General features: G+C 36.1%; 1 protein-coding gene across 3 annotated transcripts; it reads left to right on the top strand.

The window, feature by feature from the left end:
* Positions 1-41,223: 41,223 nt before the first annotated feature.
* CEP120 (centrosomal protein 120) lies at positions 41,224-119,093 on the top strand. Of its 3 annotated transcripts, XM_012448320.3 has the most exons (20): positions 41,227-41,325; positions 45,456-45,612; positions 47,493-47,607; positions 50,726-50,867; positions 59,836-59,984; positions 65,275-65,472; positions 67,771-67,998; positions 68,986-69,202; positions 70,214-70,388; positions 72,101-72,250; positions 73,592-73,774; positions 75,566-75,662; positions 75,760-75,912; positions 76,409-76,498; positions 80,258-80,350; positions 80,927-81,088; positions 85,938-86,060; positions 94,096-94,194; positions 107,078-107,223; positions 117,241-119,093. In XM_012448320.3, exons 1-20 carry the CDS (start codon positions 41,277-41,279, stop codon positions 117,473-117,475), a joined length of 2,961 nt encoding a protein of 986 aa, XP_012303743.1. In that variant the 5' UTR covers positions 41,227-41,276; the 3' UTR covers positions 117,476-119,093. The 3 variants fall into 3 exon arrangements, 2 of the variants coding, with proteins under 2 accessions (XP_012303743.1, XP_064222292.1); XR_010338722.1 differs by lacking the exons at positions 94,096-94,194; positions 107,078-107,223; positions 117,241-119,093 and adding an exon at positions 84,036-84,166 and having other exon boundaries at positions 41,224-41,325; positions 85,938-86,023; XM_064366222.1 differs by lacking the exons at positions 41,227-41,325; positions 45,456-45,612; positions 50,726-50,867 and having other exon boundaries at positions 47,530-47,607.
* The last annotated feature ends 2,973 nt before the right edge of the window (positions 119,094-122,066 follow it).

Raw genomic sequence — 122,066 nt, 5'->3', positions numbered from 1 at the left:
TCAACTGTTTATATCGATAGTTTGTAAAAAACAAAACAACCAAAACAAATTCTATTTTTTTTGCGACTCTCTATAAGTTAGAAAAATTCTTGATGCTTGGTGTTGAAGCTATGGGGAAAGATATCTTTTGGAAGGACCATAGCTCAGAGGGTGCACTGTGAAGCTGGACCTGTTTCCACGGTGATGGGCTTCCATTTAGCTTAGGGTCATCTTGTTTATATATACATATATAAACATAGCATTGTGCTGCTGTGGAATAAGGGGGTCAGGTGGCATGAGAATTGTTTGAATTTTTTTTCTTAGTTAAATGCTGTCATTTTAAAACTTTTTAAACAAAATGTAGAACTCTTTACTGTCAGCAAAGCAAAGAGCCACTGTCTCAATGAAAGTTCAATAGCTTGTACTTAAACAGGATTTGCAATGTTCTGGGTTTTTTTTCTTTTTTGGTATGTTTCAAATGCTGAAATGTTTTCAAAGTTAAATAAACTGTATTCCAATTTTTAAAAAGGTGACACATTTAAGAAATTTCCTTTTGTAGCTACTCTCTTCTCAGTAAGGTAGTTGATGAGAAAGTCTTCTGGAAGTGATTAAGATTCTGGGAGGTAGAAGAAAGGGTAGCAGATGTTGAGGATAACAGGAAACATTTTGGAATAATCATGGTGAACAATTGGAGAGTTGGGCAAGTAACATACTATCTCTTTAGGCTATGTGAGGGTTAAGGTTAATAGTCATTAATAAATGGGAATATTAACTTACCTAGCATAGGATTTTCTTCAGCAGAATGTCAGAGCCTGAGTGGGCTTGGTAAAGGCAGACTTACTTAAATAGACTCCTTTAGGTATAGTAACATTCCAGAAGAAGGAAAGGAAACTAAGCCCATTAAAAATGTAGGAAAACATGGCCGAAGAGGTAAGGGGAAAACCAATACAAAGTATTGAAAGTAAAGAAGGTGATAGCAATTGTAATGTGCTTAGAATAGTCCCTTGCATATATTATAATTGAAAAAAAGATGTCAGTGAAGAAGAGAGTTTAAAATAGATGATGATTATATTTAGTGATGAATGAATTATTGGTAACCACACAGGAAGTTGTAGAGTAAATATGATGCATCAAATTTAATATTTTAATTTTTTAAATTTTTAATTTAAAATTTTAATTTTTAGTTTTTTCCCCTTTTTTTCAGATTTTTCTTAGAAATATATAGTTATCAGTCATGGGATAAGAGGTCCTATCGTATTTTTCCACATTAAAATACCTGTCCTCACTATAATCATATATTGGTTTTTAAATTTTTTAGGGGTCGGGTGCGGTGGCTCATGCCTGTAATCCCAGCACTTTGGGAGGCTGAGGCCAGCAGATCACGAGGTCAAGAGATCGAGACCATACTGGCCAACATGGTAAAATCCCATCTCTACTAAAAATACAAAAATTAGCTGGGTGTGGTGGCAGACACCTGTAGTCCCAGCTACTCAGAAGGTTGAGGCAGGTGAATCGCTTGAACCCAGGAGGTAGAGGTTGCAGTGAGCCGAGATTGCACCACCACACTCCAGCCTGGTGACACAGCGAGACTCCGTCTCAGAAAAAAAAAAAAAAATTCTTAGGAGAACATCACCTTTGGGTAGGTTAGCAATTTGTATCCTAGTTCCCCACCTCCTTAAAAAAATCAGGTATCATGGGAGCATTGCAATTCAACTGCTTTCCTCGTGAGAAATTGCCAAAAATTAAAAAGATGTGGTACTCTTCCCCAACTTTGGAAACACCACTACAGCATTCTCAATATTTAAATAAATGCTTTCTGTTCAATATCCATGCTTGGCTTTATTGATTTTTTACTGTGTAAGTGTGATCTGGCTTGGGATATGCAGTATGTTATGAAGTATTTACCTAAAGATATATTAAGCATATATTTTCAAAGTAGAAGTGAAATAAGGTGTCTATGATTGTTTGACCAGAGATAATATTTTTAATTGTGCATAAAAGGATTTTTATTTGAAAATGCATTCTACATGTACTGTATAGACTATTTGGAAGAAAAAGTATATTTATAAGATATATATAAATGCATAGAAAACAGCTGTCTGCCCATGGTGAATATTTGTTGAATGCCTGCTATGTGCCAGACACTATACTAGGCACTCTGGATATGGTACTGCATGAGGCAGGGACAGGACTGCTTCACAAAGACTGTGGTATCTTGGGAAAAGCAAATATTAAACTAATATTAGAAGCATGAGTATTCCAATGGGGGAAATATCTAATGCTATGGGGATGTATCATAAGAGACTAGAAAGACACAATCAAAAATGTTAACAGGTTATGTCTGGAAATCAAGAAAAATTACAAGTGATTCTATATTTTTTATTTTATTTTATTTTTCAAACCTCTATTTTGAGCAAAACTTTTTGTAGTAGTCGAGATTTTCCAGAGAAACAAGATGAATAGGATATATAAAGATATATATAAGAGGGGACTTATCATGGGATTTGGCTCACGTGATTTTGAAGGTAAAAAATATCTCATGATCTGCCATCTGCAAACTGGAGAACCAGGGAAGCTGGTATTATAATATTCCAAGTCTGAAGTCCTGAGAACCTGGAGCTCTGATGTCCAAGGGCAGAGATGGATATCCCAGCTCCAGAAAGAAGAATGAATCCATCCTTCTTCTACCTTTTTTGTTCTATATGGACTAATCTCTTCCAGAAAACCCTCACATACACAACCAGAAATAACGTTTTACTTGCTACCTGGGTATCCTTAAACCAGTCAAGTTGACACACAAAATTAACCATCACACTATTGTTACCAGAAAAGACAATGTTCATTGAGTGAAAAAAAGTCAAACAAAGCCTCTTAGTGCTGCTTCATCTCTTTCAATTCTAATCAACAACTTCAGCATTCTAAAGTTTATTTTAAAACATTAAACACAACTTCAGCATTCTAAAGTTTATTTTAAAACATTAAACGCTAAACTAAAGATAATGTTGCATGTTCTTTTCTTGGATTAGTCAGTGAGGATTGCTGATTTTTATTCAATTCTGGACATCCTGGCAGCATTTGGATTACAGAATATATTTATATAGCATAAAAACAGACAGTTAGACCAATGGAACAGAATAAAGAGCCCAGAAGTAAACCCCCACATATATAGTCGACTAATGTTTTATAAGGTCACCAAGAATGCACAACAGGGAAAGGAGAGTCTCTTCAACAAATGGTATTAGGGAAACTGTGTATCCACATACAGAAAATGAAATCGGACCCGTTTTACAACATATACAAAAATTAACTTGAAATGGATTGAAGACTTAAATATAAGGTCAAAACCATAAAACTCTTCAATGAAAAGATAGGAGAAAAGCTACTTGACATTGGTCTTGGATATTACACCAAAAGCACAGGCAACAAAAGCAAAAACAAGCAATTGAGACTACGACAAACAGAAAAGCTTCTGCACGGCAAATGAAACAGTCAACACAATTAAAAGGCAACCTATGGAATGAGAGAAAATATTTGAAAACCATGTAACTGATAAAGGATTAATATCCAAAATATCAAAGTTCCTTAATTCATGCAACTCATTAGCAAAAACTCAAGTAACCCAATTTTAGAAGGGGCAAATAAACTGAATAGATATTTTTCAAAAGAAGATACACAAATGCCCAGCAGGTCTGCAGAAAAAAATGCTCAAATCACCGATCATCAGAGAAATGCATATCAATATCACAATGAAGTATCACCTCCCACCTGTTAGGATCACTACTATGAAAATTTAAAAATTTAACAGGTGTCGGCACAAATTTAACCCTTGTGCATTGCTGGGGAGAATAAAAATCAGTACAGCCATTATGGAAAACAATATGATGTTTCCTCAAATAATTAAAAATAGAACTAAGATATAATCTAGCAATTCTACTTCTAGATATATATCCAAAGAAAATGAAATCAGTATCTTGAAGAAATATCTGCACCCCTATGTTCATTGCGGCATTATGCACAATAGCCAAGAGATAGAAACAATCTAAGTGACCATCAACAGAGGAATGAATAAAGAAATTGTGGGACATATATATACAATAGAATATCATTCAGCCATAAAAAGAAGGAAATCCTGCCATTTGCAACAACATAGATGAACCTGCAGAACATTATGCTAAGTGAAATAAGCCAGACACAGAAAGACAAATTCTGTGAGATCTCATTTACATGTGGAATCTAAAAAAGTTGAACTCATGCGGGTGCGGTGGCTCACGCCTATAGTCCCAGCACTTTGGGAGGCCAAGGTGGGTGGATCACCTGAGGTCAGGAGTTCAAGACCAGCCTGGCCAACATGGTGAAACCCTGTCTCTACTGAAAATACAAAAATTAGCTGGTCCTGCTCTAGGCCTTAAAAAAAATATAAAAATAAAATAAAAATAAAAATTAGCTGGGTGTGGTGGCACGTGCCTGTAATTCCAGCTATTCTGGAGGCTGAGGCAGGAGAATCACTTAGAACCCAGGAGGTGGAGGCTGCAGTGAGCAGAGATCCTACCATTGCACTCTAGCCTGGGCAACAGAGCGAGATTCTATCTCAAAAAAAAGGTTGAACTCATATAGAAGCAGAAAGTAGAACAGTAATTGCCAGGGCTGGGAGTGGGGAAAATGAGGAGATGTTGGTCAAAGGTTATAAACTTGCAGCTATAAGATGAGCAAACAACTCTTGGAGATCTAATGTACAACATGAGTGGTGATAGATGTTTTAATAATAATAATAAATAGCTTTATGAGGGGTCTACAAAATAAGCACAGATTAAGAAACCCAAAAATTCAAGGCCAAGTTCCATGCTATACTTACACCAGATAATGAACAGTTTGAACTTCAATTCCTCCACTGGAAGAAAGCACAGACTAAGATTGACCACCAGAGCATATAAGTAGGCTAGGAATTCTGTTTAAAGCTACTGCAAGTAATGCTCACATTTATTGCCATTAAATTCCAGATCTAAAGGGTAGTTAGTGATTCAATATCAGACTCTCCCTGGTGATAATTGGAGAGAAGTAACTTTTATATCTGTGTATTATATGTTTTTTTCTGGATTCTGAAATGACTCACTTATTCACATACCAAAAAAAATCCATCTCAGTGAAAATAGGCAGATGCATAGAGCATATAACAATTTTGTGCATACAGGACACTGTGTTAAAAGTGACTAATGACAATCAACAGTTAAAAATACTTACCTGGAACACCTATACAACACACATTACATTTCTAAAGGGCTTAGCAATTAAGTGTATTCAATACTAAAATTACCTGGACCAAAATTTAATATTCAAGACCTTGTAGGCTCTTTATTAGGAACATTATTTACTGTACATATTTGTAGGTGTCACAGGATAGAATGCCTGGGTAGACATGCTTGTGTATTACATACACTATAAATGTATGGTACAAACTATAAATCAGGGTGACTTCTCATTTTTCAAGTGAGAGTGAATTATCACTTCAGCCTGGCAGGTATATTATGTGAGCCAGTTGATTTTTTAAACTTTAAAGGTAATATATAAAGATACGTGCACAACAATTTATAATATATTTGAGCTTCCCTGAAGTCAAACTTCAGACTTTAAATACACTGAATCAATGCACTACTATATATTAAGAATAGTAGATAGCATTGTATTTGGTCTTTAGAAGAAGATCAGTGATGAAGGAAGGTTGGGCAAAACAGCAAGTGTTTAAACAGAAAACAGTGTGACGGGGATTATGAGAGGGTTGCAGCATTGGCAATTAGCTAATGTCAATGATGCACTTAAAAAATACTGTGCGAGACAGCTAATAAATCACAGCCGACCATCATTAATAATCCGTGACAGAAGGGAAAAGAGAAAGAAAGGAAAGAGAAGAAAAAGGTAGGGGAGGGTGCTCTGTAGTGGGATACACAATAAAAATGAAACATCCTATAATTAGAATTATTTCTATTACCAGAGGACCCAGGAAAGTCTTTCTAGTGAAGAATTCAGCAAATAACTAGGGGGATGATAAGCATATTGCTAAGTTATGAGTTTTTCACTTCTTCCATTTCATTTTAACTGTGTGTATGTGAGTGTGTATGCCTTTTAAAGTCATGGTACCAGATGACTTTACAATAATAAAAGGCACACACAGATATAATGGAGTTGAATTTTGACTTCCTACATGTTTCTAAGAATATTATAATTCAAAACAAAAAGGCAGGTAACATATTGCCATATAGTCTCTGTTGGAAATTCTTAACTAGACAATTTGTCTGTAGCAACATATGATAATAACCATTTGACTCAGAAAATGATACCTCAAAAGGAAGACCTTAGAAGTGAAGTTTTTCTCTGAACTTCTCCTGCCTTCCGGTCTCTCAGTCTCATTTTCCCCCAAGGTTAGCCAAAGAAACTATGATCCCTCTTCTCCAAAGTGAGTCACAGAAACCAGAATCCCTTTTCTTCAAAGCCAGCCATAAAATCTAAAAACATTATTCTAATTGTCTTGCCCTGTTTTTAGGTGTACAAACTGGCCATACAAGGAGTTTGAGACCAGCTTAGCCAACATGGTGAAACCCTGTCACTGCTAAAAATACAAAAATTAGCTGGGCATAATGGTGCACATCTGTAATCCCAGCTACTTGGGAGGCTGAGGTAAGAAAATCTCTTGAACATGGGAGGCAGAGGTTGCAGTGAGCCGAGATGGCACCACTGCACTCCAGCCTGGGTGACAGTGTGAGGCTCTGTCTCAAAACAAACAAACAAACACACAAACAACTGGTCATAGAGAAATTATCTGACCTACTTTGTTTGACTATAGGTCATAAGACTCCCATTACTGAGAGGGTCTCACCCCATACTCAGAAGGAAAGAATGCATGATCAGCGAGGCCAAGAAAAATCTAGACAGACAGGCCTTGCTGGGTCTTCCCCCTCAGCCTATTAACATTAGATCTGACCCTTTTGTCCAATCAGATTTCTACACAGCTTCCATACTTTGTTGAACCCAAGCATAAAAATGGACAATTTCCCATGTATCTTTGGGTTTTCATTATGAAGGCTCCCATGTCAAGTAAAACTATGATCAAATAAATGTGTATGCCTTTCCTCTTACTAATCCACCTCTTGTCAGTGATTTTCAGCATACCCTCAGAGGGTAAAGGGGACGTTTTCCCTTGGCCCTGACATAACCATTACTTGAAGTTTACCCATATACAAAGAACTTTACGCTCTTCTAATATCCATTTAATGTTTCTAGTCAATGTTATTACCTGTATCTTAACAATTATGCCAGAGTTCATAGTGAGAAGTGCAGCACGCTAATTTTTAAACATTGACCAGGCTATTAAACTGGTAATTACAATGTGGTGTGATAAGTAGAATGCCAGGGAAAGTAGGAGGTGCTATCGTCAAGGTGATGACTTCAAAGGTCAAGGAAAGCTTCCTGCAGTGACATATAATATGAGACCTGAAGGATTTCTAAGAAGTAAACAGGCAAAGATAGAGAAGGAGTAGGGTGGAGAATATGATTCAAGCAGAGAGAGTGTCATGTGCAGACGCTAAAAGTAAGAGAGACTATGGCAATATGGAAAACGGAAAACAATTTAATCTAAAGTGATGGTAGATTTTTGAGGTATGAGTGGTGATAGATAAATCTGGAGAGGTAAATTGAGACCTAATTATTCATAGAGGTTTGAGGCCAGTGGCAAGGCAGTATAGAGTTTAAGCAGGGAAATGGCATGATCAGGTCTAGAGCAAGTATAGTGATCCAAGTAAGCTATGATAAAGATTTTAAGCACTAGTTGTAGTAGCTTTAGATGATGGTTACATAGTTACTGAAGGGGATAGAAAGAGGTTGGAGGCAGAATTGACAATAATTAGGTTCATTATTGAATTACAAATTCTTAGAGGAATTTCAGATTGTTATTTTACCCTCATGTTATGTAGCACAGAATAAATATTCAACAAATATTTGTCAGATTAATGAAGAAAGAAAACAAATTTAATTAACCATATTTACTTTTCTTTGCAAGATAACTTAGGAGAGGAGTTCTCATCACCATTTTACTGTATTGAATGTTTAACATTGTCAGTGCCTGGAGTTGTGTGTGTTTGTTTTTTTGTTTGTTTTGTTTACATTGAGCTGCCCTAACTTGAGAAAGAGAAATTACTGTTCCCAAATGTTTAATTATAGAATTTTTAAAACATATAGAAATGTTGAGAGAATAGTAAAATAAATAACCTTGTTAATAATTTGCAATATTTCCTTTCTGTGTGTATGTATCATTTGAAAGTTACAGATATAACACTTTACTTCTAAATATTTCAGCTGTAATTTCTAAGAAAATGGGGAATTTTCATATAAAACTGTAATAACATTATGGTCCCTAAGAAATATAACAGTAATTTACACATATAATAGTAATTCCAAAATATAACACTAATTTGCCAAATATAATCATTTTCAAATTTCTCCAATCATCCCAAAAATGTCTATAATTTTTAAAATAAGGATTTAATCAAGATTCACAGACGTGCTTGGTTGTTTAGTCTCTGGAACTGAGAGCTTTCTGAGTAAAGAATAAAACTATATAATTATTTGACCTGGGACAAAAGTGTTGAGAATCCTTTAATATTTGATAGACAGTATCAAGAAACCAGGTTTATTTCCAGATTGGAAATGCTTTCTTTCTCTTTAGCCAACTAGTTCAGTTGGCAAATGCTTTGTATTTATGAGTCTTAGGTCAATGATTCAATCTCCACATGATTTCCCTCTTACTTTATGGAGAATAATCTCTGTCCACGTGATTAATACATGGTACTCCATGTTCTAGGAAATCAACTGATTAAAAAATGGACTTTGGTCACCGGGAGGAACTGAGTAAGTGTATATAGATGGTTAGGTGAAAATCTAGTACACCTTTGGGAAAAAATCCCTCAATAAATAATAAGTTATTCATTTGGTTAGATATCTTCAAATACAAAATAACCCATTGGCTTAAGTGCATGCTTGCATCATGGGGTGCTTTGCACAGTACTTCCAGCTGAGTCTGTGTTTGGGAACAAAGGATGAGCTGAGATAACTGACAAGCAAAGTTGCACTTGCCAAATAATCAAAATGTAGAAAATATTAAGTACAAATATCTGAGCCTACTTTCAAGGACTAATATTTATCCTTCTTCCCTTCACTTTCCTTTCCCTCTCACCATCCTTCCTCTTTAATTGAAATGCCAATAGGAATTTGACAGTGATGAACACCCTAGTGGCCTCACACTGAAGTTTGCAGGTCGGGTGCAATGTCTCCATTTCTAGCTGTACAAGACTGAAAAATGGTTATAATTATCCTCCTTTGCATATGTTCAAAGCACGGTATAGTATTCCAGGTTGCTGTGTCTAAAAACTGTGAAACTGCAAGTTATGATGTTTTCAGAAGACTCAGTGAATGTTGGTTTATACCCTCTAGTTCCTAGCTACTTGAAGCTTCCCTGTGAGCTGTATCAGAGAGGACAGATGTCCAAAACAGAAACATTTGAATTCTCTGAACAACTGGAGTAATTCCTTTATGAGCTTTCTTTTTCCTTTTAAAATTTGAAAATAATATATACTATCCTATATCACACACTCTGGTTTTATGTTAAAACAAGCAACCTGATTTTTCAATGCATATTAAATATAAATATTTGCAAAGGAATATTATTGATAGTGATGATGGGGCAGTCGTGGTGGTTTTGGAAAGTTTGTATGTGAACAATAGTCGTCTCCATTTATATATATCACTTTCTGGTTTTAGGCTGCCACTGCTATTTGTAGAGTGTAGCCTTGATGGTAAGCAGATGTCTCTACTCTTTTTTTTTCCTTAGCCTTTGTTTCAGGTAAGCTGCCTTATTTCTAAAATTGTGCCACACTGAGCTAATTCATTGCCTTTTCTTAAAATATACCCGAATGGCACATGGTTAGATGCTGCTACAATGCAGATATTAGGGAATCCCTACGTAATGCATTCCGTGAACATTCCCTGCTCACTGGCGTCAAATAAATATGACCATTATTGAAATACAGAGATAAATAGGGTTCCAGAACCAAGTGATTACTAGTGCTCCAGGACATTCCCATTTTCTATTAAAGTTGATTCAGAGATAAAGCTCACAAAACTGGAAACACCACCAGATGAGACATCAACTGGAGGTTAGATGTACTTCGAGATATATTAGCAACTGTAATCACAAATTGTTCGGCTGTATATTCATAGCAGGAAAGATTATTAGTGGATCTGGCATTCCTAATCATCAATGTGTGGCCTTAATGGGAGGCAAAGAGAAGGTTTACATCTAGCCTTCGGATTATTGTGTGCAGCCTGCAGCCAACTGCATCTCTACTATGCCTGTAGTAGCGGTGGATATACATACTTGTGCATATAAACGTAACTCATCAGAAATGCCCTGCTGAAAAACAATAGTTTGCCATTCCTCACTACTTGAAAACCTACATTTTTGCCTTAGAGTTTTATTCAGATTAATTTCCTTTTCTGATTGTCGTTCTACCTCTCAAAGAAAAAGCCTTCTAGGAAATATTAAATCAGTGGATTGCCTCAACTGATATAACATTGAATTGAGAACTTTATCAATAGTTGACATTATGGAGAAATTTAGTACTTAATGGAAAGTTGTTTAAAGAAGTAGATACCCCATGGGACTATCTTACCAGCACTACATGCATTTCAGGCTTTTATTGCCCTCACTTGTGTTAAAATCATAAAAGTGTATGGAAAGCTTTACTTTGTTTAGGAAAGATGTTTACTGAATATAGTACAGGAATGTACAGTTGCCCAAAAGGGAGAACTAAGAGGAGATTCTCTCTGCTGATTGCTCAAAGGGGGTTTCAGGATTTTACTCACATCTTTATGTAACCAAGTAGGGGAATCAGAGTCCTGGACTGAGCCTAAAGTAAGATTTCAGCGCATTCAAGCATGTCTGAGGAACTTTTAGGCAGGACTTTCATGAGTCCATTTGCTGGACTATTTCTCTTTGAAAAACAGGGAGAGGTAGGGAGGTTTTGTACCTCAGGTATCACTGTTTCCCAGTCAGGGCTCAAAGTGTAAAGTTAAAGAGAAAGACGAAGTAGACATGAAGCATCGAAGCAAATTCCTTAAAGCACTTAGGGGAGTAGAATGTGACATCAAGAAGCAGGAGGCTAAGTATTCCCTTCCCTTCTTGGTGGAAAAGACCTTGGCTTTGGTGTAGTGAGACTCCTGGAAATCCAATGTTGGGAGCATCTAGGGTAGGCATCCTTGGTGTGGCTAGACATTAGCTTTGTCACAGGGCCAGCAGCAAGGGAGGCAAAACGTACCCTCAGGCAGCATAGGCAGAATATGAGTTTTTGTGAGCCCATGAAAACCGTAATTGGGAAATCTAAAAATAAATTGGTAAGACTTTAAGTGGGGCAGAATTCCTGTAATCACAGGCAGGTGAATGAACCAGTGTTCTCCCCTCAGTATTAGCCTATGTACAGTAATATCACAGACAACATTTTTTCTGAGCATCTTACAAGTCCTAAATCATCCTTATAAGTCAGATACCATTATTGTCTCAGGTTTTTTTTTTTTTTTTAGATGATAAAACTGAGACACAGAAAAGTTAAATGACTTACCTAAGGTGATGCAGTAAATAAATGTAGAGCCAAAATCAGACCCACCCAGACAATCTGACCCCAGATTTCTCTCTTTACCCCTTTACTGTACTACCTTGCAGTATTAAGCACACTGGTCTGAGATCAATCAGGTTACCTATGTGACGTTCTATTTTCTTTCAGGAACATCATCTAACCCTTATCAATCTAAGTAAAAATTAGAGATGGTTTATATTACTATAATTAATCAGCATTGAAAGTTTTCTTTCTTTTCTTTTCTTTTTTTTTTTTTTTTTTGGAGACAGAGTCTTGCTCTGTCGCCTAGGCTGGAGTGCAGTGGCACAATCTTGGCTCACTGCAACCTTCATGTTCTGGGTTCAAGTGATTCTCCTGCCTCAGCCTCCCAAGTAGCTGGGATTACAGGCACGTGCCACCATGCCTGACTAATTTTTTTTGTTTTGTTTTTAGTAGAGATGAGGTTTCTCCATGTTAGCCAGGCTGGTTTTGAAATCCTGACCTCAGGTGATCTGCTCGCCTTGGCCTCCCAAAGTATTGGGATTACAGGCGTGAGCCACCATCCCTGGCTGAAAGTTTTCTAAGTATCATTGGATTTCCAAGAAAAATGGCACTTTAGGGATGACTAATCAGTATATAAAAGCATTAGGATTACTTATTTATTAACTTGATAACTGTATCTAAATACTCATGAATAGCTGTCAAATTAGTGAAGGTAAAAAATACAAAGAGACTAGTTGAGGAAGCTTGGTATACGGAATGGACATGGAGTGAGCAAAACCTAGTTCAATTTTTACTCCTCTGGCCACACTTTTTACTATACTTACATTAACTTCCTTAATGAGAGGCTCTGAGTCTAGTAGACGACAACAAAGGAAAGAGCTCCAAAAACATCGCTAGAAACATGCAGCAGTCATGGTTCTAGTTCATGTAAGCTAGTTAGAAAAGCATAAATAGGAAGTAGAATAGGAGAGGTAGAAAAGCTTTTTAGATGTAGCGTTTTGATTTTTTTTGAGACAGAGTCTTGATCTGTCGCCCAGGCTGTAGTGCAGTGGCACGATCTCGGCTCATGGCATCCTCCGCTGCCAGGTTGAAGTGATTCCCCTGCATCAGCCTCCTGAGTAGCTGGGACTACAGGCGCGCGCCACCACGCCCGGCTATTTTTTTTTGTATTTTAGTAGAGACGGGGTTTCACCATGTTGGCCAGGATGGTCTCGATCGTCTGAGCTCGTGATCTGCCTGCCTCGGCCTCCCAAAGTGCTGGGATTACAGGCGTGAGCCACCGCGCCCGGCCTGATTTGTTGTTGTTGTTGTTGTTGTTGTTGAAGTTCTGGTCTTTGAGAGTTTAGCCTGTCAGGGTTTGAGACCTTTTCCTTCAACTTTTTCGTCTGGGTTGCATTCTGTTTAAGTTTTTACTCCAGGCTGGAGGCAAGAGCAAATTTACATTGCTTTCTGGCTTCCTGTGATAGGCAAAGGAGGAAAGGATCAGGGCCCCCAAACACAGTCTGGGCCTGTATTAAATTTGAGCCCCAGCTAACAGGTACCTAAGCAAGGGCAGAGATCAGGAGGTACATAGATCCCGGTAACTTCGCAGTGTATTCATTGATTACCATATTCTGAGTGCCAAATATCTGAGTTTCACTTATAAAATAATGACAGCACTGAATATTCTGCTTACTTCCCAGAATTGTTCTCAAGATTAAATAAGATGATACAAAGGTAAGTTGTTAGAAAACTATATAGATTATTTTAAATTTGTAAGCAATTATTCTTTAAACTATCTGTGTGCTATGGCTTTTCCATTAGTAGTTAAGATTATCTTAATATAATAGGATTCTTCATTAATTGCAAAAGCATACCTTCAAAAGTAAGTATACTATACTACACTTTGTACTCTGCAGTCTTATTCAAGTCGAATGACTTTCCATTTGTATATTTTTTAATATTTCCTAGATTTTGAGTGCCTTGAGTTCAGAGAGTATTGGATTTATCTTTATTCTCAAGCCTCTGTCACTCAATAAAAGTATGTGACCCAGATGAATAAATATGCAACCAATCAGTGATTCATAAATAGTCACCAAGGTGCATATGTGAAGAAAATATGATAGAATTTTCATCAAGTAAGAAATGTAGATTGTTAAATAATTTTTGAGAGAATAGAAGTTTTGGATTATTTGTTAAATGACTATACTAAATGTCTTCCGTTCTGGTTTAATTTGCTTGGCGGTACATAAATTCTTTCAGGCTACTAGGATGCCCTTTTAGTTAAGATAAAATCTTATTTTACTAAATGGTACCCTAGTGACCTCTGGACATTAGTGAAAACTACCTAATTTATGCCTGTGCCTAACTCATTTATCAAATAAAGTCCCGCCCAGAATACAGACATAAAGAGAAGCGGGGTTTAGATCACTCCAGGGGCAACTGAGCATCTGTTCAGTGCCCCAGGAGGCAAGATATTGAAAAACATGTCTGAGAATGAAGAGATGTAGAGCCCTAATCCTGACTCTGCCACCAAACAGCTGTGCAACCTCAGCTGATCAAGCCTGTTTTCTAATCTTGAAACTCACAGTGGATCTCAATCACTACCAGTTTATCACAAATAAATAAATAAATAAATATTTTATATATATATATATATTTATAATATATAGCACAGATGGCAAGCCTGAATCTTTTGAACAGATTTTAAGACATTATTATAATGAAAGGAAGCACAAAACTCAGAAAAGTTTGTGTTTGGGTTTTGTTGTTGTTTACTGTTTTTTCTGTTATGGTGAGACCCAGGAGCTTGGTGGATTTATACCATATAAGAGGTTGAAAACAAATGGAACTAGATGATTCCTACTACATCTTCCACAGCAAGGTTCTGTGAATCTAGTTAATTGCTGAATGTTTGTATGGAAGGAAACAAAGCTGGCCATGAGCCAGAATTTGTTCTAGTTATCAAGACAAAGCTCCCCCTCGAAATAATGAGCTTTTAAAGAGGCTAAAACTGTCTTTATTCTTACAGTGAGCAGCTTGCTTATAATAAAAGGATAGCAGACTTCAAGTTAAGAGTGTTCCATTCCCTACAAATTTAATATCCACATCAAATGAATCTGCCACAGACAATTATAGTTGCAAAAATTAGAAACGATTGTCATAATTTTTCCCTTAGAGTTTAACCACATGTGACAGGGATTTTTTTTTTCAAAGTTATCTGCTATATTTTAAAAAGACAACAGTTTTCTTATTATGTGTAAAATGCAAAAATTCTTTCTAAAAAATTAAATGAGACAAAATTATTGTTTTCTTCATCTCTCTGAAGAAGAGAGAACAAGACAGTATGTTACAATTAACACAAACACACAATAGATATTTTCTTTTCTACTGCAGACTTAGATCTCTGATAGGAGACATTATGTCTGGTAAAAGTTATCAGGAAAAGATCAAAAGTGTTTTGTAGCGTGACATAAACAAAGGCACAAAAAGCAGAAGGGAAAAGAAAACTGTAGCTACCACAGCAATAATGAAACAGAGTAACATTTTTACTAACCTTTCAAAATTTCCAAGATTCAGGAGTGACTCAAAAGCAGTGAGTTATTTTACATAGATAAAATCAGAATCAGAACACTTTTAACAATTCTAAAAGAGAGAGAAACAGAAATCAAATAATCATGAAAACTTGCAATGATGGAAATAATTAGAAATATTAAGGGGAAAAGAAGTATTTGAAAGGCCATGAATTGAAAACAAAGATATATACCATTATATATTATCACAAATCCACCTTTGCCTCAAAGTAGACTAGCTTGGGTAATTATCTAGCTCTAATTTACATGAATTGGATAATGGAAGGACAAGATTTCTAGAAGAAACTCATAAATCTATTAGTCAGAGTTTTCAGGACTGAGAACTGTTGAAATATATACTGATGGGTAGACAATTCTCCGTGGGTCTTTCACATTTCTGCACATATTGTGACTGCCCTTTTTTGTGGACAATCTCAAGGGTGTTTGTATAGTGAATGGACTTGGCAAATGGAGAAAGTGTTCGCTTCTGAGCAAAAGACAGGTTTGCTTACAGCCTTAGAAGATAGAGACAGTATCTGCCTCCAGGGCAATGGGCAGGCATGCCTAATATCCAGTGTAACAAAGAGAATATCTCATTCCAAACCAAAGGACAGGCACGCTCACTGCCCATTATGAAAGATTCTGGCTCTCTACGCTCAGGTTCCTTTCCTGTAACACAACCAATAGTGTGTTACAGCTGTCATCTGCCCCCTTTATGTTGTCCTGTAAGAGTTGGGGCCCAAAGAACCAGCACAAAAATTCTGACACTGGCTATTGCTGTCTTTCATCTCTGATCCGGGAATCTTGTCTTTTTTTCAGCATCCATGAAACTGTGGCAGCTGAACTTGTGAGCTAGCAAGCAGGGTAAAAATCTCAGAACCTTCACAGTTCTTGACAACACTGACATTTGTAATTAGCATCATGGTCGCTTCTCTGGAGTTCTGGTCAATAGAAAAATTTCATGTGTTTAAATGGATAATTTTTCAGTGTGTATAAACTGTAGTTTGACTGTCATATGGAGAGGAGATACAGATGTATGTATACAATCTGTCTGGTCACCCCAATAAGTCCTTAGAGTTACCAGTACGTGCATATCCAGAAATTCTATATTGTCTGGGTCCTTAGAGTTGATACAGCTCAGGGACTAATAAAACTCATATGAGGTCAATATATAGTTAATAATGCCTCTGCATTCATTTACATAAAAAAATATAATCTCCGGCCAGGTGCAGTGGCTCATGCCTGTAATCCTAGCATGTTGGGAGGCCACAGCAGGCAGATTACTTGAGCCCAAGAGTTCAAGACATGCCTAAGCAACATGGCAAAACCCTGCCTCTACAAAAAATATATAAAAATTAGCCAGGCATGGTGGTGGGTGCCTGTAGTCCCAGCTCCATGGGAGGCTGACGTGGAAGGATCACTTGAGCCTAGGAGGTCAAGGCTGCAGTGAGCCATGATCATGCCACTGCACTCCAGCCTGGACAACAGAATGAGATCCTCGTCTCAAGAAAAAAATATGTAATTTCCAAGTAGATCAAAAGTTTACTGGAAAAAAAACAAACAGGTAAGTGCCAACTCTTACATGCAAATCAAGTATCACAAAGAGATGAATGCTGTCAATAATTAGTCTCACCAAGTCTGGTACATACATGACCACTTTTGGTTACATTCCAGGTTGATTATTCATACCACTTAGTCAATGTGATCCCACTTCTGAATAATGCTGAATAACCACAAATTTTACTTTGAAATATGTTCTTTTCCAAAATCCATACAGATTACTCCCTCCCTATAAATACCTCTTTTCTTCAGACAGAGAGAAATTTCACTAATTAAGTTTTAGCTTTCATTGTCACAATTTCTTTCTAGTAACTTAATTTCATTGAAGATACAACCTTTGTACCTTGGCTGGACTCGGTTGTTCCCAAACCTTTTCTGTTACTCGTTTAGAGATAATAAAATGTCTGGTTTCACTAGTTCTGTTTTCACTTTCAAATTAATTCTGAATTTCTTATGCTTACATTCTAAAAACATGAAATTAGCCATAGGTTATGTGGTTTTCATTCTTTTGTTCACAAGGTGTGGTTCCCAGACCACTATCATTGGTGTCACCTGGGAACCTATTAGGCCTTCAGCTTCTAGTGCTCCACCCTAAACCTGTTGAATCTGAAATTCTGGAGGAGGAACCCAGTAACCTCTGGTTTAATGTGCCTGCAGCTGATTCTGAGGCATGCTAAAGAGCCCCAATATTAGTTAAGTCTCACTAGATGAATACAGTGAATTCGTCTACAGGGCTGTTGAAATTATTGAAACATATTTAATCTGTTTAATTAAAAACAATATGGTCATTGACTAGAAATATTTTGTTGTATGTAAAAAAATCTATGTTAATCATGTTAATCTTTGCTATCGTTGGGAGAAGCTGGATGGAGAATGCATAGTAAATATCTGTACTATTTTTATTATTTATTATTTTTTATTTAGAGAAAGGATCTTACTCTGTTGCCCAGGCTGGAGTGCAGTGGCAGTCTTGGTTCACTGCAGCCTCAACCACCATGGCTCAAGCAATCCTCCCACCTCAGTCTCCCGAGTAAGTAGGACTACAGGCACATGCCTTCATACTAGGCTTTTCTTTTTTTAACAGCTGAGTCTTGCCATGTTGCACAACCTGGTCTTGAACTTCTGGGTTGAAGTGAATCTACCCACCTCTGCCTCCCAAAATGCTAGGATTACAGGTGTGAACCACTGTGCCTGGCCTGTACTATTTTTATAACTTGCTGTGAGTCTATAATTATTTCAAAATAAAGAGTTAAAAAACTTTAAAGTATATGATTTTTATAATGAAGGGAATTTGCTTTCATATAGAAAGAATAAGGTAGCCTCATGGCACATAAATGAGAATACAAAGATGTTTATCTAAGCAACCCATATTATATTGAAATCTCTCATTTTTTTTCATCATATCAGTGAGAGGGAAAGTGAGAAACACATCAGTTCTCAAGATCCAATGTCTACTTGGGAACTATATGACAAAACAAAAACAAATTGATATTCCCCCCAAATAAAAAAATTATGCAGAATATGTAATTATATTCACAAAAGTTTTGTAATTCATAAATATTAGAGTTTAATTCACAAAAGTATAAGTTATACAGATTTTCAACAGGATTATGCTTCAAAGGATAAAATTGACCACATTAAAGGTTAGATGACTTTTGTGTCCTTGTTCTCAAAGGAGCAGATGCCAAATGGAATTAGGCATGCAAAACCTATGCCAATTTGGGGCATTTTTAAAGGAACTCTGTGTAAAAAGTTTCCATCATATATGGTTTGAGACCAAAACATTCTAATATGGTAAAAACTGATATAATAGCTTTCATACACACAGTAAAATACCCAATGTAATTTTTTCATGACTGTACCACTCATGTGTACTGTATATTGCTGTATACTGAGGGACATAAAGCCCTAACCCAGGTCTGGCAATGCCTGTAAGAGCAAGGCTAACAGAAAATATGAGTGGAAAGTACATAATTCCCATACACTCCCTGTCCTCACTCCCTCTCCCTACCATCAACAGTTTCTTCTGTCATTAACGTCCAGCATTAGTGTGGTACATTTGATGAGCCAGTACTGATACATTACTATTAACTAAAGTCCACAGTTTATTACTGGGTTCATCTTTTTGTGTTGTACAGTCTATGGGTTTGACAAGTGTATAATGACATGTATCCACCATTATAGCACCATAGAGATCAGTATTATTGCTCTAAAAATCCCCTGTACTCCACCTATTCCTTCCTTCCTCCCTTACTCACTCCCGCCCCAAACCCTTGGCAACAACTGTTTTTTTTGTTTGTTTGTTTGTTTTTTCAATGTCTTCATAGTTTTGCCTTTTCATGTAGTTGGAAGCATATAGTATATAGCTGTTTCAGGTGTGTATTTGAGACATGCATTTAAGCAATCTACAGTTAAATTTCCTCCATCTCTTTTTATGACTTTGTAGCTCATTTCCTTTTATCTTTGTGTGAATGTACCACAGTTAGTTCATCCATTTACCCACTGAAGGATGTCAGTATTGCTACTCTGTGCCTCTCCCCTTTTTTCTTTTCCCTTCTTTTTACAGGTCAAAATCTTTTTACAGGTCAAAGATCAAAAATAGCACTTTTGTGAGATCTCACCAACTTCTTTATTAAGTATTCCAATGTGATTCTCACTTTATGCAGAAGGAAATATAGCAGGTAGGATAGACAGATTTCTCCATTCCAGACTCAAGAGAGTCCCAAATCTTTCTAGCACAAAACACAGCTTTAATCATAGTAATCAGGGATTTCTGAAAAGAACTTAATGTTTTTGGCTGTTTCCACCTTAACCTCAGCTACTAATTAATACCATTTTGGCAAGTAAACCTGGAGATTCAAGCCTGAATCAAACTTGTATTTCCAAAACTTTATAAATAATAGTTGTTGGTGGTTTCTAAAGAGATGTTCACTGAAAATAACAACAGAAGGTAACACTGGATTGTAGGAAACGTATTCATTTTCTTCTAGCTTTCCAGTAAATGGAGATAGACTTTTAAAATCCGTTTCCACCCCTTAAAAAAAAAAATCTCTACAAAGAGAAACAGATGGTTTTCTCCTCCTAGCACACCTGTTTTACTGGTTACCCTTTTGTGTCCTAGCTTTAGACACAAAAGACTCACACTGGTTTATTAAAAATCTGTATAATTATAACACACAGGTTCCTCTACAAAGTGTAAGGGAACTGAGGTGTTTTCCAGCTTCTCAAAAAACTACAATTATCATTAACAAAAGGAGATTTTACCCAAAAAATAAAGGGAGATCAATTGCCTTTTATTCTAATTATAAAAGTAAAACATGTTTGGTCAGGTTTGGTGGCTCACCCCTGTAATCCCAACACTTTAAGATCTCTTGAGCTCAGGAGGCTGAGGCTGCAGCGAGACGTGGCTGTGCCATTAAACTCCAGCCTGGGCAACAGAACAAGCAAGACTCTGTTTAAAAATATATATTTTTTAATATATAATAATATATATTTATATATTAAATATAAATATATATGTGTATATGTGTGTGTATATATATGTGTGTGTATATATAGGTGTATATACCCACACATATATGTATTTACATTAAAAATATATACATATTTGAAGATAATTTCTAATAGTCATTAATAAATCTGGTTATTTACTGGCTGTGAAAATCAAGGCAAACTAAAGACTGCAAACTGATTTATGTATGCATATATATGCTTTCAGTTTATAGTCTTTGTAAATTCTTCTTCTGTAGTCTAAAATAGTAGTATATAATGTTGACTTTCTGTGTCATTTACAGAAAAGAAAAGGAGCTGAAGAAGTAAAATAGCATAACAGTGTGCTCCCTTTGTGAAAATTATGTAGCCACCTGTGTCCCCAGTTACAGTTCAGGTATTCCACATCATAGTGGGGATAGCAAACCACTCTAAATTAATGATTTTCCATTGCTTCCTGAGGAACATGGTAAATTCAGACACCTACTCAACTACATCTCCAGGTTTTGCACTATTCCAGGGACTCTAAAGAATGTGATGAACAGGCAGAGAAAAAACTCTCCTTATTCTCTCTGAGCATAGAAAATAAATAGGTGCCATCCTCCCTATTTTGCAGAGAAGACTAAAAAAAAATAAATCAGAAGTATAGCATATGTAGGTTTATTGCCATGGTATAGATTTTTTGGTTTTTATATTGATTTTCAAAATATGGAATTTTTTGTTAATTTTTGAATTCATTGGAGACATAATACAATATATACAGATTGTATATAAAAAGAATGAGCAGAAACTTAGGCTTAAGTTCCTGATCATCAGTAAACAGACCTAAAACAGTATTTTATAGTCTTTATTATCTGTAAAAAGAACACAATTCAAAAGAAAGGAACTATCTTATTTAATTCAAGTCTCCTCTCACTCCCAGTAGAAAGAATAATCTATATACTCAATGTGTATGTATGTCTGTGACACAATCTGCTCTTATAAGACATACAATCATTCACCCAGGTCAAGTCATGAGTCACACAAGATGAAAAATACACGTGTGAATTTCTTCTACCTCTAACTTCAATTGTCTCTTAGAGAAAGTAGAGAGGATGCCAAACCTTCATATAAATCAGAATAAAATGTAATTTTAAAAATGTGTATAAAATCCTGTCTTGTCCATATATTCACTACTTGGTTCAGGTGGATGTTTTATTTCCTAATTAGATTGTAAATTCCTTTGGGCAGTGACTCTATCTCATCATTTTTTTTTTATTCCCTTACAGCATATACAATGAATATTTGTTTACAGATTGTTTTGCAAGGCTTCAGATAAATGAGCTAAAAGTAATGAAAAGCATGTAATAGAACATACTCATAATAAAAGTTAGTGACTTGAAATAATATTATAAACTCTGTTAAATAATTCTGAGGCCAGGCTTGGGTAGCTCAGGCCTGTAATCCCAGTACGTTGAGGGGCTGAGGTGGGAGAGTACTTAAGGGAAGGTGTTGGAGACACCTCAACGTAGTGAGACCCCATCTCTACAAATAATAATAATAACATGAATAAATTTAAATATTAGCAGGGCATAGTGTTGCACATCTATAATTCTAGCTACTCAGGAGGCTGAGGTGGAAGGATCGCTTGAGCTCAGGAGTTCCAGTTGACAGAGAGCTATGATCACCACTGCATCCAGCCTGGGTGACAGAGAGAGACCCTGACTCTAAAAAAAAAAAATAAATTCTGGGGCTATGTCTCACACCTCTAATCCCAACACTGTGGGAGGCCCAGTGGGCAAATCCTTTGAGCTGTACAGTTGGATACCAGTCTGGCCAACATAGTGAAACCCTGTCTCTACTAAAAATACAAAAAATATTTAGCTGGGCATAGTGGGGTGTGCCTGTAGCCGCAGCTACTCTGGAGGCTGAGGTGGGAAAATGGCTTGAACCCAGTAGGTCAAGGTCAAGCCGAGATCATGCCACGGCACTCCAGCCTAGGCAACAAAGTGAGACCCTGTCTCAAATATATATATATGAAATAAAAATAAATTTTAAAAATCTGAAATAGTTTATTGAAAATAAAGGCATTTCTAAGTTTTCATAGAGTGCAGTGAACCTCACTAAACATAGACCATTATATATTCTGCATGTATATTGTATATGTGTGTGTGTGTGTGTGCATTCCCTATCATGGTTGAAAATAATTTTTGTCCTAAACATGATAAAAATCAAGAATAGAAATACAGCATTTTATAACCATTTCATTCTTAGGTAAGACTAAATTACTAAAAGCTTTTATTTTTCCTATAAAAATAACAATAAAAATGGGAATTTGATCATCAGTTATTTGTTCTTCCATAAAAGGCTATCATTGCATGTGTCTCTAAAACTAAACTAGAATTTTAAGTTTTGTTCACCTCCCTCTTTAACTACAACCCTTTATATTCAGAGGAGCCAAGAGTCTCTAGGCCTCTGAAACACACACACACACACACACACACACGTACACACACACACACACACACGTACACACCCACATTGCTTCCAGATACCAGGTATTTAAAAGACATTTACTACATGCATTTTCCTTTAAGTGTTTTACTTAGATGCTTATACAAATCAGTAACAATTTGAAGTTTTCATAATAACTTATGTTAATATCACCATCCTAGATAGGCCTTTACTAATGGATTAAGCTCTGGAATGCCCTGTTAAATGCATAATAGTCTTAATTTTTAAAAATATTTTAATGCTGTAATTATTTATAACAAATGCCTGGATTGGCCTACATAACAAACCTTGAGTTAATTATACATAAAACAGATTGACTGGATTTGAACACTAAAATTCTAAAATTAAATAAATAGGCTGTGAATTTTATAACTATTATAGTGTAATATGAGTATTTTCAAACACATATTTTGGTGGTCAGATTTTTTTTATTGGAATCTACATGGAACACAGAAGAAAAAGGTGGTAAGAAAACCAATGATTTGCATGATCTGCTTTTGCCTGAATAGTTAATCTTCTGCCAACTACACGTATTCGATTTTTCTGTATCTTGGAACCAATCATTAAAATGATGTTAATATTTACTAGGCACTTACATGCCAGGCACTATGTTAGTTCACTGAATCCCTAAAGCAACATTATGAAACAGATATTACCAAAGCCATTTTACAAATGAGAAAACTGAGGCTTAGCAAAAGGTTCAATAACTTGCCCAAGGTCATGGAGCTAGTGAGTAGTACAGCTGAGATTCAAATCTAGCTGCTTCAGCTTTATAGTCTATGCCCTTGGTTCCCTTAGCTCCTGTTCCATTGCTTCAAAAATATGTATGGAGCATGCACAATGTGTCAGGTACCCTGCTGGATGCTGAGGAAAACAGCTGCATAATTTCTGATGAGACAGACAACAAACAATAAAATAAATGACTACAATAAGTACAGATTTGTGTAAGCACAGGCATATAGCTCCCAGGCTCAGAGTGGCACTGAGTCAGATGGTTCTTCCTGACATCGTTGTGTCATCTAATTCCTGCAATAGCATCTCTTTGATGTTCTTCTGTCCTTCACTATCTCAGTTCTCAAGGAGGTTGAAGTAACAGAATACAGGAAAGCATTTGACTTGTGTTACTGACAAATCTATCAGCTGAATTGTTCCTCTAACCCATAACAGAAGCTAGAGGGAGTTATGCCAGAAAGGATGATTCTGGTTCCATTTCAGAAATTTGCTGCCTCCCTCAGGAGTCAAACCACCCCTCCAACTACCCTGACTGGATCTCAGGCCCACATGGCATGTAGGGTAGCACATGTGGAGTTTGTACCCTGGTACAGATGGCTTTCAGTTGATGTAGATAAGCTGATTATTATCTTATTTATGGCTGATTTTATGATTTTTATGGAGGCATCATTTCAGAATAAGGTACAATTGCATCTTATGGCAAGAGCTGCAACTCTGAGGACATTGTCAATCAAATTTATAGCTCCATTTAAGTGTAGGGCTGTTTCCACTATTGAGGTATGTACATAATTCAATGTATGTTCCACCATTAAAGTATGTATTTAAATGATACACAGGATTGCCTTTAATTGCTTGACTTGAACAGGTTCCTCACACGGTCATGTACCGCATAATAACATTTCAGTAAATGATGGACTGCATGTATGACAGTGACCCCGTAAGATTATAATGGATCTGAAAAATTCCTACTGCCTAGTGATGTTATATTTGTACTAACATCATAGTACAACACATTACTCAAGTGTTTGTGGTGATGTTGATGCAAACAAACCTATTGTGCTGTCGGTATTATAAAAGTAAAGTATATGCAATCATGTACAGTTCATAAATGGGTACGTTACTGAGTTATGTATTTACTATGCTATACAGTTTATCGTTATTTTGGTGTTTACTCCCTCTATTTATTTTTTTAAAAGTTAATTGTAAAGCAGCCTCAGGCAGGTAATTCAGGAGGTGAAAGCATTGCTATCATAGGAGAGGACCGCTCCACGTGTGTAGTTGTCCCTGAAGACCTTCCAATGAGGCAAGACGTGGAGGTGGAAGATAGTGATACTGATGATCCTGACCCTGTGTAGGCCTAGACTAATGTGTGTGTTTGTGTTTCAGGTTCTTATTTTAAACAGTTTTAAAAGTTAAAAAAATCAAATAGAAAAAAGTTTATGGAATAAAAATATATAAAGAAAGAAAGCTTTTTGTACAGACTGTACAATATATTTGTGTTTTAAGCTAACTATTGCCAAGAGTCAAAAGCTTAAAAAACTTTAAAAGTTAAAAAAAATGACAGCAAGGTAAGGCTAGTTTGTTATTGAAGAAAGAAATTTTTAAATAAACAGTTTGGCCTAAGTGTACAGTGTTTACAAAGCCAATAGTAGTATATAGTAATGTCCTAGGCCTTCATATTCACTCACCACTCACTGACTCACCCAGAGCAACTTCAAGTCCTACAAATTCCGTTTATAGTAAGTGCCCTAAATAGGTATGCCAATTTTCTCTTTTATACCATACTTTTACTGCATCTTTTTCTATGTTTAGATATGTTTAAATACACAAATATTTACTATTATGTTACAATTGCTTACAGCATTCAGTACAGTACATGCTGTATAGGTTTGTAGGAGCAATAAACTATACCATATAGCCTGGGTGTGTAGTAGGCTATACCATTTAGGTTTGTGTAAGTGCACTCTCTTATGTTTGCACAATGATAAACTTGCCTAACGATGCATTTCTCAGAATGTATCCTGTCATTAAACGATGCATATGTGCTCACTGGATGTCTTCCTACACATGATTTCCACTAGGAGCCTTAAAAATCCCCATACTAGCAAGGAACAAAATCCAGATAGTCTCCATGTGTGCTCTGGGCATTAGTGCCTCTGTAATACTTCAGGAAGCAAGTCAAAGCACTTATACAAAATCTGTGTCTTCTGAATTTTGTTCCACTTGAGAATTGTATTAGTTTTCTAGGGCTGCCATAAGAAAGTACCATAGAACCGGTGACTTAAACAACAGAAACATATTTCCTCACAATTCTGGAGGCTAGAGGTCCAAGATCAAGGTGTCAGTAGGGCTGGTTTCTTCTGAGGCCTCTTGGCTTACAGATGGTTGTCATTTCCTGTGTCTTCACATGTCTCTCCTGTGTCCCAATCTCTTCTTACAAGGACACTGGTCATGTTGGATTAGGGCCCACCCTAATGGCCTCATTTTAACTTAATTACTTCATCAAAGGCCCTATCTTCAAACACAGTCACATTCTGAGGTTCTAGGAGTTAGGACTTCCAACAGATGAATTCTGGAGGCACGCAACCCAGCCTATATCAGGAGAGTTCACCAGATGGAAGTGCATTCCCTGACCAACATATCATTCAGTTGTAGAGTGTAGGGGTTCATGATAACTCCTCAATTCCTGAACGGTTTCCAAGGCTGGCCTAGGGCAACATCCAGGTCTGCTCTCTAACCCTTTACACAGGGCAGCTTCCTCCAATGAGTGTTTGCTAAGGGGGTGTGCACCCCTGAATAGAAAGTGAGGCAGTAAAAATAATATCGAATCATATAGAGAAAGTAACTCAATGTGCTTTCAGTTCTTCTGAGGAAGTCCTTGAACAGTACCAGTTTGTTAATGCTTTTAACAGTTGCTAATTCCTCCTACCTACTCCCTAACCTTTTTTTTTTTTTATTTTCTTAAACAAACAGAAATCAGGCCTCAGGCTCAAGAGCCTTTGGCAAGCAACAACTAGCCTTAACTAAATACTTTTTTTTACTGTCCTCTGTTTGTTTTCATTGAATGAATGAGGTTGCCTTGCATACCTATTTGTGGTAAGTGACACTGTTTCTTAAATGTAACACAGTAATATGATTTTAGTTAATAAATATTTACATTTTAAGGAGTGAATCATTGCCAAGAAAAATATTAATGATAGCACAGGTGGCAGATACACAAAAATCATGGAGGTAGTCTACAAGGGATCTGAAGTTTTGGAAATGCTGCTGTACCATAAAAGCAGAAATACTGGTTTTAGTGACTCTTGAGTTGTCTACTAAGGGACACTCCTTAGAGCAATGACACTTCCAGTTCCACCCTGAGCCACCATTCTCAGTATTGCAGTCAACACTTGTTTCCTGGACCTGGTTGGTTTAAGGGCAATCTCAACTTCTTGCAACAATGACTGGGTTAAAAATTAGGCCTGAGCAAGATAGCTGTGGCATTCCCCTAGCCACAGGACTAGTTCAGAAATGAGCATGAGGGCCAATGTGAGCCAGTAAGACTCCAGCTGCTTGGAAAGAAATGTTCTTGCTTTTAGGAGAAAAATCCTAGAAGAGATATCCCTTCTTTCTCTGGCAGTCTGGCGTGCTGTTGCAATGCCCAGGACTATTACAGCCTGGCGTCAGGAAGGGAAGCTGACCTGAGAATGAAACGACTTAGAGTAAGACAACACAAATGAAAAATTTGCAAGGACTACACTAACCCTAAAAGCCTTCCTACTTCTAAAGTATCAAAGGCATACATATTTTTATTCTATAAGCCAGTTGGGGTAAAGTTTTCCATGTCTTGCAGCTGAAAGCACACTACTACTGATACAGCATATATAATATTAAAGAATTCTTCAAAATATATATGTATTATCTAACTTACCACATGATAATTTTTATGTAAATTGAGTTTCACTTCATAGGTTGGAATGAATACGAAAAAATAAGTGGCTTTAGTCTCTCTAAATATTGATTGAAGTTAATTATCTTAAATAGCATCTTAAATATTAATTCTAAACGATTCCATTAAATACAGCACCATGGTTAGGTTATAAGAAGTGAGGGCTTTTAGCAATCACAAAATGTCAATGATTTTCAGCAAATCTCAATAATAGGATTTATGCTTAAACTATGTTTTGCCTGTATTATCCTTGGGATCTAATTTAAAATTTCAATGCTGATAAGAAGAGATTAAAATACATTCTTTGTGAATAATTTATGTATCGCATCATCAAGCTGAAGAATGATATTAAAGAGAGAGAGTTCAATAACTCTATAGTATCACTGGAAAAATAATCCTTGTGTTTTTAAAAATGGTGTCTTTTCAGATCACTCATTTAGTCCTTTAAATTTATTGAAATATTTTAAAACAGCAACATTAACACTATAAAAATTAAGGTGAGTTCCTTTTTCCCTCTTTAGTAAAATTATGTTATATTCTGTTTTTTAATTCATTTGTCTAGGAAGTCAGTATCTTTAGGGTATTGGGAGGAGAGGAGGTGATAAAAAACAGATGCAAGATGATCACATCAAATTTTCTAGGATAAATGTAACTGCATGGAAAGTATATGTTTTTGAAGATTACTTCGGTGCCAAAATAATTGTGGCACACCTGTGTTACATTTTGATAGAAAAATCTTCTACCCTTCAAACATGCTTATTTTGGGGTTTCCAATTTCTCTTCATTGAACTCAGCAGTATTTATTTTGTGGACTGCAGATCCACAGGCATATTGCCATCCATTTTCCATTATTTACTGATATTTAATTTGCTAGATTCATACATTTCTACATATTATAATAGCATATGGTCACAGCAGAAATAAAGTATTCAAGCTGGCTGAATATTGATCATCCAAATTTAAACTGATTTCCATTTTGCTGACACAAGAAAGTAGGAAAAAAGATTGCTACGCCAAAAGAGAAAGCTCTTAAATTAAGGAAAAATACATTAAATTGGCTCTATTCTTTTTGGGTGTGGAGTTCATGTTTGAGATTTTAGAAGGGAGGGCAGTATCTGAACTGCCAACTAATTAGACAACTAACATAAGATGATTTGTAGGTTTTGCTTCTGAAAATCTAAAACATTTGAATCCAAGGAGACTTTGTTTAGGAGGAGAGGGCGTGTAAACAAAATATCTCAATGAATGAAGTTTTGACTGAAATAAATGTCATAGATGGATATATTATTAACTTTGAATAAAGACATGGTTGACTTATTTGAGGGGAATGGGGAGATGAAGAAAGTACTGAATAATTTTTCCTGTCATGACTGGGTATCAAGTTAAAGTATGTTTGATTTTAATAGATTGGAAGTTAATGAATATGAAAAACTGCTATGAAGTTCCACTTCTTTGTATCAAAATGTTAACATTAGGGACCCATACTCATGAAAACCAGGTTGGGCAAGGAGAAATGTAATTGATCTAGGCAGAAACACTTTAGGGGAAAGGACAGGAAAGGAAATATGACCACATGTAAGATGAGTGCTCCCTAAGCTCTACTCTTAGAAGTGGTAAGTCGACTATTTGCATGGGATGACAATCGGATCTATTGTGTTATACCACTTAATGCTTTTTAAGTGGAAGCAAACTCAAGCCTCTGGAATGTCTGCTCAGTTTTCCTAAAACTTAGAAGCTTACTTTAATTAAAAAAAGAAAGAAAGAAAGAACGAAATTACCAGCAAACTCTACTGAAAATAGATATGTGATAAATGTATTCAATTCCCCTGTGTACATTCAGAGGTAAATTTTTCAAGATAGACAACAATGCGGATTTGGGTATTTGAAATTTGAAGAAACTCCTGGGAATCTTATGGTGCCTGATGGTTCTATTTTGGTCCACTTAGGAAATAGGAGAAAGTCCTTGAAAACTTCTGATTTCCACATTTAAAAATAATTGAAGTTTAAAAGTTTGACAAAACGAGAAAGCTACTAGCCAAATACAATAAAATATTATGATATTTTATTATGAAGAAATGAATATTCCTAGAAAGTGTTTAACATTTTGAATCATTAACTTTACAATAGAGGATATTACTCAAATATATCATGTCAGGTTATGTTTTAGAGTCAGTCCATCTACTGGCTAAAATCTATTATATATCATATTGAATGCTTATTGTACACCAAGCATTATTCTTGGACCTGGGGATAGAGAGGTAAACAGGTGAAGAAACAAGATGCTTATCTCATGTAACTTAATAAATTGTACTTCATTGGCACTTGTGCTAGCAATATAAGGACAATAATTTAAACAAGGATTTAGGATGCACGATATCAAAACTCTTAAAATTCACAACAAGGAAATAATAATAAACACATAATAAAATATCTTTTTTTTATTTTTTTTTTGAGACAGAGTCTTGCTCTGTCACCCAGGCTGGAGTGCAGTGGCATGATCTCCAGACTGGAGTGCGGTGGCATGATCTCAGTTCACTGCAACCTCCACCTCCCAGGTTCAAGTGATTCTTCTGCCTCAGTCTCAGAGTAGCTGGGACTACAGGCACTGGCCACCATGCCTGGCTAATTTTTGTATTTTTAGCAGAGATGGGGTTTCACCATATTGGCCTGGCTGGTCTCAAATCCCTGACCTTGTGATCTGCCCACCTCAGCCTCTCAAAGTTCTGGGATTACAGGTGTAAGCCACCTTGCCTAGCCAATAAAATATCTTTTTACCTTCACCCAGCTGAATAAACATTATTTTTGTGTATTCATATTCCTTGATAGAGATAACAGAAGCTAATTTGTTAATAAATGCTGCCTGGATGGTGGACAAAACTATAATAGTTTATATCTTGATCTTTTATAAATGTTATATAAATAAGAAGTAGAAGTAACTGACAAATACATCATTTCAAAAAACATTCAGAAAATACCACTTGTTGTATCAGTGGGTATTGGTTTAAGTTCTTCAGATGTCTGGATTTTTAACCCCCTCCCCTCCCTGTCTCTTACCCCTCTCCCTCATGCACTCCCTCTTTCTCTTCTCTCTTTCCTTCCCTCCCTCCCTCCCTCCCTTCCTTCCCTCTCTTTTTCTGTCTTTTGTCCTCCTCTCATTCTCTAATGGAATATCCTCTGGTTGTCAGGCTTCTTGTGGTACTGCCAATGAAAACACCAATATAACATATAAGCTTCATATTATATCCCCCCCTTTCCTTTCTGTTGTTCAATTTTTCCTCTTTCTCCTCTTAACAGTTGTAGATTAGATATACTTTCCAATGTTAACCTACTTACCCTTATCCCTGATATCCCTCCAAAATCATCTGTTTGCAGTTACCTTAATATTCAAGCCTTTTCCCAAAGCATTACTGTAAATCTTTCTCTTCTCCAGTGCAATAAATAATTTCCTTTCATATTAATGAAAAGTTTCTGAAATCAAATAAATACATCATAATGTTTTTCTTAATGTATCAAAGAATGTCTGGCAATTTTCTCAAATGCAATCTGAGTAAGACAATCTCACAGTCACATTTCTTTACCTATACTTGGTTATGTATTCATTATTGTCTTCTACACATATAAGAATTATATCTCTATAACCATCACTGGTGTAGGTAAAGTTCTAATATTGTTATGAATTCAGCTTCATTTATTTTTTAAATGGTAATTTATTGAGTCTTTACTATAAATTTATTCAAGACACTTCTAGGCACAGGAATATGGTAATTTAAAAAACAGACACATTTTATAAGTTACTGTAATTTACACTTATCAAATTTTGGAAGATTATATTTTTCTGGTTAATGTTAAGATAAACCTGTAAATGTTGACATTACAGATTCTTAGCCAGAAACTTTTTTTTAAAGAAATCTGATTTCACTAATCTGGGATATTAATCATTTTTATGATTAGAAAAAGTACTTCACATTCGTAACAACTTATAGAGTGCACTAACATTCTGTTATCACAGAATATTCAGCAATTATAAGGGTACTTCTCAGTTAAACATTCAGCCAAATGTATCCGGAGTAACTAGAATATCCAAGTGGAACTTCCTAAGAATTTCATTCACTGATGTAACAACGATTTTAACATGTAATTGGAATAATAACTTGAATCTTCTTCTACCCCATGGAGCATAATGCGGGAGTAGCACATTACTTCCTCTTAGACATTAGGAAATGTTCCCTTTTCACTATTCCAAACAGCTTTTAATGTGAGTCTGGCTCAACAATGTGGGTGATGAGCTTCTCAAAGGTTCCCCAAGTGACTTCTTAAGTGCAGAGAAGGGTTAAGATGGACATGATTTGTGCAGGTTGAAGGCTAAAGATGTAATCCAAAACAAATTTTTTGAAGTATCTTATTTTATATTTAAAAATCATGCAAGGCCAGGCATGGTGGCCCACGTCTGTAATCCCAACACTTTGGAAGGCCAAGGTGAGCGGATAGCTTGAGTCCAGAGTTTGAGACCAGCATGGGCAACATGGATAAACCCTGTCTCTACAGAAAAATTTAAAAATTAGCTGGTCATGTCAGTGCATGCCTGTAGTCCCAGCTACTCAGGAGGCTGAGGTGAGAGAATCATCTGAACCTAGGATATTGAGGCTACAGTGAACCCTGATCATGCCACTGAACTCTAGCCTGGCTGACAGAGTCCCTACCTCCAAAAATAAATACATAAATAAATAAATTTTTAAAAATCATTCAAATGTTTATTGTATCCACGTAGTTTCTATGTGTTTTATTATAAATACAATGTTTTAATTTCTTACCATTGATGAACATTGTTGCTCTAGGACACTTTTCTACTCCAGTTTCCTGGCACAGCTCCATGTTCTAAGGGTAATTTGAGAATAACTTGGGTAGCTTAACACAAGCACTCAGAAGACCTGAGCTCTGATTGTTATCAAATTGCTTGGGTTGTCCGACTTCAGATTTTCTCATCTGTTAAAAGACAGCAAAACCCCTGCTTTTCCCTCCACAGTGTTGCTTAGAAGATCATATGCATGATTGGGTTATTCAACAATCTGAATTTGGGTCAAGTACAAATATAAAATAGCTTAATTTTTCTCCAAATATTGCTTTTCAGCTATGTTCCACTGAGTCTCTCTTTCCCGTTCTTTAATCACAACTTTGTCAGACACCATAAGCTTTCTGATCACTTCCAGCTGTTAAAATGTCAGTTCATTCCATTTTGATCTAATTTAAGATTTCATCTCATCTGTTTGAAGTCTGCACTCCTCCCACCTCTCCAGTTTCAGCAAAGTTTCTACCTGAGGGACTTGGATTTGGAAGGGAGTGGGATCAATGTTTTTCACTCCTTTTTTGGGGAGCCTTTTCCTGGGGATAAGAGATGGAGAAAGACTACAAATATCTTTAACTTAGCAGATGCTGCTGTGTTCCTCACTTGTCTTTGGCTCTTTTTCTGTTCAAGATCCATCAGTCGCTGATACTAAGTGGATCCCAGCTAAATGTAGATAGAGTCTCTCCCGGGACATGTGTTATTTCCAAAGTTGATGTTGCAGGGTGGTGGAGTGGGAGGGGGCGGTCCCAATGCCATATATTCTGTTCTGGGAGACCTGCATAACTTAGTGACTTCTGACACCTGCTCAACTGCTTCTGAAACCAGATCAGTTCTTACTTTGGATTCCTTATGAGGTAATGTTATGCTGCTTCTGTCCTCTCACTGGGCAGCCTGTCAACTTGGACTCCAAAACAACTGAAAGTGACCTGCCATTATATTCTTTTCACTCACAGGAATCTCAAACATTTTCGCCACAACAAATTTGGATACAGTCTACTAATCAATTAGCTCTCTCTCTGTCTCTCTCTTCCCCCCTCCCCCACCCACACACTCTCTCTTTCTCTTTTCCTTCTACTCAAGGATTCATAGTGAACTGCTGATCAGCAAGCTCATCCATCTCTGTAAGAGGTTCCCTTTACCTGCCCCCTTTTACCTGGCTTGGGGTAAGAAAGGGAAGTGCTCCCACCTTCTAAATAGGAAGGGCCTCAGGCTTATCGCTCACTTCTCCTCTGCTCATCATCTAGGAATATAAAGTTAGGTTGTGCTAAACTGATGGCTGAAGGTAGCAAAGTCAGTGTCATCTCCTCTTACCAAGACTGGGAGTGTTATCTGTGCCTTAGTTTCCTTGGGTGTTCTTTGGAGTGAGGGGGACACAATATCTCTTTGTCATCTTTTGGGTCATAGGTGATAACACTAAGGCAATAAATAAAAGTCACCATTCAACTTCCTGTTAACTGTTACATTTGCTAGAAACTGCTTGGAAATGTACACATTTATACAAATTCAAAGCATTATGCTTGCAACAGAAACACATACCATAATTCAAGAAGAACAGTTTTGGTGGCTGATGCAATAGTCAAGGGATAGAGCTTTGTTATACTCCTTGTGAAATGGGTGACTAAGCTTACTAGCTGCTGGCTGCGGAAGCTTCTTGTGCAGTTGCTTAATATATGACGGAGGCTTTTCTCTTCTCTGAACCCAGGTTGTATGTTTAGAAACTTCATCTGAATTAAAAGGGGAGGGGGATTGCTATTGATTGTTGTTATAATTTATTTATTTATCTATTTTGTTCCTTGAAACACAGAGAAGTAAGGGATAGTTTTATACCCTTCAGGTGTACTTGTAATGTCAGCATTAAATAGAACCCTTGTGCCAGAGATAGCTTGTAGTACAGAAGATTCTGTGTTACCATTTAGTGGGGTCAGACTTTTATGGGCCAAAACACTCACCCAGAGCCTGGGGAATTTCTTCACCAGACAGCTGAGTAGGCTGGCACCAGCTCTTTGTTATTGGCTCCAGTGTGTCAAAAGAAAGCTTTTTGGATGGAAAAAAAAAAATCCACACACATCAAACATTACACAATAAGTGAATCAAAGTCCCACAATGTCACATAGTGTGTCTCAATGTCACAGTGTTCCAGAGAGGGGTTCCAGCATCCACTATCTGTTCCAATCTCTACTGCTAAAATGAAGCCCATTCACAAGTCTGCTGCCTCAAGAATGTGGTCATTTTACCAATGGTATAGTTTTTTCAAAGCAAACCTGAGCAGCAGTTTTTGTTGGCCTGAAGCCCTTTGCTATAGTTCCAGAATGTCTCTACCTCTGCCTTTCCTCCATGGATTAGGGGCATTCCCCCACCTTCCACTCTATACCTTGCCTCAGGGAGAGCCACTGTGACACACACAACACGACAGAGTAGCTCGACGCTCATCTCAGCCTAAAGTAATCCCATGAAGCTTACAACACAAGGGAGAGCATGCAAGAAATGTTGTTTTTCTTTATATTCAAATTCAAGCCCAATCTCCTTCTGCCAATCAACAGGACTTTCAATCTCAGTAATCACTAGGGCTTCCCTCTCCACATACAAAGTGTTGGGCAAAGGTGCTGGAGTTCTCACACAGAGCAAATATTAGAGGAGGCCGTGCTAGCTCTTGCCTCACTGGTCACTGACAAGCCAATCTGCTGAGTCTGTCAAATTAGGAATCTGTGCCAAGGATGATAAACCAGGGCCTATGGTCTCACTTCCCTAGCAATCCCATGGGGCCACTTTCTGGGTCTGTCTCCTCCCACGGCTCTGCCAAGGAGTGGAATGTTGGTCGCATACACCCTCCTTCATCCTATTCCTTCCTAGCTTTAGGCAATCTCTTTTCTTTACTGCTGTCTTTTCCCCCTTGACACCTATCACAATCATCTCAATGAATTTGGCTGGAGGTAACTAACCTGTGGCTGGCAGAAGTGTTTGGTTTGACTCATGCAAGGTTTTTTTGTTTGTTTGTTTTGTTTTGTGACAGTCTCACTCTATCACCCCGGCTGGAATGCAGTGATGTGATCTTGGCTCACTGCAACTCTGCTTCCCGGGTTCAAGCAATTCTCATGCTTCAGCCTCCTGAGTAGCTGTGACTACAGGTGTGTGCCAACACGCCCAGCTAATTTTTGTATTTGTCATAGAGACGGGGTTTTGCCTTGTTGGCCAGGCTGGTCTCATCTGGCCTCAAGTGATCTGCCTGCCTTGGCCTCACAAAGTGTTGGGATTATAGGCATGAGCCACTGTACCTGACCTGCTTTTTGTTTTTAAACTAAATTTCATTACCAGCACTTAAAAGTTGGATGAGTTCACATAAAAATCTATAATTCTATCTCCTTATGAAACTTAAAGTCTGTCTTTTATTGTATGGCAATGATCAGCTAGAGCAGAGCAGGGCTGCCCCTTGAGACAGCTGTGTGACCTACTTCTGCCCTCACCCTGCCAGCCCACTTTGCTACTTGACCACGTCTCACTGACAGGACTTTGGCATGCTCCATTGTGGTCTTTCAGAGAAGTCAGGGAGATGTTATGCATTGCAGACCTGTATGAAAATACCTCACATAACTCATAAATATGTATACCTACTATGTGCCCACAAAAATTAAAAGAAGCCAGGGAGAGAGGAGCTGTTTTGGGGATATCACCAGTAGAACATAAGTATAGGCCAAGGTGAGGGAATATAAAGGGTCCGGTTACCTTTGTAGAACCAATAAAAGGGAACAAATCTCAAAATAATCCCACAACAAATTATCCCTCCACACTAACAATAAATCTAGCTACCACATTTGGAGATTTCATCGTGGCCTAGGCCCCTCACAGAAGCAATCCCATTTGATTCTGACAAAAACCATGTGAGGAAAGGACTAACACCCTGTTTTATAGATGGAAAAACTGAGGTTCAGAGATAAGTGACTTGACCAAGTCACAAAGCTAATAAGTCATGGAACTTGAAATCCAGGGACATATGACTCTTTGATACTGGGTTATCCTGCCTCTCTTATTATGATAGATATTAGAGGCCCTTCTTCCAGGGATCAAAGACACCCAAATTAATTGCCAAGTTTAATTACAGTACATCCTGAATTGAAAGGGTTCTGTCTTCTTGACACTAAGTGATAAGGATAATCCTTAACACTTTCACTCTTATTCCTTTTTCTTAATGAGGAAATTTTAGAAGCATCTCTTGAAGTTGGGTCTGGCACCATGCTTTTACAAACTACAGTTATTTAACAGATGTGTTAATTTTATTAGTCTTTGGGAGTGATGCCTAAAATTTTATGAAGTGTGTGTGTGTATTTGTGTGTATACAGTGAAAGAGGTTGAGAAAGAGAAAGATAGCTCATAATTCCTCCTGTGGTGGTCCACGGAAGTGGTTGAAGAGAAAAAATATGGAGAAATACTACAAAGTAAAGTGTTTTTTCAAAAGATAAAATAGCTACAGCAAAGAAAGGCTTAAAATATGTCAAAATGCTTTGTTTTGTTCTTTTTTTGATAGAAAATTATGGAAATAGAAAGCCACCTAAAATGATTAGTTATTAGGTTGACAAACTAATGAATTCAGAATCAAGCTTTAATCAAACCTGTCAATTTCAGTCGGGCGCAGAGGCTTACGCCTGTAATCTCAGCAATGTGGGAGGCCAAGGCAAGCAAATCACTTGAGGTCAGGAGTTCGAGACCAGCCTGGCCAACATGGTGAAACCCCGTCTCTACTGAAAATACAAAAATTAGCTGGGAGTGGCTGTGTGTACCTGTAATCCTAGCTAGTCAGGAGGCTGAGGCAGGAGAGTCACTTGAACCAGGGAAACAGAGGTTTTAGTGAGCAGTGAGCTGAGATCACACCACTGCACTCCAGCCTGGGTGACAGAGTGAGACTCCATCTCAAAAAATAAATAAAATAAAATACCTGTCAGTTTAAATTTATAAGCTTATAATGTAATTAATCTCATATTGTCTTATAGATAAAAATTACATATGTTACTAGCATTTACCTACATATTTTGAAACAGTACTTTATAAACTTATAACAAGATTTTCCCTCATAAATCTAAGCTTAAATGTGATAATTTATACTAGAACTGAAGTTACTACTGTTTAATACCACATATGAAAGGAAATTAGATTATGGAATAACAGATATAGATGATGATAGGATTATAATTCCATTTTTAGATGAGGAATTTCATATCATTAATTTTGTACATTCTGTTAAAGAAGGCATCAGGCCAACTAAATTGGTGACTTTTCAGTAGCTGTGCTGAAGTGATTTTAAAAGTAATAATGCTTTTCAGGAGGGGAATCCAAATAAAGGAAATCATGTAAACTTTACTTTGTGAAAGAAGTTTCTTTGCCAATGTTAATAATTTGTCAGATTTTTTATGACCTGAAACTATTCTATGGCATACAGTAATGGTTTATAATATAGGTTTTAAGCCCTGCTGGATATCCTAAAGCAAAACAACAGGTATGCTGATGGACAGTTCCTGGCTCTTTACAGCTACTACTTAAGGTCTAAGATTGTTCATATAAAATTAAGTGGCATTTACTACATTTAAGTCCTGCCCTAAAGCACCATGCATACTATCATTTTATAGCTGAAACTGAGGATCAAAGAGGTAAAGTGATTTGCCTAAGGTCACCTGGCATGCAAATAGCAGAGGTAGGTCCCAAACCCTGATCTTCTGGGGTACTCTCTCCATTGAGTTACTTGGGTCTCTCTTTGTCCGTAATGCAAAGCACTGTCTTGCACCACTGATAACATTATACTTTGCTTGTTGTTAACTTGTTTCCTAATCTTTAAGCGTTGTCAATGTGTACATATTTATTAGACCTCTCAACAGAGGATATGTTAAACCACAACATTGGTATTATACCAACATAATTTAGATTGTGGCAAACTCTATAGACACGACCAGTTTCTTCAATAAAGAATTTCAAGGAAAAAAAAAAAAGTAGGTTGGGGTACTTGTGTTAGTCTGTTTTCATACTGTTATAAAGAACTGCCCAAGACTGGGTAATTTAAAAGGGAAAGAGGTTGGCTCACGCCTGTAATCCCAGCACTTTGAGAGGCCGAGGGGGGCGGATCATGAGATCAAGAGATCAAGACCATCCTGGCCAACGTGGTGAAACCCCGTCTCTACTAAAATACAAAAATTAGCTGGGCATGGTGGCTCATACCTGTAGTCCCAGCTACTCCAGAGACTGAGGCAGGAGAATTGCTTGAACCCAGGAGGCATAGGTTGCAGTGAGCCGAGATTGCAGCCACTGCACAGCCTGGCGCCTGGTGACAGAGCAAGACTCTGTCTCAAAAAAATAAATAAATAAAAAATTAAAAGGAAAGAGGTTTAATTGGCTCACAGTTCAGCATGGCTGGGGAGGCCTCAGAAAACTTACAGTCATGGCAAAGGCAAAGGGGGAGTTAGATACCTTTTCCACAAGGCAGCAGGAAGGAGAAGAGTGAGTGAGTAAAGGGGGAAAAGCCCTTATTAAATCATCAGATCTCCTGAGAACTCACATACTATCAGGAGAACAGTATGGGGGAAAACCACCCCCATAATTCAGTTACCTCCACCTGGTCTCTCCCTTGACACATGGGAATTGTGGGGATTACAATTCAAGATGTGAGATTTGGGTGGAGGCACAAAGCCTAACCATATACATTAAAAAAGACAAGAGACATACCAACCATTGTATTTTGGAACTTGTTTGGATCCTGATTTGAAAAAACCAACTGAAAAAAACTATTAAATAGACAATCAGAGAAATTTGAACAGTGTATATTTAATGGTATTAAGAAATTATTATCAATTATTAGGTCTAATAAAGGGATTGTGATTAAATATTTAATTTTTTAAGATTCTTTAAAAAGTCTTTATCTGTTTTTTTGCTTTTTTTTTTTTTTGAGACTGAGTCTCTGTCGCCCAGGCTGGAGTGCAGTGGCATGATCTTGGCTCACTGCAACCTCTGCTTTTGGGTTGAAGCGATTCTCGTGCCTCAGTCTCCTTGTGCTTCAGCCTCCCAAGTAGCTGGGATTTCAGGCTTGCGCTACCATGCCTCGATAATTTTTGTAATTTTAGTAGCGTCGGAGTTTCACCATGTTGGCCAGGCTGGTCTCAAACTTCTGACTCAAGTGATCCGCCCACCTCAGCTGGCCTCCCAAAGTGCTGGGATTACAGGCGTGATCCATCACGCCGGGCCAAAAAGTGTTCATCTTTTAGAAGTACATATCCAAAGAGATGAATCGATGTGATGTTGGGGATTTCCTTCAAAATAAACAGCAGATGAAGATGATTGGTCTTAAGTGGAAATTGTTGCCGCTGGGGTATATCATTCTGCTTTCTTTAAAGTGTGTTTGACATCTTCCACAAAATAATGCATTGTTCAATGATGAATCCAAAGGAGGTCATTTCTTTGATTTTATATTGAATAGTGGTTCCTTTTAGGAAAGCCACTGATGGGACCTGAAAGGACTTTAGAAATAATTAGTCCAATCTCCACATATTCCTCCTTTTCTTTTGGGCAGAAAGCAAAGACAGAAGAAAGAAGGAAGAAAAAAGAAGAAACAGAAGAAGAAGAAGAATAAAACAACAACAGTGATAATGTATTATTTGCTCTGAAAATAATTTCTAAATTTGCAAAACAAGGAAGCAATAGAAGCCAGAACTTGTTTGTCCACGACGACTGTATGTCCTCTACCTAGTACTATCTCTACAGCTTTATTTTTTTTCTATCTACTATGATGATTTACTTTTTTTTCTGAAGCAGAATTATTTCCAAACTTAATAGTGTTCACAATCGCTCCAACCAATTTGGTTATTTAGGTTTCGAGCTAGATAACCTCCAAAAGAACTTTGTGTTTGACTTGAACATACGCTTACTGCAATTTGAGAAGTATTTAGGAGGCCGTTCCCTTTACGAGTATTGAACCATTCCTTAGATCTGAATTTGGGAGACGTTAAGGGGAAAAGGTCGGCAGACAGTATCTCAATGCCTTATTTTTGGTTTCGATTTTGCTAATTACTTTGTGATCTGGGGGCGGAAGAACCTATACCTTTATAGTTCCTTGCCCACGTGACAGTGTTTCTGTTTTCGGGGAATTTCTAAGGTACTGGAAATTCTCGGAGAGTTTACGTCAGCTCCAGCAAGTACAGTAATTACCGTATTGACGCTACTTGTTTTCAAAGGTTGGTAATTAGAGGTGCCGCGTGAGCACGATTTAGGGACTTTAGAGTTTAGATTTAAGTCATTATTTTTCTGTGATTTAATTTTTAAGCAGTGTTGACATTGGGTACCTCAACTAAGCTGGGTTTTTTTGTTTTCTTAATTCCCGCGAATCTAACTCTCAGATTGTGGCTGAGGCATAAAGCAGGTAATACGCTACACTCACGCTACTTGAAGTCTACGCAGCTTCAGGAAGAGTTTACAGCAGTAGTGTGCGCCTGCGCAACTGGGCCCATACCCAGTCGCCCGTCTCTCCCAGTCCGGCTAGCAGAGGGCGCTGTGAGGTAATGAACGCGTCCTCCTTAGGGCTCTGGAACAGAGCGTAAAAAGGCGGGAGGCGAAGCCTGCTAACGGGCGTTCTAGCCTTGACTGCTCTGTCTCTATCGCCCTTTGTCCTCCAACCTCCCCAGGGCGCTGGGCCTGTGGGCCTGGTTGCTAGGCGGAAGCTGGGCGCGGCTCCGGCCGCTGCTGCTGCCCCGGCGTTTGAAAAGCGGCTACTCAGGCGGCAAAAGGTCCTCGGGCGGCGGGCTCGTCTCTGCCTGCAGACTGGCAGGCCTGCAGAGCGGAGTTTTCCTTGAGTCGGGGCAGGGTTAGGGTCTGGGCTGGCGGCCCGGGGCAGAGGAACCAGGCGCGCTGCAGCTGTCGGCCGTGGGACCGGCCTGCGGAGCGGGATCCGGGTGTCAGGGACAGGGACCGGGGGGCGGGCAGTGGGGGTCCCGCCGGGGATCCCGGGTTACGCGCGACTCACCCGGACCTCACTTCCCCCAGCCGACCTCGCCCCCGGACCGCCCATCGCAACCATGGTCTCCAAATCCGACCAACTGCTCATCGTCGTGTCCATCCTAGAAGGTGAGCGGTCTGAGGCTTGCTTTTGCAACTGCTGCTTTCCGAGTTTTAAAAGATTAGCGTGCGACCGAGGCCTTGTTAACCTTAAGAACCCTGTCATCTGTGCTTTTGTGGTCCCCACAGACTTGTTCAAAGTTGTACGTAGTGAGGTCTGTTAGGCAATTGATTTAAAAATCTCTCCAGGGATATGAGAGCTATTAGGGATAAGTGATATTTAGCGTGACTAGCCGTAGCCCCAGAGAATCTAGAGAAAACGATTTTCATCAGAAGCAGCACGTCGATGGCTTTTATGTATGAGCTGAACGTGTTCCTGGGAGGCGCGTTCTGATCAGCGGTTCCCAATAATATCACTTGTAAGAGCTTTGACTTGAATACAGGTTTCTTGCAATTGCAGAAGTGTGGGCGGAGGCCGTTCTTTTTACACGTCTTGGTGGAGGACTCAGGGGACTACAGTCCTTAAGAGGGCATATTATACATTCCTTAAAAAGTGTGTTTTGGATGAATGACATTTGTTTATTGGGAACTTGTTGAGTGTCAAGACACTGTTTTAAGAATTAAACAGTCCTGGTTCTAAAAAGCTAAGGATTTAGCAAGGAGAATGTGTCAGCAAATAATTCATCAGGATGTGGAAGACCTGATGAAAGACCACCTCTGTGGGGAAGGTTCACCAGAGGAGGTGACATTTTTGGGGGTCCTACAGATGATTATGAATTTGTTGGGTGAAAAAAGAAAGGGCATTCCAGGCAAAGGGAAGAGCAGAGAGCACTTAAGGTATGGAAAAAGCAAGACACGTTTTGCCTTGCTTAATTAAATTCATTCAGTAAATGTTGCTTAAATTCAGTGTGGTTGGAGAACAGATGTGCAAGAAAGCGGAGGGCATAGGAGATAGCAGGTGAATTGAGGACAGTTTACAAATATGTTAAGAAGGAGTCATCTGGAGCCAGAAGGACTGGCTGCATTTTTCCCCCATGGGAGAGTATTTTGTAAAGGCCTGGCAGTGTGTGAGGGGTGAGAGTGAAGGAAACATTGTAAACCTAATTTTTGAATTTTGAAACTGACTGACCAGAAGCCCTAAAGAGTTGGAGCACTATTAACTGTTAGATTACTTATTGTTTAAAAACATGGGACTGAAATAACCTTAAAATTTGGTTAACAACAGTTTTTAGACTTAAAACTGACCATGCTATGAGAAAACAAATGTCTCATTTCCCTCCAAGGATGTAGAGGTCTGCCCACTTAGGGAGGTCACAGGACACACTATGTTGGGGTATATTTACAATATGTAATATGGACTGTAAATATAGGTTTGAGGGTAGGGTGGGCAGGATGGCTGAAGTTCTTTGGGTAATAAGCTTTAGATATGTGACAATAGAATTCTAGGCGATTGGACACCCCAGGCCAGTCTTACAACCCAGGACATATATGAATTCATATGGGGAAGCTAGTTTTAGAGCAGCAGAAAATGAGGTGATGAGAGAGGCCTCTGTTAGTGCTAATTGGGAGAGCTGTGCGATGTGTGTTAATACTCCTAATACAGAGTTTCAATGAGAGCCTCAGGCTTAAACTCACAAGGTTAGCAGTCAAGGTCTTTCTGACCAGCTTAATTCCCAACCAAGTAGCTTGTGCCAGGGTGATTGGTGGGTGGAACATTGAAAAGATCAGCTAGATGACCAGGGTAGAGGAAGGTGAGTATTTAGAAATATCATGGTGAGAAATGAGCTTGTACAACTAAACCGAAAAGGCCTTGGAGGATCTTGAAAGCCAGTTTAGAATTAATATTCTAAGAATAGGTTGGCAGCATATATTCCAGAATAGGAGAATGCTTTTCTCGAGTTCAGTTTAGTAGCAGTGTGCAGGAAAGAGAACCTGGAGTCAAGGATGTCAGTTAGGTTGTTATGACAAACATACCCAAAACAAGCATGTGGTCCTCCCTCCAAACTATTCTTCTCTTTTGTTTGTATTGTATTTCCATTCATCATTTCATCATAACCATGCTGTTGCCTCAAGCCAAGAACCTAGGAGTCATCCTCAGCCTGGATTCATTCTCCATTTCTAACTTCCAAATGGTCACCAAGTATAATTGATTTTATTTTCTGAATAATCATAGATACTGCATACAAGTTTTTAAATAAACGAGTTTTCATCGTGAGTGCCTTGGTTTGGGGCCCTCATTATCCACCTAATTTATTGTAACAATCTTTTCAGTAGTCTGATTCTTAAATGTTTTGTTCCTTTCCAGAAATATCTAGACTGCCTCCATTACTAACTGGGGATAATCTTTCTGAAATGCAAATCTGATTTTCTTAGAGTCCTTCAGTGTCCTAAAGGGTAATGTCTGTATTTCTTAGAATGGCATACATGGCCCTTTGTGATAGACCTAGTTGCCTACGTTTTTAGTCTCTTCTCCCCTCATGTATTCTTCCCAGCCCTTCAGCTATATTGAAATACTTGCAATTTCTTGACTACACTTTTAGACATGCCCTTTATTCAAAAGAAAATGGTTAAGCTTTTACCATGAACAAAATTTGGGCTACGTACTAGATTCCAGGGATGAAAAAGACAGTTTCTGTTCTCACTGTATCATTGTCCACAGCAAGGCGGGCACCTGTTTGTTCCACTTCACATCCTCTGTTCTCAAGCTTGTTGGAAGCTGTTAGTTATAATAATATGGAAAATGTAGGTTATTTGACATATATGACATTCATTTGGGGAAGCTAGGTATCTTTTGGAGCCCCAGAAAATGAGGTCCTGAGAGGGAGAGCGATGCGATGTGTATTAATACTCCTAATACAGAGTTTCAATGAAAGCCTCAGACTTAAACTCATAAGGTTAGCACTCAGGGTCTTTCTGACCAGCTTAATTCCTAAGTAAGTAGCTTGTGCCAAGGGTGAGTAACAGCAGGGATTTGTTTACTTAATCAGTGGATAAAATGCCCTTCACTAAGATCCACCTTACCAGATTTATAAACAGGAGGACTAGTTGACTCAGTGCAAGATTCTTAGTGCTTCTTCGTTGATGTTGTTTATCCTCCTGTTTTCAGTTTTTTTTGGTTTGTTTCTCTTAACTAGACCCTCAGTTTTTTGAGGGCAGGTATTCTGTTTGGCTCATTTTGCATCCTACCATTTGATATAATACCTAACTCTGATTATGTCGTCAATAAACATTGAACAAATGGGGTTTGGCAGTACAAATGAAAAGTGACGTGTAGAAAGAATATTTGAATATTTCTTGGTAGTGTACAACATTGTCCTTGGGAATAGAATGAAGGAATCCATGTGCCTATTTTTCTTTAGCTAATTTGGAAAGTATTCTTAACTGAGTTAACAGAAAAATTAAGATGCAGGCAAGTTTGTTTTTACTAATTTATTTCCCAGCTCTTCAGATAACTGCTCTCTATTAAATACTGCCATAGTAATACCTAAAATTTGTGTAATCACATACTTTAATTCCAGATGTTGTTGAGATCATTCCTACTCAAAGTGTGAACCAAGGACAGCAGCATTCACACCACCTGTGATCTTGTTAGAAATGTGGACTCTTAGGCCCACCCTAAATCTGCTGAGTGACAATCTACATTTTAATAAGATCCCTAGGTGATTCATGTGCACACTAATGTTTGAGAAGCACAATTTATAAACTATAGCTTTCCGTTTGATTCATGTTTCTTATGAATTATGAAAGTGGGGGCATATATGAGCCTGCGTTAGTGAGGTAGCTTATGGAATGCATGTCAACTGTGCTTAACAGATACCAGTTTTAAAAAACACATGCTAGGCTGGGTGTGTTGGCGCATGCCTGTAATCCCAGCACTTTGGGAGGCCGAGGTGGGTAGATCACCTGAGGTCAGGAGTTCCAGCATGGTGAAATCCCATCTCTATTAAAAATACAAAAATTAGCTGGGTGTGGTGGCGTGGGCCTGTAATCCCAGCTACTAGGGAGGCCGAGGTGGGAGAATCGCATGAAGCTGGGAGGTGGAGGTTGCAGTGAGCCCAGATCGCGCCACTGCCTCCAGCCTGGGCGACAGAATAATGCTCCATCTCAAAAAACACCAAACAAACCAAAAGACACATGCTAAATGATCCTGTTTGATTTTTGTACACTTTTGATTAATCTGTATAGTCTTGTTTCTCCAGGTCGCCATTTTCCCAAACGTCCAAAGCACATGCTTGTAGTGGAAGCAAAGTTTGATGGAGAACAGTTGGCTACTGATCCTGTGGACCACACTGACCAGCCAGAATTTGCTACTGAGTTAGCCTGGGAAATTGACAGGAAAGCACTTCATCAGCACAGGTGATTATCATTTTCATTTTATAGTAACTTCTTGATTGGTTTCTTATTTTTCAGGCTGTTATAAATGAATACAGGTTGAATATCCCTTATCTAAAATATTTGGGACCACAAGTGTTTCAGATTTTAGAATATCTGCATATACAAAATAAGATAGCCTGGGGATGGGACCCAAGTCTAAACATGAAATTTATTTGTTTTACATTATACTCATAGTCTAAAGGTAGTTTTATATAATATTTTAAAATTTTTCATGAAATGAAGTATGTGTTAAATGCTTGTGTGTGGAATTTTCCGTCTGTGGCATCATGTCAGCATTCAACATTTTAGAATTTGGAGCATTTCAAATTAGGAATGTTCAACTTATAATTTTATATCTCACATTATAGTAATAATTATAATTATTGAGTTTTTTTTAATGTGACAGGAAATTTTTAAAGTACTTTGCAATAATAACAGTTACATACCGGAACAACACTATGAAGTTGGTATTTTTATTCCCCCGTATTACAGATGAGGAAACCAAGGCCTGAGATACTAAGCATTAATAACTTGCTTTAAGTCTGTTAGCTTGGCAGTGGTAGAGCCCAGCCAGTCCAGCTCCAGAGCCTAAGCTTTTCTACTACACTTACACTGAGCTGTTTGGGTTTTTTTTTCCCTCAAGTGCGAGACAGTAGATAGTCTAGAGATACCTTGATGATACCTATTCAGTATTAAATATGGTTGGAATTCATCGTAATTTCTGTTAATTTACTGATTGTATATTTACCTGGCTTGCCTACTGTATACAGAGGGGTATCTAGTGAAAAGTTATGAAAATAATTATATCAGGGATTTTTCTAATTAATTTGATTTTAAACAAAAACACTTTATTAGTATATAAAATAGACTAAAGTTATATATATTTTGTGGCCTCTATGACTAGAAACAGGCAACAACAATAAAAGCAATACTCTGATTTATTAAAGGATTGAAAATATATTTTCTTCAGGGAAACATGTTACCACTTTAATACTTGCTTGTTCTCACTACTAGACTAAATCTAAATGGAAAGTTAAAAATGGAAAACAAGGAAAAATCTATTTGCTTCTATTGCTAGATTAGTCCATGGGTTTATTTGAAGAAGTATTGCATTCTTAGAGAATATCAATGTTGGATTTCCTTTCAGTGGTGTCTGAAATGGAGTCCTGCTGTAAGCTGTTAGGGCTTCCATTGTGTTAGTGCCACGTTAGCACCACTCTTGATTGTTGTAGGGTGAGAAAATACAGATAAATCGAGTTTCTAAGTGATGATTTTGTGCTAAGTGCAGTTCTGTAATCCACTAGTTAAAAGCACTGGCAAAATCTATTCAGCTTAATGCATGAGGCAGTTTAGGGGTTTCCAGCTAAAACAGAACTTATGCTATGCAAGCCAGTATCGTGCTTACAGAACATGGTCATATGTTGTATTATTTAATTTTTAATAATTTATCTTATATTTAATTTCTGTTTGTTTTGTAGCTACAAAAGAGCTGTAAGCATGTATGTATATTTGTAATTCGATGTTTGTTACAGTATAAAATAAAATAGGTCCTGAAAGTTCATGGTAATTTTTTACTTTTAGAAAGTTTTATACATTACAGAAGCTTGAGAAACATTGACCTATATGATGGCTTCTTAGATGAAAGAATGTAAAAGATTTTTATATGTTTTGTATGTTATTTAGTTGATGTAGAGGTTTGTCGATATAATTAATAGTTCTTGCCTGTTGAGTTTTTTAGATGACATAAAATATAGTTTATCTAACAGAATTAAGTATCTTGATAATGGACGATATTTTCAAGGTTAATAGAAAGTTTAATTATTAAGCAAAAGCCATTTTATTTATCACATGTTTTGTTACAGGCTACAGCGTACTCCTATCAAACTCCAGTGTTTTGCCTTGGATTCTATAACATCAGCCAAGGAAACCATAGGTTACATCATTCTGGATTTAAGAACTGCTCAAGAAACAAAGCAGGTATTGCCCTTTTGATGTTTTGCTAGTGATTATGTTAGTTGATTATTTTCAGTAGATATCAGATTGATGAAAAGGACATGAATACTGATCAATCATGGGCTTGAGCCAATATGGCAGTTCATTTTTTTTTGTTTTTGAGACAGTCTCGCTGTCACCCAGGCTGGAGTGCAGTAGCGCGATCTTGGCTCACTGCAACCTTCACTTACTGGGTTCAAGCAATTCTCCCTGCCTCAGCCTCCTGAGTACCTGGGATTATGGGCACTCACCACCATGCCTGGGTGGTTTTTGTATTTTTAGTAGGGATGGGGTTTTGTCATGTTGGCCAGGATGGTTTCAAACTCCTGACCTCAGGTGATTTGCCCACCTTGGCCTCCCAAAGTGCTGCGATTACAGGCGTGAGCCACTGTACCCAGCCAATATAGCAGTTCTTATGTTTCAGTTTATTAATTTGATTTAGAAAATCTCAACATTTTAATCATTTCCTTGACCAAGAACTGTCTTTTTCAAAAAAAATCTCTAAACTTACTTGTATCCAAGTTGCTATTACTTGGAGCTTAACATGCCTAACCCCTGAGCTTTCCTTTTAAAGGTGGTCAGTCCTCTTCCAGTGTTCCTTGCTTTAGTGAATTGTCACCATTCTCCTTTCAGCTACACAAGTTAGAAATACAGAAGTCTTCCTTAACATTTTTCCTTTTCCTTCCTCCATGACCACTTGTTCCACTTGTTTTTTTTCCCTCCTGATCGATATGCTATTCTGGTTTTCACTGCTGCCATTCCAGCCCCAGCCGCTATTATTTCTTACCTTGGCTATCGTAATAGCTTCTTACTGGTTTCCCTGCTTCCTGCTCCTTGCATAGCCGTCAGAGCAAGTGAACTTACCGAAACACACTTGATGTTATCTAACGAGTACCTCTCTGCCCCTGTACTCTCAAAGAAAAGAACTCAGAATCCTGATTCCTGTAATAGCGACTTTTATTATTTAACACGCTGCTGCTTAGGCTTTTTAAGTGTCCTCTGACCCTTTTGTATGTGACTGACTTTAGAAGTCTCCCTTGCAGTTTTTCTGAATGTCTTGGGTCATAATTTTCTTACGGAAAAAAAGGAAAAAAAATTAAAACAGTATCTTTTATTTTAAACTTTATTCTCAATTTGAATCTTAAATTGGGATTCTGTGAAGAAAAATTTATCTCTTACTAACATTTTTGCTGCTGGTAGCATTGATCAGTCAGCCTAGCCCAAAGTTGGAATAATTTAAAAGGAACTGACATTTTAAAATGCTTAAAAAGAGGACTTGTTTTACCCCCATCCTTGGTACTCGTTACCTCTCTGCCCCTAGATCTTATCCTGAAAAGGTTTTTCCTTCTTTAGTTTTCCCTTTGATAGGGCCCTGATGTTTCTCTTAACCACCTTCTCTCTTACAATGTGCAAGTGTCTGGAAGACACTCCTGCAGTCAGTTTAGTTGCAAAGAAGGTAAATCCTTTTAAGAGGATGGTATCTGAAGGATGAGATCATGTCTGTAAATACTCTTGCCATTCTTTGTCCCCTTGTTTAGTGCTTTAGGACAGTTTGTCAACATATTTGTAATCAAAGTTAGGGAGAAATGGCTCGGTTATTTAAACCAAACGCTGTATTGCCTATTCTCTCCTGTTTGCCAGCATAAATATTTGAAATTGGATAGTACAATATTTGAAGTTCAAAATAAATTGATTTTCTGTAAATAAATATAAACACACAAAAAAATCCAGATTTATTTTTCTCAGTTATATAACAAAGAAAGTCATAAATTCTCTGAGTAGCTGGAAATCTCTCTTTCAGGCTTATATTGAAAATTATAACATATTTGTCATCAGAAATACCACAACCAACTATATTATGCATTTTTATGTTTAAAAATTAGGTTGATTTTTATTTAAATCTATGGCCTACCTGATTCTATTTTACTTACCAAACCTGACTTGAATATAAAATAGCAGCATAAGCACCATTTCTTACGTCTTTATACAACAAAGACAATATAAGCACCATCTACAATATCTTTATATAACAAATTATCAGAGTACAAAATGCTGTTTCCATGTATTGAAATGGTGTTCCCACTGACAGTGGTTCCTGCACAGACAATACATATACCATGATATTTTTCAGGTTGTCTTGAATACTAGAATTTCTGAGGTTGCTCTAGTGAGGATATTCAAACAATTTAGGATGCTTCATTCTGTAAGAAGGCTTTTGTTTCAATATCAGTGAAGTACCTGGGGTTCGTAATCCACCACTCCACCATTAGGCCTTGACTTTAGTATTTTGTTAATGCTTTTTGTTAACACTGATAAGATTTTCTTTTCTTTTTTCTTTCTTTTCTTTTCTTTTCTTTTTTTTTTTTTTTTTGAGACAGGGTCTCACTCCTGTTGCTGAGGCTGGAGTACAGTGGTACCATCATGGCTCACTGCAGCTTCAATTTTTCAGGCTCAAGCAATCCTCCCATCTCAGCCTCCCAGGTAGCTGGGATTACAGGCATGCACCACCATGCCTGGCTAATTTTTAGTATTTTTAGTAGAGACAGATGGAGTTTTGCTATGTTGCCCAGGCTGGTCTTAAACTCCGGGACTCAAGTGATCTGCCTACCTTGGCCTTCCAAAGTGTTGGGCTTATAGTCATGAGCCATCCATCCAAGATTTTCCTTTGCTTATTGATATAAGCAGAATGAAGTAGATCTATGGCAGAAAGAAAAGGAAAAGGTATAACTTAAAAATGTGAGAAGATAGAGGTTGGAGAAGCAGAAAATTGGTATTTTTTTTGTTTAAGGGATGAAGTGAGATTGGGGGTATAAGGTGAAAGGTAGAAAAATACGTTTTCTTCCTTTTAATATTTTACCTCTTGAAGCATAAGAAGACAAGCAAAGAAAACAATCTAAACTTCTATGTAGTTTTTCCAGAGGGAAATTTAGTTGATGGCTTCCTAAGCAGTATTAATTCATTTTGAGAAAAATGTGAAAAAAAAAATTTATAGAGGATAAAGTACTGAAAAACTACAGGAAATTTATTTAGAATCATATAGCATTTCCCAATACATTTTCCCCCTATTAACTATTAGGTATTTTGTTATTTTGTTATTCTCTAGGCACCAAAATGGTACCAGTTGCTGAGTAATAAATACACCAAATTCAAGTCTGAAATACAGATAAGCATTGCTTTGGAAACAGATACAAAGGCACCAGTGGATAGCTTTAAAGCAAAGGGAGCTCCCCCTCGAGATGGAAAAGGTTTGTGCATCATCTCCAAAAACGTTCTCTGAGAAGTTCCGTCTTTGGACTAGAGCTTTAGGTAGAGGTAGTGTTATAGGGAGATATATGCAGGGTATAAACTGTGCATCCGACAAATATTATGACATTGTTACACATGCAGCCCTTGTTGCTCTTAGCTCTTGTTTACAAATCTTAGAAATAGGAAAAGTTTTTCCTTATTTGATATGTAATAGAACAAAGCATAACTTTGTATTGTTTTAAAAATTTGCTACTTAGGACAATTCTCTTCCCAGGATGAGTCCAGGAAAGCCCAAAATGGTCATGCTGCTATCTAGTTATTAACTCAACTGTAGTTTAACAAAACCTTTATGTCTTTTCTTTTTTAATTAATAAACTTTATTTTTTAGAGCAGTTTTAGTTCCACCATAAAATTGAGCAGAGAGTACTGAGAGTTCTCCTATATACTCCCCGTCCCCACGTACTTGCAGCCTCTCTTGCTGTCAACATGCCACAGCAGAGTGGTGATATTACAATGCATGAACATGTCATATCATTCATATCAGTGTCACCCGAGGTCCATACTTTACATTAGGGTTCCCTCTTGGTGGTGTACGTTCTATGGGTTTTGACAAATGTAAATAATTTGTATCCATTATTGTAGTATCATACAGAATCGTTTCACTACCTTAAAAATCATCTGTGCTCCACCTATTCATCCCTCCCTGCTCCCAGCCCCTTGGCAACTATTGATCTTTTTTACTATCTCCATAGTTTTGCCTTTTCCAGAATGTCATATAGTTGGAATAATATAGTATGTAGGCTTTTCCAGATTGGTTTCTTTCCCTTAGTCATAAGTGTATGTAAGATTACTTCATGTCTTTGCATGGCTTGATAGCTCATTTCTTTTGAGTGCTGAGTAATATTCAGTTGTCTGGATGTATCACAGCTTATTTTTCCACTCAGCTACTAAGGGACATCTTGGTTGCTTCTAACTTTTGGCAATTATGAATAAAGCTGCTGTAAACTGCTGTAAACATCTGTGTGCAGGTTTTTTTGTGGACAGAAGTTTTCAGTTCATTTGGGTAAATATCCAGGATTGCAATTGTTGGATCATCTGGTAAGAGTATGTTTAGTTCTGTAAGAAATATCCACACTATCTTCCAAAGTGGCTGTGCTATTTGGCATTCCCACCAGCAGTGAATGAGATTCTTGTTGCTCCATAGTCTTACCAGAATTTGGTGGTGGTAGTGTTTTGAATTTTGACCATTCTACTAGGTATATGATAGTACTGCTTTATTGTTTTAGTTTGCAATTCCTCAATGACATAGGATGTTGAGCATGTTTACATATGCTTACCTACCATCTGTATATCTTCTTTGAGGTGTCCGCTCAGGTCCTTGGCCCATTTTTTGATTGGGTTGTTCATTTTCTTACTGAATTTTAAGAGTTCTTTGAATATTTTGTATAATAGTCCTTTATCAGATATGTATTTTATTTTTTTATTATTATTTATTTTTTATTATTTTATTTTTTCCCAAAATGTGGCTTATCTTCTCATTCTCTTGACATTGTCTTTCCCAGAGCAGAAGTTTTACATTTTAATGAAGTCCAGCTTATCAGTTGTTTCATTCATGGATTGTGCCTTTGCAAGTGTATTTGAAAAATTGTTGTCACCACCCAAGGCCATCTAGGTTTCTCTTTTGTTATCATCCAGGACTTTTATAGTTTTGCAGTTTACATTTAGGTCTGTAATACATTCTGAGTTAATTTTTGGAAAGGTTGTAAGGTCTAGGTCTAGAGTTACTTTTTGCATGTAGATGTCCAGTAGTTCCAGCACCATTTGTTGAAAAGACTTTCTTTATTCCATTGCATTGCCTTTGCTCCTTTGTCAAGGATCATTTGACTGTACAATACTTATGTGGTTCTATTTCTGGTCTCTTTATTATGTTCCATTGATCTATTTGTCTGTTTGTCAGTGCAACACTGTCTTGACTACTGTAGCTTCAAGTAAGACTTGAAGTCACCCTCAGTCTCTGACTCTATTCTTTTTCTTCAATATTGAATTGGCTGTTCTGGTTCTTTTGCTTCTCCATATTAATTTAAGAATTAGTTTGTCAGTATCTACAAAATAATTTGCTGGGATTTTTATTGGGATTGTGTTGAATCCATAGATCAACACGTTGGGAAGAACTGACATCTTGACAATATTGAGTCTTCTATTGTGAACATGCATTATCTCCGTTTATTTAGTTATTCGATTTCTTTTATTGGAGTTTTATAATTTTCTTCATATAGATCTTACATATTTTGTTAAATTTATATCTAAGTACTTTATTTTTGGGAGTGTTCATGTAAATTTTATTTGTTCATTGCTGATATGTAAGAAAGCTGTTGACTTTTGTGTGTTAATCTTGTATCTTGTAACCTTGCTATAATCACTTGTGTGGTTGTGTTTGTTTTATTTTTTGAGAAAGGGTCTCATTCTGTCACCCAGGCTGGAGTGCAATGGCACGATCTCAGCTCTGCTCAACGTCCGCCTCCTAGGTTCAAATGTTCTCCTGCCTCAGCCTCTCAAGTAGCTGGGACTACAGGTGCACGCCACCATGCTCAGCTAATTTTTTGTATTTTAGTAGAGAAAGGCTTTCACTACGTTTGCCAGGCTGGTCTCAAACTACTGACCTCAGCTGATGCACCCGCCTTGGCCTCCCAAAGTGCTGGGATTACAGGCGTGAGCCACCACACCTGGCTTTTTCTTAAATTCTTTCTTTTTGTTGTTGATTCTTTCCACAGATTTTTTACATAATCATGTCCTCTGTGAACAAAGACAATTATATTTCTTCTTTCCTAATCTGTATACTTTTTATTTCCTTTTCTTTTGCATTAGTAAGTCTGTAAGTATGATGTTGAAAAGGAGTGGTGAGAAGGGACATCCTTGTCTTGTACCTGCTCTTGAATCCTTCAGGTTTTTCACCATTAAGTACAATGTTAGCTGTAGGTTTTTAAGTATTCTTTATTAACTTGAGGAGGTTTCCTTGTAATTCTGGTTTATTGAGAGTTTTTATCATTAATAGATAATGGATTTTGTCAAATACTTTTTCTGTATCTATTGATAAGATTATGTGATTTTTTGTCTTCATTAGGTTGTTGATGTGATAGACTACATTAATTGATTTTTGAATGTTGAACCAGCCTTATATACCTGGGATAAATCCCACTTGGTCATGGTGTATAATTTTTCGTCTTTTTAAAATCTTTTTATAGAGATGGGGTCTGCCCATGTTGCCCAGACTGGTCTTGAACTCCTGGGCTCAAGTGATCCTCCCACCTCAGCTTCCCAAAGTGCTGGAATTACAGGTGTGAGCCACAATGCCTGACCTGTAATTCTTTTTACACGCTGTTGGATTTGATTTGCTAACATTTTGTTGAAGATTTTTGGATTTGTTTTCATGAGAGATATTGATCTGTGTTTTTTGTTTGTTTTATTTTCTTTATTGTAATATCTTTGATTTTGGTATTAGGATGATGCTGGCCTCATAGAGTGAGTTAGGAAGTATTCTCTATGTTTCTATCTTCTGGAAGAGACTATAGAGAATTGGTGTAATTTCTTCCTTAAATGTTTGGTGAAATTCACCAGTGAACAACACATCTAGACCTGGAGTTTTCTGTTTGGGAAGGTTATTGATTATTGACTCAATTTCTCTAATAGATACAGGTCTATTCAGATTGTCTAATTCCTCTTGTGTGAGTTTTGGCATATTACATCTTTCAAGGAATTGGTCTGTTTCATCTAGATTACCAAATTTGTGGGCATAGACTTGTTCATAGTATTCCTTTATTATTTTAATATCCATAAGCTCTGTAGTGATCCCATCTTTCATTCTTGATATTGGTAATTAGTATCCTTTCTTTTTTCTTTTTTTATTATTGAGCCTGGCTAGAGGCTTATTGATTTTATTTATCTTTTCAGAGAACCAGCTTTTGATTTTGTTAATTTTTCTCTATTGATTTCCTGTCTTCAGTTTCATTGCTTTGCCCTAATTTTTATCATTCTCGTCTGCTTACTTTGGACCTACGTTGCTCTTCTTTTTCTGGTTTCCCAAGGTGAAAGCTTAGGTGTTTGATTTTTAGATCTTCTCTCCTAATAAACATATGCATTTAATGCTATAAATCTTCCTCTAGGCACTGCTTTCATTGCATCTCACAATTTTTGTTGTGTTTTGATTTTCATTTAGTTCTAGATATTTTTAATTTCTCAAGATTTCTTTTTAACCCATGTGTTATTTAAAAGTGTGTTGTTTAATCTCCAAGTATTTGGGGATTTTCTAGCTATCTCTGTTACTAATTTCTAGTTTATGTAGTCTGAGAGCAGACATGATTACTGTTTTAAATTTGTTAGGGTGTGTTTTATGGCCCAGAATTGTTCTGTGTTGGTGAACTTTCTATGTAAGCTTGAGAAGAATGTGTATTCTGCTGCTGTTGTTGGAAGTGGTCTATAGATGTCCATTGCATCAGTTGATTGATGATGTTGAGTTCAGCTATGTCCTTAATGATTTTCTGCCTGCTGGATCTGTCCATTTTTGAGTGTGTGTGTTAAAGTCTCCAAGTTGGATTCAACTGTTTCTCCTTGCAGTTCTATCAGTTTTTGCTGCATGTATTTTGATACTTTGTTAGGTGCATTGACGTTAAAAATTATTTTGTGTTCTTGGAGAATTGACCCCTTTATCATCATGTAATATTCCTCCTTTCCCTATTAACGTTCTTTCATTCTGAAGTCTGTTCTATCTGAAATTAATATAACTACTACCACTTACTTTTGATTAGTATAGCTTTTCATCTATATTAATAGATGAAAAAAAAATAAAAATTGTTTTTTGTATTTAAAGTGTGTTTCTTGTAGATAACATATAGTTGGATCTTGTTTTTTGATCCACTCTGACAATCTGTTTTTTAACTGGTGCATTTAAACTATTGATGTTCAAGGTGATTATTAATATAGTTGCGTGAATAATAGCCTTATTTGTTACTGTTTTATAGTGTTTCTCTTGTTCCTTATTCCTGTTTTTGTCTGCTACTCTTTTCCCACATTTGTGGTTTCAGTTTAATGTTCTCCTTCTTGCATATCAATTATACTTTTTTTGTTTTCTGTTTTTTTTTTAATTTTAATTTTTTTACTGTTTTAGTGGTTGCCCTAGAGTTTGCACTATACATTTACAAATTTCAAATAATGGTATACTGCTTTTACTTTCAAGGTCCACTTACAAATAAAATTATACTGCTTCACAGGTTGTTGTAGGTATTTTAAAATAAAATATTACTAATCTTGTTCCTTGTATCATTGCTTTCATTTTAGTTATACAGGAGCATATGCATAAACATACGCACACGTGCACACACACACATAATTGAAGAAACTTTTGTTGTTAGATCAATTTAAATAAAAGTTTTTATTTGACTTTCATTTATTCTCTGATGTTGTTTATTTCTTTGTGTAGATGTGAGCTTGTGACCCATGTCATTTTTCTTGTCTGTGAAGAATTTTCTAATATTTCTTGCACTCAGGTCTACTGGCAACAAATGCCCTCAATTTTTATTTGTCTGAGAGTTTTTATTTCTCCTTCAGTTTTTAAGGATCGTTTCACTGGGCACAGAATTTTAGGGTGGTGAGGTTTTTTCCTCAATGTTTTCAATACTTTACGCTTCTTGCTTGCATGTCTTCTGAGAAGTTGGATGTAATTCTATCTTTGGTCCTCTAGAGCTACGATTATTTTTTCCTGTTTGGCTTCTTTCAGTAGTTTTTCTTTACCTTTGATATTCTGATGTTTTAATATGGGATGCCTAACAGCAAGTTTTTTTGGCATTTATCCAGCTCAGTGTTCTCTAAGCTTCCTGAATCTCAGTAATTATTGCTTGAAATATTGCTTCTGTTCCTTTCTCCCTTTTTTCTTCTGGTATCCCCCAGTCTGTGTTTATTACACCATTTTTAATTATGTCACAGTTCTGAGATGTTTTGTTCTGTCCTTTCTTTCTTCCTCCTCCCCCAGTCTTTTTTCTCTTCACTTTCCAGTTTTGGAAATTCCTATTGTCACATCAAGCTCAAAGATTCTTTCCTCAGCCTGTGTCTCATCTACTAAAAAACCAATTCTCATAGTCATTCATTTCTGTTATATTGTTTGTCTCTAGCGTTTCTTTTTAATTTTTTCTTACACTTTCCATCTCTCTGCTCCCATTATCTCTCTGTTATTGTATGTTGTCTACTTTTTCCATTAAAGCCTTATAAGGCATATTAATCATAGTTAAAAAAAAATTTCTGTTTTGGTAATTCCAACATTCCTGCCATACCTGACTTTAGTTCTGATGCTTATTTAGTCTCTTCAAACTGTTTTTTTTTTCCTTTTAGTATACCTTGCAATTTTTTGTTGCAAACCAGACATGATGTACAGGACAAAAGGAACTGCTGTAAATAGGCCTTAGTAATGTAGTGGTCAGGAGTGGGGAAGAGGAAGCACTCTATAGCCTTATGGTTAGGTCTCAGTTGTTTACTGAGCCTAGTGCCCCTTGGGTTTGAACTTCACCATTGCTTCTCAGTTTTTTCTCCCCTTAGATGGGGCAGAGTGTCTGGAGAGACTGGAGTTGTGAATTCCCTTCCCTCACATGGAAGACTAGAGGCAGCTGGAGTTGAGTATTTCTCTTCTCTGAGGTCAGTTAGGCTCTGCTTCCTTTTAGTAAAGAATGATGTTTAGAAGTCAAGATCTAGGTGCTAGGTATGTTAGCTGACATTGAGGTGTCACTGCTCCCAGGCCCTTTCAGTAGACAGTGAGGGAATATGTGCATATATGTGTACACACGCATAAATACATACACACATTTGTATATATACATATTGTCTTACCTGTTTTGTGCTGCAGTAATAGAGTACAACAGACTGGGTAATTTATAAAGAACAGACATTTATTTCTCGCAGTACTGGAGGCTGGGAAGTTCAAGATCAAAGCACTGGCATCTGGTGAGGGACTTTGTCCTGAATCCTCACGTATTGGAAGGCTGAAGAGCAAGAGAGGAACTCTCTCCACCAAGCCCTTTCATAAAGGCACCTGATCTCATTTATTAGGGAGGAGCTCTCATGACCTAATCACCTGTTTAAGACCTTATCTCGTAATACCATCACATTAGCCATTAAATTTCAACACAAGAGTTTTGGAGGGGACACATTGAAATCATAGCACATATACACCATTTTGCTTATATTTGTCAATATATATTGAACAGGGCCAGGCACGGTGGCTCACGCCTGTAATCCCAGCACTTTGGGAGGCCAAGGCAGGTAGATCACTTGAGGCCAGGAGTTTGAGACTGGCCTGGCCCACATGGTGAAACCGTGTCTCTACTAAAAATACAAAAATTAGCCTGGCTTGGTGGCACAAGCCTGTAATCCCAGCTACTCAGGAGGTGAGGCAGGAAAATCGCTTGAACCTGTGGGGTGGAGGTTGCAGTGAGCCGAAATCCACTCCAGCCTGGGTGACAGAGCAAGATTCTGTCTCAAAAAAAAAAAAAATATATATATATATATATATATATGTGTGTGTGTGTATATATATATATATATGTATATATATAATATATATATAATATACCTGAATTGATGTTCTAGATATATATTGAATTCAGATTCAATATCTGAATTGATGCTGTCCTATATATAGATACAGATTGACACTTCAATATATATAGAGTCAATCCAGATTGACACCTTCAATTCCATTCCAACACTAAAGATTTATTCTGTTTTCACCTTCACACTGTTTGTAACTCCCTTCTGTGTCAGTGAGAACATGTCATAGTTATTATTTTAACTTCTAAGCTCTATTGGCCTTACTATATAATGGCTACCTTTATTAAAGTGATTAATGGGTCAGAGGCTGTGCTAAATGCTTTGCTTTCATTACTTAATTTGATCTTCAACAACTCTATAAAAGCTTTCTAAGAAAAAAGGAGACTAAAAGAGATGGATTTAGTTTCCCTATATGACAAGTGAAGGACAGAACTGGGATTGGAACCTTACTCTATGTGACTCGGGTATCTGTGCTCTTAATCATCCTGTTTTTAGCCACTGCTACTGTAAGCACAACTCTTTAGGATTAACTCCTAGAAGAAGGATTGCTTGTTTATAGGGTATGCACATGTAAAATTCTGGTAGGCCCTGAAACATCACCCTCTAATAGGCTATGCTAGTGTATACCTGCCAACACTGAAAGCACTCACTTTCCTGCATTCTCCTTGACATTGGATATTATCTATTATTTTAGTTGTGTATGTTTTTTATTTTTTAAATCAGTTTGAAAAACCCTGTCCCTCTTCAGTCTTCTCATACTAAAGCCTATTTGATTATGTCAGTTTTTGTCTCAAAATTTTTTTCATCATTTTCTCTTATTAGAAAACTATCCAAAAATGTTTCTGGATAGCATACAGAAAGGCAGTATGATATGGCCTCTGCTTATCTCTCCAGTCCCACCTTCTGTATGTCGGTTCTCACTCTGTGATCTGGCACTCTATGCCTGTTTCAGTTTTCTCACCACATGCTTTCTCTTGCTTGCTTCTGTGTTTTTGTACATACCGTTCTTTCTGTCTAGAACTTTTTTTTTTACCTCCCGCATTCCCTGATCACACTTTTCTTCTTAGCCACATCTAGCTTATTCACTTTCTAGTTTAGATTCACTGTAAAACCTATGTTAGATCCCTTTTCTATGTGGTTTATTACCTTAAGGTTTTAAAAATGTTGCTTCAGAATTTTACTTTTATGTACAGAAAAGAAAGTGCTGGTTAAGTAAGGTTACTTTGGTGAATATGTAAGAAAGTAAGGGAAACCTTATTAGATAATAACTATTCATGAAAATTACCAAGCAAATTGAAAAATATAATCAGTTTAAAAAATCTTATAATGGTTTATGACAAACTACAATGTAGTTTCATTGTGTTTTTCTCTGTAAAGTACCTGCCATCCTGGCTGGACTTGACCCCAGGGACATTGTGGCAGTGCTGAATGAAGAGGAAGGCTACCATCAGATTGGACCAGCAGAATATTGCACTGACTCCTTCATTATGTCAGTGACCATAGCATTTGCCACCCAGTTGGAACAGGTGAGACTTTCCATGAGATTGGTGACTAATGAAGAATTTGAAAACACTATGTAAAATATTTTACCTTCCAGGTATTAAAAAGATTTACAAGTAGACCTTTTTTTTTAGCTTTTGAAAAATGACTTCATAACATGTTTTCTTTTATACTAGAAAGAAAACTTTTTAATTTAGAAAAAGAATAGATTTTGATTGTCTTGATTGTAAGAGAATAAATTAAGTCTCTCAGGATTTAGGAGAATGACCATCAGTTAACATTATTTTCCATTGTACTGTGTGGCATTGTAAGGACTGACACAAAAGGATTTTTAGATTTGTGAATAATTTACTTTTTGGAGAAACTTACAATGTAAGGAATACTTTCTTCCAGTAATACTTAATGCCTATAGCGTTTGGGGTTCTATTTTACCTTGTTTATAAACTAACAAATTAAGGTGTTACTATCATGGATGCTAGCAGAAGACACAGGTTCTTGGATCAGAAACAAAGGAATTTCTTACCCTCAGCACGGCAAGAACATGAATATTGGTATATTTCCTTCAGTTCCCCTTACCCCACAGTCCCATGGGGACTACACAGAGGGGCCCAGGTCGTTGTTTTGCACATTAGTGGGTTTTATCATAGCTGAGGAAACTGAATTTGAGGAACCTACTACTTTTATTATAAGCAGTAAGCAGGCCTGGTCTTTGTCCAGGAAGACACATTACCTTATCTCTCAAGTTGCTTAAACAACCCTGGGAAATGGGCTGAGTAAAAGAGTGGTTCGGGCCTTGCAGTCTTGGCATACTCTGCAAGAATGTGCAGGGATGCTCAGGGCTCATGGTAGCTTGCCTTCTTCCCAACAGTGGCTCAGCACAAGAGTAGCTGTTATTCCACTGCCTTTCTCAAGTCCCCTTCCCTTTTTCTTTCTCTCCTCTGCCATCAACTTGGTTTTACAAGTCTACTTTTCTTGACATTATGTTGTTCTATAGTAGCGGAAATAGTTAATACTTATAAAAATAGATAATATGGTTTGTGACTGTAAAATTTTTATCAGATTATTCCCTTCCCCGCTTTTTTCCCTAAGAGACAAGTCTTTGTCGCCCAGGCTGGAATGCTTTGGCATGATCATAGCTCACTGTAGCCTTGAGCTCCAAGAGTCAATTGATCCTTCTGCCTCAGCCTCCTGAGTATCTGGGATTACAGGCATGTGCCATCACACCCAGCTAATTTTTAAATTTTTTAAAGAAACAGGGTTTCTCTGTGTTTCTCAGGCTGGTCTCGAACTCCTAGCCTCAAATGATCCTCCCGCCTCAGCATCGCAAGGTACTGGCATTACAGGTGTGAGCCACCATGCCTGGCCTTATTTACTTTCTTAAAGGAACAAAATGTCCATATAATCCACATTCACAAATGAAATATGCAATTAGTGGCCACATTATTATTTGACTTGCAAGGTACATCAGGTAAAGATTTTTCTCAGGAATGTGTTTACTTTGTCACACCAAATTCATGCTCACTATATAAAGAACTTTGTGTTCTTTGAGCATTTACTCTTTCTCTCCTAATTTGGTACTGTAATTTCCTCATTGGTACATATGTACTTTTGCCTTTGTATCAGTTTCCTTATTTTTCTTCTTCTCTTCTTAAAGCTCTGCTTATGGATTGTTGTAACTTAATATGCCACTCTAGTTGCAGGGAAAGCCAGATATCTATTGTCTTTTTATTTATTAACCACATCAGAACACTCTTGTCCACATGTCAGATAATTAGGAATGTACTGTATTTTTACTCTGTTGTTGACACATTTGCAAAGCATTTTATTTTTTAATTTTATTTTTTTGAGATAAGTCTCACTCTTGTCACCCAGGCTGGAGTGCAATGGTGCAATCTCGGCTCACTGCAACCTCCACCTCCCCAATTCAAGGGATTCTCCTGCCTCGGCCTCCTGAATAGCTGTGATTACAGGTGCCTGCCATCATGCCTGGCTAATTTTTGTATTTTTAGTGGAGACAGAGATTTCACCATGTTGTCCAGGCTGGTCTTGAACTCCTGACCTCAGGTGATCCTTCCACCTCAGCATCCCAAAGTGCTGGGATGACAGGCATGAGCCACCATGCCTGGCTGAATTTTAAATCACTGTTTTAACATTTTTATTCTCCTTAGGGGGGCATAATTGTTCCTATTTATTCATTAATTACTGTATAATGCTCTGTATAATAGACATTGTGCCACCACTCTGCATATTTTGCATTTAATCCTACCACAATCTTAAGTTATTTTCATTTTAGAGACAAGGAAACCAAGTCTTGGGAAGATCTTACAGCTAGTTAATGCCCCAAGTATATCTAACCATGTGATCAGTTTTAATATTCTCTTGTTCCCATATAATGCTCTCTTGCCTCTTAATGAGTTTGGAATAAGATAGATTTGAGTTGGAATCTCATTTGCAGTATGTACTAGCTCCTTCAACTTAGGCAAGTTACTTAACCTTTTTGAGGCTTGATTTTATAGTTATATAGTGGTGATAGTACTATCTTTTCAGTTGTGCATGAGGAATGAGGTAATATCAGTAAGGTGCCTACCATATAGTTTGTGAGAAGCTACATTTGTATGGTAAAGTTTCCTGTGGGTAATTGACCTATTGAGTCTGTAACTCTTAAAAACCAGTATAATACAGTTCTTGATAATACAGGTAACTTACTGGGACAAATTACTATTTCAGTTTAGTTTAAAAAAGACAACACAAGTCAATGTCTGGCAAACTGCTTGCTATCTCTATAAAAAAATTAAGCCAGATAGATTCCTTAGAATGTTAAACAAAATTACCGCATGACCAGCAATACTACTCCTAGGTCTATACCCAAAAATATTGAAAACAGGTGTTCAAATAAAAACTTGTCTGTGAGTGTTTATAGCAATACTATTCATGATAGCTAAAAGGTGAAAATTTTTGACTATCAAAAGGTGAAAACAGATGCCCAGATGAATGGATAAGCAAACTTTGGTATATCTACACAATTAAATACAATTTAGCTATCAAAGTACTACTACCTGTGGGTGGTTGTGGCACACACCTGTAATCCCAGCTACTCAGGAGCCTGAGGCAAGAGGATCCCTTCAGTCCCAGCAGTTCAAGACCAGCTGGGGCAACATAGCAAGACCTCCATCTTAATGGTAAAAAAAAAAAGGAATGAAGTACGATACTTGCAGCAGCATAAAGGAATGTTGGAAACATGCTAAGTGACTGAAGACAGACACAAAAGGCCATGCATTGTATGGTTCCATTTATATGAAACATCCACAATAGACAAAAGTTCCTACGAGCAGATTTGTGATTTCCAGGGACTTGGGGCAGGAGAGTATGGGTGGTGGGGTGTTGCTGCTTAATAATTGTATTCTTTATGTTTGGGATGAAACTAGCTGTTTAATTTTTTCCTCTCAACTTATTCAAAGGCAGTGTGAGAAAGCATCTAGTAATAAACAAATTTACAAAACTTTTCAGATGCAAATCAATGACTTAGCACGTTACTATAAAGTTTTAGTAGAATGGAGGATTAAGTTTGGAGATGGAAGACTGGCTAGTGATAATCTTGCTTCCTTCTTTTCTTAAATATTGAAAGTTAAGAGTCAGAAAAAAATATAGTCTTGAAATATCAGGATAATAAAGAATTTTTAAAAGAATTTCTTTCCATAATGAGAATAACTTAGAATTAAATATAATGTGAAATATATAAGGATCTTTATTTCTTAATATTTTTATTGCTTTGTGATTATGAAAGAAAGTAAAAGAAAATGAAAATCTTGTCTAAACTTTTCCAGAATAATCACTCTTATGGATAGTGTGTTTTTCCCCAGGTATTTTCCATTCTCACTTAACAGCTCACTGTGTGCTAGGCATTGTTGTAGCTGAGACTATGTATCTCTTTTAATCCTACCAATAATCCTAAAACAAGTGGATACACACAGTGATTAAGTAATTTTTGTAAAGCTTTACAGTAAGTTACTGATGGAACCAGAGTGGGGTTTGGGATCTGACTCCAGAATCTGTGATCGTAACAATTCTAAGTGCATAGGTGTGTATACGTCCACATGATTAAAATCTACTCACTTAAACATAAATACATTTTATAGTGTGGGATTAAAATAACTTACATTTATTATATGTCTGGTATTGTGCTATTGTAATCTAAGTGGTTACTACTTTTATTTTCACAAACTATATAAACTATTCGGTAACTTTTTTAAACCAGCAGTATGTCTTAGAGCAGGGATCCCCAACCCTCAGGCTGTGGACTGGTACAGGTTTGTGGCCTGTTAGGAACCAGGCTACATAGCAGGAGGTGAGCAGCAGGGAAGCAAGCATTATCCCCTGAGCTCTGCCTCCTGTCAGATCAGTGGCAGCATTAGATTTTCATAGGAGCACGAAGGGATCTAGGTTGCGTGCTCCTTATGAGAATCTAATGCCTGATAATCTGAGGTAGAACAGTTTCCTCCTATAACTGTTCCCCCTACACCCTCCTGTTTGTGGAAAAATTGTCTTCCATGAAACCAGTCCCTGGTGCCAAAATGGTTAGGGACTGCTGTCTTAGATAACTTTCAGTTAGTATGTTATTATTTAGCAGCCATGGTATATGATAATTACATTTAAGCCATCCCCTATTGATGAACACATTAAATGTTTATAGCTTATTGTTTAACAATATGCTAGTGAACATTAGGGGTCTGTTAGAAGATATTTTATGTTTTGTAGGACAGGAATCCCATCTCTTAGTCATATGTAGCCATGAAACTATCAACTCTGAAAAGTAATGCTTGTAGTACAAAAGGCGTTTTTTTGGTGTTAATTCGTAGGCCTCAAAATTTTGACAGAGTAGCTAAAAACTTTGTCGGAGACCTTAACTAAGATGTTATATATTAAATAGCCTGCATTAAATTTTTTTTAAACCTTTTCTCATTTATAACATAGAACCTCTGATGGCTGAGTAAGGATAAGATGAAATAAAATATGTGAAAATAAGGAAAGCTCAGTTTGAAATATTTAACCTCTTTCTTCTAGTTAGAACTTTCACATGTTCTTTCAAGGACCAGTTGAATGCAATGAAAACTTTAAAACAAGACAACCCTTTAAACAATTAAACTAGTAATTTAATAGTAATTTGGCAGAAATTCAGACATTTTATTTGAGGGGTTAATTTTAAGACATCAAATAAAAAATCAACATTTTAGCAAATATTTTTGGAGTGCAATAGATGCACAAGCATGTTTAGTGGTTTAGAAAGTAATACTGTTTTCTTTTTCCTGAAATGTTTAGTTAATTCCATGTACCATGAAACTTCCAGAAAGACAGCCTGAGTTTTTTTTTTACTACTCTTTACTGGGAAATGATGTTACAAATGAACCCTTCAATGATTTGATCAACCCTAACTTTGAGCCAGAGAGAGCATCGGTTCGCATCCGTAGCAGTGTAGAAGTTCTTCGTGTTTACCTGGCTCTTCAGTCTAAACTGCAGGTAAGTACTGCAGCAAACGTTTTTAACCGGAGGTGGTCTTTTAAGCATTAATTTAGTACCTAAACTAAACTAGAGTTTAGTACCTAAACTTAATTCTGTTTCAGTAGTAGGGGTTATCTTTCTGCCACATCTTCTAATTTTTTTAGGTACTATCCTGAGACATGAAGTCATTGGCATTACAGTTACTTCAGAATTTTATGAGGTAACTAACACCTCTCTTCCCAGTAATTGAGAAAAGAGGTATATCAGTTATCAGTCCTTTGCCATAAAAAATTATTCCTGGAGCCTAGAGCTGTTGGTATAGGCAAGGTTTTATTACTGTTAGTGGAGATATTAGGTGTAGGCACACACATCACAGTCTCGATTTCAAAATATATATGCCTTACTGTTTTTAAAAGCAACAAGGTAAGACAGCTTTCTAAAATCTGCCCTTGAGTTGAGTATTTTTTTATGAACTCTTTTTAAATTGGACTCCATTTAAAAGCAAACAGTGGCTGAGCATGGTAGCTCATTCCTATAATCCCAGCACTCTGAGAGGCCAAGATGGGAGGATCACTTGAGGCCAAGAGTTCAAGACTAGCCTGGGCAACATAACAAGACCATGTCTTCTCCAAAAAAGAAAAAAGAAAATACTTAGATATGGTGATGTGTGCCTGTAATATTAGCTACTCAGGAGGCTGAGGTGGAAGGATAACTTGAGTCCAGGAGTTGGAGGCTGCAGTCAGCTATGATCACCCCGCTGTATTCCAGCCAAGGCAGCAGAGCAAGACTCTGTCTCATAAAAAAGATAAGTTAATCTTACCTAGTAAACCTTACTCTTCTGTCTTTTATGACACTTCCTTTGGATAAACCAGAAATAGGTTTGTGGTGTATAGGGTTAGATATTCATTTGTTTAAAATAAAGTAATGGACAAGAGGTGAGAAGAAACATTAGGAAATTTTAGTAGAAATAAATTTCAGAGATGGTTCTCCTAAACCCAAGATATTTAGAAAACTGAAGACTGTAAAATGATGACAGGCAGAAAAAAGCAGTTTGAATTTTATTTTGTATCTAACATATCAGTCCTTACCAAAAGTGTTGATTTATTTATTAGTTTCTAATGGAGGACACTTATATGATAAAAATACTTTTTCTCCAGCCCATAGAAATATTACACCTTAATATAATAACTTTGAGACTAAGTTACAGGTCTCTTTTTTTTTTAGATGGAGTCTTGCTCTGACATCCAGGCTGGAGTGCAGTGGTGTGATCTTGGCTCACTGCAACCTCCGCCTCCTGGGTTTAAGCGATTCTCTTGCCTCAGCCTCCCAAGTAACTGGGACTACAGGCGCATGCCACAACGCCCAGCTAATTTTTTTTTGTACTTTTAGTGGAGACGGGGTTTCACCATGTTAGCCAGGATGGTCTCGATCTCTTGACCTCGTGATCTGCCCGCTTCGGCCTCCCAAAGAGCTGGGATTGCAGGCGTGAGCCACTGTGGCCAGCTGTCTCTTAACTCTTTCACTAATGATATTCGAGCTAAATATATTTTATAGTATGATTGTGTATATATTATTTATTAAAATGCGAAGTTTGCTAAGGCTTCAATATAGTGAGGTAAAATAAGTTATATAACATTTATCCGGAACAGTTGTTTTTTGTACTTGTCAAAAGGTGGTAATATTGAACTTTTAATTAGCTATCAGTGATTAACAGTGTATTCCACTCCAGAGATATTCTTTTATTTACTGTTAAGCACTCTTTTTAATATGAGGTCTGAAAAGCAAGAAAAGAGAAATAAATACTCAAGGTATCTTATGGGTGAATAAAACAAAACTATTAGAGGTTTTTAAATTCCAAATCAGGATTGATCCACTGACTTATTTTTTAAAACTATGTTTAAATTAATAAACTATGTTTATGTTTAAATAAAATGGAAATAGAAAAATGTTGAGATATTTCTTTGCTTTTTGTTTAAATTCATGCATTAGTTATTTTGTTATACATTTTGCATAGTTAAAATATTAAAGTAGCTCACCAAAGAGACAGGAAAAGCAATAACATACGATTATGTAATACTGAAAGAAGAAATGAAAAAGGTAATAGCTATTATCGAGTTTTTAGTAAAATTTGTGTTTTATCACCAGTTTTAACTGTTATGTGTGAGAATTCCTTACTTAGTCACTTCAGGTCAATGAGGTATAACCTGCATTATATTTTCTTTCTGTGAATCATTTTATAACTTCTTATTAGGTTTATGATGTTTAGGAGAAAGGAGAAAGTATAAAGCCCTATTTTGATTTTCCCTTTCATATTAGATTCATCTCTGCTGTGGAGACCAGTCACTTGGAAGTACAGAAATACCTTTAACTGGATTACTAAAAAAGGGCAGTACAGAAATCAACCAGCGCCCAGTCACAGTCGAGGGCGCTTTTACCCTTGACCCTCCAAACAGAGCCAAACAGAAGCTTGCGCCTATTCCTGTGGAGCTAGCCCCAACTGTGGGAGTGTCTGTTGCTCTGCAGAGAGAAGGCATAGACTCCCAGGCAAGTAGTGGCCCTCCTTCCATTCCCCCAGCTCCACTAGTCCCACTCATAATTACTTAAAAAAGTTGAACCTCAGAAGAATTACCTTTATAAGGGTATATTTATTACTCTTAATTAGTGGCATGTGCTATATGATACCTCCTTTCTGAAAAGACCTTTCTGAAAAGTGTTGTAACTTCTGTTGTGGTTTGTAAGTGATCCTACCCAGAGCCCTCTTAGCCTTTGGGATAGTCTTGTGTAGTGGAAACCCACTCATGGTCTCCCTCACCACCAACTCAGTTAATGACTAAGGCAGAAAAGGAACACCAGTAAAAGAGAACATTTTTAGACCTAGGAATCTGCATTGCTGTTATCTTTTTGGTTAACGCAACCTGAGCTAAAATAAAATGCTTGGTTCCTTAGTGCTTTTTAGTCCTCATACTGTCTTTAGTCAGTTTTCATAACACAAATGAGCATTTATCTGACTATGTATTTTTTTTTATTGTATCTTTTTCCAGAATCAACTTTATGTTGTTCTTTCAAAAAGCTGATCTTTATGCAGGTTGTGAATTAAAGATACAAAAACTGAAATGAGTGTTTAAAAGATATATATACATATATTTTTAGTGGGGAGCGGAATAAAGGAGAGAAAGAAAGTCATATTAGACATCTTTTTTCTTTTCGGGAATGTAGTTCTCCATTGTACTGCCTTAGTAGGAATAACCATTCTCAGGAACACCTATTCCTGACTTCTTTTCTCAAATATCCCTTCTTACTCATTAGGATGCATTTTGGTATTCAGCTCTGGATATCATATTTCCTCTGTTCATCTTCCTTTTTCTGGTCCTAGATACTATAAGGAAATTTGCAAATTATGAAGAAAAATAGACTAGGAATATCCAAACTGGGAAAAGAAGCTTATGTTTTTAAAAACAACACCAAGTTTTTTTGCTTAATTGTGAAGAAAAATTCTTTGCAAATGATCCTTTATTTAAAAATTGTTTTTAGTCTTTAATTGAATTAAAGACCCAGAATGAACATGAGCCAGAGCATTCAAAGAAGAAAGTTTTAACCCCTGTAAAGGAGAAGACACTTACTGGGCCAAAATCACCAAGAGTGTCCCCTGTTCCATCTCACAACCAGTCACCTCCAACAAAAGATGATGCAACAGAAAGTGAAGTGGAAAGTTTACAGTATGATAAGGACACCAAACCAAATCCAAAAGGTAAGGTCTTTTGTTTGTTTGTTTACAGATCTTTGAGGTATTACATTTTGCAACCATCTAAAAAATGACTATGACAACTTTCATGAGATATAAGTAAAAATTGTGGATTTGTTAAGAACCAGTAGTGTGTGGAGATATAAAAAATTTCAATGCAAAGTCATTGAAATCTATCTAACTTCAAAATAGAATTCACTAAATTAAGGCAAGAGAATTTTTTATTTTACTTGTACACTGGAAATATCCTATTGAATAGACATTGAAGAATATAGTTATTGTGAATAGATTTTTAAAATGATTAAATTCTTAAATATCTTGAATTTTGGAGAAAACAGTTATTAACTGCCTCTCATAGTAAACTCATAATAGCCATTTTTGATCCTAAAGTTAAGGGAGAGCCTGAGAATTTGTGTTTATCTGATTTAATAAAATTTTTCCATCTATTGCCGCTATAGTTAGTAATGTAAGTAGTAGTGGATTAGGAGTTAGACATCTTTGCTGTAAATTACATCTCTGTTACTGAGTAGCTGTGGGACTTAGACCACTAACTAAGTATCTCTCGATCTGTAATAGGGTTGGCCGTCCGTTTAAGTTTTAGCTATTAGACTATTTTAAATATGCCTAAAATAGCCAAAACTACTTTAAAAAGGTGATGTCGTTATATCTCAGTAAGCCTCATATACAACCCTTCAAATGCTAAGTTATGTGCCTTTTGGAAATAAGTTAGTGCCTGCTAGGCTGCTATCATATATATTTCTCTATTGGTTCTGTACGTTTTCTATATGTATTGAGAGTAAGTTCTTTTTTCATACAATTCTAGAATGGAAATTGAAACCTGGGTTATTTTGTGCAAGTTACTTTTAAGATACTTATACCTCAATTCATATGCTCATTAGACAAAATAGCCCAATTTCTGCTTAAAGGTAAATGAGATGATAGCCTTAAATTATTTGTACAATTTAAGAGAAACTTTTAGCAAGTATGATTATTTCTTTTATTTTATGTTCATTTTAGCCGGTTCTTCTGTACCTGTGTCACTGGCCCAGCCAGTAACTACATCCAATGCTTCAGAAGTAGCTTCAGGACAGAAGATTGCTGTTCCAGCAACATCACATCATTTTTGCTTTTCAATAGACTTAAGGAGTATACTTGCCTTGGAGATTGGTTTTCCAATCAACTGTATGTTAAGGTGTGATTTGATTTTGTTTCAAAGTATTATTTTCTGAAGAGAAAGGACTTTCCTCTGTTTGGGGAATTGCAGAGAGAGAAATGTCACCAAAGAAGTTATAACATTGTTAAATCAGTGGACTCAAAGGGGGTAAGGCTATATCCTAATGACTTTGAATTCAAACCAGGGTGGCATTGGTAGCATAAGAGGTAACTGTCTTATCTATTCTGGTATAATAATTGTAGGCATTTATGATAATTTATTCTAAGTAATATAACACATTATATGTATTATGATAAATATATGTTATATGCCATTTAAAGTACAGTGCCTCTTAAACTTTAAAAGTGCTTTTTTTCTGGAAAAAGGTGTTACCGGTCAAAATAATGGTAGTACATTATCTGATTTTTCTATAAAACTGTATTATAATGGGAGCTTATATTCCCAACACCCATAGATTTCATAGATATAAATTAAAAACCATACTTAATCAGCTGTAAGTGGAATGTGTCTATACTGTTCTACATAATTTTAGATATTTCATATATATATGTCAGTTAAATAGTTTTACACAATAATTTGTTTTTAATAATGTTACATTTTTATAGACTTTTATGCTCGAGATATAAATTAAATATAATATAATAATGTGTTTAGTTTGGGGTAGTTAGCAACTCCTCATAAATTTCTTTGGAACAAGCATTAGCATTTGCAAAAGTTGAGGAAATAAATAGTTACAATCCACTTAACACTCTTCATGGAATTCACTTGATAAGGACTAATAGTTCTGTCTTTGAATCATTTTAAGGCCCTTTGAAAGTGCTGGCCATTTAACTTTTTCTGTTTGATACATTTTATGATAAATTTTCATACCATGTTCTGTATTGGTATGAAATTGTAGTTTGCAGCCGTGTCATGGAATTTGTTTGGTAACACTGGTATTTGAAGTTTCTCATCTACAAGACTTCCTTTAATATTTTTTTTTCTTTTAATCACTAAATCCTATAGTGTGGTGTTAAGTGTAGGGAGTTGAAACTCTAGGGCATTTAACTTTCTCTTAGATGAATTGATTTAAATGGATAGTAATTATATAGGAATTGGGTGAATACATCGGATTCTTCTTGTTGGAAAGCAGTTTTTACTAGTAATTTTTACATTTTAGTTCTCATATATGAATAACAAGATACAGGATTAAATTTAAATGAGCATTGTAATATCTTTATATTTGGCTTTAAATACAAGGTAAGTTTAGCAGTAGTCAGGCATTCTTCCATTTAATCTAGCATGACTTTGTGATGAAAGAGAGAAACAGTGTTATGTCACTCTCTGATTCATCCATAATACATTTGAATTGCTTACACTTTTGCAAGATTACCATGATTACCAAATTACCATGAGTGCGTCCTTTTGTAGTTAACTAAGGGCTTTTTATCCCATAAAAAAATCAGGATACTATTGTGTAAAAGAAACTAGGTTTACAAATAAATTTAGGAAGCATTTCTTGAATATTTATATATGGCAGAAACTGCCTATTTTTCCCTAGGAGTGCAGAGATGAAAAAGATAGGACATGTGCCCTCAAGGAACTTTTCACACAGATGGCAGATTGGTATTTCTACCATGTTTCTATTAAAAAGTTATATTTTCTTGTAATATTCATATTATACTTTTTTCTAAAAAACAGACTAAATCTTACCTGTAAACCATAAGACTTTTTCTTTTTTTTAATTCTAGGTACTCATATCCATTCTTTGGAAGTGCAGCTCCTATTATGACTAATCCTCCTGTAGAAGTTCGGAAAAACATGGAAGTGTTTCTTCCCCAATCTTACTGTGCATTTGATTTTGCAACTATGCCTCATCAGCTGCAAGATACCTTCTTAAGGTAATGTATACTGTGTGTGTATGATATTAATTATTTTAAGTCAGTTCTTCAAAATTTGTATTTTATTAAAAAGGCATTCCTATAGGAGAATGCATAAACTCAAACGCATTTGTGTATCTGCTACAGGGTTTTGCATGGTTTAAGCACTCTTTTTAGATTTTCCTGTCTTATTTACCTGAATTTAATTTTTCTAACTTTGTGAAAACAAACTATATGTAATGGGGGAACTTTGAAAAGTGGTCTTGCCTTTTCCTAATGTAATTTGGGAAAATAAATTAAGAACTAAATAGTTTTTATTGTTGATTCACTAAATGAAAAAATTTCCTTTTTCTGTTTTTTAAAATCTGTAACTAGAATTGTTAATCTGTCTATCTGAAACGGATTAATTAAGAAATCTGAGCTCTGTGAAACATCTTTTACTTTCTCAGGGTATCTTAATTCAAATGTACACATTATTTTAAAAAGAATGAAGGGTAACTTTAAACATTTGTGGGAATAATAATATTTGAAAGTTTTTATTAAATGGAAAGTGGTATGAAAAATATAATAGTAGGCCTTGCATGGTGGCTCCCACCTGTAATCCCAGCACTTTGGGAGGCCAAGGTGGGCAGAGTGCTTTGAGACCAGGAATTTGAGACTAGCCTGGGTAAAACGGCGAAACCATGTCTCTACTGAAATACAAAAGTTATCCAGCATGGTGGTATGCACCTGCAGTCCCAGCTACTTGGGGGGCTGAAGCGGGAGGATCACTTGAGCCCAGGATGTTGAGGCTGTAGTGAGCTGTGATTGTGCCACTGCACTGCAGCCTGAGTGACAGAGTGATAACCTGTCTCAAAAACAAAAACAAAAAAAGTATAGTCATGCATTACTTAAAGACAGGGATACATTATGAGAAATGCATTATTAGATGATTTCATCATTGTGTGAACATTGTAGAATGATCTTAGACAAATTAGATGGTATAGCCTATTGTGCACCTAAGCTAGATGGTATGGCCTATTGCTTCTAGACTGTGAACCTGCACAGCATGTGACTGTACTGAATACTGTAGGCAGTTGGAACACAAAGGTAAGTATTTGTATATCTAAACAGAAAAGATGCAGTAAAAATATGATATAATCTTATGGGACCACCATTGTATATAAGGTTTGTCATTGATGGAAACATCATTTCATATTTGCTGCCTGTGAAATTTAGCATTCAGTCTAAAAATTGTGTTAGATGACATTCCAGGTAACAAAAAACACCTTTGACTCCATTAAGGGAATTCAAAGAATTTAGTTCAGAAAAGACTTTAGGTCAGAGTTGATAGCGATTAACACATGTTTCTCTCTTCCTTAGGATTCCATTACTGGTTGAACTATGGCACAAGGATAAAATGAGTAAAGATTTACTTCTGGGAATTGCGAGAATCCAGCTTTCTAACATCTTGTCTTCAGAAAAAACTCGTTTTTTAGGTTCTAATGGTGAACAGTGTTGGCGTCAAACTTACAGTGAAAGTGTGCCTGTTACAGCAGCACAAGGGTAATACATTTCACAGAATTGGTCTTTGCTTTTCTTTTTAATTCATGGAATTCTGATTAGCCAGCCACCACTTCTTAACCTGTTTTTTCTGATCTTCTCTGACCTGTGGCAGTTATACCCCACTTTGCTCTTTAGCTTTCTGATAGCCGTTTCACCTCACAAAAGTCAAGAATCTGTGCTACTATGGTAATGTAATATTCAGATGGCTAATATTTTCCCTCTTCTCTCTAGCCTGAGAATTTTAAATGTAGGATCTATTTTTTTATTTTGTAATTTGAGGCTAAACTTACAATGTATTTTATATTATTTTGCATTGGGAAGGGCTGAGACTGTTTTTCCACTTAAAATATTTTACTCCTGCCTCAAATCAAAAGTCTGAAGACATTATAGATATTTGGCAGTCAGAGGCAGTTTTAAAATAATTGTTTTTTATGCCCTGAACTTCATTGCCACAAAAAAAAACTTGAGTTTTTTAAATGTATTTTATATACAGTAAAATATTTGTTGAATTATTTTTAAAATTAACAATAAAAATTTAAAATTTAACTTAACATTATATATCATATGCTCTTTATCATGAAAGATAAGACTAAAAGAAATAAGGCTCAGTAAAATTTTAGATCTAAAAGTATTATTGAATCGTCTTTCCTTATTCCTCCCCATTCATAGCCATTTTGTTTAAACTATTACTTAAGAGTCTCCCTTAAAGATTAGCATTTTTTTGTCATCATAAGTAGAAGATAATCACATTACTAATAATTGAAGCTATTTTAATGCTGCCTGTTTGTTATGAATATTAACTTTTATTACCTTACTTTGTAGACAGAAAGTTTTAGGAGATTTACTGAAGTGAGAACTTCAGATACACTCAGGAGTTTCTGTCGGATATAGTAATGCTTCACTTTATTCATTTCTTCTGAAATCTGTGAGATAGAAGAAGAAAATGTAAAAGTTGGTTAATTAAGTGTTCTAATTGTGTGAGAATCATTCATTCAAATTTTGTTTGACCAGAGTATATTTGATTAAGACAAAATCATGTTTTTTAATTTTATTTTTATTTCCTTCTAATATTTTCTCTTGTTTTTCATTTGGTTAATGACAAAGGCTACATGCAGTTCTGTGATGCAAAGAGGTGCTCATTATGATCAAACTAACATATAATTATCCTAGAAGTATTGCATATATGCCAATTATGCCTAGAAGCATTGCTTATATCTATTAAAATATTTATGAGTATGTACATCCCAGGAAAAGTAGAAAAAAGAATTAAGAATAACCAATATAATCAAGAGTAGGGGAATTATTAAGTATATTTTACTACATAAATTCATTTGTGTATTTTACAGGGAGTAAAAAAAGAAAATCACATTTTTAAATCAATGATATGAGAAAATACCCCGATGTAAATAGGAAAACAAGATAAAACTGTATGATGTCAACATGCATGTTTGCATGTATATCTACATATAAATGAAACAGAAAGGAAGGAAATAAACTCATATTAGCAGTAATTACCTGTAGGCAGTAAGATTTTAAATTTCACCTTTATGCCTTTTACAGCTCTTATAGGGGTGATTTTGTAGTAAATGTATGCATGTATTTATTGAGGTGTTTGTGATGGTCAAATTATGTATATGGAAGCCTATAGAAGCTGCTGCACTTTCAAAAAGAATACTGTTAGGTGCAGAAAATGTTGCTTACTCCCCAATGCTAAAGCACTGGGGAAATACAAGAAAAAATAATACAAAACTATTTTCATGGATTTTAAGGTATTTTTTATTTTATTTGTAGATCAAATAACAGGATAGCAGATCTTTCTTACACAGTGACTCTAGAAGATTATGGATTGGTAAAAATGCGTGAGATTTTTGTCTCTGATTCATCTCAGGTAAATATAATTGAATGTTATCAAATTATTTTTTAAAAGGAATCTAATGTGCCTATGTGTGTGAGTGTTTAAATGTGCTTTTTGGTTCATATCTTAGGGTGTATCTGCTGTACAACAAAAGCCATCTTCTCTTCCTCCAGCACCTTGTCCTTCAGAGATCCAGACAGAGCCTCGTGAAACCTTAGAATACAAAGCAGCACTTGAGCTAGAAATGTGGAAGGAGATGCAAGAAGATATTTTTGAAAATCAGGTTACTTTTTAAATGTTACTTTAAAAAATCTGTTTTGTCTACTCAGTATATTTTTTCTTCTCCATAGCAAGGTTTAATCTCTATGTTCTGTAGGTACCCTATCTAAAAAAAAAAATGAGAATCAAAAAATACCTGAAATGTGGCAACTTGCCAGAAGCCACTCAGAATTCTGTAAACTTTGCTCATGATTATTAGGAAAGAAAGTTACTCTTTAAATTGCATGTCCTCATTTGGCATACCCTCCTGGAACCCTGTATCATTAGTCTCCAAACAAGTTAGAAAGCACAACCCACTATTAGCTTTATACTTTCTTGAAGTGTGCTCAAATGGGTATTACTTGCTTCAGGCATCCACTTTTTTTTTTTTTTTTTAAAGAATAAAAAAGAATGCCTGAAAAAAATATTAGTGATCAGCATTGGTTCTTTAACTGACAACTGATTAATTTATTTGAAATATTTGGGGTTTTTTGGTGACTTCATTTTTCTTTCTTTTGTAGCTGAAACAGAAAGAACTGGCTCATATGCAAGCTCTTGCAGAGGAATGGAAGAAAAGGGACCGAGAAAGAGAATCACTAGTAAAGAAAAAGGTAACAACTTGTGTAAAAGTGAGGAAGAAAAGGAAGAACACTAATGATAATATCTTATATTTGCATTAAAGACACTCTTTGGAAGGAATAACTAATTTTAGTGGTTATATATTGGCATGGAAGAAGTGAATGATGGCTCTGGGTAGAAGTGAGGCTTTTCACTGTAAAGTATTTTGTGCTTTTGAAATATGCAAATGTATTACCTATTCAAAAATAGACCAGATATTGTGGCTCACACCTGTAATCCTAGCACTTTGGGAGGCTGAGGGAGGATTGCTTGAGGCCAGGACTTTGAGACCAGTCTGGACAAAATAGTGAGACCCTCATTTCTTAAAAATATATATGTGTGTGTGTGTGTGTGTGTGTGTGTGTGTGTGTGTGTGACTATACAAAAATGAATAGAGAAAAACCCTGCTGATATATAAAAAAGAAAATCGCACATTTCAATATGTATATTAACTACATAGTATAATCTGTAAGTTAAAGTGCCTCAAACTTCTAAGCTATTTTTCAGAATTATAAAATAAATCACATTTTAAAAAATGATAACATGAGACCATCTGGTCTTATTTCTGAAAGCAAAAGCTTAATATTTATCAGTTTACACTCAAGTTATTAAATAGAACAACCCTAACAATTAGACTTTCTTCAAATATTCTATTAATAATTTTAGGACTTTAGAAATACTCTTATTAGAGTGGCTAATCAGTATTCAGCTTCAGATTTGAGGGGATGGCTCGGCAGGTCTCCAGTGCTCCTCCTCTCTGTAACCCCCTCCTCTTGTCAACTCTAGTTGCCTCAGCCTCTCTGGTTTCCATTCCGTTTTCTGAGCTCAGCAAGATTGCAAGTGTCTGTTGGGTTCTCCTTCCTTGAGCCACAGTCTTCAGGCAGTAAGCTAGATGTATGGTAGGGGTTGGCTCATTTATTTCGCACCTTTAGGGATCATTGTCCCGTGCTGTCTGTTGCCCAATGTCTGAAAACAGTTGTTTCATATATGTTGTTCATTTTGTGTTTATAGAGGAGAGCTATTTGTCTTTTATGGGTGGAAGCAGAAGTACTTAGGCCTTTGATTTTAAAATAACCGTATCAGCTTTTTCTAACTTAATTCTCACCATTAAAAACTTGAATAACCAGTGAACTTTTTAAAAAGCTGAAAGACAAAAATCACAAGAGTACATCAAAGTCTCTATTCTTAAGGAAAGTTTAGATAACCAAAATTATTTTAAGTAGAAGTCCTAACATACATTTTAACATTATTCTAGTTGTACTGTTATTTAATAGTGAGTTTTATATTAAGTAATATTTACAGACCTCTCCTATTAGATACTCATTGAATCTGGGGGAGCTGGAAAACATTGTTTTAATTAAAAATTTTTTTGGCCGGGTGTGATGGCTCATGCCTGTAATCCCAGCACTTTGGGAGGCCGAGGCGGGTGGATCACGAGGTCAAGAGATCGAGACTATCCTGGTCAACATGGTGAAACCCCGTCTCTACTAAAAATACAAAAAATTAGCTGGGCATGGTGGCGCGTACCTATAATCCCAGCTACTCAGGAGGCTGAGGCAGGAGAATTGCCTGAACCCAGGAGGCGGAGGTTGCGGTGAGCTGAGATCGCACCATTGCACTCCAGCCTGGGTAACAGCGAAACTCCGTCTCAAAAAAAAAAAAAAAAAAAATTTTTTTAACCTAGCCTTTAGGACAAGATGAGTTTATCCTTGAACCATTTTTCTGCAGTGCTGTTGAAGAGTATTTTAGTGTTGAGGTCTGCAAAATTCAAATCAGAAAATATTTGAAAAGTTAATAAAATTACTAAAACCATGACAAATTCAATTTGTGCCATAATTAAACTTTCTGTGAAAACTCACCAAATAATTTTTGGTTTATTGTCATTTTGGTAATAATGATCTTTTCAGTTGAAATTTTTAATTGGTTTGCATTTATACAACTTCAGCTCTTTCAGCCTGAAATGATGAGCTCCTGGCTAGTTAATAGCTCCAGTCAGAAATCAATATGATGCCTACTTAGTAAGTGATTGTGCTGTTTATTCAAATTAGTCATATCGTAAAGGTAGATTTGAGATTGAGATTTGCCATTTTCTTTCAACCTCAGTGCATTTGGAGACCAAATACTGTAATTCATTTGTCTTACAGTATCCTACCTTGCGTGGATTAGTTTTTCTTTTAAATTTTATCAGCCACTATGAAATCAAGTCAGTAGTGAAAAAAAAAAACAGTTGTTTTTCAGTATGAAATCTTTTAAAGCTAAATACTCTGAGATTCTCACTAGAGTATTTTTAAAATGTCAATTATATGTAAGCCTTTTCTGTTTATAAGGGAGCACGAGGAAGTGTTCTGTAGATAAGATCATGCTTTCACTTTGGTGAGGATTAGTGGATATTGCCAGATAGACTCAAAGGGTATTCCAGACAGAGAGAGCCCCTTGAGCAAAAGTCAGAGAAGCTTGAAATAGACTCTGCATTAAGAAAATTATATGTAGTTTGATTTTGGAGGAGGGGAAGAAAGAATGTGCCTCAAGAAATAAGGTAAGAGAGGTTGATGCCCTGGAGTATAAATGATCTCGTAATCCATGTAGAGTTTAGACTAGATACTGTAGACTTTTTTTAGCCAGGCCTTCCTGAGAGAATGAAGCCCTTAATACTTTAAGGGATCCATTGTTGGTAATAAAAAATGGTGATTATGTACCATTTTAGGAGAAGATGGAGAAAATACTTAAATCATTTTCTGTTTTTTGTGGTTCAGATGATAAACCCTGGTTGAGAAAGGTAGAAATATGAGAAACTTTTTAAATGAAGATTTTTATATAAAATAATCTAAGATAATTAGGTTTTCATTCTATAACAATAATTCTGATGGAAGTATAGTGGATAGAATAGAGGATTGTGAAACTAAAGTCCAGGAGACTAGGGAGGCAATATGCATAAAAGAAGTGAAAGCCGAAAAGTAATAGTAGTGAAAGGTTATGGAGAAAAGATGGGTGTTAAAGAGATGATTTTAAGGAGGTTTAGGTACCTCAAGTGCTGAGACTTCTTCATGGCTGCTCACAATCCTACTGCTTTCCCTAGTCAATTCATTTTCTCACTTACCAGAACAGTTTTTCTCTTAACAAACAATCCTTCCTTATCCTTACCCAGTTTATCTCTGTCATTGAAACACGTCCTCTACTTGGCTTCTTTGACTATACTTTTTTTTTGGACTACACTTCTCTACTGTTGTATTCTGCTGTCTTCACTGATCTCTCTTTCCTAATTTTCATGCTAGATCCTCCTCATGTTGGCTTTATTGGCTTGTCCCAGAGCCCAGTCCTCACATATCATCTTTTCTTCTCTCTGTATACTCACTCCTTTGATGATTTTATTCACTCTCTTGGCATTGTATACATCAAGACACCCACCACACACACCCCCATCCCTGACTTCTTCCCTGGACTCTGCACTTGGCTATTTAGTTGCTTACACTACATATGCATCTCAAATTTAACACTCTTTTGTCTCTATCTGCTATAAATTTAGATTAAGTCTAACATCTTAGAGGATGTGGCTATCATAATATATGAATGGCAGTTAAAATTTGTGTTTATCTTGGAGAAGAAAAAAGATTAGGAGGAGGAAATATGATGGCCCTCACCTGTCTCAAATTTGTAAAAGTACATTTTTTTCTTTGAATTGGCGGATGTAATTTGTGACTTTCATATTCTCAAGTCCTCTCAGTAAAATTGTACATATTTTAACTCTATTTTAGGTGGCTGAATATACTATTCTAGAAGGAAAACTTCAAAAAACTCTAATTGACCTGGAGAAGCGAGAGCAGCAACTTGCTAGTGCAGAATCAGAGGTATTTCATCTATCATATATCTTTATTTCAGAGTCTATATATTAAATTCATACTGTTTATTACTTTGTGCTCTATTTATTTCATGAAAATAGTCTTGCAGATATGCAGAAAACTGCTATTCAAACTGCTGTTCAGCATACCTTATATATTAGAATAGGTATAATAGTATGCTAGAGTGTTTAAAGTTAATGCAGTACAGATTTGTTCCTAATACCAAGGTGCTATTCTATGTGATTAGGCAAGAATCAGAAGTTTCTAAAATAAGAAAAGAAACTTGGGCATATTTGCTTTCACAATGAAAAAGGTTTTATTCAAATGGAAATGTTAAGTGGTTAGGGTTTTCAACTGAATTTACACAAATTGTTCATGGATTTTTATATGTGTTATTAATTGAAAATTTATTGAAAATTTATAATATTGATACATTTGAACATTAACTCTCTGATAAATAAAAAGGGTGTGAAAATAAATTTGTAAATATCCTGAACATTTGAGTGTATAGAAAGATATTGGAATACTGAATAGTATAGTGCAGCTAGTAATAAGCCAACCTCTTAAAGATACCTTTGTTTTAAGCTTCAAAGAGAAAAAAAGGAACTGCAATCAGAACGTCAACGGAACCTACAAGAACTGCAAGACTCTATCCGTAGGGCCAAAGAGGACTGTATTCACCAAGTAGAACTAGAAAGGTTAAAAATCAAACAGCTCGAAGAGGATAAACACCGCCTTCAGCAACAGGTTGGATAACATACTTGTCATCTTTTATACTTAGTTTATTTGCATTCTAGTAATAAGAGATATAATTCACTAATAAAAAGTGATAAAAGTCCCAGTAATTTAGATTATTAATCATACTTACTGCACTGATATTCAAATATAATTTACATTGGATCTTCTTTTTCTGAGTATTTTGTGTGAAATTGTACATGTTTCAGGTCATTTCCAATGTAAATCTTTTTCTGATAAGTCTTCTTTAAGCAAACATAGATATTCTTCATGTAGCACCAAATTCAGTTAAGGACCAAATTTAGTTAAGATCCAAATTTCATGAGAGAATTGTCTGTGGTTCCTCTCTCTTTCCTCTCCTCATACTCAGTAAAACTGATTGATATCATCAACACTGTTGTCTTTGGTTTTGTATATTCTCTTCTCAACTGCCACACTACCACTCTCCTTGTTTTCCTCTACCTTTCTGGCCACCCTCAGGCTCTTTCGCAGGCTTATCTTCCTTTATTTAGCCATTAACTTCCTCCAAGCTCAGGACTTACTTTCTGCAAAAACAGTCTTATGATTTCATGCCCATGATTTCACAGACAATTTGTGCATCTGGGACTTTCACATCCAAGGTCATATCCAAGACCTTGCACGTATATCTGATTGCCTTTTGGCATCTCTGTTCAGATATCTTAAAGGCATATAAAAGCCACTGTGGTCCTTCTCTCCATACTTGACCTTCTGCCTGTAAAAGTTCTTTGTTTCAGTGATGGACCCCTCTTATCTGCTCCTCATGTTGTACTCAGAATATTTTTGAAATTTGGGACTCTTGATACCCTCCTCTTTAAAGCCTTTCAGCATTGACTTGTTGCTGGGCAAGGCAACGATTCTGATCTTCCTGTGAGCAACAAGACAATGCTGACCTCATCTCCCACTCTTGTGCCTGTGCTGTGTACTCTCTGGCCACGCTTCTCTTCCATCAGGTGCTCAGGCATGCCATGCTCGTTTCACTCACAGGATCTTCATGCTTGCTGCATTTTCTGGGCCTGGTGTACTCTATTCATCCTTTGGTTTTAAGCTAAAGCATCACCTACTCCTAGAAATCTTCTGATTCATGCTCCCCAAGTCTAGGTCAAGTTTTTATTTTATGGTCTCATAGGACATTATTCTCCTGTTCTTTTTTTTTAAATGATATGTCATATCAGTTTGTTTTTATTTTCATTAGCATGATAATTTAATCAGTATCAGATTGTTTGTTCCATAAAAACTGTTCTGGTTTAAAGCTGTATCCCAGGAGTCCAGGCCGGTTGTCAGCACATAATAGGGGCTCAATAAATATTTGCTAAAAAAAGAATCAAGCTGTTAAAAATTAAGCTTATCTTTCTTGAAAAATTCCAGTGTAGATTAGATATGTATGATGAATGGCTCCTAAGTCTTCAGTAAATTTTGTCATGAACAGTTTCCACGGCAGCACAGGGCCATTATTTAGGTGGCTGTAAAAATATGAATTTGGTTGTTACTAAGTAGGGCAGTCTCATTTAAAATACAAAAGATAAAGTTGTGAAAGTGGGCAGTTGTAATGGGATTCACCAGTGATGCTTCTCTTCTTCTACTTATCAGGAAGATTCAGCCTTCTAGAACAAAGGCTCTTAACACGTTTTAGAGTCACCAGGAGAGCTCTTGAGAAATACACGTCTGTACTTTGTCTAAGAGAGGTAAAAGCCAGGCTCAGTGGTTCACACTTGTAATCCCAGCACTTTCGGAGGCTGAGGTGGGAGGATTGCTTGACCCCAGGAGTTCAAGACCAGCCGGGGCAACATGGCAGGACTGCATCTCTGCAAAACATACAAAAATTAGCCAGGCATGGTGATTCACACCTGTAGTCCCAGCTACTCAGGAGGCTGAGGTGGGAGCATCACTTAAGCCCAGGAGGTCAAGGCTCCAGTGAGCCATAATCACAGCACTGCACTGCAGCCTGAGCAACAGAACAAGGCACTGTCTCAAAAAAAAAGAAAGAAAAAAGACTTGTATGTGGTTTGTAGGAATGTAAGAATAACTAACTTTGGTGGGAAGAACTGGTGTTTTGGAAAAATTACGCAAAGCACACCTCTGTTCTTGAACCACTGTTCTAAGACCTGGGGAAGTAAAGGGGGGTAGGAAGGACAGGAGACGTTTCCAAGATGCCCAGGTTGCTAAGTCCGTGACTGTATACATTTCACATTTTATATATGGAAAAGCTTTTTGGGCCCTTACTTTGACCATGTTGCATGTATTATACACACAATTCTAACTAGACTCGTAGAAGGAACAGTTAAACACACTGTCAGTGAGAGCTCTGATGAAGATAAAGTATTTGTGTTCAAATAGATTATAGTAGGCACCAGAACTCAAATCACTGTAGTTTATGGATCACTTAGCAAAGGAAAAAGAGCCCAGCATGCTTTAAAAGCTTACTGCTTTATAACCCAATTGTAACAATAAGAATTGTTTATGATAATGTTCTGGAACTGTGAAGAAACTACCAAATTTAATATTTTCTTAGCTTTTGTTTAAAATAGAAAATTGACAAACTTTAGAAAGGTTTCTATTCAACTTTGGATGTTAAAAAACAGGTAAGCATCTGTCATATGGAAAATTTTCATATATAGAACACCACATTACCTAAAGATGCTAGATAAATCCTAATAACAATTATTTATTATTGATTATTTCCATTTTTGCCACACATTTTCTATTTCAAATTTTGTTAAGTCTTACGTCTTAGGGGAAAGAGAATTGGTTTATCTAATGATGAATAGTCACAGTAGTATATGTTTTTGGAAAACATCTTTAGCAATCCTTGTTCACATTTCAAAAAACGTCTCATTCAAAAAGAACACCTTCATGCCCCTTTTTTTTTAATTTTGAAAGTGTTCTAAGAGAAGTTGGAATGTTTAGTCAAGGCAGACTATCTTGTCATTTTGTTTTACAGGAAGTATTGACTGCTTTAATGAAAACATTCTCGGGGATGAAAAGGTCTGAAGTCAGTTTTTGCCCCTGCTACTGACTTAGCTCACTGGGTCTTTGGCGCTGCCTCAATTATTTAGCTTCTTTGATTTTCAGGTTTGTTTTTTTTTTTAACCTATTAGTATGAAGGAATTGAATCAAATAATCTTTAAATTTACCTTAACTTGTAATAGTATTTGAATTTGAAAAATTCATACAGTACCAAACTATAAAAACCGTAAGTGCTACATTAAAATTGAGCTTATTTTTACTTACCTGGATATTTATCTGGCATGTCTGTAATGCTCAGTCTTTTGTGGCAGGAGGTCAGGATTATTCATTTTTTTTCACATTTAATTTTCATTACATTGGGCGGAGCAAAGAGTCATGCACCAGAGTACTGATGATTATGTTATTCTTTGGCTTTCAAATAGAATTGGGATCCAGGTTGTAATCGTCTCTAAATTCAAAATCTGGAGCAGAATCAGAAGAGGTTGACCACTGCTGCTGGGGTCTGGGGGTCTCTGGGAAAAGGAAACAGGGAGCTGACTATGGAAACTTTATGTTCCATGACTCCACTGGGGTACCTGAGGATCTTCCCTGTGGCTCAGAGGAGCCCCTCAAAGCAAACAGGGATGGCACAGGCCTGGAGGTAGAACTCGGGAGTTGGAAGGACGACCGCATCTGTACAGAGAGAACCTGAAAAGATGTTATCTTTCCATTTGTATCCCAGAATCCTGTGTAGGCACTCTTTATATGTAAAGGGCCAGGGTTGGCTTCTTGGCCTCAAAGTAGTCCAGTAAAAGTCTGCAAACTTGTCACCATCTGGAGACATTCTTGCCAGCTCTTCTTGCCCCTGTGCTTTGGACACTGGGCAGTTGCTTAGACTATTATTCCTGATTATTCTTCCTCAACTCTTCAAATTCAAGAAATTACCATTCTTTTAGGAAACTCTGGATCTCCCAGTCACTCCTTGATTTAATTAACCAGGCTGATGGTTTTTCTGGTTTCGTGGTTTATTTTTCCTTCTTTGTGTGCTGAGGATTTCTAGTAATTTTAGCCTGAAATCTCTCTCTCTCTGTTTTTATTCCTGAGTTTTCTCCTGAGATTCTTTTCACTGTAGCTGTATGGCCTAATTCTGGATTGGCAGGGAACTTGGACTTACTTTGCTCTAATGGAATCTAGGAGAGACAGAGTTGCCTTAGTGTTGAAATGTATTTGCTCCTCTCTGCTTCTAGTGGTCTCTTGCTGAATTTTTTCTTATATGCGACATCTTAAGAAAAGTGTAGCCTGTAATCCCAGCACTTTGGGAGGCCGAGGCGGGTGGATCACGAGGTCAAGAGATCGAGACCATCCTGGTCAACATGGTGAAACCCCGTCTCTACTAAAAATACAAAAAATTAGCTGGGCACAGTGGCGCGTGCCTGTAATCCCAGCTACTCAGGAGGCTGAGGCAGGAGAATTGCCTGAACCCAGGAGGCGGAGGTTGCAGTGAGCTGAGATCGCGCCATTGCACTCCAGCCTGGGTAACAAGAACGAAACTCTGTCTCAAAAAAAAAAAAAAAGAAAGAAAAAAAAGAAAAGTGTAAAGAAAATGTTAGTATTTCTGAAGATAATTTTTAAATTTGACATACAAGTTTTACCAAAAACATTCTCATGATACTAGCTTGATAAGAAATTTCATAGTTTCAAAAGTTTTTGTATGATCAGTTGATTTACTGAATTTTTGGTTACTAAGGATCTTTATTTTCCTCATTATACTTTATTTTCTAGATTTCCTACTATGAGCATGCTTTAGAATAAAAATAAGACACTGTTGAGTTGCATTCTATACTGCTAAACTTTGCATATCATTGTTTTGAAATGGCTAATTTTTTTTTTAATACAGCTTAATGATGCTGAAAATAAATATAAGATTTTGGAAAAGGAGTTCCAACAGTTCAAGGACCAGCAAAGCAGCAAACCAGAAATCCGTCTACAGTCTGAAATAAATCTTCTCACCTTGGAAAAGGTACACATGTTAATATTGGGCAGTTTAACTAGTCCCAGTGATCAATTTATAAAATCAATAAGTAATGTGTATACAATGTAATAATGTTTTGCTGTAGTGTTCTTAGGTCAAATAAGAACGCATCAGAGAATTTAAGGCACATGACATTATTAGTACTTGAATTTCTTGGCTTAGGTCAGTTGTAGCTTATACAAATTAGAGTCCTTGGTTGCAAACATCAGAATTGACTAACTCTAGTAAGGAAAGAATATGAAAAACTTTCAGGAGGCTGAAGAACTAGTTTCAGAATATGGGCAGGATAGGGGAAGCAAGGCATAGCCAAGATCCTATCAGAAAACAGTCTACTTCAGATGCTCCTGTTGGTGCTGTCACTGCCATGTCACTGGGTTTCCTACCACCTGATTCTAGTGTCACACTGTTGAACTTTGTTTTGTGGTAGCCATTGTGAACATTCTCTCCATGTATCACCCCTGTAGATTCAATGTCTTAGACAGGAATATTCATTTGAACCACAGACTTGCACTCTAGCTCTCAGCTAGGAAGAAGGGATAGTTGTTCTATTTTGTTTTCTGTGATTGGAAGCCATGGTCCACCTATTATTTAAATTGAGATTCTCCACAAACAGAATGGTCAGGTGCTAGGCATTAAAAATGTGTAATGTGCAATAGACACTCTAAGTTTGACAATATGTGTTCTTGCATTTTTAGGCATGATTAAAAAAAACACACCATTCAGAGGAAAATAACACAAATAATACATGGGAAAATTACCTTTAAAATATAAGGATTTAATTGTGCCAGCCATTCCCTATCTTTTCCTACTCAGCTTTGTATTCAAGGCTTCCTTGCCCTTGTAGACTTGCCACCAGGGGGCACTAGCAGAAGACTGGTGGGCGAGAGTTGGATCTATGCTGGGATAGTTTTTTCCATCTCTTTCTCTACTTCATTTTCTCTGACAGTAGTTGAATGTTTTTATGGTTCCATGTTGTCCCATCAGAGAGCTCTGCTCTCCAGCTTCCTTCGGGCCATCCTCACTGTGGTTCTAGTTCACTGGACAACAGGGCTCGGGTGAGCATTTCCTTTGGGCATTGATATGGTTTGGCTCTGTGTCCCCACTCAAATCTCATCTTGTAGCTCCCATAATTCCCACATGTTGTGGGAGGGACCTGGTGGGAGATAATTGAATCATGGGGTGGATCTTTCCTGTGCTGTTCTCCTGATAGTGAATAAGTCTCATGACATCTGATGGCTTTAAAAAATGGGAGTTTGCCTGCACCAGCTCTCTCTTTGCCTGCTGCCATTCATGTAAGATGTGACTTGCTCCTCCTTGCCTTCTGCCATGATTGTGAGGCTTCCCCAGCCATGTGGAACTGTGAGATCTCCATTAAACCTCTTTCCTTCGTAAATTTCCCGGTCTTGGGTTTATCTTTATCAGCAGCGTGAAAAGACTAATACAGGCATCCTGTTGAACTCAAAAAGTTTCAAATGTTGGAGCATTTTGGATTTTCAGACTAGAGATGCTGAACCTGTAGTATTAGTTTACAAAATAAAATAGGGCTGATAAAAGAATGCTGGAAATATGGGTAATTTTTGGCCATTGGGGGAAGGTCTTAGATGATAAAGGTTCAAATTTTATCTGGTAAGAAAAGTCAGAGATTACTCCCAAGTTTGTAAGATTGGCATAATGGATGTTAATAGAAGTGAGTTTTGATGAAGACCATGGTAGACTCGTAATCAGAAAGTAGCACTGTGGGGTGAGTGCAGTGGCTCATGCCTATAATCCCAGCACTTTGGGAGGCCAAGGTGGGCAGATTGCTTGAGCTCAGGAGTTCAAGACCAGCCTGGGTAACAGGGAGAAATCCTGTCTCTACAGAAAAATATGTCTATACACACACACACACACACGTATACATGTATATACACATACACAAATATATACATGTGTGTGTAAATATACACTAGGTGTGGTGGCATGCAGCTGTTGTCCCAGCTACTTAGGAGGTCGAGGTGGGTGGATCACTTGAGCCCAGAGAGGTCAAGACTGCAGTGAACCCTGATCGCACCACTGCACTTGAGACTGGGTGACAGAGCAAGAGCTTGTCTCAAAAAAAAAAAAAAGTAGCATTGGGGAGTGAGAGATTTACGTGTTTGTAAAAATGGACTAAATAATAACAATCACAGCCAAGAGTACTTTGAGAGAAGTAGTCTGGTGTCTGCTAAAGTGTGGCAAGAAAAGAAAGACTTTGGAATAGCTTCATAAAGCCAGCTCTCAAAACCTTAAAGTTTACGTTGAGATACTATAATCTGATACTAGGCTGTGGATTCAATTCCTTTAGGAACTTTTAATACTTATTGTGTGATTTTATATGTATTTCAGAACTACCATAATCCAAACTAGATTCTAAACCTTCCAAGGCAGAAAGTGTATTATAGTTATTTTCATATTACCGATTCTTAGGACAATATCTTGTATGTTATAGCACTGAGTAAACGTTTGTTAATCATGATTATGAACCAGCACCGTCTTTGCTACTCAGAATTTTCATATATTCATTTATTCAGCAAAAATTAACAGAGGGCATGTTGTCATCTTGGCACAAAACTGTTTTGAGATGTTAAGTTGCTGCTAATCACTTCACCAGCTATTTATTGAGTATCTTCTGTGTTCCTAGGATAATTGTTGGTCTTGCATTGAACAAGACCAATTCCTCAGGGAGATCCATTATAGAGAGAGTAAACAAATAAATGAACAAGATCATTTTTGTTTATGTCAAACATAAAAGTAATAAAAAGAGTGATGTCATATTGAATGTGGCAATGTAGGTGGCCGGATCAGGATAGATACCATTCCACATAAGGTGGTTAAGAAAGGCCTCTTTGAGCAGGTAACTAATATTTTAATTAGGGATCTGTGAGAAGATAAGGAGCTAGCAATGTGAAAAGCTATGGAAGGTGTGTCCAGGGAATAGCTGCAAAGGAATTGAAGTGGGACTAAGCCTGGATTGTTTGAGGTTGAGAATGAAGGCCATCCTAGAGTGTGAGGGACGAAGAATGTACAAGATGAGATTGAAAGTATGGGCCATTAAAGCCATCACAAGGAGTTTAGGTTTTTATTCTAATAGAGTTAGACAATAATAGTAGTTAACAGTATGAACAAGAGCCACATCAGCTTGGTTCAAATCCTAGCTCTGCCACTTACTAGCTTTTTCACCTTGGGCAAGTTACTTTACTTCTCTGTACTTATTTCCATATCTTTTAAATGGAGGTAGTAACAGAATTAAAAACTTAGTATTTGTAAAATGCTAAGCACAGAATCTGGGACTTGTTTTACTTAAATCCTGTGTTTGTAAATATAAGAGTTAAGTACATAATGAGATACCGTTGAAGAGTTTTAAGGAGAGTAACGTATCTTTACATTAAGGGGAAAAAAATCATTCATCTAGTGTGTAGAAAATATGTGTTAGAGAATAAGACCTGTCTCTTCAGCTTGTGACCTGTGTATTCAGCTGCCTACCCAACATCTTTTCTTGAATGCCTTAGAACAGTAGTTCTCAAATTTTTTGGACTCAGGGCCCCTTTATTGATAATCCCTCTATTAGAAATGGTGGAGGCCAGGCGGAAACCCATGTATAACATATATAACATTTTTATGAAAAAATAACTATTTCTTGAAACAAAAATTGAGAAGAATGACATTGTTTTACTATTTTACAAATCTCTTTAGTGTCTGGATAATAGACATCTGAATTCTTATATCTGATTTTGAATTCACTCTGTTGTAATATTACACATCATGTAGCCTCTGCAAAACTCCAGTGTACATTCATACAAGAATGAAAGTGGAAAAGAAAAATCATCTTTTGGTATTATTATGAAAATAGTGTCCATCTCCCGGACTGTTGGAGGTCAGTCTTTAAGATATCCCAGAATGTCTAAAACTAAACTCAGTCATCTCCCTGAAATGTATTTTTCATCTAATGTTTCTGAACTCAGTAAATGTTTCTGTAGCCTGTTAACTGCCAAGCTATCCTGGGGTACTCTTATCCCCACGTTGATTTAATTGCAAAGTCTTATTCTTTTTCTTACATATTTAGACAGTCTCTTCATTCATTCACTACCAGCAAACTTGAATCCAGCTGCACATTTTCCTCTTCTCTTTTGATAAAACTAAGTATTAAAATATTTCTGTGTTTATAAATATAAATTCTGTAGTACCTACCAGAAATATTTGAAACACACATTGGATAATGTCACATCGATTTTCACAAGATCTATTACGTGAGTGTCTAAGAGTACTTTAATTTTATCTTGGGCAAATTTAAAGACCAGAAATCAAAATTGTAACAAAGGTGTTATCTTATTTATCTCTGAATATAGACTGGTTGACTAGGTAATATCCACAGTAAAAATAAATTTTAAATGATTTTTAAAAATTCCTTCCAACTATGCTTTTACCAAAAGGATAAAAATCATTAAACATATTAAAGGTATAAGCAGTACCGTGAAGCTTGCATTGAGAGAGAAAAGTACATAATTTAATTGCCTTTATTTTAGACTTAATACATTCATCCAGCATGTTTAAGTGCCTAGTGGAACAAGGCTTTTCAGCTCTTCTGAAAATTCTCTGTAAATCTTTTTGGAGCCAGAAGAGGGCAGAATCTTATTTCTTAAAATAGTGACAAAGAGATAAGCACAAAAAGAAAGATACAAGTTAAAAAGTATCTGATTTAATTTGAAAGCTCTGGTTATGCCTGATTACCTATTCTTTTCAGTGTAATATGCATATTCCCTTTTTTTTTTCACTGAAATGATCTAAAAATAAGTTAACATAAACATATAGTTTTAGCAAATGTAATTAATTCTTGATTCTTTTTACAGGTTGAGTATCCCTTCTCCAAAATGCTTGGGACCAGAAGTGTTTCCAATTTTAGATTTTTTGAATTTTGGGATGCTTGCAATGTATTTACCTGTTTAGCATCCCTGATCTGAAAATCTGAAGTCTGAGATGCATTACTTATGTGTCATGTCAGTGCTTAAAAAGTATTGGATTTTGGATTTTTGGATTACGGTACTCAACCTGTATTGTGTAAGAAGTGAATACTAGTTTATGGTTTTCTTTTAGTTAGGAGATCTACACACACACACACATACATATAAATAATTGAGATGTAAAAAATGAAATGATGTTGAAACTATTTCCTTCTGTTTGTAAAAAAATTTAAAAAAAAATGAAATATGGAAGACATGTAATTTAGTAGGGCCTACGGAGGTTGAAAAGACTGAAGATATATTGAAACAATGTAGATATTTTTAATCAAGTTGAAATTTATGTATGTAAGAGTATTTCGTGGGTATCTACTATATGCCATCCCTGACTTGGGGCAAATGGGAAAGATAAGAGAAAAACCAAAGACAGCAAGAGAAAAAGTACATTATCCTTTTGAGGCTTCACTTAAAGAGTTTGTAAAGTAATTGGGAGATGACTCAGGGAGATGACTCAAGGTCATTCCTAAATGACCTTGAGTAATCAAACACCAAGGAATGTGATAGACACCATTTGGTGTTCGGAATCTAGTAGTTTTAAGACAGCTTCATGTAGAGGTAGAATCTGAGCTGAGCCTTAAGATTTAGGTAAGCAGAGGAAAAAAGTATTGGCAGGCTCAAGTCAGGAAGTAACTTGGGCAAAGAGTGGGGAAGCCACAGGGGACAAATCTGGTTGGAGTAAGGTTTCCTGTTGAGGAAAGCAGGTTGAGCAGGTAGGACAGATACTATATTTTGGAATGCCTTCAATCCTAAGCAGAGTAGTTTAGGTTTAATACTGTAGATAAATAGTAGCTACGGTAGATTTATTTAATAGGGGTTTTTATAGGATTAGTAGATAGAATAGATTTGAGGCTGGGGAGGCTGAAGAGACAAGAGAACCTCTTACAGTCAAGATGAGTTGAGAAGAACCTAGGCTAACGAAGTAGCAGTAGGAATAGAAAGGAATAGAATTTGAAAATATTCCAGGAGAGAAATCTAGAGTTCTTTGTGACAGAATTGACCTGGGAATAGCAGATTAAGAGACAATGCCATACTTCTAGTAGAGAAATAGAATTGTAGGTATATCAAGGGTAGAAATAGGGAGATTGGAAACCAGTGAATTTTAGTCTGTGTTTTTAATTTTACTAGCCTCTGAATGGACTGTAGGTCTTGAGCTGAGTTTTTCTTTCAAGAGTATATAACTTGGCTTATGGTTTATTACCTCAATCATGACCAAGAAAACCTAAAGAAAAATATAAGTACAGAGGCTTCCAGAAGTTTAAATTGACTTCTGGAAGGGCTCTGAAGAACCCAAGGTCTTTGAATGCCTTAAAATTATATCAAAATTTTAGTTGTGTTCATTTTTTTCTGGGAATTGGGTCCATATATTTCTTTAGAATCACATAGACATTTATATCTTAAAAAAAAAAAAAGAAATCATTGATTTGGGGATAGGAATGAATTAGAATGAGGTTTGTGTCTCAGATTTACTTGCTACAACATTTTATTAAGAATAAAGAAATTATAACTATATATGTGTTTTAAATTAGTGTGACTTTGCAAATGTGAATTATTTTAATAATTGTGGCAGAACGTATATAATCTATCCACAGTTCTTTTCTGATGGTGCATTGTGTATAAATAATCCCTCTAGGTTTATCTTTGGCCTAACCCTCATTTTTGGGCTCATCAAGTATACTAGACCATCTAGTATCTAAGACCCATGGACATGATTGCTTATATAACTGAATACTATCTTTTATCTCACAGCTACAAAAATAATTTTTTCTTTTCTTTTGAGTTATGGCTTCTTGTTAAATGACGAGGTAGTATGGCATAAGTAGAAGAGATGATCTTTGATAATCTCAGCAGTATTATTCAACTTAAGATACTTGAGTCTAGTTGTGAAATGTCAACACATTTAAATCCAAGCACTAAGAATTTGTAAAGCAGAAAAGACGTTGACTCCATGTAGTCATCTATTACTGCAGAAAATGTTCTGATCTTTTGTGAAGGGAATTTGGCCATCTGCTTTTCCTTTCATTTTATTTTCATATGAGTTTTCTGAAGTTGGAATTTTTAGATAGTGTCTTCATTTTTGTTTTTCTGTAAAACATTAGAAGCTATATGTATGGGAAAAACTAGACTTGATGTAAAAATTAGTCTGGTTCAGAGTAACAGAGTTTTACTATAATTCAAACAGATTATTACATTATCACTTAATAGTAAAACTGTCTGTTGGCTACATGAATTTGTTTGGTACTTGGTTTGAAACACTGAGTACATTCCAAAACATAGCCAAGTTGGCTTCAGTTCATGTACAACAGATTGCCTGCTGCAAGTATAAATAATCATATTTTTTAATTGAATCACTTTAGTATTTTTCTTTATATAGTTGAGGAAAAATAGAAAATAGAATGTGTGTTATTAAGGAACATTATTTTTCTTACTCTTGGTTTATTTTAACATTCTTAAAATATTTTTGACTTTGTACTCTTTCTTAGGCTTTCTGATAAAACATTTCACTGTTTTCGGAGTTCCAGGATTTTGCCAAAATATAGTTATAAAAGCATCTGTACTGGCTGTCTTCATAAGACAAAATTCCATATGAAGATAGGCCTCCAAAAGGAAACTTTGGCTTCTAAGAGTTAGGGTGCCAGTTAAATTGGAATGTTAACAGAACTGCTTTTTGTAAAAAATGAATGTATTTCTCACTCTATGATCTTTATATAATATATATGTTTAAGTACATTTATAGTAACTGTCTGGACGTTAAGACTAATTCGGTTCTTTTTAGGATAGACTGTTAGGCAATAAAAATAAGACTATATTTTAAACAAGAAAATGTTCATGTGCCATAATATTTATAGTAAATTATATAACAGTTTTAGATGATGTCGTATGTTACACTGTATAAACTCTTTTCTTAAGCCAGACTCTTTGTATATATTATCTTTCAGTGGTTGTACACAGTGGTATAGTGTTTCACTTGATATCATTTTAATCACTGTTAGGTTGAACTTGAAAGAAAGTTGGAATCTGCAACTAAGTCTAAACTGCATTACAAGCAGCAGTGGGGACGAGCTTTGAAAGAACTTGCCAGACTTAAACAGGTATGTAGTTTATAGCTTATTCTTTTTTTATCTTTTTCCCTTGTTTCTTTGCAAGTTCGCATGTTTGGCAATATCTGTTACGTTCACTTGTCTGCATTTGAATATTACTATTTTTTGAGATTAGAGGCTTTTACAAAAATTTGTTGGCAAGATCCTTCTTTTTTATAGTTAGAAACTGAAACAATTAGGTCTTTAAAAAATTGCCACCTATCCCCTTCCCCAGAAGAAACTGGGAATAATTTATTTTACTTTCACTTATAAAACAACCATTCTTTTCTTTCTTATGATTAAACTTTCCACTGGGAGTGCCTTTTATGAGAACATTTAAGGATAACTTGAACATTTTCTCAAATTTAAGAATATATTTTAAATGTTATTCTTAAGAAGACAGAGTAATTCAGTTAAGAAAAGGAATTACAGGGAATTTTTGCATGATTTTAAAAGTTTAAAAACATTGATAGAAGTTTTCTGAATTCTTACATTTTTTTCTTTCCTGCTACCAATCAACAAACACTGTTAGCGTCAGAAGAAATTAATCTTAATTTTGGTCATATTTGGTCTTAATCATTTGAAGAAATTATGAGTAAGATTTTTATTTTGAATCTAACCCTTTAAAGAACCCTTTTCTTTAAAGAAAAGCGAACTTAGAATAAACTAATCATTATTATATCTTTATAATATTTAGGTCAGTTTTCTTTTGAATGAAATTTCACACATAGGGTCTTTCAGGTTTGTATTTTTCTTAATATGTCTCCATAACCATCAAATACTATTAAACATTGTTATGGTATTATATTAAATGCTTACCACTTTCATAGAGTTCTATTAGTCTAAATGAGAATTAAAAACTAGTAGATAGTTTGTCCTAACATACATGATAGAGGAGTTGGGATTGTAAGCATTACAAATGAAGACAGGTAGATATATATAAATATAAAATAATGTACCATGTGACTATATTATATAAATGCTGACAAGACTAAGGATAGACATTATGTGTAGTACTAAGAATCTCCTGTATTGAAAGCACTGTCTTACATGTACAATAAGTATAAAATAATACTATACCAGATGTAAATATATGCAAGACATTGACCTTTCCATCACAGAGCTTGCAATTTAGTAATAAGGAAGAAACAACTATAAATATAAAATTTACTACGTAATAGTAAGAGCCTTGACAAAGACCATATAGAGTACTCAGGAGGAGAAAGTACATCTATTTAATAGGATTTGGAAAGGTGTCATAGGAGAGGAGCTATTTGAGATAGACCTCTGGAGATAGATACTTAAGATTTTAGTAGAGTAATTGGTTGTGTTTTAGGAAAGTAGTGGGGGAAATGTAAATACAATAAATAGAATGATCACAGCAAAGAGGCATGAAGTGGGAGAGGATAGGCCGTTCTTATAAAACAGAGGAGGGCCCATTTTCTAAGTCATTTCTGGCAATAAGGGCTGGAACTTAAGTAGTAACAGTAGGAATGCAACAAGAAGAGTCTTGTCAAAGATGATGCCAAGGGCTCCAGCTTCAGTGTGTGGTCCGGTTTTGGAAGTATAGTTACCAAGAAGCTGTTTGGAGGGTGGGAAGGAGATAGGATTTGCAAATTGGATGTTTTAATTTGTACAGAATGAAATTTGGCTACCAGTTAGAAATATGGATATGTTGTTGGGAGAATGATTGGCTTTAAAAATACATATAAAGGAGTCCTTTGCAGAGGTACTGTTTAAAGTTATGCCAGCTAGAACTTAGAATTCTTATGTTTAAGATAGAGAAAAGAAAGCTAATGAAGGCAATAACAAGCAGAGAAAGTGAAGATCATTATAATGATGCAGGTAGAGCAATTAGTATGTATCAGAGGCTTACTTTGTGCCAGGGTAGCATTAAGCCCTGCAGAATTTATCATTTAATCCTGACAAAGATCGCTATATAGCAGGTAATATTATTCACATTTTATTTGGTTGGTGCAAAAGTAAAATGGTAAAGGTGCAAAAGTGAAAGCAGCAAAAACCACAGTTACTTTTGCACCAACCTAATAGATGAAGAAACTGAGACTAAAAGAAGTTAATTTGCATGTGATCACATAGGTACTAAGTGATAGACCTAGCATTGAAAGCTTTTGATGAATACAGCTTCAGGCTCTTTTCCTTTCATGATACTATGGTCTCAATCCATCGAAGTCAAGGAATGAAAGAATTTCGAGAAGAAAGTTAGCCACTCTGACAAGATTATTGAGGCAGGGGTCATTGTGAGTTGATCTGTCCTAAGAAGGAAAATGGCATCATTGACCACAAGAGAGACCAGGTCTGGTAATGAGAATTAAAGTGATTTTGAGAGAGAAGCAGCTAATACATAGTCATGATGCCAAGATAGTTAAGTTGCATATGGTATAATAGGACTCCCTGTGGAATTGGGGCCAAGGAAATAATATGATGAGAATAGCTGTTGAAAGTAACAAGACATAAACTCCATCAGAAGCAGCATAAATAGTAGTTAAGAACATGGCTTTGGAGTTAGGAGAGCTAGGTTGAATTTTGGTTCTACCTCTGACTTTGGGAATTTACTTTCTCTGATTAGTCTCTTCATTTGAACAACGAGAAATTTTCTCACACAGGTTATTCTGAGAAATGAGTGGTTTTTAAGTGTTTATTTAATACAGTGTTTGATACATAGTATGTGCTCAGTAAATGGTAAGTAACTTGTTAAAAAGAGATTAGCCATAAAGGTGTTCTGTGGGGTGGTGCATTCAGTCTGTGGGGACCTAATTGGACAGTAGCTTTACTCTAGAGGGCTTTGTGACTAGAAATTCTTGAGTGTGCATAATTGGGGGATGTTTTCATGCAGTGATAGTTATAATAGACATTCTGTAGAAAATGTACAGAAGAAAAAAATATGTAAGGGCTAAATGTGCAGATGTGCAAGAGTGTCAGTAGGTAAACTCTGAGTTGGAGTATAAAGGAATGTGAATACATTGAGATGAAGAAACATCTATAGTTAATTTGCTCATTCTTTCCTTCATTCAGCAAGTGCTTACTGAGAACCTGCTATGCACTTTATACAATGGGATGCTATGTATATAGCAGTTCCTCCCATGTGGAACTTAAAGTTCACCTAGGAGGACTGATAGAGTATAGCAGCGTGGTAAGAAATGTAAATGAAGTCAGCAAGTATTAGAAAAGCCAGGGGACCACTGGGGGCTATCACCACATTTGTCACTCAAAGCTAAGGAAGAAATATTTCAAGAGAAAATGCTTCAAATAACTCTTCTAGGCGGGAAATCATTTTAAGTTTTTAAATGGAGAGTAGATGGGGAAGAAGTGGAAGATAGAGCTTCCATTGAAGAAGCTGAGCAGTGAACAGTAGCAATGGTAATTCATCAATTACGAATTACCCAAATCAGCTGAAAAGGTGGGAAAATGTTACCTATTGGTTAGGGCATTTTCTATAGAGAACTGAATAATTGTTAACTATTGAAACTGAATCTCATTATAATTGACATGTTTTTTATTGAGAAGTATCTGTGGAAGAACTTTTTACCTTGTCATGTTCATATATGTCTATTAGAGATTACATTCTTTAAGTTTTTCACCATTTGAGTTAGTTTCAAAAAATGTAAGTAAACAATGTTCTGAATAGAATCCCCTATATTCCTGGGTTTTGCTTAGTTTTACACTGGGGTATTGAAGTAGTCTACTTTAAAAGAAGATTCAGTGTGAAAGGCTCCAATGCAAGAATCCCTCCTTTCTAACACACACATCCTCATACACTTTTGTTATCTTCTGGATCTTTCCATTTAATCCATTTTCTATTTTACCTTCTTCTTATTTCCTGCCCTCTTGCCCAAAAAGCATTGCAAAGTAATTTTAGCTATTTGATTCTAATAAGGAGGATATCACAAACATTCAGATACCTTCTTTGACTTGAGTTACTATAAATGTAAAGAAAAGGAAAAAAAAAGTGTTAAATTAGTGGTTCAACTCTGAAACTTACAATCCATGAAAGAAAATTTCTTTGAGTGCAGAGATGTTCATTGCTTTTTCATTCCAAACCAATTTTAATCCTTATCCCACAAACTTTCTGCTTTAGGGACAGAAAGACTGTAACCAAATTTTGAGGTCACTAGGAATCATTGATGTTCTGCAGACTACCCTGAGATGCAACACTTTAAGAAGAAAAGTAATAGACCTTGGTATTACCATAGTGAATTGGGCTCTGCCACTAACTGTTTTAGTAAGATTAAAATTAATAACTTCATCAAATTGGCACATTTCATGTGTGTAAAAATTCAAAATTTTTTCCTTCAACTTTTTATTAAAAACACATTTATTGTGCTTGAATATAATTTTGGAATCATCTATCTAGTTTTGTTCAGAAGATTGTTTGTGTAACTTCTTGTTTAAATTGGATTAGTACCATGTTAATTTTACATTGCCTCTGGTGAATAGCCATGGGGCTGTAATCTCTGCCAGTAATTTGTCACATCAAAACCCTCTGGAGGGCTATACAAAACATTTGTGTAGTACGGATTAGACGGTGAAAGCCATATCTTAGTTTGTTAATAAATGTTAATGACAAAACCCAGCTGGTAAAGCTTGGAAATAAGACCTAATGCTTGATGCCCATTGCCAGAAGAATGTTTAAACAAAGATTTCCATTACTCAGAGGTGACCTAGGATAGTCAATTTGTGAATTAAAAAATGTAACCTTCTAATTATTCAGAAAAAACTTTTTCTTTTGATTCACAACCACAAAAGTCTTTTCCCAGTGGTAAGCTTTTTTGTTCTTTGGTAACTGGGAAGGCAACAGCTGTAAAATATAAATAAGCATAACATAAAATGAGTCCTGATTTAGAAGACAAGGAAGTGATACTCTTAAGTTTGCTATCATGGGACAAAGTTAAAAGTTTTACTTGTTAGACTTGTAAGAGGTAATTTAGTTTCCTTTTTTTTTTCCTTCAAGATATACTATAGAAATATTTTAAAACCAAAACAAATACTTGAATGGCATTGGTTTACAAATACTCAAGTGAAGTTGTCTGTTTTCCTACTTGTGCTCTAAATGATAACATGTTTGCCTATTTACTTAAAAACATTTCTTGACACGTTAGAATATCATTATGTAAGCAGAATAAAACCTACAACTTTATAAACAATAAATGATGCATTGTTATGAAGTATGCATTTGTTGTAGAAAATGTAACAATTTTATGTCAGATATTTTCAAAGTAGGTATGTTTGTTTCCAGGACAGGAAAGAGAACTAATGTTTTGGGAAGGATTGTGGGTCCCTTACCATATTTGTGCACAGTAGATCTGTTTAAAACTGAGCTGATATATTTAGTTAAAACAACACAGACTTCATTGGCTGACATTAGCACTATCTTGTCCAGCCTCTTGCTTATCCGCTCTGAGTAATTAATTTGATTAATTTATATGTAATTTAGCCAAGGATGGGATGTAAATCTTTGTTTAAGAAAACAGTTGGAGGTCCAAGTCTTGGTTAAAAACTGTGTCTTGAAACCATCCAGGCCCTCCTACTGACTTGTCAGCTCTGGGTTATTTTCAGAAAACTTTACTTGAGTTCCTTAGTTTAGTTGTAAGTTTTTTCCCACAGACTTACATGGTATGTGTGAGTGGGAGAGTAACTAGTGGCCACTTTTTAGCCGCTGTTTAGTCTAGTGTATGTATGTTTACATCTCCTCTCTGGATTTATAGGCAGCCAAGGCAAAATAAAGATTATGCTCACTTGATTGAGGAGCCTTTAACCCAGAGCACCTGGCACTGGAGAGGACTTCTTTCACTAACCTCTAATTTGTGTGTGTGTGTGATTATTATTAATGCCCTATACTTGATTAAAAATTCAAAGCATTTAAACAATTTTCTTATTTTAGAAAATGTTAAATTTTATCAAAAACTTAGTTTTACAGAGTAACATAAAGCTAATTAAATCAACTTTTATTACTTCTCCTGCTTGTAATCATACTCATTGTAAAAATTTTTTAAAAAGCCAATTTTGCAACACCATATAACATAGACACTACAAATCACATCTTATCCTCTCTTCAGCCAAAGAAGACAGTTTGGTTTATTTTTGTCCAGATATGTTTTTTTTTCTTTTTAAATAACTTTAAAATGAAATATGCATGTCAAAGAACATTCTTCTACTCTTTCCACCTGCCTCCTAGTTAAGAAACAGCATTATGAATGCTTTGGAAGCTCTCTGTGTCCCTTTCTCAACTATGTCTTCTCTTTCCAGAGGTAACCACTATCTTGAATTGGGTATTTATTATTCCTTTGCTTTTTGTCATAATTTTGTGAAATAAGATATATTAAAAGTCTATTTGCAAACAGCATTGCTTAGTTTTGTATGTTTTGAATCTTTATATACATAGAATCATTCTCTGTAAATATTGCACATTTTTCCAGTCTTCTTTCAGTGAATATGTTTTATCCAGGATACAAGAATGCTGAATGTATTAGTAGCTGTAAGAGTTTCTCTAATGTTTATATCTAAAAGTAGGATTTCTGGTACTAGGGGACATTCATTTCTTCAGCTTCACTAAATATTACATAATTATCTTCTAAAGTGGTTATACTAATTTGCAATTCCCAATAGTAGCATATAATTGTTCCTGTTCTTCACATTTTTGCCAACAATTGGCTATTGTCTGATGTCTTAAATTTTTCAGTTTGATTGGCCCCAAATAGTGTCTGTCACATTGTGGCTTAAATTTTCATTCCTCTAGTGACTAATAACTTTGAATATCTTTTCATATGTTTGTTTCTGAGACAAGGTCTCACTCTGTCACCCAGTTTGGAGTGCAGTGGAGCATTCACAGTTCACTGCAGCCTCAACCTCCTAGGCTTAGGTTATCTACCTCAGCCTCCCAAGTATCTGGGACTACAGGTACACATCACCATGTGTAGCTAATTTTTATAATTTTTTCTTTTTGTAGAGACAGGGTTTTGCCATGCCACTTACATTTCTTCATCTGTGGAGTGCCTGTTTATGTCTTGTGCTCAGTAGAATTTAATCAACAAGTGTAATTCAGATTTTAGAATATCAGACAAGAAGTTTGAAATACTACCATCATTATACTTGAGAAAATAGGTGATATGATGAAGAAATATATTAGAGAAGTGGTATCTTTTGAGACTATCTTATGTGTAATTGGAGGAAGAGTGGGGAGAAGGGAATATTTAAAGAGATGCTGGCTAAGAATTTTCCAAAAGTCAAAAAGATATCAGTTCATAGATTTGAAAATATCTATGAACTGCAAGCAGGATAAATACAAAGTAAACCTACCTAGATGCATCAGAGCCAAATTGACAAAAGGCAAAGAAAAACCTTAAAAGCTGTTGGGGGCAGGGGTAGACAGATACATTGCCTTCAAAGGAGCAATGATAAGACTGACAAATTACTTTTTAACAAAAGTAAAGGAATTTACTTTTGTAAAGTAAAGCATCCCTAAAGTACTAAAGAAGTAAAATAGCATCCCTAAAGTACTAAAGAAAACAACTGCTGAACTAAAATTTTGTTATCCAGTAAAAGTGTTCTTCATAAATGAAAGACTTCAGACTGACAAAAATTGGCAGAATTTGTTACGGCAATTCTGAAGCAAAAGAAATACTTGGGTTCTCCAGGCAGAAGAAGAATAATCCAAAATGAAAGTTTTGAAATGCAGAAGAGTGAAGAACAATGGAAATTAAATATCATTTACAGGCAAACTGTAAATGGATATTGGTTGTAGGAAAATAACAATAACAATATTTGTTGATTTAGAAATATACATAAAATTTATGACAAAAAATATGAAGAGATAGAGTGAAATGCTTAAAATATGTTGCATTATCTGAAGTTGAAAAAGTCCTAATTAGATTTTGTTAAGTGAGGGACACATATTTCTAAAAGAAGAGTTAAAAATGAATCCGTAAGAAGATAGAGGGTGAAAATTGAATGGCAAAATATTTGATTAAAAGAGAAGAAGGAACATAGATGGAATGAGTAGAAGATCATAAGATGGAAAGATTTAAATCTATATATATCGTATCAACAATTGCTTTAAATATAAGTGGACCAAATGCTCTCATTCAAGACAGATATTAAAAAACTGAATTTTAAAAAGTCCACAATATGCTTTGTAAGAGATACATTTTAAATATAATAACATAGGATGGTTGAATTCTAACATAAGGAAAATATATACTACAATAATACAAAGTAAGAGAAAGCTGGTCTAGCAACACGTATATTAGGCAAACCAGACTTTAGGGTGAGAGGCATTTTATTGTAGGTCAAGAGAGTTTTCATAATTATAAAAGGGGGTTAATCCACCTGGAAGATGGCAACAGTTCTACGCTTGTATGTACCTGGTAACACAGCAGCAAATTATAAAAAGAAAAAAACCAATAGAACTAAAAAGAGAAATAGGTAAATCTATAATAATGATTAAAGATTTTACCATAACTCTCCTGAAAACTGATGGCGCAAACAGACTGAAAATAAGTAATAATGTGAAAGATTTGGGCAACACAACCATTGCTATATTCTAGAACATTTCATCCAAAAAATTCAAAATATACACTGTTTTCTAGTGCATATGGAACATTTAGCCAAGTTGCTCATATGCTGGATTAAACTACAATTCTCAGCACAGTCCAGAAGACTGTAATTGAGAATATGTTCTCTGACCACAGTGACATTAAGCTAGAAATTAATAAAAAGATAAAAGGAAATGTCCCCAAATGAGTGAATATTAAGTAGTATACTTCTCGTAACCCATGGTAAACTGGAGACCACAGTAAAATTAGAAAATATTTTGAAGTGAAAAATAGTGTACATACAACATATCAAAGTGTGGGATTTAGTGAAAGCCATGCTTAGAGAGAAACCGTGCTTAGAGAGAAATGTGTAACCACAGTTTTGTTTAGAAAAGAAGTCGAGAATAAATCTGCTCTCTAAATATTCCTTTCAAAAACTCAGTAGAAGAACAAGAAATTAAAGTGGAAGTAAGGAAATAAAATGAATAGAAATTAATAAAATGGGGGAAAATGTATAATAAAAATCAATTAAGCCAAAAGTCAGGTCTTTGAAAGGAACCCTCCCCCTTAACAAGTATTCAAGGACAAAAACAATAGACAGTAACTACCCATATCAGGAATTGAAAAAAAAGACAGGACTACAGATCCCAAAGACATTTAGAGAGGTAAGAGGATAGTATGAACAATTTCATGTGAATTTGAAAAGAGAACTTCCAAAACTGACACACTAAGAAAGAAAAAATAGAAATAGTCTTACAGCTATTAGAGAAATTGAATCTGTAATAAAAAACCTGCACACAAAGAAGGCTTCAGACCCATGTATATTCACATTTAATTTTAGTAAACATTTTAAGAAGAAATAACACTAGTCTTACACAAAGATTTTAGAAAACAGGAAGTGGCAAACATTTCTCACTTTTTTTTTTAATGAGACCAGCATAATCTTGATCCTAAAAGCTTACCAGAACATTACAAGAATAAAATTAATTGGCCAGTCTTTTAAAACATTAAAGATGCATGTTTAAGATATTAAGCTTGTAAGCATCACTACCCAGTTTATTTACTAAACAGATGCAAGGTTGGTTATTTACCACATTAAAAGTGTAAAGGAGAAGAAAATCATATCAATAGCTGCAGAAAAAGTCATACCTATTCATGGTAATACTTGAAAAACTAAGACTAGATAAGAAACTTGTTAATCTAATAAAGAGTTTTTACATAAAGCCTATAAAAAATTCTTAAAATAATGAAACTTTCCCCTGAGATCAGAAATGAGAGAAAGATGCCCTCTATTACCATTTCAACATTGTATTAGAGTTGTTCTAGCCAATGTAATAGGGCAAGAAAAAGAAAGTGTATCATTTGGAAAGGAAAAAAATAAAACTACTGTTATTTGCAGATAACACTGATGTATTTAGAAAGCTAAAAAGTATCTACAGTGACCTATTAGGAATAAGTGGGTTTAGCAAGTTTGCTGGAAAAAAGTCAATATGTAAAAAATCAATGTTATTTCTCTACTACAGGTAATTAAGAAATGAAAATTTTAAAGCTCTACCATTTACGTTAGCATCTAAAATCAAATATCTAGCAGTAAAATCAAAATATGTGTCTTAGCATATAGAGAACTATCAACTATTATCAAAAGTTAAGATCTACATAATTAGAGCAGTAAACTATTTCATTGATTGAAGAATCAATATTTTAAAGATACTGGTTTTGGCCAGATTGATCTGTAGATTCAGTATCATAAAAATCTCAGCAGGTTTTTCTTTTAGCCTTAGAAATCGAAATTTATATGGAAATGTAAGAGCCAAAAATAGCTAAAATAATTTTGAAGAATAGCCAAAGGTAGAAGAACATACACTATCATATATTAAGACATTGTTACAAGAGCTACAGTAATTAAAACAGTGTAGTGTTAGTGCAAGAATAAACAGATCAGTTTAGAGCATCCAGAAACAAAAACATATATGGACAGAGGTGATATGTGACAGGTGATAACTGCCAAGCAACAAGAGAAGAGGTGTTTTTCAGTAAGTGTTGCTAGGTCAGTTTGAGCTCTATATGGGGGAAAAAATGAAACTTCAAAAGGGTAACATAAAAGAATATCTTCAAGACTGAGACTAGCAAAAATGTCTGAAAAAGGAAAGAGCACTAACCAAAAAGGAATAGTCAGAAAAATCTGATGTTTTATTAAAAACAGCATTAAAGGAGTGAAAAGACAAGACAAAGACTAGTGAGAAATAGTTGTAATTTATATAATTGACAAAGGACTTATCCAGTATTTATAAACATCAGTAACAGATGATGGACAACCAAGTAAAGTACCAAAAGTTTAAATAGGAACTTTATAAACAAAGATATCTAAATGCCATTAAAACCATTAAAATGTGTTCAACCTCACTGGTCTTTGAATGGTGCAAGATAAAAATCACAATGAGATACTACTAGCTAACCTGTCAAATGGCTAAAATAAAAAAAAAAAATGACTTTACCAAGTGTTGGCAAGAATATAGGGCACTGGAATGCTCAAGTGGAGGTATGACTTGATATGACTACTTTGTAAACTGTTTGGAAATACAAGTTGAACATCCCTAATCTGTGAAAATCCCTAATCTGAAATGCCTCAAAATCTGAACTTTTTGAGCCCTGACAGGACACCACAAGTGGAAAATTCTATACCTGACCTTATGTGACAGCTCACACAGAATTATTTAAAACATTGGGTAAAATTACCTTGAGGTTGTGTATACAAGGTGTATGTGAAACATAAATGAATTTCATGTTTAGATGGTCCCATCCCCAACATACCTCATTATGTATATGCAAATATTTCAAAATCAAAACACTTATGGCCCCAAGCATTTCAGATAAAGGATACTAAAACCTGTATTTACTAATGCTGTTGTAATTCTCATATCCTCTGACCACTCAATTTGAAGCCTATGTATATATCCAGTGGGAATGCATACAAATGTATTCCAAAGGACATGTATAAAATCTTCACATCAGCATTATTTATAATTCAAAACTGGAAACTGCCCAGTGTCCTTCAGCAGTGAAATGAATAAATTGTATATTCATTCAATGGAATGCTGTGTAATAATGTAAATGATTAACTACATAGAATGATTCTCAAAAGCAATGTTAAATGAAAGAACCCTGACACAAATTCATACTGTACAGATTATATATTAAGTTCAAAACTTATTTATGTTGTTAAAACTAGGGTAGTAGCTATCTTTGGGAAAGAGTGAGTGGTTAGTGACTGGGAGGAGACACAGACTTCTGGGGTTCTGGCATTCTGATCTGGATGGTGGGTATGTGAGTGGTCTACTTTGTGAAAATATATCAAAATGTACCTTGTCATTTGGCAGTTTTTTGTTTGTTGCAATTCAATAAATACTTTTTAAAAAAATAGTTAACAAAAACCTATTGACCCAGCTCTCCCACTTTGGGGTTCTCTCTTAAACAAAATAAAATGATTTAAGGATTCCTGAGCTGACTGTGCAATAGATGACAGGGTGTCCTATTACAGCATTGTTTGTAGTAGCAGAAGTATCTGTTACTGAGAAAGTGGTTGAATAAGTCATGGAATATCCATTCTGTGGAACGTTACACATTTATTTTAAAAGACTATCTGTTGACCTGAAGAACTGTTAAACTTACTTTAAAAATGCAAATTAGAGTGTATTGTTTGTTTTCATTTTTATTTAAAAATATATGTGCATAGGTTTTTATGTGAGCCTGGAGAACAGAGTGGAAAGGCATATTTACTGAAGTAAGAGTGGAATTAGCAATTTGTGCAGGGATAATTATTGAATTTTTCTAGGTACATCTTTGTATAGTGGTTTTCTCAGGTGCTGCTCTTACCACTAGCCTTTTGGCAGTTCATTGTATTGACAGCAGCCTCTTTGTCCTGTGATATTCAGCTAATATCAATCACTGATTGATGAAGGATTATGACTTATAGTAAAAGAAGTAACAGAGTGTTTAGAGAAAACCTACCTGGGTATTTCTGGAAAATATATAACTCATAAAATTAGCAGTGCAAGGGTTGGCACATGCATTGGGCTCACTTGGGCCCTGAGGCTGAAGCAGGAGGATTCCTTGAACCTAGCAGTCTGAGGCCCTAGTGTTCTTGGTTGCTCCTGTGAATAGCCAGTGCACTCCAGCCTGGGCAAGACAGTGAGACTTTGTACTCAAAAAAAAAAAAAAAAAAAAAAAATTGGTAGTGTGTGGCTATATCATGGGTGTTGTCAAATAGGATTATAATCATAAGGCAAATCATATGAAGTATTTGTTCCTAATGTTAGGGATATGACTTTTTCTTTGTTTCTTTCAAGAGGGAGCAAGAAAGCCAAATGGCTCGTCTTAAAAAACAGCAGGAAGAATTGGAACAGATGAGACTACGTTATCTGGCTGCCGAGGAAAAAGATACAGTAAAAACTGAGCAACAAGAATTGTTGGATATAAGAAATGAATTGAACAGGTATTATAACTAAAAGAGTGTTTCTTTCAAAAACCAAAGTTTGGTTCAGGGAAGGTACAACTTCAGGTCTCCCACGGATAAAGTAGATCATATATAAAAATATATAAAATGTAGCAGACATATACAATAGAAAATTTATGGCAGCAGGGCACTGTGGCTCATGCCTGTAATCCTAGCACTCTGAGAGGCTGGTGGGAGGATCCTTTGAGCCCAAGAGTTCCAGGCTGCAGTGAACTATGATCATGCCACACTGCACTCCAGCTTGGCAACAGCTTGGGTGACAGAGTGAGACCTTATGTCAAATTTAAAAAGAAAGAAAAGAAAATCTATGCCAAAGATCATTAAACTTTTTTTTTTTTTTGCTATGAATACAGCTATGGAAAGTCCATTCAGCTCTCCTATGTCCATTTATAGGATTAGTACTTTAAAATTTATTTTTGTGTGATGATTTCAGGATTATTGCTACTATTAAACTGAGTCTTGAATTATATAAAGTATAAGAAATTTCAAATTTAGTTATATTATTAGTATCTGTAACATTAGCTCTTAGTGAGCCCATACTTTGTGTCAAGAGCTGTTTTAAATATCTTACATTGCTCAGCTCATTTTTTTTAAATCTTCAAAGCTACTTTGTGAGAAAGATATTTTCACCATTTTAGAGATGAAAATTTAAGATTATTCAAAGTCATATGGCTAGTAAATCATGGAGCCAGAGTCCAAATCTGATTCCAGAGATTGTATTTTTAACTACTATGCTACATTGGGCTTCTCTGTAGTGCTGTGTTCATCTTAATCACAACTTCAACAGTGTTTCATGTTAGAAAAGTAATCACAAAGAAGCAGCATAAAAATGAACTCTAGTCTTTTTGGAGGGTAGTTTTGGGAGAAGACTTTTTAGCTTAGTTTATCAAGGGTCTAGTATATTTTTGTTTGAGCAAAGTGCAGTTTTAGTTAACTTGGAATGATTAAAAAAATACCATAGATTGGGTAGCTTAAACAGAAGTTTATTTTCTCACAGTACTAGAGGCTAGAAGTCAAAGATCATGGTGCCAGTGTGGTTGGTTTTAGAGGGCCACCTTCTCACTGTGTCGTCTCTCTGGTGTCTCTTCTTACGAGAGCACTAATCCCATGATGAGGGTTCACCCTCATGGCCTGATCTAAACCTGATTATCTCCCAAAGGTCCATCTCTAAATACCATCACATTGGAGGTTAGGGCTTCAGCATGTGAATTTGGTAGGGACACAGTTCAGAGCATACACATTACATTTGACACAGTATCTTATGATTATCTCCATGTATGAAGTATAGAAAAATGTGGTCACCTTATTAAGTGGGTTCCTAGCTGAATTAAATATCTGTATTTAAAAGATAATTGAAGAAATACCAGTTGTAAAAGGTCATCTCTAAGTACCATGCTTAACAGGGCTCAATTCGTAGTACTTTTATTCTCATTTATTCAGCAAATACTTATTTGGTATCTACAATGTTGTAGACTTGGAAGATATTACAAATTAATGAATTATAATATCCTTGCCTTCCAAAATTTTGCTGTCATATTTAGCACTTTTTTGGTTCTAGTTTAGCAAGTATATATTTAGCTCCTGCTGTTTGATAAGTACTGTTTTGGTGGCTTAAAGATAACCATATTGCCTATCAAATTTGTAGATCATACACAATTGAATATTACTAAATATTATCTTAATAAATATTAATTTATAAATTATGCTTCTGAGAGAACTGAAACCAACAATATTAAATATATGAGACCAAAAAGGCTGAAAATCCCAAAAATCAGAATGCCTTTTCTCGAAACTCTAAGGGATCATAACTCCTCGCCAGCAAGGGAACAAAACTGGAGAATGATTTTGATGAAATGACAGAAGCAGGCTTCAGAAGGTGAGTAATAACAAACTCCTCCAAGCTAAAGGAGCATGTTCTAAGCCAATGCAAGAAAGCTAAAAACCTTGAAAAAAGGTTAGACAAATTGTTAACTAGAATAATGAGTTAAGAGAAGAACAAACAAACTGATGGAGCTGAAAAACACAGCACAAGAACTTAATGAAGCATACATAAGTTTCAACAGCCAAATCGATCAAGCGGAAGAAAGGATATCAGAGACTGAAGATCAACTCAATGAAATAAAGCAAGAGGACTAGAGAAAAAAGAGTGAAAAGAAACGAACAAATCCTCCAAGAAATACAAGATTACATAGAACGAACAAATCTACATTTGATCAGTGTACCTGAAAACGACGGGGAGAATGGAACCACATTGGAAAACACTTTTCAAGATATTATCCGGGAGAAATTCCCCAAATTAGCAAGGCAGGCCAACATTCAAATTCAGGAAATACTGAGAACACCACAAAGATACTCTTCAAAAAGAGTAATCCCAAGACACATAATCGTAAGATTCACCAAGGTTGAAATGAAGGAAAAAATGCTGAGTGCAGCCAGAGAGAAAGGTCAGGTTACCCACAAATGGAAGCCCATCAGACTCAGCAGATCTCTCAGCAGAAACTCTACAAGCCAGAAGAGTGTGGTGGCCAGTATTCAACATTCTTAAAGAAAAGAATTTTCAGCCCAGAATTTCAGATTCAGACAAACTAAGCTTCATAAGTGAAGGAGACATAAAATCCTTTACAGACAAGCAAATGCTAAGAAATTGTATCACCACGGGGCCTGCCTTACAAGAGCTCTGGAAGGAAGCACTAAATATGGAAAAGAACAACTGGTACCAGCCACTGCAAAAATGTACCAAATTATAAAGACCACTGTAGCTTTGAAGAAACTGCATCAACTAAAGAGCAAAATAAACAGCTAGCATCATGATGGCAGGATCAAATTTACACATAACAATATTAACCTTAAATGTAAATGGGCTAAACTCCCCAATTAAAAGACACAGAATGGCAAATTGGATAAAGGGTCAAGACTCATTGGTGTGCTGTGTTCAGGAGACCCATCTCACATGCAAAGACACACATAGGCTCAAAATAAAGGGAGGAAGGAAGATTTACCAAGCAAAAGAAAAGCAAATAAAAAGCAGGGGTTGCAATCCTAGTCTCTGATAAAACAGACTTTAAAACAACAAAGATCAAAAGAGATAAAGAAGGGCATAACATAATGGTAAAAGGATCAATGCAACAAGAAGAGCTAACTGTCCTAAATATATATGCACCTAATACAGGAACACCTGGATTCATAATACAAGTTCTTAATGACCTTCAAAGAGACTTAGACTCCCACACAATATTAGTGAGAGACTTTAACACCCCACTATCATTATTAGACAGATCAATGTGACAGAAATTAGCAAGGATATCCAGTACTTGAACTCAGCTCTAGACCAAGTGGACCTAATACACATCTACAGAACTCTCCACCCCAAAATCAACAGAATATACATTCTTCTCAGCACCACATCACACTTATTCTAAAATTGACCATATAATTGAGAGTAAAACACTCCTCAGCAAATGCAAAGGAATGGAAATCATAACACACAATCTCTCAGACCACAATGCAATCAAATTAGAACTCAGGATTAAGAAATTCACTCAAAACCACATAGCTGCATGGAAACTGAACAACCTGTTCCTGAATGACTACTGGATAAATAACGAAATGAAGGCAGCAATAAAGATGTTCTTTGAATCCAATGAGAATGAACACAACATACCAGAATCTCTGCACATTTAAAGCAGTATATAGAGGGAAATTTATGGCACTAAATGTCCACAAGAGAAAGCAGGAAAGATCTAAAATCAACACCCTAACATGACAATTAAAAGAACTAGAGAAGCAAGAGGAAAGAAATGCAAAGGTAGCACAAGAAATAACTAACATCAGAGCAGAACTGAAGGAGACAGACACACAAAAATCCCTTCAAAAAAATCAATGAATCCAGGAGCTTGTTTTTTTGAAAAGATCAACAAAATAGATAGACTGCTAGCCAGATTAATAAAGAAGAGAGAAGAATCAAATAGATATAGAAAAAAATGATAAAGGGGATATCACCATCAATCCCACAGAAATACAAACTACCATCAGAGAATACTATAAACACCTCTATGCAAATATACTAGAAAATCTAGAAGAAATGGATAAATTCCAGGACACTTACATCCTCCCAAGACTAAACCAGGAAGAAGTCAAATCCTTGAATAGAGCAATAGCAAGTTCTGAAATTGAGGCAGCAATTAATGGCCTACCAACCAAAAAAAGTCCAGGACCAGACAGTTTCACAGCCGAATTCTACCAGAAGGTACAAAAAGAAGCTGTACCCTTCCTTCTGAAACTATTCCAAATAATAGAAAAAGAGGGAATCCTCCCTAACTCATTTTATGAGGCCAGCATCTTCCTGATACCAAAACCTGACAGAGACACACACAAAAAATTTCAGGCCAACATCCCTGATGAACATCGATGTGAAAATCCTCAATAAAATACTGGCAAACTGAATCTAGCAGCACATCAAAAAGCTTGTCCACCACAATCAATTCAGCTTCATCCCTGGGATGCAAGGTTGGTTCAACATACACAAATCAATAAATGTAATCCATCGCATAAACAGAAGCAGTGACAAAAACCACAAGGTTATCTCAATAGATGCAGAGAAGGCCTTCAACAAAATTCAACAGCCCTTCATGCTGAAAACTCTCAATAAACTAAGTATTGATGGAACATATTTCAAAATAATAAGAGCTATTTATGACAAGCCTTCAGCCAGTATCATACTGAATGAGCAAAAACTGGGCACATTCTCTTTGAAAACCAGCACAAGACAAGGATGCCCTCTCTCATCACTCCTATTCAACATAGTATTGGAAGTTCTGGCCAGGACAATCAGGCAAGAGAAAGAAATAAAGGGTACTCATTTAGGAAAAGAGGAAGTCAAATTGTCTCTGTTTGCAGATGACATGACTGTATATTTAGAAAACCCCATCATCTCAGCCCAAAATCTAGTTAGGCTGATAAGCAACTTCAGCAAAGTCTCAGGATACATAATCAACATGCAAAAATCACAAGCATTCCAGTACACCAGTAACAGACAAAGAGCCAAATCATGAGTGAACTCCCATTCACAGTTGCTACAAAGAGAATAAAATACCTATGAATACAACTTACAAGGGATGTGAAGGACCTCTTTAAAGGAGAACTAAAAACTCCTTCTCAAGGAGATAAGGACACAAACAAATGGAAAAACATTCCATGCTCATGGTTAGGAGGAATCAATATCATGAAAGTAATTTATAGATTCAATGCTATCCCCATCAAGCTACCATTGACTTTCTTCAGAGAATTAGGAAAAACTACTTTCAATTTCATATGGAACCAAAAAAGAGCCCACATAGCCAAGACAATCCTAAGCAAAAAGAACAAAGCTGGAGGCATCATGCTACCTGTCTTCAAACTATACTACAAGACTACAGTAATCAAAGCAGCATGATACTGGTACCAAAATAGATATACAGACCAATGGAACAGAACAGAGGCCTCAGAAATAATGCCACACATCTACAAGCATCTGATCTTTGACAAAACTGACAAAAACAAGCAATGGGGAAAGGATTCCCTATTTAATAAATGGTGTTGGGAAAACTGGCTAGCCATATGCAGAAAACTGAAACTGGATCACTTCCTTACACTCTATACAGTTTAAGTCTTTAATCCGTCTTGCCTTAAAGATGGATTAAAGATCCATTGAGCCCAGGAGTTAGAGACCAGCCTGGGAAACATAGTGAAACGCCAGCTCTACAAAACTACACACACGCACACAATTAGCTGGGCATTGTGGCATGTGCCTGTAGTTCCAGCTACTCAGAAGGCTGAGGCGGGCAAATCCACTGAGCCCAGGAGGTCGAGGCTGCAGTGAACTGTGACTCAAGATGAGTCTTTAACTCAAGATGGATTAAAGAGGTAAACATAAGACCAAAAGCCATAAAAACCCTAGAAGAAAACCTTGGCAATACCATTCAGGACATACGCATGGGCAAAGACTTCATGACTAAAACACCAAAAGCAATGGCAACAAAAGCCAAAATCGACAAATGGGAGTTAATTAAATTAAAGAGCTTCTGCACAGCAAAGGAAACTATCATCAGAGTGAACAGGCAACCTACAGAAGGGGAGAAAATTTTCTGCAATGTCTCCATCCAACAAAGGGCTAATATCCAGAATCTACAAAGAATTTAAACAAATTTACAAGAAAAAAAACACCCCACTAAAAAGTTGGCAAAGGATATGAACAGACCCTTCTCAAAAAGAGACATTTATACAGCCAACAAAACATGAAAAAAACCTCATCATCACTGGTCATTGGAGAAATGCAAATCAAAACCACAATGAGATACCATCTCATGCCAGTTAGAATGCTGATCATTAAAAAGTCAGGAGACAACAGATGCTGGAGAGGATGTGGAGAAATAGGAATGCTTTTACACTGTTCGTGGGAGTGTAAATCAGTTCAACCATGGTGGAAGACAGTGTGGCGATTCCTCAAGGATCTAGAACTAGAAATACCATTTGATCCAGCAATCCCACTACTGAGTATATACCCAAAGAATTATAAATCATTCTATTATAAAGACACGTGCACATGTATATTTATTGCAGCACTGTTCACAATAGCAAAGACTTGGAACCAACCCAAATGCCCATCAAGGATAGACTAGTTAAAGAAAATGTGGTACATATACCCCATGGAATACTATGCAGCCATAAAAAAGGATGAGTTCATGTCCTTTGCAGGGGGACATGGATGAAGCCGGAAACCATGATTCTCAGCAAACTAACACAAGAACAGAAAACCAAACACCACATGTTCTCACTCATAAGTGGGAGTTGAACAATGAGAACATGAAGACACAAGGAGGGGAACATCACACACTGGGGCCTTTCAGGGCTGGGGGGTTAAGGGGAGGGATAGCATTAGGAGAAATACCTAATGTAGACAAAGGGGTGATGGATATAGGAAACCACCATGGCACATGTATACCTATGTAACAAACCTGCACATTCTGCACATGTACCACAGAGTTTAAAATATAATATATATAATATATATATAGGAGACAAAAGCAGAATCCTGTGTATGAGCTGTAAGAAAAATCACTTAAGTGATAGATAAGGCATAAAACAGTTCATGTGAAACAGCTCAGGAAGATTATGTGGCCACTAATAATTGTTTGATTTGGCTGCCAAAGAGTCAGTGCAGTTAGGGACATTCATAGAAGTAGTGTTCAGTATTCAGTACTGGTAAATCACCTCTGGGATATTCTTACCAATGTGCAACACAGTTTAAGGGAAATCAGCTACCTAGAGAGCTTCTAATGGAATATGACCAGGTCAGTAAGGGGCAATGTATCATGCCATTCAAGAAGTGGTTAGGAGAGTGAGGGATATTGAACTTGGAGAACTCTTGGGAAAAGTAGTAGATAGCTGTCTTCAAATATCTGGAGGGCTACCATATTAAGAAGAAGTAAGTGGGCTTCTCCTCTTAGGCAATATCATAGCCAATCATTGAAAATATAAAGAGGCATACCAAGTTCAATATAAAAAGGAACTTTCTAGTTAGAGCAGTTCTACAAAGTAATATGTTCCTAGCGGCAGAGAGTGTGCTTGTAGAGTCCAGAACAGCAGTTGTCAGGAATGTTCTAAAAGTTTCCTTTAACAACTTTATGGGCTTCTTCAGCTATCAGGTTCTAAAATTCTGTTGTGATCATGACTAATAATTGCATTTATTAAAGATTTGGTAGAGATAATCTATCAGTTGTGCAAAAATTGCATTTGTCCATAGATAGATGATGCACAGAAGGGAAATGGTTAATTTTCTTGTACATTGTTTAACATTGCGTGTCATTAATTTACGTAGAGGACCCCATCCTACAAGGCAGCTATAAGAATTAGCATAGGGGAAACAACTCTTCAGAAATCTACCCTTCCTTATCCACATGAATTGCTCAAATTTCATGGAAAGACTTGGTACTAGTGTCTCATTCACCACTCCATTTCCCATGCAGGTCCCAGAGTACAGTGCCCTGCACCATTTCAGCTTTTTGTTTTGGAACAGATAAAGACATTTGATATCCTTCTTGGACTGTAGTTTCTTTCTTTCTTTCTTTCTTTTTTAATGAGGAATTATAGGAGTTTCATGTTTCAGAGGGTCATCTGAGCAAATCAAAGTGTGTACTGCCAACAGTCGTATACCCTCTAGGGCCAATCCTGGTCTGTCAGAACAGGATTTGTTCCTCACTACTTCTTTCTCCTTCTCCCTCACCCTGTGTATAAATTCAGAAATGGACTTTGGCTTCTCTGTGGCTTTTTTCCTCTGAAGACTATCTCAGAGGAGGGACTTAGACTCAGCTGCTTTGTCTTATAATCAAGACAAAATTTAGGAATTGTTGCAAATTAAAATACTTTTGTAGCCACTAGTATAGAGAAATATAAAATTATATCTTAATTGTACATTCTAAATTAAATTAAAACATATTCCATATCCAAACTTAGTCTTATTAACACTTAATAAGTATACTTAGTAAGTAGGCCAGGTACGGTGGCTCATGCCTGTAATCCCAGCACTTTGGCAGGCCAAGACAGGCAGATTGCTTGAGCCCAGGAGTTAGAGACCAGCCTGGGAAACATAGTGAAATTCCGTCGTATATATATATATATATATATACACACATACAAAAATTAGCTGGGCATGGTGGTACGTGCCTATAGTCCCAGCTACTCAGTAGGCTGAGGTAGGCAGATCCTTTGAGCCCAGGAGGTCAAGGCTGCAGTGAACTGTGATTGCACCACTGCACTCCAGCCTGGGCAACAGAGTGAGACTTTGCCTCAAACAAACAAAATATACTAAGTATTATTATTACTGCTCCATTTTCAAGACAGTTTGATCAACAGTATTCTATTGGAAATACCCAAATCCCAGGTCAACATCTACTCTCTTTTTTTCATCTACAAATGAGATGATAACAAACATAACTTGAAGATATCTATATAAAACCTTAACATGCATATGCCCTTTGAAACCACACAAATTTATAGAATTTTACTTTCTACAAATAATTAGAGACATAAGCTCCATAATGGTAGGGAATTTTCTTCTTGGTTCACTCACTGAATAATCCCCTTAGCTTGTTTGGCACAAATAAATTTTTGTTGAATTAATTTTTTAAATATATGTTCAAAACAACAATAACAAAAAAGGTTTAAGAGCAACCTAAAGCTGGGCGCAGTGGCTCACGCCTGTAATCCCAGCACTTTGGGAGGCCGAGGCTGGTGGATCATGAGGTCAACAGATCGAGACCATCGTGGTCAACATGGTTAAACCCTGTCTCTACTAAAAATACAAAAAAATTAGCTGGGCACGGTGGCGCGTGCCTGTAATCACAGCTACTCAGGAGGCTGAGGTTGCGGTGAGCTGAGATCGCGCCATTGCACTCCAGCTTGGGTAACAAGAGCAAAACTCCGTCTCAAAAAAAAAAAAAAAAAAAAAAAAAAAAGGGAGCAACCTAAAGATGAATAATAAAAGATGAATAAATGATGATACCCCAAATCAGAGAATATTATAAAACCATTTAGAAGAACATTTAATGATATAAAAAAATTTACTGTATAAATGAGAAAAGTAGTATACAGCATTGCATATGTAGTATCATTAATTTGTTTTAAAAAAATACATATTTTAAGTACATATATGCATTTTTTAAACTTGAAAAATATTCAAATTAGGGTAAGATTACAGTTGATTTTTATTTTCTTCTTTACACAGCTCCAAAATATCTACAGTTTTTATGCATTTTGTAATTAGAAAAATAAGTATTGTTTTTAAAGTTGCCTTTTATAAATGTGCAGACTCTGACTAGCCAAGTGGAACATTGTTGTTTTTTTTTCTTCCTGAAAATATTACTAAAACCTGATTTTACCATTGAATCATTTTGTTTTTAAATTGTACTGTTAAGAAAACCAACACAGTTGCTAGAGTGGCATTTGTTCTTGACTTCTCAGGTTAAGGCAACAAGAACAAAAACAATACCAGGATTCCAGAGAGACTGCAAGTGGAAAAAAGGATGGCCCACATGGCAGTGTATTGGAAGAAGGCTTGGGTGATTATTTGACTCGCCTAATAGAGGAAAGGGATACTTTGATGAGAACAGGTGTGTATAATCACGACGATCGAATAATAAGTGAACTCAACCGACAGATCAGAGAGATTTTGGCAAAAAACAATGCCAGTAATTAATAACATTTGGGAAAGCTTTATAGAGACTCTAAGTCTAAATTTTAATTTCATTGTAAAACCCTCAAAGGTGAGGAAAATGGATGTTTTAAAATTCTATTTTCAATTTTTATAAGCAAAATTTTGTATGTTATTGTATAGTATTTATTTGATCTTATTTACTTTATGCTACCTCTCCCATACTGGCTTTATTTGTAATTTGTATTTTATATACCCATTTTAAATGACTTTTCAGTGTTTTTCATAGTTTATAATCTGATGGCTAACTTTCAAACCAGCTTTTTACTAAGTTTGTTGTAGGACAAATTACTACAGTAATTTCCAGTTTTACAATGTTTCATATTGAGCCAAAAGAGTATATCTTGCACTTTAAAAATGCTGCGTCCTATTCCATTTGAATGTAAATGTCTTTAAAGTTGAGACCAGTTGTAACCAGTTTAACACATTTTGGATGACCTCTTTTCCTTAACTTACAGTATTTACAAGTGACGTGTTTCAAAAGAAAGATCAATACAGACAAGCCGTATGACATATGGGTGACAAATTGGTCATTTATTTAAATAAAGTTAATGCAGATTAAATTTGTTTCAAGAGCTATTGAATTTTCAAATTTCCAGTGTACTCATAACTTTTAAGAACATGAAGTGTTCGCTTAATATAGTTTTCTCTATCGGTTTCTTGCTCAAGTTTGCATTGTTTTCTTTTGTTAAAATTAGAGATTTATTTGCCAGTTATGGTAATGCTAGCTGTAGCTTAAACCCTCTGTAATATAACATGGAAACAGACACATAAAGATGTTAGCTGAAAAAACAGAGTGAAAATCAACTATTTTTTACTCCCCCTAATTTCAATCTTTTTCAAAAGTTCACGAGATTCAGTCATTGGATTTATGCAGTGCCATGTCTGTATAAACTCTAAGAGTTCTTTTATATCATATTTTTCAGAGCCAACATTTGTCCTCAAAGCAATGCTTTCTAGCTCCTTTTACAGAATACTTGAAAAATTTTAGCAAATTCACAGATTAGGTTGAATTTCAAAATATATGTAGTTTAAAAAGTTCTGATTTCCAAATGTAATAAATTTGTGTATATACTTTAGGAAGTTACCAATAGCTTCCATCAAAGCAGAATAGGGTATATGGTAACATTAATTTCTTGTCATTTTAAATGAGATATATTTCTTTCCCTATACTTATTTTATATATATATATTTTTTCTTATTAACAAAGTATTAATCTTCTAAAAAATAACAGCAGTAAATCATAAATTACTGAATGAGAGGATAATGAATCTGTGAATCATTGCAGGAATTTGCAATATTAATTATGATTAGTTATTTTTCTCTCATTGATTTTTGTGCCACTTGAATGGAACAGAAGTATGCCTTTTGTTTTGGAAGGTCTGGGGTAAAATGCTATTTTTTTACCCCAGATTATTATTTTTTTGACTATTTACCTTCAATTGCATTGTGTGTTGCCTGTGACTGTTTTCAAACACTAGAGGGGGCCTCTGATTTAAAGAAACAAAAAGGACTTTTCTAAAATGGATGTGTAGTTTATTTTGCCTTCTGTAAAGCTCTTTTGGCTATTGTAATTTAACAAATAAAATCATAATTGTGTGCATCTCTGAGTTCTTGAGCAGCCTGTTATTTTGTTTCTAAACAGAGTGGGCAAAGTGTTTGAGTTTTCCTATTGCAAATGACCCTTTTGTTCCTCAAGTGTTCACATACTATTTTTTGTCTTACAATTAGGGGAGTCTGAAATCTTAACACTCTTCTGTAGTCCTTTTAGCAATGCCATTCCATTTGTAAATGCCATAGAATGTATTTATACTGATTTTGCCGAGGACTTAATGAGTATGACCACCTGACTAAATCAGTGAGTGGGTTGCAGGCATGGCTGGGTGAATAAGTTTCTTAATAACAGGAGACCTTGTATCAAATATTTTAAGGTGAAATAAGATTTACCTTTAAAATTTCTCATGGAGAAAGTCTAGTTTCCATGTTTAAGGCAGGCATGTACTGCATAGGAGGGGTGTCTAATGTCTACCAGGTATATCTAATACCATGTCTGTATAAATATAGGAATTCCCTTGCAGATAAATCCTAGTAATTTCTATGTGGACCTGAATTCCTGTTGCTTCAAGCAGATGTGTGAGTAGTGATTTAAGGATGTATTAGGGGCTCTGCTGATGGGGAGACAGTCTCATCTGACCAGATGATTTTCTCCTCCACTTCTTATCCAGATGCTGCCCAGCCTGAGTCTGGGTTCACAGATTGCCCCAGTATATATTGCTTGTTTGCAGCCACTTCAGAATGGACTAACCTGTTTTTTATAGTTTATAAGAAGGGCCCTTTGGTAGCTATATATGAATTTAAAAGATATGTTCTCACTACCATTGTGTCTAGCTTGATTGAATACCTAATTTTTTAATTTTTAAAATTGACCATTCTTCTGCCTCAGCCTCCCAAGTAGCTGGGACTACAGGTGTGTGCTACCACACCCAGCTAAATTTTGAATTTTTAGTAGAGACAGGGTTTTGCTATATTGGCCAGGCTAGTCTCAAACTCCTGACCTCTTGATCTGCCTGCCTTGGCCTCCCAAAGTGCTGGGATTACAGGCCTGAGCCACCGCACCTGGCCACAACCACTAATCTTTCTGTCTCTTTGGATTTGCCTATTTTGGATTCATATAAATGAAATCCCAAATTGGATATTTAAAATAGAAAATGTTAGAAAACCTAAGGGATTTTTTCTATTACTAGTTTCTATAATATGTTTTATCAGATGTTGAGTGAAATAATACAGAGATCCAGAAGGCCAACATAAGGGCATAACATTCATGAACCATTGGGAATAGAGTTCAGCTTCTCTTGTATCCATCCCATGTAAAGCACTGACTAAAAATAATAGTGAAAAGTAGATAATGTTCTAACAATTCTGGTGCTGAAAATGGGTAACTGACACAAAGCTTGTGTCGTATCATCGGTATCTCATCAAAATTGCAACTTTTCTGTGGTTTACAGAGTTTGGGGATAAAGTGAAGCAGTGTCAACCAGAATGTGAGGTCTGTGAGGGAAGCAACCAGGTCTATCTTACTTTCTTCTAGAACTAAAAGAATGTCGGCCATATGTAGGCACTCAGATAACATTTGCTAAATTCATAAAAAAATAAAAGATTATGTATGGTCTGTGAAAATAGATGTAAACAATTATGATGACTGAAGTGCAGGGGAAAACACACCCCCATGGCCTCACTGACAGGTTTATGAACTTGTGGTCTGGCTGCCCAGGCCCTATAGAAGTGGAGGAGTTCCGTTTGTTGGATTGTTTTTTACTTAAAAAAAAATTTTTTTTGCTTTAAATTCAAAACTATTGTTGGGGAAGGAGAAAGGGGGAATTACTGTTCAATAGATCCAGAGTTGCTGTTTGGGATGGTGAAAAAGCTCTGGATTATGAATAATGGAAATAATTGCACAGCACTGTGAATAATTCTACTGAATTGTACACAAGATGACCAAGTGCAGTGGCTCATGCCTGTAATCCCAGCACTTTGGGAGGCCGAGGCAAGCAGACCACGAGGTCAGGAGATCGAGACCATCTGGCTAACACAGTGAAAACCCATCTCGACTAAAAATACAAAAAATTAGCAGGGCATGGTGGCACGCATCTGTAGTCACAGCTACTCAGGAGGCTGAGGCAGGAGGATCGCTTGAACCTGGGAGGTGGAGGTTGCAGTGAGCCAAGATCATGCCATTGCACTCCAGGCTGGGCAACAGAGGGAGACTCCATCTCAATCAATTAATCAATCAATCAAAATAATTAAGATGATACATTTTATGTTCTATATATTTTACTACAATTTTTTAAAAATTTGCTTCAACCTCTGCCTCAAATCTGCATACCCAGTGTTCTCATGCTGAAAGTTTTCTGCACAAGAGTCATTTGTCATTTCTGAAGATAACATCTTGTCATTCCTCAATTGTAGAAATGGATCAAAGATGCTTCATTGAATGTTTATAGCACCTTTACCAAAATCTGAAATGAGTGAAAACTAATGACTACATTTAAATCCTGAGATCCAAAGGTAAACTGTAGGCTCCTTGAAACTTAGAATTGTATTGCCTTCATGTTTTATAAAATTATGTCTCGTTATCCTTAATGACAATTTAGGATAAAATGGGTTTTTTACATTTAGCAAATAGTCCAGACCATCGATCTAAATTGGAGAGAGAATTAAAAAAAACACACACACACAAAACAGATTACTAGTACCCTAAATTAAACTTAGTATCTTTTTTGGTGGTAGTAAGTCTTACTGTTGGCTAGTGGTCTTATTAACCAATAAGAGTGGTTTGTGTAAGAGTGTTAAAGTCTGGCCAAGTCATTTTAAATTGTGACTTGAAAATGTAAATCCGTCTTTGATGTTTGTGTTTTGGCAACTGTATTAACAGCATATCCCTGGGAGCCTAGACGTTTCACTGTACACTTTTTCTGCCACATGCTGTAGCGTACAATCATGCTTCTTCCTAGCCAGTGTGCTCTCTGCTTCCAGGACTTGGGAGACACATCATCCATCCATATTGGTATAAATGGGG

This window comes from Aotus nancymaae, unplaced genomic scaffold, assembly GCF_030222135.1.
Source record: "Aotus nancymaae isolate 86718 unplaced genomic scaffold, 86718_ANA_hifiasm-v0.15.2.pri h1tg000064l_0, whole genome shotgun sequence".
Classification (NCBI taxonomy): domain Eukaryota; kingdom Metazoa; phylum Chordata; class Mammalia; order Primates; family Aotidae; genus Aotus; species Aotus nancymaae.
Note: the sequence above shows the minus strand (reverse complement) of the source record. Positions and strands in the feature narration are given on the sequence as shown.

Coding starts and splice junctions, on each gene's coding strand:
- CEP120 (XM_012448320.3), top strand. CDS start 41,277: ATGGTCTCCAAATCCGACCAACTGCTCATCGTCGTGTCCATCCTAGAA. Junction 47,608..50,725: donor CTGCTCAAGAAACAAAGCAG/GTATTGCCCTTT, acceptor GTTATTCTCTAG/GCACCAAAATGGTACCAGTT. Junction 76,499..80,257: donor AATCACTAGTAAAGAAAAAG/GTAACAACTTGT, acceptor ACTCTATTTTAG/GTGGCTGAATATACTATTCT.